General features: G+C 41.3%; 1 protein-coding gene and 1 long non-coding RNA gene across 3 annotated transcripts; one reads left to right on the top strand and one right to left on the bottom strand.

Moving 5' to 3' along the window:
• Window positions 1-62,130: 62,130 nt before the first annotated feature.
• SP3 (Sp3 transcription factor) lies at window positions 62,131-97,467 on the bottom strand. Its single transcript, XM_074967607.1, has 7 exons — window positions 97,176-97,467; window positions 96,759-96,883; window positions 96,477-96,584; window positions 81,831-83,193; window positions 70,983-71,175; window positions 64,651-64,847; window positions 62,131-63,810 (listed from the first exon to the last, which is right to left on the bottom strand). Exons 1-7 carry the CDS (start codon window positions 97,180-97,182, stop codon window positions 63,494-63,496), a joined length of 2,310 nt encoding a protein of 769 aa, XP_074823708.1. The 5' UTR covers window positions 97,183-97,467; the 3' UTR covers window positions 62,131-63,493.
• On the top strand, window positions 97,032-112,270 carry LOC141995991 (uncharacterized). Of its 2 annotated transcripts, XR_012641455.1 has the most exons (4): window positions 97,032-97,167; window positions 108,971-109,214; window positions 109,787-111,141; window positions 111,820-112,270. It is a non-coding gene; the product is annotated as an uncharacterized LOC141995991 (long non-coding RNA). The 2 variants fall into 2 exon arrangements; XR_012641456.1 differs by lacking the exon at window positions 109,787-111,141.
• Window positions 112,271-131,592: the final 19,322 nt, after the last annotated feature.

The following is a 131,592-nucleotide window of genomic DNA, read 5'->3' on the forward strand; positions in this document are numbered from 1 at the left end:
CCTTGGAACATTTTTAAAATGTTTGCCCTATTTATCAAGATTTAACTGAAACCTAAATATAAACATAAAAATGGAAATTAAATTTTTCAAGCATTTCTCTACATTTTTGCAACTCAAAAATTCCTTAAGTTTTTTTACATAAATATCACAGAAGTTTGTGCTCAGTTTGAAATAACTGATTTTGTTATTTTGATAAACAGACTACAGAACAATTAAGATACTGAACTTTAAAACTCTTCAGCACATGTGAAACATGACTTTATACTGAATACATATTGTTACATATAATAATTTCAGTGCATTACTTGGAGTAATTATTAGAGGTAATCAGAACATGTGGGGGGAAAAACATAAAAAGCTAGACACATCTCTTTTCTTTTTTCAATCAAAATTGTTTTTAATCTAAATTTCCCTATCAGTTCTAGTGATTATTGTTATTACATGAATTAATAAAATTCCATAAAACACAATAATCTATTTGTTTTGGTGGTTTTATTCTAACTGATTAGAAGCCTGATTCAAAGTCCATTTAAGTCAGTGGAAAGACTCTGATTAACTGAAATGGGCTTTGGATCAGGCTCTTGAGGCTGATAATAAGATCATCTTATTGGTGGAAATAAAAACAGACAATGTCTATAAAAGGACAATGAAATTCATTTAATTAAAAACAACAACATTATGGGTCATATTGGGTTTATAGCTTGTCAGCCCCAGATCATGGTGGCATATCCTATTCTTTCTAGACTTGTGTCTGGATCTGGGTCCCTTTCAGTCCCTGGGTTTTTACTAGAAATGACCCTAAAGCCAAACATTTCTAAACTTTGGGAAGTTCACAGTCATACACGGTAGCCCTGGTCTATCCAAAAGTTTTAGCTGTGAATTGTTCTTTCGTGTCTGCTCCACAGTGTACAAGAGGTTGTTAGCAGGGCTGGTGACTAAATAGATCCACTATGGATTACAGTCTGTGATGGGGAGCACACCAGATACCAGGGCAACCATGTCACTACGGTAGCCAGAGGGATTTCAGAGTAGTTCCGCTGCCTTTAATGACCGAGGGAGTCATTGGGGAAGAATGCCTTCCTCCCAGCCTCGACAGTGAAGAGATTCCCACCCCATTCACAGCATGGCCACTAAGGCCAAGAGCATCATTTTACAATCTCCCTGAGTAAAGGGCACCGGGTAGTTGTGCTGCCCCAGGAGCTGACCAAATTGGGACTCCTGATTCCCCCTGAGCTCCAGAGGGGAAACTAATCTGCACCAGCACTATAGCTGCAGCAAACTATTTCCCCCTTTGCAAAGACTTAGCTGTGCTTGCTGATGCATTGGGGGGGGGAAGAGCCTTGACTCTACTGATCATGCACCCATCCAACCAGTAGAGGCTGCAGTGGCCTACAGCTTTTACGAAAAATATTCCAATGGCTTTTTAATGTAAAACTAATCCTGCAGCCCTGGAAATGGAGAGACAATAATACTGTGCGACTGCATGAGAGCTAGAACTTGAAAATGAATGGGCTCAATACAGGGATAATGGGGTGAAAGTCTATGGCCTGTGATACACTGGTCAGACTAGATGATCTAATGGTCCCTTTCTAGTCTTCTAATCTATGTATTATGAACCACCTACTCTAGTTTAATTATCCCAGCAGAGTGAAATGCATAAGGGAAACAAAACGCGTAAGTGGTGGAACACACGTTACATTTTCAAAACCCTTTCCATTTCTGTAACTTGAGGCGTTGTTAATACAAGAAAAGCACCTTTCCATAGATATATTAATTCTTTAGTGAACCATTAATTTATATCTGTTTTGGGTAGCTATCCCACCTACCCACCCACAGACCTTTTCATTGTAACTTTATCCTTGGAGTTCACTGATAACGCTGTATTGGAAAGCAGTTCTCTGTTAAAATGATGAAGGAAATTGAAGAACATAGGGCAAAATCCTGGAAATCCTGACTAGAGTGAATCTTCCCCTTCTCCCCCATACATACCAACCCCTTAAGTTAGGGGGAGTTTTGCACAGATTGTGACAAAGGACTGCAGATTTTGACCTATGATCCGTTGTTTGATTTTTAAAAATACAGATCCAAGTTTAATATCTCTCAAAATTAAGCTAACAAGGGTAGAAAAACAACAAAAAGTTTTGGTACAAGTATGACAAAAAGTGTTGTGTGTGTTACACAGAGTCCTTACCTCCAATTCTGTATAGATCTGTTTCGGTAGCTGCTGCCCATAGGTTCTAAGTAGCTCAACAGTTGATTTTAAAGGTTTGAAAATGTTATAATGTGGATTGACAATCCTGTATAGCCATCAGATGCTCCAGTATTTCAATCAGAATGAGGTAGCCTCCTCCTTTCACTGTCTTAACTAAACCTTTTTCAGTTTCATGAATGAATTTCTCTAGCTCAGTAACACTAATGATATATAATGTGAGAAAGTGTCAACAGTTAATTAGCATGGAGCCTGTGAAAACTTAAGGCAAGCCACACACATCAATTATATTAATGAACAAGTAAATGCAATCAAATCAAATGTAGAAGCATTGTGTTAAGTTTTTACAAGATGAGAACTGTATTTCACAGGCACTACAGCCGCTCTCTCAGTGGGCAGGATGTGGTATCATTTGGCCCTGCCTCCCCTTTTTTCTTCTCCCAGTGCATCTGCTCAGGTGGCAGCCAGGGGCTGGCTCCAGGTCCGCCCAAGGAGGACAGAGGGGCTAGCTAGCACTGCCGGTTGTGGTGAAGGATCCAGAAAGGCATCTAGACAGGGGACATGCAACGCCAGGGTCCACTCACTGTACAGGATGATCAAGCTGGGGAGAATGCAAATTACTCCTTTTAAAAGTGTAGCCAGGGTCAGCTCTTACTTCTTTCCTCTGTGTTACTCAAAGTGCGGTATTCATTATACCTTTATTATTGTTTGTATTCTTGTTGTGCCTAGCCAGCATACCTCCATCCACTGCTGCTCAGGTGGTGAACCCCTTCCTTCACCAGCATGGCTCTGCCTCTTAAGTATTCATTCAGCCATAAACACATAATAGGCAAATGGCAGAAGCATTAGAAATCCATAGTACTTGTGGCAAGTTAAAAAGCCATTAGAATAAAAAAATAAATAAGAAATAACTAATATGTTTTACTTATATGCCACCTTCCATCTGAAGACCTCAAAGCACTTTACTAACAATAATAAATTAAGACAACACTTCAGGGAGGTAGGTAAATATAACTATCCACATTTTACACATGAGGAAACTCAAGCACAAAGAAATTATGTCTCTTGCCTCAGGTCACATACCAAGTCTATGACAGAGCTGGGGTCACTCTGTGTTTTTGCTTCCAGTCTTCCTTTCCTTTCTTTGGCCAAAGGATTAAATTTCCAACAAAGCCAGTTAAGAGAATGCAGAGTAGCTTACCTGTGAGTTACATGGTTGAGTAGATGTTCCTTAAACATCCAACTCCATTTTTAATAATATTCATCCAAGACATTTCAAAGGGCTTAATATTAACCGGAAACCAGCCATCGAAAGTCTGATTTTCAAATTCACTAACTTCCTGTACAGTGTTATATAAATATTGATGCTAAAAATATATATATAATTAGCATTTTTAATTTAATCTACAAAATAATATAATGATTTCATAGCTGTTCTATCAGCATGAGAAAGAGAAATATAACAAACCACAAAAACTAAAATACTTGTTCTTTAAAGTGTGCTAACTTGGGAAAGCATTTCTGAAGCTCATATTCTGCATATAATTACAGCTCCTCGGTATTAAGAAATCTTTCACAGAACAAGAACCGCTTCATAAATTCAGATTTATCATCCATCCATAAGTAGCTGTATTTGTTAAAGTGGCTTTGATTCTCTTGAACATTAACAGTGACCGATTGCACTCTGCTCATGATTTCTTCCAGGGTATCCATCTGATCCACATCTTGCTTAAGTGCAAATAAAATTGAAGGGTGAGTGGAGCCAGTGATTTAATGTAAATTAAGAAGAGGTGGGCTGGAAGCCAAACCATAAGGTACCTGCAAGGACTCAAGAAGTTAGCCCAGTGGCAAGTGAATAACCCAACATGCCAGTTAGCAATCAGGTTGGCTGTATGCTGCTTGAATAAACTGAACGTGATTGCTTGGGGTTTAATAATTTCTATTTTATCCATCATGCCAACATCTTGAAATGCTTACAAAAAAAAAAATCAAATCAGTCAGTGTCTATTTGTCATCATCTGACCACAAAACATATCACTGTTATTGCACATACCCACTGAGAAGTTACCCACCAAGCGGTTGACCTATATAAAACATAAAAAGCCTTATTTCAACCAAGTCCTAAATGCCTCCAGAGTCGGCCTCTGCTGGATCTCAAGAGACTGAATTCCAGAGACAGGGTCCTCAGACCCAGCACGAAGAATTCCCTGTTGCCCAAGCACAGGGTTTAAATCCCTGCAGACAGACAGCAAAAGTGGATGACTGATGTTACGTCATCTTGGTAAGAGATTATTTTGGCTGAAGCTATAATGGCAGGTACAATGGAGACCATAAAGCTCAGTCTCTCCATATTGTAGGCTCCACCCTGTGACTGGCTTCTGAAGGCTGTATTCAAGCCCCTTCCCACACCTTCTCTTCTCCTAAGACTCACTCTCTAGCTGCCCTCCCTTCTTTCCCCCGCCCTTCCCTTCCCAAATATTCCCTTTCCTTTCCTCTCCTCTCTCTGGTTACCTAACCCTCTCCTAACAAAACCCCATCCCACCAAATTAAAAACCTCCAATAGCCTCCCCAAAAGCCTCCAAAAAACCATCAAACCACATGGCACTGATGTGGCTTTTCCAAACCAGCACATTGTTTACTCTGCTTGTGTGTTGTGGCCCTTTCCCCACCCTGTCTCTCTCTTGCAGTGTTGCCAGTTCTCCCAATTTTAATGCATCTCTTTACATGTACTGGTTTTCTTAAAGCCCCAGCTGGTGGTAGCAGGAGATTACCTGAGAATCTCAGCTCTTACTTTTTAAAAAGTGTCAAGCCTTCGTGGTTGCAGAGAAACCCTTGAAAATGTGACCAAGTGCACCCTAAAGGCTCGGAAACCAGAAAGCAAATAAAAAGAAGTTAATGTGTGGGGGGGTTGTCAATAATCAAATGATTTTTTAGTCGATCTCACAACTTTTGGGGGGTCTGACTTGTGATATCTGAATGTGGGGGTCAGCAATACTGGTTTTATCTATTTAGATTTTAAGCTGTTCAGGGCAGAAACAGCCATTGGCTAGCACAATGGGGCCCTATTCTCAACTGGCTCCTCAGGGCTACCGTAATACAAACATAAATAAATCAGCAAAGGACATAAGGACAATTTAATGAAAAATACTCTTCTTGGGTTCTGTGCAGCTTCTTTGTGCTGCTCAACAAATGCAATCTGGTTGTGCAGCCGGCCACAATGCGAAGGATGCTCTGGTGGCACAGTTGGTCTTTTGGCTCTTATGACATCTACCCCTCCCTCCTCAGCCAACATCAGGGCTATTGGGGCAGAACAGGAGATGTGACCAGATCTTCCCCAAATTCCGCTGACATTCCAGCCTCCTGAACCAGTACAGCTTAGAGCAAACCGCCTCCAAACAGGCTGTTCTACCTTACTCAGGGGACTGGCCCAGCACACAGTTGGGCCAGGAGTGGGAAAATGGGGAAGTGGGGAAAGGTGAGCTTTATTCCACCTTTGCAGAGTCCCAGGCTAACCTGAGCTGTGAAGCTCCTTAGCTGCAACCAAGGGTTAGTCCCTAAAATATTATCAATTCCCATCAGCTTTGCTTGGTTTAGTTGCTTTTTAAACGTTTTTTGTTTAATCTTCATGATGTATTTCACAACACTGCTGCTTCTATATAGTTTATATGGCTGTGATCTACCTACATTTTATCTGTTCTTTCTCGGTGGCCTGTATATCTGAGATTGGATTTTAGCACTTGCTTGTGACTGCCATAAATCATAGAATCATAGAATATCAGGGTTGGAAGGGACCTCAGGAGGTCATCTAGTCCAACCCCGTGCTCAAAGCAGGACCAATCCCCGACTAAAGCATCCCCGCCAGGGCTTTGTCAAGCCTGACCTTAAAAACTTCTAAGGAAGGAGATTCCATCACCTCCCTAGGTAACGCATTCCAGTGTTTCACCACCCTCCTAGTGAAAAAGTTTTTCCTAATATCCAACCTAAACCTCTCCCACTGCAACTTGAGACCATTACTCCTCGTTCTGTCATCTGCTATCACTGAGAACAGTCTAGATCCATCTTCTTTGGAACCCCCTTTCAGGTAGTTGAAAGCAGCTATCAAATCCCCCCTCATTCTTCTCTTCCGCAGACTAAACAATCCCAGTTTCCTCAGCCTCTCCTCATAAGTCATGTGCTCCAGCCCCCTAATCATTTTTGTTGCCCTCCGCTGGACGTTTTCCAATTTTTCCACATCCTTCTTGTAGTGTGGGGCCCAAAACTGGACACAGTACTCCAGATGAGGCCTCACCAATGTCAAATAGAGGGGAACGATCACGTCCCTCGATCTGCTGGCAATGCGCCTACTTATATATCCCAAAATGCCATTGGCCTTCTTGGCAACAACGGCACACTGTTGACTCATATCCAGCTTCCCTCATCCACTGTAACCCCTAGGTCCTTTTCTGCAGAACTGCTGCCTAGCCATTCGGTCCCGAGTCTGTAGTGGTGCATGGGATTCTTCCGTCCTAAGTGCAGGACTCTACACTTGTCCTTGTTGAACCTCATCAGATTTCTTTTGGCCCAGTCCTCTAATTTGTCTAGGGCCCTCTGTATCCTATCCTTACCCTCCAGTGTATCTACCTCTCCTCCCAGTTTAGTGTCATCTGCAAACTTGCTGAGGTTGAAATCCACACCATCCTCCAGATCATTGACGAAGATATTGAACAAAACCGGCCCGAGGACCAACCCTTGGGGCACTCCACTTGACACCGGCTGCCAACTAGACATGGAGCCATTGATCACTACCTGTTGAGCCCGACAATCTAGCCAACTTTCTATCCATCTTATAGTCCCTTCATCCAGCCCATAGTTCTTTAACTTCAGGCAAGAATACTGTGGGAGACCATGTCAAAAGCTTTGCTGAAGTCAAGGAACAACACGTCCACTGCTTTCCCCTCATCCACAGAGCCAGTTATCTCGTCATAGAAGGCAATTAGATTAGTCAGGCATGACTTGTCCTTGGTGAATCCATGCTGACTGTTCCTGATCACTTTCCTCTCCTCTAAGTGCTTCAGAATTGATTCCTTGAGGACCTGCTCCATACTTTTTCCAGGGACTGAGTTGAGGCTGACTGACCTGTAGTTCCCAGGATCCTCCTCCTTCCCTTTTTAAAAGATGGGCACTACACATTAGCCTTTTTCCAGTCATCCAGGACTTCCCCCGATCGCCGTGAGTTTTCAAAGATAATGGCCAATAGCTCTGCAATCACATCCGCCAACTCCTTTAGTACTCTCGGATGCAGCACATCCGGCCCCACGGACTTGTGCTCGTCCAGCTTTTCTAAATAGTCCCGAACCACTTCTTTCTCCACAGAGGGCTGGTCACCTCCTCCCCATGCTGTGCTGCCCAGTGCAGTAGTCTGGGAGCTGACCTTGTTCGTGAAGACAGAGGCAAAAAAAAGCATTGAGTACCTTAGCTTTTTCCACATCCTCTGTCACTAGGTTGCCTCCCTCATTCAGTAAGGGGCCCACACTTTCCTTGACTTTCTTCTTGTTGCTAACATACCTGAAGAAACCCTTCCTGTTACTCTTAACATCTCTTGCTAGCTGCAACTCCAGGTGTGATTTGGCCTTCCTGATTTCACTCCTGCATGCCCGAGCAATATTTTTATACTCTTCCCTGGTCATTTGTCCAATCTTCCACTTCTTGGAAGCCTCTTTTTTGTGTTTAAGATCAGCAAGGATTTCACTGTTAAGCCAAGCTGGTCGCCTGCCATATTTACTATTCTTTCTACACATCAGGATGGTTTGTCCCTGTAACCTCAATAAGGATTCTTTAAAATACACTGTGGAAAAAGGAAATGAAGCCAAAGCTGGGTACAAAATATTTTTAAATGTTCATTCAAATTAAAACTACAAAATTGTTTTAATATTTGCAAACCAGTTTGATTTACCGTCTGCGTACATTCACACAAACTTATACTTGTCTGTAGGAAGAGAAACTGCGGTGGACATTCATGCTAATAAGGATTGTGCATAGCAAGGAGCAGAAACAACATCAGGTGATCTATGCGACCAATCACACAGCACAGAGAGCACACACTCACACCAAGAGCTGTAGCAAAGCAAATAGTTCTGAAGATTTACACAAGCTGAAACACGATTGCATAAATCATTGCTCACGAAAGTCTAATTAATTAATGAACACATTTGTAAACACCAAGACTGGTAGAGGATTCTTCACAAACAAAAGCAGAGGCTAAATCCATGAAAGTAATTGTCCTCTGCAAATAGGTCAGCCAGCTCCAGACTTCAGTGTGGACTGGCCATCATGCTGTAAGCTCGGCAAGCAAACTAGAGAGGGTTAAAAAACAAAACAAAAAACATGCAGTGCAATTTCAAGAGCACCTTCTGGTGGCTGAACGAAAGTACTGGATGTACTAATACAAGAAGGAAAGAGGAAGAGGTTAAGGCATGTAGAAAATGACAGCTCACAATAAATAGATGTGTAAAAGCCTTTCACTCCTCCATAAGTCACTGAATGCAGGTGACTTGGGTGGGGAAAACAATCACATTTAAATGCCTGGTGAAAGGGTCAACTGTTTGTTTAAGGAAAGATACTAGCTAGTAATAATACCTGGTAAGTGTCTTTTCCAAGATGTTTAGCAACTCGGTTAATAAATGATGTAATTCTGTAAAATGTTTCTGATTAGTCCCTCCACATCAGAGAAATTGCCATTGACATTAGGGTCCAAAGAAGGTTTAAAAGTCGTTTAGCTGCTATTAAGGACAAGCTGCACTTCAAATAACGGAGTGGACTTAAAGGATGTCTTGGTGTTTTCAATCAGACACTTAAGAGAACACTTAATAGCTTTGATCAGTCCATCTAAAATCATGTGGTCTATGTACTCAGTGTAGGCTTTCCATTCATCAGAAAGAGGATCTGCCTGGCGCAAGGTCTGATTGTCCTGAAACAGGCAATTTACAGAATGGGCAACAGGGTTTAGAATTGCTCTTCCCTATATGGATTCCTTATCTCTGCTAATTGATCAGTTCAGGAGTAAAGGAACTCTCACTTTGATGAAGAAAAGCTTTCCCACTATTTACAACTTCATTATCTTTTGATTGTAACTTTTACAAGCACATCTGGAACCAATTGCTAAAAGCTATTTCCTTTTAGAGTTGGATTTGCATTAGCCAAGTGTATTTAAAAACATTTGAGTTTTGTAAACTACTGAATCCCAGCTTCCCCCAGTTATCTCAACCTATTTATTAACAGTTGGTTCGCCCAGTGCCAAAAGTGTACTGGATTTATAACGATTATCACCTGGACTAGCTGGTAGATCCTGTCTCTTGGACCATGCAGTGCAACTTGGAAATTCTCTTTTTACCATCAAGACAAAGAAGGGCAGAATTTCCACAATTTTCCCTCACACAAAAGGAGGTTTTTCTCAGTATGTACAGCAATCACTTAATTACAGTTGGTTTTCTGGATTCTGCTGTCCACATTCTGAACAAGATCCCTAACCTGCTCAATGTAATCCCACAGTCCTTCATTCTGCCAGGTCAGGCTTCAGTTGTTGTACTGTGAGTTCTACTTCCACTTGCAGAATGATTTTCCATAACCTATTATACCTCTTGGTAATTAAATTTAAGTTTCCAATATACTGAGGGGAGAAATATCATATTCTTCTTTATAAATTAATCAGAAATGTTTCTGATCACAGATTCCATCACTCTTTGAAATGTAGATTTGTGTGCAATGTTTAAATATACTGTGGGGGGGGGGGTTATCTTCTAAAAATATAAAACAGGCAAGAATCATAAACACTTCAACTTGTATTTTAAAATAACGAAAGGCCAGATTCTCAGCTAGTGTAAAGCAATGTAGCTCCAGTTAAGTCAATGGAGATACATCTAAGAATCTGGACCTTAATGGTAGCAAAAAGTGCTAGATTGATAGCTGGGAAACTGAAGACTTCTGTTTATTCATAAGACCCTCCTTTTGCACAAACTATACCTGTAAGTTTCCCCACATTGCCCCATCAATCGCATAGTCTGCTCACAAGTATGCACCAGTTTAACTAAAGATGAAGTGATATTGCACCAATTTAGTTAAACCGGTGCAGCATAATGTGCAGACACTACACATGGGTTTAAACTGGGCTTATATCAGTTTAGCTTGTCCCTGAATCAATGTGTACCCAATTTAAACCTATGTAACAATGTCCATACACAAAGCCGCACCAGTTCAACAAAATCAGTACAAAAATCACACTGTTAGTTAAACTGGTGAATACCTGTGTGCATAGACAAGTCCAGTGTGTCTCAGTCCGGCTCTGAGGGGCTACTTCCACTATCAGAAAAGTTCTGTTTCTAAGGGCTTGTCTACACTTACAGCACTGCAGCAGCTGTAGCACGTAGAGAAGATGCTACCTATACCCACCGGAGAGCTTCTCTCATCACCTCCCTGAGAGGCAGAAGTCCTCCTGTCAACATAGTGCCGTCTACAGCAGGAGTTAGGTCAGTATAGCTCCGATTTTCCACACCCCTGAGCGACATAGTTATACCAAGATAAGTTTGCAGTGTAGATCAGGTTAAGAAATGTCATATTTTTGGTCTCAACAGAAGCTGCCAGCAAGAGTTTCTACTCTCTATAGTACTAGCTATTGTCATGTGAATGTGTATCATCTAGGAGGTGGACTAAAATCATGAATTCATTTCACAAAGACCACACATCAGCCTTTCAGTGACAACTTTGGTCATGCTGACCTAGACCAGAGGTAGGGTGACCAGATCCCTGATTTTATGGGGACAGTCCCGATACTTGGGGCTTTTTCTTATATAGGCTCCTATTACCCCCCACCCCCGTCCCGATTTTTCACATTTGCTGTCTGGTCACCCTAACCAGAGGGGGGCAAACTACGGCCAGCAGGCCACATCCAGCCCACAGGACCCATCCCTCTGGCTCCTGAGCTCCTACCAGGGAGTGGGGTCAGGACAGGCTTGCGGAGGAGCCAGCCCAACTCCCTGACTAGCCCCTGGCCCCTCCCCTTCAGAGTGGAAGGGAGAGAAAATGCAAATGAGGACATAACTGAACTGCAGAGTGCTCTGGGGGAAGAAGAGCTGCCTTGCCAGCAAGAGGGATGGAGATTTCTATTATAAGAAACAACCTCATCTTGCAAGTTTCTTCTATTTGAGAATTTCTGTAACTGAAAAGAGCCCAATCCCCTTACCAACACTTCCAGTCTACAGAATTGGTTTCCAGTTTGTGAAGGAAGTTTCTAAGACTGTGTGTCAAACTACAGAGAGCATAAAACCTATTTTTAAAAAGCGCTAAGTGTACCATGAATGACACATACCTCCGTAACACACCAAACAGAATAAAATTATAATATTCATCTCCCCTGCCCAAAAAAATGACACACACAGAGCTTATACAATAACAATTGAGAGCATAGAAGAGCACCCACTTTTTCCTCTTCGATTGTCAAAGATTTGTGCACAGTAGGTAATCTCCTCTTCAGATATTGAAAGAACAGCAGCAAAATTTGGCTAAAGGCAAGAACTGGTGACAGACCTTTCCAGAAGAGTACTAAAAATCAGCAAAACCTACATAGAACTCATTAAGGAACATATACAAGAACAACCACCTCAGGTGCTATCTCCTTTGGGGAAAGGAGGTTGCACATTTAGATTGTGTTATACACATTTAAAATGAAAACAATTTTTTAATTTTGTTGCTGAATACTTTTTGTTGTCTGTGTGTATTTAGCCTTGAAAAGTATTTTTAATATGCAACTTTGAAAGACAAATGGGGGATTATTTTTATAGATTTTATGGGGCATTCTATTTTTATCACTGAATTAATTGCCTCTTTACACTCATGATTAATGTGTTTCATAAATGGTTGTAGACACTATGATCCAGAATTTTTCACAAGAGCGTAACTATGGAATGAAATTAAATGTGTCAGCTATTGTATACCCAATATATTAAAACAAAAATAATGGAAAACATTGCTACCTTTACTATAAGTGTATATAACTAGGCATAATGGGAGCAAATTGAGCAAGAAAAAAAAAATTATGGCTGATTATCAGTGGGGTCTCTTAACAATGGAATAGTCCCCCAGTGGCAATGGTGAAAGTCCCATCACTTGAATCATTTAAAACTAGACTGGACAAAATACTCAAAGACACACATCAGAGAGCTATTCTAGACTCATGAGAGAAATGGGAAAATAGAGAGACTATGGCTGCCCATCTCTAATTTGCATGGACTACATTATTGTGGTGGAGATTCCAGATCTATTCTCTGCAGATTGGAATAGGGGATGCTTTGCAGTCCTGTGTTCCTATGATTAATAGTGTGTCTACAGATAGTTGTGGGATAGTGGAGCAAAAACAGTTTGCAGCAGCATCTTTTGCTGGCCCTGTGGCTCTCCAAGTGGATATTTGATCAGGAATTAAAGCTGCTTCAGACTGCATGAACATTAACTGGGCCTCCCACCGACAGCTATTCCATAACCATGGGGGCAGCCAGCCAGCAACAGCATGGCTCCAGAAGAAATTGTGCTGGCAGGGGAAGAGTGGGGCCAGCAGGGCATCTGTATTAAGGCACCAGGCATTTACAGATCATGCCTGTCCCTGAGAGCCACACAAATCTTTGATGGGTTTAGAGAGCAGAACCACATCTCTTCTTCAGGACAGTTTGCTAACCTCAGCTCCTAAACAGGACAATTTAGACAAAGTGTTGCAAGAGCTATTCAGAGGGCTTCTTGATCATTGTGTCAGTCTTTCCTCTGTAGGGGCCCTCTGATAATCCAATATACTTATATGTAAGTGTATACAGGTCAAAACAACATTCCTTAATATGTAGGAGGAAGTAGAGTTCTTGTCTGGGATATTGTGGGGCACAGCATGCCAGCTACCACTCTTTCTGATGGCAATAAATGCAGTCTTCAAAAAAATAAATTGCAGTTACTTTGTGGACAAACTCAACAAATGCAACCAAAAAGTTTATGGGGTGATTTTATAACATTTCTGCCAACAATATGTTTGTTTGTTTTTAATATGTATTACCAGCAGCAGCTTCAGCTTCTGGTGGTTCATGGTTAAATATCCCATAAAATCGAACTCAGTCTCTTCTATTCGGAACTCTCTACCTTCACGCTGACAGTCCAAATTACAGTATTTTATTATATTGCATCTTCACTGTGTATTTTATTTATCTCTGTTGTGCCTACTAGGTTTTGGCATCTATTCAAAACCTTACCTGTGTGCCCTGCTGTTTGTCCTTCTCACAAACTGTTCTGTGTCTTTTTGCAGTTTGTTTTGCCTTATAGCCTTAACAATCTTTTATTTTATTCGCTACTCAATTCATTAGTTGAGAGAGTTAGGCCATTATGTAACAATTATTTTGCCATCGCCAAGTGACACCAAATTATTTCCTATTTTCTTGATGAATGGTCTCTCTGACCGACAGGACAACTGCCAGTGATAAACACAGTTATAAATCATCAGTTTTTAGTTACTTGTGAAGCACTACTTGTGGAGTTGCTCATCATGGTGTAAGGCCAGGTTAACACGAAGGTTAAATTAATCAATAAAATGTGAGACACAAGGTGGGTGAGATTATATCTTTTACTGAGCCAGCTTCTGTTGGTGAAAGAGACAAGCTTTCAAGGTCCACAGAGCTCGTTTTCATGTCTAAAATGTCACAGTTAATGCTTATGTTGTCTAAAAGTAAATCCAGTATGTCTTCATAATTGAACTGGTCTGTGCTTCAGCAACTCTCCATTTACCATACATTCTATCTTTGTTACTTGTTTCTTCAAGTCTCTTCAGAGATTCGTAGCATAGTAGAATCATTCGGTCAGAATGGAACTCTGTAGACCCTCTAGTCCAGCCACTGGCATTCCAGCAGCACTGATTTCACTATTCCTAATCTAGACTAAATGGTGAATGTCTAGACTACTTTTGAACATCCTCAGTGATAGCAATTCTACATCTTCACTTTGCAATGTGCTACATTGCCTAACTTTTGATAGTTAATGTTTTCCCTCACATTTAATTTCCTCTGTTGCAGTTTAAGATTGTAGGTCTGTCAAGGTTCCTTCCCCACTCTGAACTGTAGGGTACAGGTGTGGGGATCTGCATGAAAGACCCCCTAAACTTATTCTTACCAGCTTAGGTTAAAAACTTCCTCAAGGTACAAATTTTGCCTTGTACTTGAACCCTATGCTGCCACCACCAAGCGTGTTAAACAAAGAACAGGGAAAGAGCCCACTTGGAGACATCTCCCCCCCAAAATATCCCCCCAAGCCCTACACCCCCTTTCCTGGGAAAGACTTGATAAAAATCCTCACCAATTTGCGTAGGTGAACATAGACCCAAACTCTTGGATCTTAAGAACAATAAAAAGCAATCAGGATCTTAAAAGAAGAATTGTGCACATATATTACATAGTTCGCCATATTCTTTATCCTTATATAGTCTAAGCATCTTCTACTTGTCTTCTTCCTCTGCTACTGTACAATATCTGTGAACAGGTCATTTTCTCACATCTCTTCCTACTGTCATTCTAGTCATCCTTTGCTCTGCTTCTTCTCTAGTGTATATGGCATGTCTGCTTTTGCCCTTTTGTCCTACCTTCTGATTTTATTATACATTTTTTGCTATGTTTGTTGTATTTGTTTGGATGTGTTCTTGTAGAGCTGATGGTAAAACTCTCCTGTCTCAGCAGGAAGCTGCTCCTCACAGCAATTACACCTGCTGTCTTCCTTTTCATTTTCCTTCAGCTTCTGATGAAATTGTATTTTCTGAAACCCTATGAATTCTCTCACAATCTTACATAACTCAATGTATTCAATCATCTCTTTTCCATCCACCTTCTCTTTTCCATCAGCTTTTTCATTTTGTTAGACATTTTGCTCATTTTCTCAGACATTTTGCTCATTTTCTTATGTAATATCTTGTCTGCTACTTTATATATTTGTTATTTTCCATTATCTGGATTGTCATTTTTCTCTACATTTTCAGAGTTTGCATGACATCTAGGCACTAGACTTTCATAACTCCCACTGACTTGAATGGGAGTTGTGTGGTTAAATCCCAGGCAACTCTGATAATTTAGGGTCTCATGGCTATTATTATTTATGTTTTGTTCCTTCTTTATAACAGAATTTAGAATCTCTTCTTTAAAAGGAGAACATATTCAAGGCTAAACTCTTTCTTTCATGATCTCACACCGTTATGGCTTCCAATATCTGCTTGGTTGGAAGAAGATATTTTCATGTAAGCTTGAGCATTTGAGCCCTGTGTTTCCTGCCTCATAAGAAATTGAGAAAGATTAGTTATTTCCCTCCATTGTGTTATGGCCAGATTTTGCCTTTGGTTTTATCTTTACATCCGGTGGTCTCCTGCTTTCTGATTCTGAGCACAAATCTTGAAGAATGTATGACTTTGCTATCAAAAATATCTAAATCTAGTTCTTCATTACAATATTTGGATATATCAATTTCAAAACATATCAATTTTAATTCTAACAGAAATTAATAATGAAGCTAAGACTATTATCTAACTCTGCCAGACTGTCATTAATTCATTCAAGAGAAAATTCCCATTTTTACTCCCAAGTGTCAGACATCATTTCCATAATTTTCCACAAGTGTTTCTATATCTTAATTACAGGTTTCAGAGTAACAGTCGTGTTAGTCTGTATTCGCAAAAAGAAAAGGAGTACATGTGGCACCTTAGAGACTAACCAATTTATTTGAGCATAAGCTTTCGTGAGCTACAGCTCACTTCAGCAGATACATACTGTGGAAAATACAGAAGATGTTTTTATACACACAGACCATGAAAAAATGGGTGTTTATCACTACAAAAGGTTTTCTCTCCCCCCACCCCACTCTCCTGTTGGTAATAGCTTATCTAAAGTGATCACTCTCCTTACAATGCGTATGATAATCAAGGTGGGCCATTTCCAGCACAAATCCAGGTTTTCTCCTCCCCCCCCCACCAACTGTAAGGAGAGTGATCACTCTAGATAAGCTATTACCAGCAGGAGAGTGGCGTGGGGGGAGAGAAAACCTTTTGTAGTGATAAACACCCATTTTTTCATGGTCTGTGTGTATAAAAACATCTTCTGTATTTTCCACAGTATGCATCCGATGAAGTGAGCTGTAGCTCACGAAAGCTTATGCTCAAATAAATTGGTTAGTCTCTAAGGTGCCACTAGTACTCCTTATATCTTAATTCTGTTCAATTCCCCCCCCCCCCCCGCAATCAGGACTACAATTAATTGGTGTACTTAGCTAAGCAATCTGCTTTCTCCCAGCAGTGGTTTTAAGCTACAAATTAGCCTGGTTTGAACCCAAAGGTAGCGTCTCCAAACCTAGTGATTTTTAGTGTGTCTTGTTCATTCCACACAGCTACCCTTTTACTATGGATTTGTGAAAGCCACTAGAACTGAAAACAATGGTGTTTAGCTAGTTACCACATTTGTTTTTCAGGTCAAGCCAGGTGGTTACTGAATATTCCTAACATGAAATTCCATACTGAGTGCAGGTCAAACCCTTAGGGCCTCATTTAGGACAAGACTATGACTAGCCCTTATGCAACTGCACAGGGAAATAGGAACTAGTAAAGATTTACCCCCTGATGTGGTAAAATTGCAGCCCTGATGTTTCATCCCCAGGTGCAATTGAGTAGGGAGGAGCAGAGATTAGGCAGAGCCACAGTTTCACCTTCTATATGCTGACCTGGAAAGCTGCCTGCCATGAAGGAGAGTATGCTGCTCTCCATAAAGGCACTGGATGGAGCACACAGATGCCCAGGAAGGAATTGTGCCTCTTGAGGCACAACACCTCTGTGTGTTCCCCTGGGGGTGAGGTGTCTATGCACCGTTCCTTATTATGGGCTGTATGCAAATAGCATGATCTCGCCCTCTATTTGCACCCACGCCTTACTCAAACAGGATCTAATTGAAGTCAATGTCCCTTGAAGTAAACAGGAGCGAGTTTCATCCACAATGCACTTCTCCTGACTGATACGTATTATGCTATCTCGCATTCATGCTACTATACAGCTCTGATGCCGAACATTTTTCAACTGCTAGCATAAGTTTTGTTTTTTTGGGAGGGACACTTCATTCGTCTGTTTGTATTTTTCAGAATTTCTTTTCCTGCTTTGCAATTTTTCTCGTCTTAGAGGACACTCACATGAGAACATTCTACCATCTTAAATGCTGAGAGCTTTTATGCATAACCAATAGCCTGTGGACCGAAAAACAGAATATCCTCTGAAATAATTCATTTCCCCTGATTTTATATTCAATTATCTGAATGCTAAAACTGAAAGTGAACCAAGTGCAAAGAAGAAATTCCAGCGTCATATGTACAAAGCAGAAAAAACCCTAACGTTTCCAAAGCTGTAGGCATGGAAATTAGGTTGGCAGAAGACAGATTTACTATCATTCTGCCACCCTTCCTCACACGGAGTAGTATTTTAGCTCCCAGTCCTGCAAACTGTTCCATGCAGGTGAAGCCTTTACTGGAAGCCAGTGCCCGTGGAGCAATTTTCAGGATTGGGGCCTTACTCTCAAGTAGTCCCACTGAAGTCAATTATGCTAGATCAAAGTACAATTAAAATACAAATTAATCATATCACGTACTCAAATATTTGAAATGTTTCTCAGTTTAGGCACCTCAGACTACAGAAAGTTGAACACTGAGAAAGAAAATGAATTACGTATTTTACCTTAAAAAGCAGATTCCAGTCCCTTTGGCTCTTGAAATGAACAATTTAATATTGTTCCGGAGTGGTATCAAAGTCATTCTTCTGCTGAGTATATCTCACGGTCAGAGAGAAATTCCTGCATGATGATACATTGGATGTTCTATCTCAAAATTCATTGACAAATATCAATACTTTCTACTCAGAACAACAGCTCCAAAATAAAACTTTTTAATTTCAGATCACACTTAAAGGTATAACCAAATTATTGCATGCTCTGTTGCTGTATACACCAGTTTTAAATAGATGAGCCAATTCTGAACCTTATACTCCCATATCACTTCCTCATTCAAATCGTCCCATTGAAATCAATAGGACTGTTTGTGTGAATAAGAATTACTCATGCAAATAAAGACTGCAAGATAGGCTTAATAATTTTACTAAAATTGACTGATACCATCCATTTGCTTTATGTCTTTGAAGCTCCTCTCTGTAGTTCTAGGTGCTTTTATGCAAACAAACTATAGAAAATCATACATGAATCTAAAGACTGCTCAAAACAAATGTGCTGTAGGCTGCCATAATACTATCAGAGGCAGAAGGTGAATGAACAGGAATACCTGTGGCACCTTAGAGACTAACCAATTTATTTGAGCATAAGCTTTCGTGAGCTACAGCTCACTTCATCGGATGCATTCAGTGGAAAATACAGTAGGGAGATTTATATACATAGAGAACATGAAACAATGGGTGTTACCATACACACTGTAACGAGAGTGATCACTTAAGGTGAGCTATTACCAGCAGGAGAGCGGGAGGGTGGTGGGGGGGGAGACTTTTGTAGTGATAATCAAGATGGGCCATTTCCAGCAGTTGACAGGAATGTCTGAGGAACAGTGTGGGGTGGAGGGGGGGAATAAACATGGGGAAATAGTTTTACTTTGTGTAATGACCCATCCACTCCCAGTCTCTATTCAAGCCTAAGTTAATTGTATCCAGTTTGCAAATTAATTCCAATTCAGCAGTCTCTCATTGGAGTCTGTTTTTGAAGTTTTTTTGTTGAAGAATTGCAACTTTTAGGTCTGTAATCGAGTGACCAGAGAGATTGAAGTGTTCTCCAACTGGTTTTTGAATGTTATAATTCTTGACGACTGATTTGTGTCCATTTATTCTTTTACGTAGAGACTGCCCAGTTTGACCAATGTACATGGCAGAGGGGCATTGCTGGCACATATCATATTGGTAGATGTGCAGGTGTCCCCTGAATAGATATGTGGGCACAGTTGGCAACGGGCTTTGTTGCAAGGATAGGTTCCTGGGTTAGTGGTTCTGTTGTGTGGTGTGTGGTTGCTGGTGAGTATTTGTTTCAGGTTGGGGGGCTGTCTGTAAGCAAGGACCGGCCTGTCTCCCAAGATCTGTGAGAGTGATGGGTCATCCTTCAGGATAGGTTGTAGATCCTTGATGATGCATTGGAGAGGTTTTAGTTGGGGGCTGAAGGTGACAGCTAATGGCGTTCTGTTACTTTCTTTGTTGGGCCTGTCCTGTAGTAGGTGACTTCTGGGAACTCTTCTGGCTCTGTCAGTCTGTTTCTTCACTTCAGCAGGTGGGTATTGTAGTTGTAAGAATGCTTGATAGAGATCTTGTAGGTGTTTGTCTCTCTCTGAGGGGTTGGAGCAAATGCGGTTGTATCATAGAGCTTGGCTGTAGACAATGGATTGTGTGGTGTGGTGTGGATGAAAGCTGGAGGCATATAGGTAGGAACAGCGGTCAGCAGGTTTCTGGTATAGGGTGGTGTTTATGTGACCATCGCTTATTAGCACCGTAGTGTCCAGGAAGGTGAATGAGGTAATATCAGACCTGAGGAAGAGCTCTGAATCAGCTCAAAGCTAGTCTCTCTCGCCAACAGAAGTTGGTCCAATAAAAGATATTACCTCCCCCACCTTGTGTCTCTAATATCCTGGGACCAAAATAGCTACAACATCACTCCATATAATACTGTTAGCTAAGCTAATAAAAATAGCAGCTACCCACACATACATCCTGCATCTCTCACTACACTGCCTTCCCAAAGGGCCCTCCTCTCCCAAGATGAGTTTTGGTGCATGTCCTAAAGGTAACTTATCTGAATCCTTTGTCTGTTTAGTTGCCTGGCTTCATGGTTCTGACTTTATGCGTGGATCTGGTCAGTCTATAGGTCTGTGTCCAGGTAAAGATTTGGTGCGGATCCCAGGCATAGTTACGTATTTATCACGTCACAGGATTTCAATGATGGATCCTGGCAACGGAGCTTTAGACTTTCCCTTCTTCACGGATGGCAGGTAAGAAGGTGGCGCATGGGTCAAAGGGCAAGAGAGTAAGGACTGTGGTCGCCAAAGGGGAGGAGGAGATTGGAATCAGAGATCCAAAATCACTTTCACAGGGCTCAGTGATGTTTTCTGGCTAGCAGCCTAACCAGGTTGCAAGCCTGGAAGATCCCAGAGTAAGTGGGCTTGCCTGAGCCAATGTTAAGGTGGATTAGTTATTAGCTATTGCCACTCGCTTCTCAACTGTAAGGCCTGCTCTCATCTTGGTATTCTTGCGCTTCAGGGCAGGGGAAAGCAAGTCACAAAGTTCCATGAAAGTGCCCTTACGCATGCGAAAGTTTCGCAGCCACTGGGAATCATCCGAGACCTGCAACACTATGCGGTCCCACCAGTCTGTGCTTGTTTCCCGCGCCCACAATCGGCGTTCCACGGCATGAACCTGCCCTATTAGCACCATGATGCCCACATTGGCAGGGCCCATGCTTTGAGAGAAGTCTGTGTCCATGTCCTCATCACTCACGTCACCACGTTGACGTCGCCTACTCGCCTGGTATCGCTTTGCCAGGTTCTGGTGCTGCATATACTGCTGGATAATGTGTGTGGTGTTTAATGTGCTCCTAATTGCCAAAATGAGCTGAGCGGGCTCCATGCTTGCCATGGTATGGCGTCCGCACAGAAAAAAGGCGCGGAACGATTGTATGCCATTGCTCTGACGGAGGGAGGGGCGACTGATGACATGGCTTACAGGGTTGGCTTACAGGGAATTAAAATCAACAAAGGGGGTGGCTTTACATCAAGGAGTATTTCAGGCAGGACTTCACGAAAGGACGGAGGAGCAAATGAGTACAAAACAAATCTGGTCTATTTCTTGTTTTGATCCACTCCATCTATCTTTTACATCTTTGGCTGGCAGCAGATGGTGCAGAAGGACTGCAAGCCATTCACATCTCTTGGCTGCTCGGCAGAAGATGGTACAATACGACTGCTAGCCATCCTCATCTCCTGCTTGCCTGGCAAAAGATGGTACAATAGGACTGCTAGCCATCCATATTGCCTGCCTGCTCACCAAAAGATGGTAGAATAGGACTGCCTGCAGGACAAAAGAGAGTGACCTGGTCAAGTCACTCCTAATGTAGTCCCTGCACCCATGTCTGCCCAGGCGCTCCTGGCCGACGTGGCCAGGAGCACCTCGGACATGACGATGACGGCTACCAGTCCTATTGTACCGTCTGCTGCCACAAGGCAATGGGTTGCTGCTGCTGTGTAGCAATGCAGTACCACGTCTGCCAGCACGCAGGAGACATACGGTGACAGTGAGCTGAGCGGGCTCCATGCTTGCCGTGGTATGGCATTTGCACAGGTAACTCAGGAAAAAAGGCGCGAAACGATTGTCTGCCGTTGCTTTCACAGCGGGAGGGAGGGCCTGATGACATGTACCCAGAACCACCCGCAACAATGTTTTTCGCCCCATCAGGCATTGGGATCTCAATCCAGAATTCCAATGGGCAGCGGAGACTGTGGGAACTGTGGGATAGCTACCCACAGTGCAACTCTCCGGAAGTCGACGCTAGCCTCAGTACTGTGGAAGCACTCCGCCGAGTTAATGCACTTAGAGCATTTTGTGTGGGGACACACACAATCGACTATTTAAAAACGATTTCTAAAAAACCAACTTCTATAAATTCGACCTAATTTCGTAGTGTAGACATACCCTAAGAATTTGAGAGGCTCTGGATTCAAGCCTCTACTGAGGAAGGACTGGGATGGTTTGGGCAGCATCCACTCTCCTCCTTCCCTTCTGCAGTCAGGAGAAGCTGCCTTCCAAGAGTTATCCTGTCTGAGTTACAGATAAATAAGTTGTAGCTACTTGGCCAAAATTCTAGTCTGTCCCTCTCCTCATTGGTCCCTGGCCATTTACCAATCCAACTACCTTAAATTGGGTTTGAAATTTGAGATGCAAATTCACTCCGAGTCTAGCAAGAAGACTGGCATCTAAGATCTCTGTCTATGAATTTCAATTGCAATTTTAGAAGAAAATGTCATCCTTGGCCATATTTAAATTACAAAAAGAAAACCTAATTTTTTGGTAAGACATTAAAACAAAATAGTTCTGGAAAAGTTAAGGCATCAGTCATTGTTAACATAAGGTTAAGACATTGGGGGTAAGTGGAAGATGCTATGTTAAACAAATTAGTAAAGATCTTTGTTTAGGGGCAACAATTACATATAGTTATATGGCCCAATCCTACAATTACTACTTGGACAAATATGCTGTACTCATGAGTAGTCCCATTAGAAGCAATGAGACAGAGATGACAGTTTGCTGGATCAGGTCGATAATTTGCTACTCTAGGTTTCTCCCTGAAGGCCCTGATACTCCAGCAACTTAATCACACTGCTGCTGACTCAACTAGCAGTCTCATTAAAGCCAAGAGGACTATCTGCTTGAGAAAGGCGTACTCAGGTGAGAAAAGGTTTGCAAAATCAGACCCCCAGTTTCCTTTTTACAAATGACTTAGTGAAGAAACACTGGTTTCAGAGTAACAGCCGTGTTAGTCTGTATTCGCAAAAAGAAAAGGAGTACTTGTGGCACCTTAGAGACTAACCAATTTATTTGAGCATGAGCTTTCGTGAGCTACAGCTCACTTCATCGGATGCATCCGATGAAGTGAGCTGTAGCTCACGAAAGCTCATGCTCAAATAAATTGGTTAGTCTCTAAGGTGCCACAAGTCCTCCTTTTCTTTTTTTGAAGAAACACTATGGACCAAAGTCCAAGGTGCCAAGCACTCTCAGCTGTCATAGACTGCAATGGATGTAAAGGAACCTCAATGCCCCCACAGAACTGGGCTCTATAACCAGCACTGCATAGTTGCAGGGGGTGCTGGAACAATTTGTATAGTGGGGGTGCTGAGAGCCATTGAATCAAACTGTAAAACCCGTAAATAATGAAAACGACTTCAAACCAGGGGGTGCTACAGCACCCCCACCACCCTTAGTTCCAACACCTATGCATAGTTGTAACCAATATACCCTAGGAGAGGAAGTTAATTGAAAATATTATTGACTGATCCCATAGGAATAGCACTGTCCGCGGATAGTCTTACACTTATTACTCATAATAAGCTGTGTTATCGTCCCAAATAGGGATGCAAAGGGGCTTAGAAGACACCCCTTACTTTCTTGCATGGGCTTGGGATAGCAGAGGATTCCCACAAAAGTGAGCAGACTGAGCTGGTACAGAAGGGGCAGTAATCTGCACTCAGCGTGGAGCTGTCACAGCTTACTTCTCCGCACTAGCACATGGGAAGAACAAGGACTAAACTGCAACTCTGACACTATTCAGTGCTGGTCTGCTACTGAGGCAGCTGACCCTGACTCAGGGCAGCTCCACAGTCTAATCTTATATGAGGTACTCTCAATACTGCAAATACTGTGGTAAAGGTACTTAATTATCTAAGGTGTTAAAACAATTGGCAAGTTTTTAAGGGTGAACTCTGTACTGCATACTACCACCCTGAGATGGATAAATTACCTTTTAGACATTTTGTTTAAAATAGCAAGTCTTATCTAAATTGAAAATGTGTCTTCTGTGCAGGATTAATAACTACTTTTCACCAAAAACTGCATAAGTGTATCATGTAAATGAAGGACTCCCTAAGCACACATTACTAGGAAAGACCATAACAGTCTATCATTTCAATGATCCCTGAACGACAGTGCCTGTAAGGAAGTTTTGATACAACAGATTGTGTGACAGCTTCATAGGAGTTGTTACAGGCTACGTAGATAAAAATCTACAGAATAAAAGTGAACCAAAATGGACTAGAGTCAATTATGTCAATAACTAGTAAACTAGAGTACGTTCAAACTGCTCTTGGTACAAAAGATGGAAATTTCTCTTTCTAAATTGATTTTGGATTGTTTTACCAACTATACAAGTATAAAGGGGCATGAGTATTGGCACAGCTGTCCAGGAATGCTTAAAGTCTGAGGGCTAACTGTGTCCCACAGAATCCTAAAAACCTCTCCCTGTAAATGAAAGGGGGCGGGGGGGGGGAGAGAAATTAACTGCAGGTTTTTGTTGCTGGTGAAAAACTAATTTCCTTTCATCGTTCAGTAAATACCTAAGTACAAACAAATAATATGCTACTGTGCATGAATCTGTGATAAAAGCAATATGCAAATACATATGAAAATTCAGTGTGCCTCTTGGAAGCCTGGCAATTTGCCCACACAGCACTCCATATTGAAAAGTCTGGACTCTTACAATAAAGGGTTATGACTAAGGGTTCTTGCTTTTAGGTGTAAACTGGTATCACAAAATGTTGGGGAAAAAGCAGACGTGCTAGTATTATATTGGATACAATGAAGTCGTATTACACTTTTCTCATTTCTGGAACTTGCACCTGCGTGCTATTATTATTACTATGTGTATTATTGTAGTGCCATCAAACTTAATACCACACCTAGTCAATTTCACAAACCAGGTTGCAGCTAGGACGTTAAAGAAAGTTGAAAATGCCCAGAAATCTGTACTGGCCTCCTCCTAGAGGCTTACTTTAAGCAAATATTTTGCTATTTTACCTTCCTTCTAAATAAGTCTCCTCTAATGCAATTACTTAATGGTGAAGAGGGAGGTTGTAAGATGTAACCCTCTTCTCATCGCTCTAATTCAGAGATATGAAATACTGCCAGCTATGAGACCAAATTATTTGGCTTTGTGTTTATCTGCCAACCCATACCCTTGAATTTGTCAGAGTAAAAATAATAAAATATCTAAAAAGTGCTCGGGTACAGCAGCTTATTCTTTCACGTCAATATTCCCTGTGTTGTTGACAGTGTTTATTGCCAATGGCAAATTGTATTTAACCTTTTACATTTTTATATGGGTGTATAACAAAAGCAGCAGGAAATGTTACACCTGCAAAGAGAAAAGTTTTCAACTCCCTGTGCCCAGACTGATTTTCTATCTGCAACAGATTGCAAGCTGAGAAAATCCAAATCCTGGCATCAAGAGGTTAAAGAAACACTTTGAGTTATGTTTTCACCCCAATGCACAGAGGTGATCCATATGCAATTAACAGCAGCAGCAATTCACTCTGATATAGGGCCTTTCATCCGAGAATCCCAAAGGGTTTTTACAAAAATCAGCCCTGGTTGGACTCCCATTGAAGTCTATGTGAGTTTTGCCAGTGTGAATTCATGGGGAGTTAGAGGGGCCCTCTTAATTCTCAACACCCTTGTGAGGTAAAGAAGTGAGGTAAATCATAAATGCATTATTAGTCCTAAGAGATGAAAGAGTCTTTACTATAGAGAAGGCCAGGACCTAGTCTTCTGAGCATAGGCTGGAAGCTAGGAACTCCTGAGTTCTAATCCCACCTGTGGCAATGACTGACTTGTTCTGTTGGTCTTGGACATCTGTTTCAGATGTTCTGAAATCTTAATTAATCTTAATCTTTCTTAATAATTTTACCTACCTCAAAGAACTTTAATTAATGTTTGCAAAGCAAGCTGGGAGCACAAAGGGGTATCTAAAGTAATTATAATTATGATAGATTAGTACAATGCTAATTCAAAAAGCAGCTCTTGAAGTACTGCACGTGTGTATTTACCATATTGCTGTAATGCAGTTAGTTGTATTTACTTTCTTGCATGACCCTCCAACGGTGGTGCAAGTAGAATCCATTTCTTACCAGTGCGGGCGGGGGGGGGAGCTGTAAGGGGGGGGACGACGACAGATGACCCTCCATGTGACTCCTCCCCGCCTCCAGCCCGGGCCCCCCACACTCTCCCCATCCCCTCCTCATGATCCATCCCATGTTACCTGCGTGTGGGGGCCGCTGTCCTCCTCCGGCTGCACCGGAGACTTTGGAACTGCAGCTCCTCCGGTGTAGTTCTACCACCCCCATCCCCACTTCCTGACCTTCCACAGAGCTTCCTCCATCTACACAGCAGCAGCCCCACCAGAGGACAGGACTGTGGGGGCAGGGCTGGTGCAGCTACGCCAGAGGAGCTGCTGGCATTCTGCTCCTTTCCCCGCTGCGGTTCCCAGGAGTCTCTCAGGACGCCAGCAGCTCCTCCGGCGGGGCTGCTGCTGTACAGACAGAGGAGACGCAGCTCCGTGGAAGGGCAGGGAGTGGAGCCGGTCTGCTCCTCGTGTGTCTTTCCAGTACGCCACACCGGCTATAAATATCTTGCTGGCACAGTGTACAGGACCAGACTGCTGTACTTGTGCTGCTCCAGTGATGGGTTTACAATGGCGCCAGTGGGGCCAATGGAGCCAGGCCCATGCTCATAAGGGGCCCCGGCCTGCTCTGCTTGCACTGCGTCCCGAGATCCCACTGGCTCCCCCGCCCACCACTCACTCTCTCTGCCCCCTGGCTGCACCCCCCTGCTCCTCTCTGCCCCCTGGCTGAACCCCAATGCACCTCCAGCTCCAGGCAGTCTCTGCTTCCCACCACATGTGGGGCCCCATCTGTCTCCCTGGAGCTGAGCTGCCGGGGACTGGTGCAGAAGCCTGGCCAGCTTCAGCCAGGTGGGGAACAGGGAGAACAGTGTCGGGGGCTTGGCTGGGCCCCTCCAGGCAAGTGCGTCTTGAGGGAGCCCAGCCAGGGCAGGCCCTGGCTGATCGTGTCACTCCCGAGGGGCCGGAGCGAATCCCCACCTCAGGACCAGCCTTGGCTGCGCTGCCGTCTCAGTCCAACTCAAGGCAGGTGAGTGCGGCCAGGAGGCAGGGCATGGGGGAGTGGGCCTCTGGAGTGTGGGGGGAGGGGGGGTGGGCTGCGAGGGGACAGGGAAAATGTGTGTTGGGGCACTAGGGAGTGGGGGTTCTGTGGGGGAAGGCTGGGCAGGGGTGGTGTTGTGCAGGACGCTGTGCATTTGGGGGGGGCACACTAGGCATAGTGGGTCCGGGGGGCTCTGGCCATAGGGAGTTGAGGAGAGGATGTTTGGCGGGGGGGGAGGGAGAGGGCTATCTGGCATGGCATGGGCCCACCCCCGAGGGGAAGGGGCATGCTGGCAGCACAGGGCCAGGTGGGCCACTGTGCATCTGGCAACTGCCGGTTTGTAAATAATGGCCTTGCACTGGTCTGGTAGGAGCGGGACCACCCCTGCCATGCCATGCCCATTGCCTCTGGTTGGCCCCTTGGTCTAGGGACTGACCTCCCCGTGCCATGCACCATTGCCTCCATGGGAGGCCACAAATATGTTTGTCGCTGGACCCACAAAAGATTAATCCGGCCCCGACTGCTGCCCTCCAAGCTTACATGAAATTCTTGATTCATGCAGTGATTTCTTCACAGAGGATCTTTCCTCTCAGCCCCCCAAACCTGTTTTCTCTAACTTGAGAAAGTCAATGGGCTCCTTTAAACAGAAAGAGTTTGAATCAATGGTTCTCTATTTCTATATACTAACGGATCTTACAAAAACCAAGATTAATGTAGTAGTCTTTTCTGGCCTTAAAATTTATTATCGATATAACACAGGCCATAGAATTTCACCCATTTACCACCAAAGTTCTCAATTCTTCTACCCTTGAGTTGAGCTTACTACACAAGTTACAATTTACTGTAAATACTGGGAGTCAGGCCAGGGTTTTCAGGTTTATTATTTATGAATAACTTGCTCAGTTTCATAACTGAGGCTAGAGTTTTGTCTTGGCTGCCTTGGAATCAAGGGGTAAAACCCTGACCATATTGAAATTAATGGCAGAACCCCTTCTAACTTCAATAAAACCAGAATTTCACCCAAGGGTTCCATAACTTTACGCACACGCGTGCGCGTGCACACACACACACACACACACTTCATTAATATCCAGAGACTTCTGGAACTTAACTGCACTTCCATTTATTGTTTTTTATTTATTCCTACTTATGTATGCACGAAGTGCTAAATTCTTATATATCAATAATAGCTATGTCAAATAACATGGTTATAATGGGTCGGGAAACGATTTATTGCTCCTTGTAAAAAAAACTTCAGTGAAAATAAAAAATTTGTGTTCATCAAAATTTCAATTTTCAGTGAAAAGCAGCGTGTTTTTGTTTATTCTGTTTTTGACAACCAAAAACTGAAATGAAAGAAAAAACTTTTTAGATACCAAAATTTCACCTAACCATCCAAAATTTTGCAGTTTTAAGTTGTCCCCTCCCCCCCAAAAAGTGACCAAAAAAAATTAATTGAAAACAGGAATCCATCCATTTCTACAAAATAGCCATTTTCCACTGAAATCGCTTTTTTACTGAAAACAATCTACTAGTTCTAATCATGGCATAAAAAAACAATTTCTAGGTTTTTTCCTCTGTCTCTTATAAGTGAAAGTGATGTCCTTTTTTATGGGATGTATGTTATGGATTCTACAAGTGTCAGTGTTCAGTTGGTCAGATGCTAATGCAGAAGCAAAGTCCGCTATAGAAATCTTATATTAAAATGGACTTGAAAGATATTTAGTGTACAATACCTTCATTGGCTGAGCAAAGTGAGGCCCTACACTCGACTGCGTTTCTCTGTTTGTATGGAATGCAATAACTTGAATGCTGCATGCAACCAGTTCCAAAATTTCAGGGCATGTTCTAGGCAGTAATGAGCAGAACCTTATTGATTTTGGTGAGCACTGGAAGGGAAAAATTGGTGGGGTGGGGGAATACCAACACAGAGCCCTTCGCGTCTGGCTAACAGACCCAGCAGTTTCAACCACCACTGTAATTGTGGACAGATCAAAGAACCAGTTGATGGCAGCCCTTACACCTTCCAGCAAAGCACATGCATACCACCACGTCAGCTCTGCCCATGGTCCCAATACAGTTTCAATACGTTGACACACTGAATTATTTACCTCCCAGACAGAAAAGAAATAAAGGCTTGTCTACATGGGGAGTTAGTGAGCAGCAAGCTGGTGCGCAGTAGAGTCACCCCCTGGCTTGCCGTGCACTAATTCAACATGGGGACAAGGCCCTCTGAATGATGATGGAGCGAGAAAATGGGGAGTATGGGGGAAGGAGGCACACAGAGCCTCTGGCTGGGGGAGAGAATGGGGGACCCTAGTATGATAGGGAATTGTCACAAACCAGGACTGGGCAGTCAGGCCTAGTGGTCAGAGCTGGAGTCAGATGCCAGGAACAGCACTGAAGGTCCAAGCCAGAGCCAGGAACCAAGCAGGGGAGCAGCACAGGATCAGGACTAAAGCAAGGTAAACAGAGGAGAGTTCGCAGCTGCAGGCATGTGCGTTGAGCAGCCAGAGATCAGTGGTCACTGCTGGGCTTAAGAGCGGGCTTGCTGACTTCCTTGGCCAATCAGGCAAAGTGGTCAATAAGGCAGCCCTACTATGGCTCAGCTGTGCACATAGGCACACCTGCAAGACTTCACTCCTGACTGGGAAGAGGAATGGAGGGCACACAGAATGCCTGGCATAAGGACGAAGACTGGGAGACAATGGTGGTGGAAGGGCACAGAACTCTCTGCCATGTGGTATATGGGGGTACACTGAGCCCCTGCCATTGTGGGGAGGTTGCAGGTAGTACCAGAAATAGAAAGGGATGGGAAGGTGGCAAAAGGCAGCCTGCAAGGGAATGGAAGAAAGCAAGGAGCTTGCGGGGCAATGGGGGGAATGGAATGTGCAATGAGCTCAGCCAATAGAAACAACCATGTTCACGAACCTCTAGTTTATCTGGTTTCATTAAAGATAACCTAAGGAGCTAATGCTCAGAAAGGCTGGTTTCAGACCAGGATTTGGGGTGTAGCTTTGCAGGTGTACTGGAGCCAGAGTTCAGGTTTCATTCATTCAGAGTTCATTCAGTAGTGCCAAGATCTGGTGGAAGTCTCACAAAATCAGATATTCTAGGAAGATTACAGCCACATCCAAACCAGAACCAGAAAACAAGCCCATCCAGTCTTGGATCTGCCATGGAATCGTGGACTAATGATTGATTCAGATCCAAGAATTTTAATCTAATATCCCCACCAAAATTAGAAATACTGTGACCAGAGGCTTGAGGTTTGTCTCTTCTCTAGGATTTCTATTTACATTTGCATGTATCTGCTCTTCTTTCCCAAGGATATCTATTCAATAGATAGATTTCATTTTAAAATGCTTTAAATCATTTTAAATGCAAATAAAATTCTCATCATTTACAATCCTGAACCATTCAACTACTTGTTCATTTCCAGCATGCAGGCTCCAATCCAAAACACTTAAGCATGTGCTCAACTGTAAGCAGGTGAGTAGTCCCACAAAACTCAATAGACTTCCAGTCTAGATTGACTTGGGACTACTTACCTGCTTATAGTTAAGCACATGCTTAAATGCTTTGCTGAAACGGGGTAGTCTTCAAACCCTTAAGAGCATCTTTCTATTCCTTCTTCTTGATCCCCTTTGAAAATCTCCTCAGGCTTTTCTGTTTCTAATTCCGGTTTCAACAAAGCAACATTTAATTATTTCTAAGGCCATATTTTGAAATCTTACTTTTAACATAACATGATTAAAAGATACAACATCACTTAATCAGATAGCTGAGTAGTGTCATGTTTGTGATTATATTATGGTAAGACAAATGAAAATGTTTTGTGCATCAGAGCTTGATGCACAATAACTAAGATCATTAATATTTTGTCCTAGAAGTGCATGCAATATACAAAAAAATCATAACAGAAAAACTAACTAGAAATGTGTCCAAGTTTTAATGGCTGTGAGGTAGTAATGTGTAGTGGCTCTTCAAGGCTAAAAATTCCTGGGTTCTACCTCTCCCACGGCTGAGAGAGAGAGATTAGGGAAATCACTTGATTTCCATGTGCATCAATTTACCCCACTGTAAAATAGGTATAATACGCTTTAGCCTATCTTAAGAGTTTTGTGATTAATTATCTAATTAATGTCTATAAAGCACACAGACACTCACTTAAAAAGGGTGATTGTAGCCAAAGGTTGCGCTACAGCAGTGGTTTTCAACCTGTAGCCCATGGACCCCTGGGGGTTTGCAGACTACATCTAAGATTTCCAAAGGGGTCCACACCTCCATTTGAAATTTTTAGGGGTCCTCAAATGAAAAAAGATTGAAAACCAGTCCACTGTTCTATTAGCTCCCTGCCTCTGTTTTCCCTCTCCCCTCCTCAGGGCCTTCTAAGAACTCACAGCTGTAGCTCACAAAAGCTTATGCGCAAATAAATTGGTTAGTCTCTAAGGTGCCACTAGTACTCCTGTTCTTTTCACAGTTCAAAACTAGTTCAAACACTCCCCACGAGGCGTCCCATTTATTTAGGCCACTGGGAACACACTGCCCCTGCCCGCCCCTCCCCCCACAACAACCCTAGTTCACTCTCTGACTCCCCGAGGAGTCCAAAACAACACAAAGTTGAAAATAAAACAAACTTTCACACTCTTTATCCCAGTTTCCGCTGGACTCAGCCCCTCCTTCCTGAGGGTCTGCCAACCTGCTTCCCAGTATCTTCCACCTGGAGTTTGTCCTTCTCCATAGGCCTTTCAAGTTCAGCCTTTGCAGTCTCTCTCCATGCTTGGACAGGGTCCCCCGCCCCCCAAGCCTCCCTGCCGGAAGAGCTTTCTGCCTAGCCCCTTCTCTGAGGACCCGACCATTCCATTCCCCCCCATCGCTCGCTCTCCCCCACCCTCACTTACTCGCTCACTCATTTTCACCAGGTTGGGGAGAGTCCCTTTTCAACCAGGTGTTCGGTTGAAAACTGGACACCTGGCAACCCTCCCCCTTTACTGCAGCTGCCTGCTCTTTTTACCCTGCATCACCTGATTCAACCCAGGTGTTTCTCATCCTGTAATCTGGAAATGGCTTAGCCCCAGGCTCTCCAGCCCACGGGCCAGCCACCCTGTTACAGTGATCAGTGCAAAGCGGTTGTATCAGAAACACCTTTAGCTGTTTGTAGCCATGTGTCACTATAATATTTGATTTTGATTACTGTAGGAAATATTGCAATTACATCACTGTATATTTCTTCTTTATGCTACAGTGATCATTTTACATCATTGTAATTCTTTCCAGAGCAAAAATAAATTTTTGTATTAACATAATAGCAATTGATAGAAATCCTATTTTTTTAATATATTTCAATTGTAAAATATAAACCAGCACTGGGGGTCTGGCTTAAAACTAATCTATGCCAGACAACAGAGGGTTACAATCTGAATCTCTGTTGTTTTCTCCATTGTGCCATGGTGCACCAGGGATCACTAACACTAGGTAATTTTACATGCATTTTACATGTGCTGCATTTCCGGCATGTACCGTGAGTTAAAAACAGAGGTTCAGACTTAGAGCAAGTCTGATTTCCCTACCTTTTGTCAGTTTAAGCCTGCCCCCTCCTGTTGTTTACAATTTCATTTAATTTGTGGTTTCAAATGTTATTTTACCAAAGACAGTTAAAGAAACAAAAAAGGCAAGGGAAGGGAGAACAAAAGTATGGAAGAGTATTATGGCCAAATTCTGTCCTTTCAAGGATCTGCTTGTGTAAGTGTGAAATTTTCACAGATGTCAGCAGCACTGACTTGCTGCGCTGCCCTGGCCTTTCAGATGATACACAGCAGTGGCTCCAGCTGTGAGAGGCGTTTCTCTCTAAGAATTCTTTGGAACCCAAACCAAGTATAAGCACAGCTCATTTTAAAAAGAAAATCCTGATCCTCCTAGCATGTACCCGAGCTGGACTTTATGCATGGTGAGCAGTCCCGTTGACTTCAGTGGGGCTACTCACATGCTTAAAGTATGTCATGTGTGTTTCCACGATCGGGCCCAAAGTACAGGTGTACACTCGGTACCAGAGGGCATGGCTGAGCTCCTAGTGGAGATCCCTGCCTCAGCGGCGCACCCAGCTGACTAGGTAACAAAGTTCTGCTGAAGAGGAGGGACTTGGAATGCAGGAGGGCAGGGATGCACCACAGCCTGCTTGCTGCAGAACAGTGCTTCCTGGAGCTTTAACTATTGCAGGGAAGGGGTGTTTTGGAAGAGGGGGTAATGAACAATGGAACCATGCTGAATTTCGCCATCCGGGGATGGATGCAGGACTATTACCCTGAGGCTGTATTAACAGTAGCAGGTCTACCACCACTACACAACCTGGGGGTGAGGATTTAGTTCCACACACAGTACTACCGACTTCTCAAGCACATTGACTCGGGCTGTATCTTCAGCAATAAAATCCATACAAAAATCCCATCGGCACATGGACTTCTTCCCCACTTGGAATTCTTCTTCCAAAAATAAATAGGAATTTTTTTAAGGCCTCGGACAACAGAGCCCCAGTACAGATCAGGGTCTCCAAGCACTACCATAGCAGTAATACAACAAGTATGCCACGTAATGGATTAATCACTTGTCAAATTCCATTACATTTAGGATCCTAGAAAAGCATCTAACACTGGTAAATGTCTGCATTTGTCACAAGTCCATAATTAACTAAATCACTATTCCCCCCCCGCAAAAAAATTATCCACTCCCTTTTGCAAAAATAAAAATATATAAAATATATAATAAAAAAATAATAAAAATTAAAATACTTATTTGGTTGAAACCCCTTTTCAGCTAAATTTCCTGTGTAAGCAATTTTTTTGTAATCACGTGATTTGTAAACCCATGAAGAATAAGGATCAGGACTGCGTAACAACACTACGGACTACCCCTTAAAACAATACATTCAAAAATCACTACTCCACTCCATCTCAACCATTTGTCAATACACAGACTTCAGTGATCTGTGCTTTTAGATCATATCCATATCAGCATGATAAAGTAGACTATCTTATAAATACAAGTCCTGATTTTCTTCTCATAGAAGCCAATGGCAAATCTTTCATTGAGTTTAGCTAGAGAAGGATTGATCCTATTTTGTTCATACAGAATACATACAGTATCTGGGATCCAGGTCAGGCAACATACATCTGTTTCAGAGTAAAAACAAAATATTACCCTGCAACAAATCTGCTCTGAGGCCTGGGGACAGACTTTGGCAGAGTGTGCATAAGGAGCAAAAACAGACTCTCCTCCTCATTTTCATACTTGTTACTTCTGCCAATTTCCCTTTGTGGAATTTGCATGAGACTATATTCAAGTTCATATTAAAAAAAAAAACAAACAAACAATCTTTTTTTCCCCCCAAATAGCTTTTTAGAGTAACAAATATCATCTGGTAGTCAGCATTGGCTGTAATACAATCCCCTTTACCATAAAGTGTTGAATGTCTATTTCGTTAAGAAAATACAGTAAAGCAATATCATGACTCCATCAAATAGAATCCAGACAGTACTCCGTCAAGTTACATTGAATGCCACTCATTTAAAAATAATCTTGCGGATACCGTATCAACACAGCGCCATTAGAAAATGAGTAAACCTCAAAAAACTGTAAAATGCTTTTAAAACTTCACATATTCACCACTAACAGCAGATTTTTCTTGTAACTGAAACCGACACTAATGATAGAAATATGCCTTTCTGCAATTCAAGCGGAAGAACAGAAAATGAATACTATGTCCCATGTCATCGGGGAGTCCTTTAATTCATCAAGGCATAGAGACCCAGTAGAAAAGTATTTAACCCGTGAATTCCATTGAACATATCTGTATTTTGGGTGAAATTTACCTCTGTGCAAAGGGCCAGCCCAAGGCATTAGCATCACTTATGTAAAACTGCAGGGCCTGATTCTCATTTACACTAAAGTCCACTTGCCTTAAAACGGGTAGAAGTTACATTTGCACACACTTTCAGGCACCTTTTCACTGCCAGAGCAGTGACAAGTGGCCTTAATGTAAAAGAAAGTCAGGCCTTCTGTCCTCAAAACAGGGCTTAAGTGAGACTTAAATGGTACAGAGGCCTTGTGACTGGCCCTGTCACCCCGGTGAATTTCAGCACAAACCTATACTCACACAGAGCTGACTAAGCTCCCAATTTTCTGTCCTAGCAGACAGTGAACTCATTGTAAAACCTGGGACTGATTCTCTTGGGACATGTTCAATCTCATCTCTGTGTTAGTAGTTTCAAATCCCTGGGCAGGATCCCATCGCCAGGCAGCATGATCCAATGGACACGGCCCCACAATGGGAAACCAGAGAGCTGGGTTCTAGTCATGTCACTAGCGCTGGCTCACTGGGTGACCTTGATCAAGTCATTCAAACTCTCTCTGCCCTAGGTTCACCATCAGTACAACAATAACACTTGCCTGCCTGATAGTATTTACCCATCTTTGTAAATTCTAGGGATAGAAAGCTCTGCTAATACAGCAAGCAGCCTAGAATACTACCGTACTTCTCTCTTACAGCCTGCAGTGAAGAAGACAGACTTACATTCTCTTAAACTGATGATAGATAAGAAAAAAGAAGAAGAAAACTATAAGAAAAAGATTTTGTGTAGGGTATACTGGGATACATGGAGATGTTTGCCAAGAAATCCTAATGCAGTACAGAGGTAATCTATGTAATGTTGAACAATAACAAAGCACACTTTTCTTACAGGAAGTTGGGTGTGTCTTATGGGTGTGTCTGTTGCTCACTGTAAAAGGCACTATTTAATTACTAGTATGGAAGCAATTTCAGCATAAAAGGCAGGAATGTAAATAAGACCTCCTCTTTTGAATAATTCATGTTTTTGTCGATATAAAAATATAATAAGTTCACTACAGGTGTAAGTATTTCTTTACTTAGGTTTTTAATGGTGCAACCCATTCTCTTAGATCTATGTGCTACCTTTGCTCTGTTCATCCATCTCCCCTGGATATCTATGGAAATGCTGCACACCAACTGAGCGTGATATATGACCTACTTTATACAATTTAAATAAGACTAAGGCTTCTTACTGAATAGTCAAGATGTTGGCTAAGTTTTTTTTAAAAGTCAGTGATTTGGGGTACCCAACTTAAAACACCTGTAAAGGGCCCCAGTTTCCAGATGCCAGGTGCTCATCCATTTCTCAATATCAAACATCCTTAATGTGTTTCAAGTTGGGCTCCTAAAATTACTTTTCACTTTTGAAAATCGTGGCCATTAGTCTTTGTTTTTAATTAAGATTTTTACCAGGCTGCATATAATCTGGAACTTTTCTTTAATCAGCCAACCAGATTTCAAAACATCTGTACTGTAAGAACAAACAGATACCATAATAAAGTCACTCTGATCATAAACAAAGTAATAAGTAACATACTGACAGAAAATACAAACATTATTTATCAATGAATGTCAGCTTTTCAATTAGATAAAGCACAATTTGGAATTGCTGATGAACAGCAAGAGATTTTGTGTGTGCAATTTAGGATCCATAAACTGCAAATTTATGTGGGCATATGTCAGTATTTAAATCTTCTATGAAAGAAACATACGACTTGTTAGCGGAAATAAAGTGCATTTTCTTTACCTTGGCAATTCAAAGATTGCAAAACTATTGTAGCAAGACAACTATTCTGTCAGGAAAGCAGTAGTATTTGGAATGGGTCCAGACCAGACAGATGGCATGGCAAAGGGGTTCAGTGAGACTTTCAATATCTGGGAAGTTTGATTCTTCCAAGAAGGTAATGTAACGTTTTAAGGCCAACATACAAGTCAATATCCTGAGCCTCTGAAACTGCTAAAATATGTAGAAAGGAATAATAGGGATGAAAACATTTTTCTAAATTGATTCAGACAACTGTGTTATTGAGAAAGGTTAAAGAAATTTAGCATCAAAACATATGAACTCTTAATATGTGATCTAAATTCTTTTGTGTGCTTTGCAAATGAGCACGTACAAAAATCAGTGCCTCGTATCTTCTCCAACCTTTAAGATAAATTGTTTGAAACTGAGATAATAGGTGCTTCTTGATCTTTTTAGGATCTCTATTATCTTCTGGATCTTTGGATTTTATACCTGTGGTAAAAATGTTAAAAGATATGTAGTACAGCAAAGCGACAGATACAAGGGTATGTATCTGTATGTCACTTTGCTGTATGTCATGTAGCCCTGCACACAGTAACTGAGACACAAACATACATGCATAATACTATTATTCTCATTGGTCTATGCAATGTAATGGGGTATATAAAGAACCAAATATCGCATGGCAGGTAGAGCTGCAGCATGTGTCTGCTGATACAGGGCAAGCTGGCAGTGGGTAGGCACTACTGAAACCAATTATCCTGTGCAAAGCAATGGGAACCATTAAGAGATGAGACATTTCAGGGACGTACTTTCCGAGGGCCTGCTTCTGCAAACACGGACAAGCAAAGTCATGCCTGTGCATAAATGTTTGCAGGATTGGGCCCTAACTCAGCTCAGATGGCCCCTCGGAATAGGGACCCTGATTCCAACTGTGCAAGTCATTTTAGTTTGGGGATTATATTGCACAATTATTTTCATCTGTGCTTTGAGGGTAAAAAATAAAAAGATCAAAGAGAGACATATTGTATGAAACACAGACTTTGTTGTTTAGTTGCCCAGTGATGTAGAACCGGTGAGCTGGCCACACATGGCTAAAACAATTAAGAAAACTTCACAGTACTAATGCTATAATCCTGGAAAATGAAGTTACTGCTGCTAGGAGCCAATGGTACGTTTAGTTCAGTTTCAACCAAAAACATCAATCTCATCAAGTTGGTAATTTGGCACATTTCCTATTCAAATCAAGCCAATTCATCCCTTTCATGGTTTATTATTTTACTATTATGAAAGTTCCAAAGCAGACTGCAAGTTCTTTTGAAGTGATATTTTACCTGAAATAAGTTTTCCTTTTGGATTTGCCAAAACTCTGTTTCTGTAGGTCCAGAGGTTTCTCCATGTAAAATCATTTGTGCCGAATCTTGTCTTAAAACATCAGATATCTGATGAGTCCACTGGATTACCATAATATCAATAGAATATAGTGTGGTGGTTTCAATGGAAAGTGACCTGGAACAAAAATACCAGATTTTCACCATTCATAATGAAAACAAACAACGATTTCACATTATTTTCTATTAAACAGTTTGGATTTCATTCCTCCTATTACATCATCATAAAACTGAAAAATGTGTTTGTATTATTAACAGTATACCATGAATTCTCACTCTAAAAGATACATAACAGATCTAACATATTTCACATATTAAATAAGCCAAGTTACAAAAACAGCAGCTCACCCCCAAAAAGGAAATTTAACTCACACAGTGAACTTTGGATCCACATTTTAAAAAAGAAAAACTATTGTTCAATGGTTCAGTGTTTAGACCCAGAGCTTTGGTTATGGCCTATAAACAGTAGCCAGTTCTCAGCAGGGTGGATTAATTTAAATCAGCAAGCAGGAAACCTTGATTTGTCTCATTAGCTGATAACTATTAAAACATGTTGATTTGCAACTAAACATAGCCTTTACACTCATGACTTGCCTACAGGAACAAAGCTGGGATGTGTACCCCAGCACTAGCCTGCCAGGGCCTAACTACCTGTATGAACTGGCTGGTACATTAACAGTTTGTTAATGTGCTTTGATCTAGTCCTTTAAACCAAAGTGCAATAACAAACTGTTAGTGCGTGTCAATAGGGTTCACATGGATAGTCTGCAGCAGGCTAGTGCATGGTAGATTCACAACACACTTGCTACAGATTAAAAATTTGTGTAGACAAGCCCTAAATTTACTGCTCTGTTTTGCTAACCAGGAGGACACACTATAAGTATACACTTACGGAAGCAATTATATAGTTTAACTTACATTTACTCAGGTTCTTAATTTTTACATTTTTGTTAGAAAATGGTGAATGATACAGTTCTTATTTACTACATGAACTTTTTTTTTCCACGCTCTATTTATGTGGAAATTCAAATTCAATTAAAATGCAAAAGACAGCATTTTTTATTAAATAAAACTACCTTAAAAATATTGGGTACATAAGCTTTTTTCCTTATCAAAACATATTGTGCATTTAAAACTAACTGATGTATTAAACAAAGGAATTATCATCTGTAGTTAGTAAATTGAACTGATTGGTTCTGTTCCCTATGCCCTTCAAGATTTTAGAACTCACCCTTTCATACCTAGCTTTTATTCATAGAAGAAGAGGAAAACAAGCTGCTTTTTCAACTCCCAGTTGGTTTCTTAACTTTGAATGAAATAGTCATTGGCCCAAACTAGTTAAACAGAAATGAAGAAAATATTCTCGCTGCTCCTACAGAAGAGGCTACTCCTGTCAAATGTTGGTTGAGCTCTTCAACAAACAAGTCTGGTTCCAGGTGCTTAGCCAGTGACTTTCACCAGTTTAGTGATTTGACTTTCTTTAAAACTTGGCAACAAACTTGTATTGCTTAATATTATTTTTGTATTTAATTTAAATGATCTTAATAGGTAAGTTCATGCCTTAACACAGGCCTTCAGTTTCAAAATTAATTTGAAATAGTTTTATTTTTTGAAAAATAAACCTGTACTTCATTTAAATAAAAAAAAATAAAATTTAACAAAAACAATTTTTTAAAAAATAGAATCAATTTTTATCCACCCTGGTTCCAGAGAACTGTCTCAGCAGTCCCTCAGTGCTAAGGAGAGAAACTCCATCCCACCCTTGCTCCCCTCACTTTCTTGTCTTCCTGAGACTGTTTTCTCTTCCTCAGAGCAAATCCTCTGCTTCACTTACTATCTTTGGTACCGAGTGAGAACTAAAGCCTTCAAATGGGCCTAAAGCCCCACAGTCCTTTTCCTCTTCAGAGCCAGGAGAAAGTAAAGCTTTTAAACAAGCTAGTAAACAAAAGCAGTCTCAAAAGAACCACAGAGGCTGATCCAGAACTTCTAGTCAATGGAAAGACTCCTGTTCACTTCAGTGGGCTTTGGATTAGGCCCCCAGTTTTAAAGGAAAAACAAACTTATGCTGAAGTTAGTGGTGTTACCCCACCAGGAAGCACAGTTCTCCAGTCCCACCACTGAGTTACTTAGCCATTCCCAGATCCCTGCTGCTAGTTTGCACTGTCTCTCCAGGCTGGGTTTCCTATAAGCCTAACACACTACAGCTGTTTCAGTCCCACTGGTTAACCCTTGCCTCCCCATATAGAACTGAGCCCTGGGGCTTTCTAAAGCCAATTACTCTCCTGCCTGCACCACCCAGGATGCATACAGATCAAATACCCCTATCACAGCACCACATGAGAAAAAGGTGAATCATTAGATGGCTAAGTTATAAAGAACAAACAACAATTGGTCCTAATTTGGAGCCCTGTTCCTCTAGCTCACACATAGGAAGACTGATGATGAACAAGATAAAAATAATGAGGGCCGATCTGAGTTTTAATAGTTTATAACCATCAGGTATTTTAATTCCAATTGTAAAATAAAACTAGATCATAAACAGTTTAACATCTATTTTAACTTTATCTTTGAGGAAAGAGGTTAGCATTCGTTATGCAAAATTTAAAAAATCATCAGCCCCTTATTACTACTTTATATTAAAAATACCCTCTTAGCATAATTCTAATACCTATTTACACTGAAATAGCAGCAGCAGCATTGTCATTGCCATCTTGAAACATGGTTTGTACATCATTAAGAGACTAAATCCAGGAAAAAGAACTACAGTTTCTTTATTTAAAAAAGCTGTCTTTGGCTTATTTAAAAAAAGTTAGTATAATGAGAATTTTGCGCATATAGTCTTGTCATATGCTTGTTTTATTATGTGAATCTGCAATTTGTACAAATTATCACACACACAAAGCATACTTACACATCGGTTTCATCAAGGGTTTCTTTATATGTATGCAGGGGGAAGTAAGTTCTTCCTTCTACAAGTCCTCGCACAACAAAAACTTTGCTTATCAGCCATTCAAATGCTTCCTTACATCCTCCAACATTATTCTTACCCAACCATTGGAATTGTTTGGGTTGGAAAGAATGGTAACCAGGACCTGCCAACAAGTTTAAGTGAATCAAAGACGAGGTGCTGAAATTAGAATCTGAGGAGAAAAAAAAAATATTTTCAGTATGAAAAACAAACAAACCAAATAAGTCAGTAATGACAGTTTTTAAAACAAGAGAAAAAATGATAATGCATTTATTAAAACCTCTAATTTAGGTGTTTACATAATTATGAATTTGATGACATATTTATATTCTTTATGGTCCGATTGCTTTGTGATAGTGTATATGCTCAATATTTTACAAATCTATTAGCTGCTGTATTTTACCATGTAGGGCTTTTTTTTAAAAAAAAAACTATCTGAAAGCTCTTGTCAAAAGTGAAGAGTCAGTTTTCACTGTCAGTAAAATATTTGCTTCGTGAGGACATCCATTTGCTCAGATGTAGTTAATTTTGGCAAGATACCCCTTACAAGAAATCGCTGACTCAACATTCTTTACAACAACCTATTTTTATTTCATGACAGACAATTCCCAGGGATTTGAGAAGCTCCACTATATGGATTTGAGCACCCAACCCTTTGCCAATGACTTCAATAAGAGGAGGGCCTAACATATTTGGATCCACCCCTGCAGCCCTTGAATCCACATTAAACTCCTTGGGAAGGGAATGGAAGAAGAAGGGATATTGGATGCCTAAGGAACAGAACAGCAGGCCCCGTAGAAATCATCATCATTTCAGTTTTGAGTGTTATGCTGTTTGTGTAAAGTAATATCTATTTTTTAAAAAATCTGCTAAGAACTTATTCTGTTATTTACATATTACTTCTAAGAGCAACCTCAGTCTTGGAATGTGGAAAAATATGATTAGCACATATTTGTAACAAAGTTCATATGCATCAATTATATATATTTAAACATGAAAAAGAGTGTACTTAAATACAGATAGAAGACTAGTTGCCCAAAATATGCAGAAGTTGCTTTTGACTTCAGAAAATTAGACATTTTGTAACTGTGAAAATTGTACGTGGTATGGGGTTGGTAGGCCCTAAAGATTTCTTGCATTCACTGGGACCTCATCCCCAGAGTGCAGGGCTTCAGATGGGCTCAGCATGTGGAGAACTCAAGAAAAGGAATTTTAAAACATCATTTAAATAAAACTGTCATTGATAAAAACTAAGCTATAATTGGCCTAAAAATAAACACCAACATCATAGCTCAGGCCCCATTAATTTGGTTTATGCCACACTAACTTCCCAGTGTAGACAAGCCCTTTCTCCCGGTTTCAAAAGTGACTGAGGCACTTTTGAAAATTTTACCATATATGCTAGTCTTATTAATGGTTTCTGATCCTGCATCCCTTCTTTATGCAGGAGAGAAAGCATTTCACAAGATCACTGGGTTTAAGGCCAACTGAGAAAAATCTTAGCAGTAAAGGTATGACTGGATCTATAGAAAGATCAGTTGGTCTCTCTGACCAATCTTTAGGCTCTTAAGTGCCTGAAGTCACTTTTGAAAATGGAACATAAGCTCCTAAATCACTTAGTGCTTTTTGATAATTTTACCTACCTTGTCAATTGATGTGAGCTATGTATTTCCATGTTGCTCCTAACTCTTTAAGTGAAATAAGAGGAAAGAGGAGAGGCTAATGCAGAATCCTTGCCTACTCTATCTTTGGAAATAAACACATCTGCTCTCTCCCTGTTGGTTTGCAATGTACATGCTGCAGTGTGCATCTATCCAGAACCTTAGTTTTGCTCCTAATCCTACCCTGCCTTCTCAGATAATCCCATTTGAAACAGTCAAAAACTTCTTTGCACTTGAGGGCCACATACTAGACTACCCTCGTGACAGGAACAAATGGATCACCTCCAGGAATCTCAGTGTTGTCAGTCATCCGTCACCCCTACAGAAAGCCAGTCTGGCCCATTTACCATCTGAAGTCACAGGTACCCTAGCCTACAAGCTAGGACATTTTACTTACAGTATGTTAAGGAAAATTGGGTCTGTAAGTGTCATGTTCCACTTCATGTTTGTCAAGTTTACAAATGTTTTATGTATTAGTTTCCCCAATATGAGAGCCATTTGCTATCTAATATACTAGAGAATAATGCACATTTTCAGGTAGGGTATCTAGGGGTACTCTCAGAAAACACTGACTGAGCTAAATGCTTTTCCCCACTGGCATCTTTTAGATGATTTCTGATTTCTTCTGATTCAAATGGCTAAAAATGGTGATTTGGGCAGCTGGAAGCTTGGGCATTTATGCTTCATTATATATATTTTGTCAACTGGAACAGGGTTTTTTTGTTTGTTTTGATATAAAGATGGATATAGAGGACTTCAAAAATACCTTACAAATATATTTTGTTGTAAATGTAAATATCACTCATTGTATCCCTAATAACCAAGATAGTCTGTTTCTCTTACAATTCTAAATTTTTGCCAATGATCTGGGGGCTTTATTTCCCCCTCATATACATTTTCATTAGGCCTGAGGAGGGCACCTCCTATCTTTCCTGACTGACTCATGTTTAATTGGCCTCTAAGGTAGTATGCTGCTTGAGGGTTCTTTCAGAATCTGTTTCTCTGCTGTTTTGCCAAGTTTTTTTTTTTTATTTCATCTAATAATTTGTGGCCTGTCGGCTTCCCCTTCCCTTTCACGGCCAAAGACAAAGCTGATAAGTTTGTCTTTCATTATATTTTTATAATCATCTCACCAACAGTGTCTTTAGAATCTCCATTATCCAGGGAACATACCACCCTCTTTTTTCACAGGCTAATACGAGAATATCTTCACATATCATGTAGTCACAAGATTTTCTGAACTTCACCATAAGCCCAGTCTGACAGAGTCATCATTACAGGTTCATGGGCTGACCAAACTATTTAATCTAGATAAGGGATGAAACTTCTCTCCAGGAATTCACTACCTCTTGTAATATTCCCATTCAGTATGAATAACCACCTGAGCATCTCTCAGAGTTATCTTATGGAGTGTTCAGTAGAGGATTTGAACCACTTTTTCCATAATTTTTTTGCTCTTGGCAAAAGCTTTTCTCTTTCATTGTCTCCCTACTGCCAATAGAGCAAGCTGCCCCATATTTATTATGATTACCACAAAATAAACCAGTTTTTCTTCCTTCAGTCTTTCAGGGAAGACTACAAAGCTAAAATTATTTCTTTTAAGACAATCACCATCATACAAGAGTCTTGTTGACATTATGCCAATTTGTGTTTTATTTCTGTCTTCATGATGTACTGTGTAATCACTGTACCGTACAATTGAGAGAGGCATTCCTCCCCTGATTCTACTCAGTTCTTGATCTAGTATTTGTCATCAGAATATAAACACATGTCTGCAATCTCTGTAGATATGCTTTTAAGGTATTAGAAATAGCCTTATTAGCAGAAGTGCCTGACTGGTAGTTTTCTTTGCAGAAGCTGGGATTACTTCATCCAATATTTCTTTTTGTCACATTTCCGACACTAAATTTTAATGACCGCTGAAAGTCAGATATCTTTCTGCATGGATCACAATATTTGAAGAAATTAATATTTCATATTGTTGGAATAATGTGGGATATGAGCTTCCCCTGGGCCCGATTCTGATCTGCCACTGATGTTCCTTCTGATTTACAGTGTCTAAGGGTTCGGACTCACCCGGCAGTGCCTCTGGGTGCCACAACTGGGCCCTGATTGGGGCGTGGCCCAGCTGCGGCTACTTCCCCAATTAGCCCAGCTTCTAGCCCACAGCCCCAGCCCTCTCCAAGGGTTGGCTTTTCAGCCCTTCAGGGCAGGAGGGGTGACCACCCCGCTACACCTCCCCATCAAAACCCCCTCTCCTGAGGGAAGGGGGGGCCTCATGGCCTGGGCTCCCCGACGTTAGCCCTCCGTGGTCGCCCCTCCAGGCTCGCGCTTCTCTTCTCTGCGGCCTCCCAGGCTCGGGACATCTCCCAGACCTGGGTCTCCGCCCTCTGGAGGGCCCATTCTGCGGCCTCCAGCTGCACCCATAGGCTCTGGCCCTCTTCTTTCAGAGTCTGGGTCCCCACTGTTCTCTGCTCCACCACGGCCTGGGTCCCCACAGTCTCATCCTCTCATGACCTGGGTCCTGACCTCTTGGCGGCCCCACTCAGTCTGGGTCTCCGCATTGGCGACCGGCTCCACGCTGGTCTGGATCCCGACCTCCTTTGGGTCACAGTCACTCATGGGCCTCCTGGAGTCCCTGCAGGTCATCTGCCCCCTTCCATTGGGACACTGACCCCGGGGCCCAGCCTGGGATGGCACCTGGGGTCTTCGCATAATAAACCCCAGCGTACCCGGCATCCATCGTCCCCTTTTTCTCCACCTTCTAGTCCCTGGGCAACAGTCCCGCTGTCCTCACTCTGCCCCTTGTATCGGGGGAAGACCGCCTATACCCACATTCTCCACCACTCTGTAAGCATTCGCACACTCACCCGGTGGCGCCTCCTGCTGGTCATCCTTGGGAATTTGCTCACCAGCCTCCGGAGCGCTCTCTGCCGTCTAGTGATCTGCCTGTCACTGGCTCCCGTGTCCCGTCTGGACCCGGTGCCCTTTTGTCTGGGATGCTGCCCCTCTGGCAGTAACCCCTCAGTCTCGGGGTCTCCCCACCCAGGGGAACCCCCCACCCACTATCCCCACTTCACCTCAGTCTTGGCTACTGCCAGTCCTCACTTAGCCCCGTCCCTGGGCAGACTGCAGTGTATCAGCCACTCATCACACGTGAAGGGTTTTGGACCTGCTGCCTCTGCTTACCCATGGGCTGCCCCCTGCAACCCCAGTACCTATTTGGCCTTACTCTAGGCCTGCAGCCTGGGGGGTTTCCAGGCCAGAGCTCCCCAGCCCCTCTAGCCTTCCCCCAGCCCTACTCTACCTCAGGTACTCTCTCAAGCTCCCCAGCAGCCAGGCCCTTCTCCCTCTAAAGGCAGAGAGAGTGTAAGTACTCCTGGCTGCCCTGGCCGCCTTTTACAGGCCAGCTAGGGGCGTGGCCCAGCTGCGCCTAATTCCCCAACCAGCCCAGCTTCTAGCCCACAGCCCCAGCCCTCTCCAAGGGCTGGCTTTTCAGCCCTTCAGGGCAGGAGCGGGTGACCACCCCCCTACACAGTGGCATCAGTCAGATCAGAAGCCTAAACTACCTTAATCTTGTGATGCTCCAGCATTCAAAATCCATTTTAAAAGAAACAAACATCTTGCCCAGATTACAACGAATTTTTGCACTATTGTAACAGTCTGTGTTGAGGGGATTCTACAATAAATCAGTGTATTACTGTACAACATTCCTGCCCACTTTAGGAATTAAAACTTGCACTGAAAGACTTAAAACAGTACATGTTGCATCTTCTACTTTTGGTGGGGCAAAAGAGAAGAATGAGAGAGGAGGAAAGGAGAAAAGAAAGAGGAAGAGGAGAAGGGAAAAAAGGGAGCAGAAGGAAAAAATGAAATGCTAAGAGGAGAAAAAAATGGGAGCGGATAGTGACAGATCTGCTTTAGGGTCAGGTGAGGCGGAGCCTAATTCATTAGAAAACCAGTCTCAAACATTAACACTGAAGTAAACATTTTGCATGAAATCCTGCCCCCATTGAAATCAATGGCAAAACTCACATTAGCTTCATTAGGGCTAGGATTCCACCCCTATTTTAAAAAAAACGTTACAGGACAAGCATTTAAGGCCTCCTTAAATGTATTTTCTTAAGCCTCCCCTCAAGCAGAGGGAAGAAGAGAAGAAAAGTCGGATGAAAGGAATGAAAGAAACCAGTTTCATGCAAAAGTGGGTTCATCACTACCTGGCTGAAGAGAATGGTGACTTGTTCAAGAAGCTGGTAAGAGACAGCCTCTAACTCAGTCTCCTCCTTGTAAGCAGTCTGGGATATCCACATCATCTTCGGTTTCTGCAACGTGTACAAAACTTCAGTTTTCCAAGAAATGGCAGTCTAGGGTGATAAATAACAATCTTTTGCACTTGTATAGCTGCTTCTATCGGAGACCCCAGACACGGGGGACGGAAGAAGCCAAAGTATTGGGGGAGGGGGAATGTGGGGTCCCCCCACAACTCCTTGGGCCCACAACTGTGCCTGAGAGATATACCACACACACACACCCCCGCTGGGGGGGAGGGAGGAGTGGGGAGGCATCAAGACTTACATGCCGCTTCCCCTGCTGCGCACCACAAGGACTTGGGAGAAAACTGAAAAAAGAAGCCAGCCAGAGACATCAGCTGGTAGGGGCAGAGGCAGCCAAAGTATATTACTGGTTCTTGGAGAACTTTCCCAAGTTTTGACTGGACTTTCTCTGGCCTGTGCTGATTGCTCCAACCCTGCTCCTCCCTCACAATCTCTTCACCACAGCATCACTTCACACCTGCCCTTCTAACAATCTTCTCCCCTTCCACCATGTCCCCACTCCCTTCCTTTTTCTTTCCCTTTTAGCGTATCCCCTCCTACCTATACCCACCCAGAGAGACAATTGTGGAATTCACATGATGTTTGCTACCATCACATTATTCACTCTGCAGGTGTGTTCCACCCCGTGTCTGTCGTCTTCATTTAGATTGTAAGCTCTTTGGGGCAGGGACCTCTCTCTTTGATCTGTGTTAGTATAGCACCTAGTACAACAGGGACCCAGTCCATGACTAGGGCTTCCAGCTGCTACAATAATACAAATAATAATTAATAATAAAGTACTTTCACAAATACTTAAGAAAACCTCACAACACACAAGCCTCACCCTCTGCAAAATAACACCCCCATTCCTAAGCCTGTTTGTAAAATAGCAGAAATTGACAGAAATTGTAACTCTCCCATAACTGTGTGAAAATCCACACAAACGAAAGGATAACTCATTAATTAATAGACTGTGCAGAGGAAACAGTGAAACTGACTGTGCATACATTGTCAAATGCATAATGTAAACAAACTGACAACAACAGAAATGTTTGTTCTCTCTGGTCTTTTTTTAGTTATAGTTATCTCAAGTGTATCTTATACTGATAGCTGGTTAAAAAAATTTCAGAGAAGTATGACTTAAGTTGAAGGTGTCTCTAAGACACTGAAACCTATGCACTTTTATAAAGAAAGGTATGAATGCACAGACAAGCTAACTCTGATTTTTCAATATTTTACATTGCATAAGTTCCATATGCAATTTGCAAGCTTTAACTAATAACTAATGTCTAACCCTTTTCTTTTTTTAACTTGGTCAAAATCCTCAAGAACTATTTCCATGCTAGGGCGCCAGTCCTGTAATTTGCAGTTCACGCTTTGCAGAATTGGAGGCGGAGTTTCAAAATTCAGCTTTTTCAGAGTTGTCTGAAAACTAGTGTCGTTCTTGAAAGCAAAATTATTAAGTGCACAAAATAAAGCTCATTCCCCCTCATTATTCTTGCAGTAAAATAGTGCCCCATTACTATTGCCACGTAGTAAAATTGTGCATTATCACTGAACTAAACCCATGAAAAACTGGTTTTATAAAAATACAGTGTATCTTGATTTTTATGAGAAAATGTAGCATAAAGAGAATGGGAACTTTTCCTAATTGTGTATGGATTGGTTATATATTCCAATTATATATGCACTAAAGATACTTACATGGGAGTTTCATCAAGGTTTTCTGTATATGTGGAGAAGAATAAGCATGGTTTTCCTGCTATCAATCCATGCACCACAAGTTTTTTTTTTTTTTTTTTTTTTTTTTACTTTTTAGCTTTTCAACATCCTTTTATACATCCCCCAACATTCTCCTTGGCCAACCCTTGTAATTGCAATGTAACCGTATGGGAAAGAATGGTAACCAGAACCTACAAACAAGCAGGGGACACACTCTCTCTAACAAACTAAACACTTCCCTTCATATTTTTCACAAAGAAATTCACATTTGGAGCAAAGAAAGCATCATAAGATTCAGCCCAAGGGAATATTTTTCAGAAAGCGATGAGTGAGTGAAAATAGGGATTACAAAAATTGCTCCCATTTTGTGAGTTTAACTATAGCATCATTTTGTTAAATTGGGGACTGGATGAAACCTCACTGAAGCTGGTGGGTGTAATAGCTGCCCTTCATTCCAGATAAATGTAAGAAGCAGTTTAGCACCTGTTGGATAGCTGAAACAGTGGGAGCTGCTCCCCAAAACCTAGGCCACATGCAAGGCCAGTCAGGACTCAGCAGCTGAGTTGTGTGGATGAAGGGTTTCCACTGTGGGCTGAATGCAAACACAAAGGGCGGTGTATTGTTTTGGCAGAGGTGCATTGTGTACATGTGCAGAAGCAGACAGAGGAGGCAGCAGAAAGCCAAAGACAGCCAGAGAAGCTCTTGTAGCAGGATTTAGAGAAAAAGCTGACAGAGGGAGGTTTTTGGGTAGAGTGCCCGCTGGAAAAAGAGTCTTGGAATATTGAGCAAAGAAACTCCCTCCTGAGTCCTACTTCATGCAAGGAGACAGGATTTTGTACCTTCTTTGTAAATAAATAGGATTGCATCAAAGAAATACCTGACTTTATCATCCAGCTCTTCTTTTAACACAAACAATGCACAAATATTGGCTAACTACCTGAGTCAAAAAGAGTAACGTGCCTAACAAATGCCAAAATGAGCACACAAACCCCTCCCTTATTTGATCTGTGAAATCCTGCCTCCTCTGAAGTCAATGAAAGAGGGTCGGGATTTCACACTCAGATGCCTATTGCACAGCATTGGTATCTTCCCATCACCTGCACACAGGTTGCCCCAGCTCCAGTGACAGTGATGAGGAAATCATTACCCAGGAAATCCAGGAGGAGCCTTTGTATTTTCTTCAGCCGAGATAAAGCAATTCCATTTCTCCGCCTTCAGTCTGAGGGCCTTCAAGGCTTCCTCCTGTCCTGTAAATAGTCTGTGCACTTGAGTTAGCATTGGTGGTGGTGGCACTGGCTTTCTCCAGCGTAGCATTTGAAAGGTGTTTGAGCCCCTGTGCCCTGTGGAGCCCACCATGCTGCACTGTTGTAGCTGGTGCCTGCCTCGAGTGGGAGCTGAGAACATTCATATGATGCAGTAGGACACAACTCTCCTTCCTTTTCAGGGTCAGCCAAAGCAGCAGGCACTCTGACTTCCACGCAATGCACAGTGGCTACACTAGCCTTCGGCATTTGGAGAAGGGGTGGCTGCAAGCATTTTGCAGAGAGTTGAAAGAGAGACAGGGAGGATTGCTGGCTGGCAATACTTTGCCACAGTAACTACAGCTCTGATGCTGCTGTTCAAGCTCCTTGAAAAAGGATTGAGCACCTCCCTCACCCTGCCATCAGTGTCACCTGCTCCTAGGAACTGACAGCAGTAAATTGAGCTTCCTGTGTCTGAGCATACAATGACAGTTGAGTAACATGACACCTGTCTCGAACTGCACCCTAAGAAAGGCAGTTCCCTTAGGTAGCACTGCATTTTCTTTCATTATTATTACTACAAATAACACCTATGTTTGTGCAAGTCATGGAGAGACTTTATGAACAGTAATGCTGGTTAGGTGTGTGTTGGGTTTTTTTTACATTGACAAAGGCCTTGGTGTAGACAATCATACCAGCAAAAAAGTGCTTTTGTTGGCATAGCTTATTTTTTTCAGGGAATTGCTTTGAGCTATACCAGCAAAAGAACTCTTTTGCCAGCATAAACTGCAACTGTGTTAGGAGCGTTTGCTGGTATAGCTATACGAGTATAGCAAACCCTTTCTAGTGTAGACAAGGCCTCAGTAATTCTTGTCAGATCTTCACAGACAAAAGGAGAACCAGGTTGTGGGGTAAAGGCGTCATGTCTTACAAGAGGACAATTATATCAATTATAGAGCACTATTAAGTACTAAAAACCACATTCAGTTACATTTTCTGACACAAATGTTAGTGAGTGATAGTCTTAAAGCTTAGGAGAAAACCCAGGCAATGCATGAAGCAGTTATCATAAGTCTTGTACAACAAGGAATGTCTGACTAATTAGATCAGTACTGTCATCTTAAATCCAACAAAGAACCCCATGAAACTCAAGCTGGGACAGACATTGTTCCCTTGCCTCCTGCTGTTAAGAAATAAGAGGGAAAATCGTAGAGAGTAGATAAGGATACACTGTTAGCTAGAAAGGCACTTCAATACCACAGGGTTGAGCACAGTATAAGAACCTAAATAGGATATAATAGACAGCTGTGAAAGAAATAATCTCTCCAAGAAATACTCATAGTTAGCTCTTATACAGCACTTTGTGTGTGTTCATAGATCTCAAAGCCATTTACAAAGGAAAGTATCATTTCTACTTTACAGGTGGGGAAACTGAGGCAGAGAGGCACAGAGATTTGTCTAAGGTCACACACACAGGGCGGATAAAAATCAATGATTTAAAAAAAACTGGATTTTTTTTAATTTAAATCGGATTTTTTTTGGTAAAATGCTTTTTGAGGAAAAAACCTATCTAAAGATAGTTTTAATTGTTCCCTCTCAGGAGGCAGCTGCCTGACATGGACATCTAGCAATCATCCCTCCATAATGCCAACTATAATAAACTTCAGAGCTAAGAGTGAACCATTCAAGAAATGTGTGTTTGCTGATGATGTTTTAAAGAAAGTCACACCAGTGAACTGGTGGAGTCACTTAAAGCAGTTGGATTCAGAGACTGTTGAAGTGATAATCTCACTTTTAATAGCAGTAGCTTCTTCTGCCAGTGTAGAAAGTATAGTTTCTTCCTTTGGACTAATTCATTCCAAATTGAGAAATCGTTTGGGACTGAAAAAGCAGGGAAGCTTGTTTTTCTTTTCCAGATTATGAACAAACAGGAAAATAAAGGTGAAGACGAGTGAGTTAGCTGCAGAAGCCAATATTTTAAGTTTCTCATGTTGACCTGGCTGACATAGTCGATTTAATTTTTGGTGGGGTTTTTTTTTTAATATTTCATTTAACTATTTTAGTTAAAAACAATTTTAACAAAAACCTAATTTTAAAAAACTTGAATGTTTAACTAAATTCAAAAATTCATATGCTTGTTTTGTTAAAATATTATGTTTGCTGTTGAAGAAAAAAATCCAGAATACATAATGTTGTGTTTTAGTTAAATAAAACAGTTTAAATGTCTGTCTGGCGATGTTCTCCTACTAATACAGCATGTCAAGAAAATCCTCCAAATATTAATGATTAACCTATTGAATTGGAGATAGTTCGCCTCCCAATGACTTCATAAATATCTGCTTCAATTACCTTTGGTAAATGAAATAACCAAACAATCATTCATTTTCCGATACAGCTGTAAAACTAATCTGAAAAGTTTTCAAAATAAATCACTTTAAAAATGTATAGTGTGTACTTCTAAAAATGAAACCTACATCTTTCTCTGAGTTGTGAAGAATAAGTATTAAGGTTATAACAACCAACAAGAATGCATTTTTATGTAGAAATCCATGATTATTTCAAGTCTTCCTGACTAGTTATTTAAATTATGATTTAAATAATGAAATAAATCAATTTGATTTAAATCAAATCCACCCTGCACAGAAATTCAAGGGCACAGTCCAGAGTAGAATTCATATGTCCTGACTCCCAGTGCTCTGTCCAAGCCACTGGTCCAAGATTGTTTGTGTCCTCCACAGCTCCTTTATAATGTATAGAAAGTCCTCACCCCACACAGCTTACAAACAAGGGTGGGAGAAAGAAAGCCTTATTATTGGTCAAGAGGCTCTTAAAGGTTGGGGAGACACCAATGTGTTTAAATGCAGAGGTCAAGATGCCAGAGGGGAGAGATTGATTGAGGATGATGCAGAAAACTAGGGATGGGATTAGGGAAGGGAGATCACAGTTAAACATCATTACCTGAACTCTAAAATCAGAATGTTTATTTTTTATACCTATAGTTAACATTGATTTCTATTTTATACAGCTCTATATAAACAGTAATAAATAAAATGAAAGGGGGAAAAATTGAATAAAATAAAATCAAACCATTATTACCCTACTTTATTTTAAATACTTTTCATAGTCATTCATTCCTTTGAAAGCTCTAATACTTCAAGGATGGCTGAAAACAAACATGTACCGTGTATTTACTGGCTCTCAAGGATGAGTAAATACATAATTGAGTATTCTGAAAGAATAAAATTAGCATTAGTTCTCTGACTGAAAATGGGGCCATTTCAATCCCTTTGGTAAATAGTTAAGTAATCTTTTAAAAAGAAAGGTAGCAGCAAGACCAAAATGACTCTGCACAAATATGTAGTCATACAATTTCAAAAGGCGTATTATTTACAGAAAGGCCTTGAAAGGCTCCTTTAGAGCTAATCCTAACTATTAATTATGTATTTAGGACACGTTACCTACAGTAAAAATTCTTATAAAAATATATGGAAAAATGTACTATGCAACATGGTAGTTAATTATTAAACCACAATGTGTCTGGCATTTCATTGTTATTTTAAAGTATCAAAAGCAGTTGGACTGTATCACTTGCCATATTTTTTTCACTGGGTAGAAACCAAAAACATATTAATGCATCTTATGGAAGAATCTACTTAATATCAAAGCATAACTGATAACTATCTGCACAATGACATATGAACCTTCAAACCAGCTTAGCTATTTTAGAGGATAAAAAGTGGACAGGAAATCCCCCCAGCCGACTGGAGAACAGGCTATTAACTCCAGCACATTGGAGTGGCAGACTGATAATTTCAGGTCTCAAACAGAGGGGCAAGGCTGAACATCAGAATACAAAGCATCCAGCATAAGTAGACAAGTGGGCTGTTCAAGAAATGGAGATACCACATTGTGGCATGTGGGATAGTAGTGATACTGCTGGTTGGAACGTATACTACACAGTCAGAGAATGAATCATGTCCATGAGGCTGTTGTTAATAACATTCTAATTGAATAGAACTAGTCACCTTTAGGAAAGCAACTGAGTCAGGAAATAAGGAGCAATTTAACACCTTTCCCTCTCCAAAAAACAACCCAGTTTAACTAAAAACTGAAAGCACTGGTTCATTCTATACCATGTGTGACTGCTACTTCCTATATGGGATATTAAGGCAACAACATGTAAATAGCATGAAAGATGGAGATACTCTTGGGAAACATTGTGTAGGTGAAAACTATTTTGAAGTATAATGCTTTAGAAAAACCTGAGAATGATTTGGTAAAGATCAACCTTTTGGAAAGACAGAAAATATCATGAAAGTTATAAGTTCAAGGCATTTTATATGGGACAGGAGGAGACAAATAAGCAGAAATCAGGAGGTTGATGTGAAAGGATCTCTCTATGGGTGACCGCTTGCCTTGTGTCGTGAGGTTGTTTAGATGCATGCCCCACCCTATGAGCGGCGGTGTGTGGTGAGAAGCAACAATTGGGGGGGGGGGGAGGGTTGCAAGAAGAGGTCCCTTTGTAAACGTTGGCTGGGTCTTTCCACCAGTCTAAGGAGTTTTTGATCCTGCTACGTAGTGACAGGGGTTTGTCTAGTCGGTCCCAGTTTGGTCTGTATGCTGAGCTGAACCACATCTGGAGGCATTGCATGGGAAGCCTGGCATGAGGTATTACCGTTGTGCCCATTGCCATATGCCGCAAGAGTTGGAAGCAGCATCTGGTTGATATTTGCAGACTGCTTGAACAATCTCTGAGTGCGGCTAGGGAGAGGATTCTGTGTTGAGGTAGGAGAGCTCTGGCCTGTAACGAGTCGAGATCGGTGCTTATGAATTCCAGGTGTTGCACTGGAACAAGGGTTGATTTCTGGGCATTGATCAGTAGGACCAGTTCTATGAACAAGTGCATTGCAGATTTGGTGACTTGGCAAGCCTCTTGGAGAGACTGGGCTCCAAAGATGCTATAGTCGAGATAAGGGAAAATCATGATCCCCTGGGAGCATAAGCGTGCGGTCACTACTGAAAGTGCCTTGGAAAATACTCTCAGGGCTGATGATTACCCAAAGGGGACTACCCTATCCTGGTAGTGGTCTTGTCAGAGTGAATCTGAGGAATTGTCTAAGTCGGTAGGATTGAGATATGAAAGTAGGCATCCTGAAGAACAAGGGCCGAAAACCAGTCTTGCTGTTCCAATACTGGAATGATCGTTGCTAGAGTGACCATCTTTGATTTTTGAGCTTTGATAAACTTGTTGAGGTCTAGTATGGGTCTCCAACCTTCCTTCCCCTTCGGTGTTAGGAAATAGCAAGAATAGAACCCTTTGCCTCGTAGATGTTGAGGTACTGGTTCTATGGCTCCTAACTGGAGGAGACAATCTACCTTTTATCACAGTAAACTCTTGCAAGAAGAGTCCCAGAGAAGGGACAGGAAAGGGTGCTGTGGAGGGGGCAGGGAGGTAAAATGGATCAAGTACCCATTGCAAATGATCTCTAAGACCTATTAGTCCGATGTTATGTGTTCCAAGTGCTGCAGAACACTATCAGCTGGTAGCCAAATGGGTGAATAGCAGTGGTCAGCTGTAGCGGTTGTGGGGAGTGGTCTATGGACACCTTGACCAACACATCAAAATTGGTACTTGGACGTGGACAGCTGAGACAAGGAAGATTGCGGGCCAGAAGGTTGATACTTCAAAAATCTATTTTTCTTTCTGTGTGGCTTGTAGTAAAGCTGAGCCAGGTACTGGGAGGTGTGTGGTTTGTGCTGGGGCTGTGGACTAAGTTCTCTCTCTTGTCCTGGCAGATAGATGCCCAGTGAATGCAGAGCGGCCCTAGAATCCTTCAGGGTGTGAAGAAAGGCAACAATCTTCTCCGCAAAGAGCTTAGTGCCTTCAAAGGAAAGGTCTTCAGTGGTCGACTACCTCCTTCAATGGTCGACTACCTGACATATGGAGCCATGACATACGTCGCATCACCACAGCCATGGAGATGACCTTTGTTGGCTGCATCACTGGCAGACTGTAGTGTCGTCTTGGCCACTCACTGTCCCTCTTGGATGATGGCCTTAAATTGGTTGTGGTGCTACTCAGGCAACTGCTCAATAAAACCATTCAGTTTTTAATAGTTTACATAGTCGTATTTCACCATCAGGACTTGGTAATTGGGAATTCAAAACAGAAGCGTGGCTGAGGAGCATGCCTTCCTCCTGAAACAGTCCAAACACTTGAGGTCCACTCCCTATGATAGGGACTGGACCTCATCTGGTGTTGACAGCCGCGGGAATTAACCACATCCATCACAATGGAGTTCGGTGGAGGGTTAGAGAAGAGGAATTCAGTCTCCCTCACTAGGACATAATATTTTTTGTCTGCCCGCTTGCAGGTAGGTGCCACCAATGCTGGGGTCTGCCAAATGATTTTTGCAGGGGCCAGACTGGCCTTATTAATGGGTAGCAAGATTTTTGATGATGCGGATGCAGAGTATGTCAAGGAGACGATGGTGGGTGTCTTTGACTTCTTCTACTGGTATTTGGAGAGTGTCTGACACACTCTACGCTAGGTCCTGGAAGAGGCGAAAGTAATCAGCCAGAGATTGGTGGGGGGAGGCATGATGACCTCATCCATGGAGGAGGAGAAGAATATGGTCCTTGGGTTCACCTCTTTCCCAGCACCACCCTCAGTGCGGGGGTCCTGGTGCTGAGAAGAGGAACTCCGGTATGTCGGATACATGGAGGTCCCTCAAGTGCTGGAATTCAGACAGTACCAACCAGCATGGTTCCACTGGTGGTACCGGGAGGGATGGAGATCTTGCCTGTACCAGTCATTCTGGGGCCCAATGAGGTGTTGATGGCAATACCGATAGAGAATTGCATACTGGAAATGCTTTCTTAGTGGAGTGCTTACTCTTGTCCTGGTCCCTCGGTGCCATTGACTTGGTGCCCGTGCCCATCAGGTCCGTAGGCTTGTCAATGGAATCTGCCTCTGTAGATTTCTGTGAGCCGTGGGTACCAGGGTGGGATTGTCTCAGTGCTGATGGTACCAAGGATACCAAGCATGCCAGAGATCATTTGCAGTCATCCCACGGCGCTCTCTGTGGGAACTTCCGGCTCTTTTTTTCGACGATTTATTAGGAGTCAGCAGCTTGTTTCTTTGACACATAGCCTTTAGATGTTGAGGGCTGCAGGGAAGACTCACAGCACAGATCCAGAGAGGGTCGGAGAGCTGCCTCAATGATGACCTGTCTGAGCTCTCTATCCTTATGCAACCTGGTCTTGAGGTGCTGACAGAGATCACACATTTGTTGAATGTGGTCTTCCCTGAGTCAGCGTATGCACTGGTGGTGCTTGTCTGCGACAGGGATCGCCTCTTGGCAAGAGAGGCACTTCTGAAGCCCAGTGAACCGGGCATACCCCATTAGGGAAAGGAAATGCAGGAAAGAGAGTCTTATTTAATTTTATTTATTTATGAGAGAAAAACAAAAAAGGATGACTATAACTAACTAAGTACTAAGAGGCTAACTAACTATAGAAGTACAAAATCAAAAGCAATGGTAATAACAGACTACAAATAGCTCCGTTTCTAGCCAGGGACACTTGAAAAGGAACTAATGCGGGGTTAGCCCGCCCATGCTGACTAGCCTTCGGTGCAGGCCTAACGGACGCAGCTACCGAAGTTCTCTGATCAGCAGCACAGGGACGCAAGCACACCTACAGAGGAGCACCCACAGGGACACTACTCAAAGAATAATTTGCTAACGGACTCTTCTAAATGCCCTGAGCAAAAGACTGATAGCTGTTGCTCAGATGAGCTCTCTCTAGCTCCTTTCCCAGAGGAAAGTCTGAACCTTCATTCCCCACATCAGAGATCCTCCATATGAGTGTTACGTTGATTACTTCATTATCTTTGTGATCACGTTTCCGCTCTGCTATGCAAGCAGCTAACAGAAATGGCTAGAACCTGTTTTTCTCTGAGATTGTCACAAGAAGCCTGTAATCTGACAGGATTCCACGTGTCATTAGTACATTCAGGAATACCAAGGTCCAAGCACATGGACATACAGGTCTTGTACTTATTGAAAATAAGCACCCTGGGTGTTGAAGTTCAGTCACATAAGTCTCTTTCATCTCTTAAGTATAGACCTGCTCTCCAGTCCAGCCAGTTTTAAGGGCAGTCTCAGAGAACCTTACTAATTAGAGACTATTCTGAACTGCAGCCCAGATACGAAATCCAGGTCACCTTTATACTCCTGTGACAATGGAAGAATCTTGTGTCTCCATCCTCCACTGGGAACACAGTTGAGGAAGCATAATATGATAATATACTATGGTAAGTACCAACACATTAACAAAAAGAAGTCCTGGTAAGCAGGACCAAACAACTATCCATTTCACTCTTCAATAACATTTTCAGCAACCTGTGGTGACCTGAGACAAGAGCATCGTAGATGGGCAGCCTCAGGCCGACTTTCTATAGAGTCCAAAACAATTGCCCACCAGGGGCAAATGATGACTCAGGCTAACTAGGGCCTGCAACACTCAGCTTGATAAGGACCGTGCATCAGACCTCAAAGTGATGTTATTTATTCAATAAACAGTCCAACTGAAGAAGAGATGCACTGCAAGTTTGTGCAGGTAGGGTAGGCCTGCTGCCATACCCTTTGGGAGAATATGGAGTGATGCCAGTTGAAGAGGCAAAACAAATAATCTTGCCATTTCCCAATATTTGGCAAGTGTCCTAAGAGCCAGAAACTACTTTAAAGTACAGCAGAATATAGATGAGTACTAGTAAGTATAGGTGGCAATATGAATCTAAAGATGATTGATTCTGGGATGATAGAGAAAACAAAAAAAAGCTTGCATATCTGGAACAACAACGACACCCAATCTGCTGCAGAGGAAGAAAGCCACTTTTGAGTAGAAGGAAGGATTTGTGCACCTTTTCCTGTTGCCTTCCTATCGCTCAGCAGGCATGACAACATCATAATGCTTCCCTGTTCCTGCATCCTATACTGTTCCCAGCAACACATCTTGAGGGACAAAGGGTTTTTACCTCCATTCTGTGGTAATAGGCAAGTGGGCCCACTTTCGCAGAATTTTGACATGTTGTGAATGCAAGTGTCCAGGACTTATACACTACAGGACTTATGGTCTCTGTGTGGTCAGGTGCCAAGACACCAAAAATACTCCAAGTCACTCAGACACTGACTATGGTGCTGAGGCTGACAGGGTTCAGAGCCATCTGTGTGGAGCCTCAAAATGTTGATGCATCAAACATCAAAATACCAACGTTTTCAGCTATGAGATGTCAAGTTTCCAGATGCCAAAACTCTCCACAAGATACAAATGTCTCCAGGCTGAAATGGATTCTAGGATACAGATCCCCACCGTCTGATAGAAGCCTAATATAGCATCGGAGTCTGGAGATCCAGTCTTCAGTGGACGCACTTTCTACCAGGAACCCAAATAATTAGACCTGGTCAGAAAACAGGGATTCTTCTCTCCAGAAAATTTTAACTTCCTGGCTAAATGTTTTGGCCAAACCCCAAAATATTTGGATTGAAACTCAAGCTGCAGAGCTTCTTGGGGTTGTAGTACTAGTGCCTTATGCTCCCATTCTTCTCTGTGGTCCTACCTCTCTGACCAAACCACATTTCCTATGAGGCACCAATTTCTCCACTCTTGGTGAGTAGAGGGGGTGCACCATAGGAGTCCCTGGCCATGGGGCATCATGGGAGTCTTGCCAGAGAGCGCTGTCCATGGAGGAGAATGGGAGTGCTCTTTTGAATCAAAATATTTTAATTGTTGGTCAACATATTTCAGTTTTTCAATGAAATATTGAAATTTTCACTGAAAATTTATTTAGATAAAAATTCTTGTTTAGTTGAAAACCCAATGTCCATCAAAAAACAGTTTTGATGGAAAATTTTTATCCAGCTCTGCATATAATGATACATGAACACAGTCTCCCAATGGGTTTCTGCTGGGAGCTCAAGTTATATCCAGGGAATCTTTGGCTACGGTGATGACACCTCAAGTGGACCTGCAGAGGAAACAGAAGAGAACATAAAAAAGTATGTGCAGAAAAAAGCCAGGTTACCAGGCTCAGTGAACTAGAACACTGGCTAGAAATTGGAAAGTAAAACCCCAACCCCTTTAGCTGCTCAGGCAGATAGAACCAAAGCTACAAAAGTCAGCGTCTGTGGGAAACGCCTGTGCTGACTGCAGTCTGAAAAAAAAAGTACCTAGAATTTTCTTGGGATTTAATAGTGCATACTCCAAAAGGCAGAACCCCTCACACAGGGCTACGGATGTGTCAGAGCCAAAAACCTTACAACCTAGGGGAGACTCCTGCATGATTTACAGCGGAGACACCCAAGAATGAGAATCCTGCACAGATGGCATCTTTAGAGAATATAAATTACAGCCTCAGATAAAAGAGCTTGGCTGCGCATAGCTCTTCACTGTACTGCTCATAAGAAGTTTTTCATTTTACATTATGTGAAACACAGCAGGAATTAGCCACTGAACAGCCATTGAGATGTCTTCTGATTCACAATCCTCCTTTCATCTGCCAGAAAGATGTTCTACCGCCATTCTGAGTGCACAATGAATTGATCCCTCTTCAGATTTGGGTGATCAGGAAGCATTAACAACGGTAAAAGCAAAATTACAGTGCAAACTGTGACATCATTAATATCAATACTGTTTGGTAGGAAAAGTTCCCCCCTCCCCACACCCACTCATAAAAATGAGATTTTGAAAATTCTGGTATCATGCACTTTGACTGGCTGTCACACAAAAGTACTGAAGAACCTTCTAGAAAGATTTACTATGCCCTGCATCACCACTGATCATACCGCGTTGGGTTCAATGTACTTCGTTTTTGAGAGCACAGAACTGACACATGAACAGTTCCTCAAAGATGTTTGTTCTAATTATAGACTAGAAAGTCACATTCTAATGTGCAGTTCTGCTCTGAAAAATGGTTATATAAATATGGCACCTTCTTACTGAGATCTGTTCCATGTGTGCAGTAAGTCATACCTGTTCAATAATTAAAATATATTTTTGTTACAAAGCAAATACAGCTATAGGAGAGAACTGGATTCTGTTCTGACTCACCCATCAACAGATTAATATTAATTAAGCCCCAACTGCAGAATCTTTATTGCTGTTGAAGTGCAAGGTAGAAAGAATCCAGAATGACCTGTAGATTCCAGGTTGATTTTACAGGCCAACTAAACTAAACTTTTTTACTTGTAAACTAAAACAGATTTGATGTGCAAGGCACAGACAAAGTAACCAAAATGTCATTTTTAAGAACACTTTACAGCATTGAGCTGCAATTCATTCATCTGAGAAAACAGAGACTGTCCCCTGAACTCCCTTAAGGGCAACTCAATTAGACACTTGGGCTGTTCCTGTCACTCACAGCACTTTGGCTTTTGCCCAACTTTACTCCACCAACGCTGCCTTAAAAAGTCACAAATGACCTATTCCTGGCCAAATCCAAGGATTCTTCATGGTCATCCTGATTTTTCTGCTACATTTGACACCACCATTCTCTCTCTTGTGCTGAAACCCATCCCCTCTGTTGGATTCCTGGACTCAATACTCTATTACCTTCTCCACTGCCTTTTTCGGTGTCTCTACCACCTAACATCTCCCACTCTCTGTGTGTCTCACTGATCTATCCATCTTTTCTCCTTCTACACTCTCCCCCGGGGGCCCACTCTCACTTCTATGAATCTTTGAGATCAGTATCCCAAATCTATCTTGGCACCCCAACCTCTCCCCAGTCTAGTCATGCACTGCTGATTGAGACATCTTCCTGCATGTCCTGCCACCAACTCTCACAACATAGTTAAAAAACTGCTCTTTCCTATGAGCCCACCACCTCTTTGGTGTAGCTGAAAACACCATTCTCTTGGTTACCCATAACTCATAAGCTCAATATTCTACTGCAACCCCTCTCCCCCCTTCATCAAGGCCATTGTCACATCATCTTTCCATTGCTGACCCTTCCCTTGCCCAACAGAAATTTCAAGGGTCAACTATATCAGAGCAAGGTCAGCAAAAAAATACAACTATTTTCATTATGAAGTTTGTTGAAAAAAAAACTGGAGCTATTAAACATGTGTTATCACACCTTGTTACGTAGCACAAAGGAATGCAGTAAACGCCAAGTCAAAAGAAAAAAATAGTGTTTTATTAACTACCACACTGTTATAATACACTTTAAACGTACAATAAGGTAGCCTTTAAATTTGAGGTGGTTTTAAGGATAACGAACAGATTTCCACGTTTGTAAATAGGTGAACTGCTGTAATTATTGTTGTACATTTTTGGAAAATGGTATAGAACTTACAGACTGGCTATGTAACTTTATTTTGTACATTTTTTCTATAATTGAAAATATAAACAGTAATTAAAAATAAAAAGAAAATTCAGCATAATAAAAAACATATATGTTTATCAGTTAAATGTACTGGATACATACAATTTAAGGGAAGAAGCGAAAAAGGAAAGATGGTTGATATTTAAATGCAGATTGACTAACCAAAAGCTAAACAACAAATTAAAAAAAAAAAAAAAAACCTTGTCAAACCCCTAGATCACTATGACTAATATCCATATGGTTGGGAGTATTGTCACTATGGAAGTGATTTTCTGTTATATTTGCATATGTTATATTTTTACTGGTAAATTACATGATGGCTTTCAAGGCCCTGGGAGACAGATGTTTTTGGAAACAAGATTTGATAAAAATCACTGCTGAGACACAATACACCTAATTTTTGGTCCTCCAGTGTTCAAGAAAAGGGATATATTTCACTATAACATTTGCCTTACCACCCAAATGCCTCAACCTATACATTTTTTTTAAACATTTTAAACTTTTTTTAACATTGGTTATATTGCCGAACTTGGTTATTGAAAGAATATTAACAAGACATCATTTTGGCAAATTAAATCTTAAACATGGCTTTTCAACAGGATTTAAAAGGTGAGTATCCCTAGAGTTCCATGTTAAAATGTAGTTTTCAAAATCTTACAAGAGTAATGCTTAAAATATTGTACATAGTTAACCTAATTAAAATAATTAGCTTCAAAATGACAAGCTGATGAGCTAAGTAAAGCCTACACTATGTAACATTTGCTTGGAAACTTGATTTGTCAGTTATGCATAATAAAAATTCCAGTCATCAAGAAAATTACAAAATTTCTTTTATCATAACATGATTTCTTTTCACCCATCAACTTCTTTTTATCTTACAATAGATAAATACCAACATGTTCTCATTTTTACACTAAACCACACAGGATTGATGCATTTGGTTAGACTACCATTCCCATCATTAAATTCATTTTTTAATATAACTTGGTAAAATTTCATCTCTTCTAGATTCCAAAAGTACCTACAAAACCCATGCAATTTTACCATTTTAATATACTATGGAATATCATACAAAGTAAGGCATTTCAGTGTCATGTATAACCAAGTTACTGTCAATCCAAAAATTTTTGCACATCAATAAAAAGATATCTAAGAACTTAGGAACAATATTTTTCTCACTACTGTATAAAAATAACCACAATTAATAGGTATCTTGTGTAATATTTACTCCATTGTCTCATTTCCAGAAACTGTGACAAGCTGTAAAGGTATTTCAGTGTTGGTAAGAATATCTTGATTGCTGGTGCCAGATGTATTAACAGTCCCTATTCCCGAAACAGAACCTTGTTGAATATTTGCAAGGATAAGTGTTGTTCCTCCTGCAGTAATCAAAGTATCATCAGGTGTTGCTTCTACTGATGCCAACACTGTACTGCTAGAGTGAATACCTTTTTTATTCTGATGTGTTTTAATGTGTTTGGCAAGGTGGTCACTCCTCATAAAGCGTTTTGAACATTCCGGACAGACAAACTTCTTCTCTCCTGTCACACAAGATAATAAAGAGAAATTATCTTCATGAACAATAAACCACATAGCCATAAATCATGTTGATGAGAAAGGCACTGGCGGGACACTGTCAACTTCATGTCCTTTTAAAAAAAAAAAAAAGGTTCTCTCTCTCACTCACACAAATACCCCCGTATCACCCACACACTTTAAAAAGATTTTTAAAGCGTTTTCTGTTCCTTTGGTGAGGTTTCAAAGGGTTTTTTGGCATCAACCAACATGCTTGGACCCATTTGCTGCATCTTCAGTTTCATTGCTACTGTAACCTCTTGCCAGGTACGGAGAACAGAGTGTAAATGCATTTCCCCCAGAGCGGGGCTTGAGGCTGATGCACATGACTAGTAGGTACATTAATTATACAAAAAACCACTGTCAAAAGCATAAAATATGCTATTTAAAAATTTTATTTTTTTAAATTGCTTTCAGTTATCATAATCCATGGGTAACTTGTAACAACAGTCTGTGCAAAATTTTCAAATGGTACTGTGATTTTCACATTCACATCCCTTTAAGCTCTAAGAGTTCTGAAGCCCTTATCAGTTCATGATGTATTAGATATTGTAGAAAACAAGTTATTTTTAATAGAAACAGATTTCAAAATTAAATATTTGGTATTTAATATGGGGAGGGGGACATCTAATTATTATTACAAAATAAACAGATCACATAGCAACTTTGCTCTCAGACACACTAGCACAACTTTCATGAAGTCAGTGGAAGAGTAATCAATCAGTGGCAAAAATTTGGCCGATTTTAAGAGATTTTTATCCTTTACATTCCTCCAATCAAATCTCCCAAAATCAAATATTGATAACCTGTATGTGTTCTTCTGTGTCGCTGTAACTCATCACTGCGAGTGAACCTTTTACCACAGAACATCCAAGTACAAACAAATGGGCGCTCTCCAGAATGCCAGCGGAGATGAGCTCTCAAATGTGAAGTCTTCCCATAAACTTTCCCACACCCTGGGATGTGACAGATGTGTTGTTTCTTTTTTCCCAAATTAGAGCCTCTGTTTAAAAAAAAAACATACTAAAATTATTCAGCAAATCTAAGTTATTGCTCCTGAACAATATATATTTTGTATGATTTAGAAAAATGTATCCAAATAGTTCTGTATGTTAATCTGAGTGGATTTTCAGAGTAACTCCACATATAATGAAAGCCCTGTGTACTCCACAGGAAGCTGGACCTAAATTCTGTAGCACAGTTCCTGGATTCTGCAGCACTTTGATGCAGTAGACTGGAAATTCAGCAGCAACTTCATTGAAATGACAAAGTGCAGGCTTTTAAAGAAACATGAAATTGAAAAATACAATCATTACAGTAGCCCAATATCAAAATAGATAGCAGAAAGTCCATTTAATTTATAATCTCCATATTTTCAGGATTTTAATATTGCAAAGACTTGTGTATTTGCAAAGAACAACTGCACTGCTGAACTTGTGAAAGGGGAAGCTGGAGATTTTGGCAGCTAGGAAGGGGACAAATAGGGCTTTTGGCACCTTAGGGAGGCACAGAACGCTATTTCAGATTGTAAAATAAAGAAATTAGCTGAATGTTTTGCTAAAATGAGCAGAAGTGAAATAGTTAATGATTTTGACATTTATATTGTCAGACTTAAAGCCAGATGAGATGAATGGATCAATCTAGCTATACCTAAGTTATCATTTCCAGCTGTCCGCTGACTCAGGAGGAAAAAAAACTGAAATGTTTTACTCTTTGTTAGTGTTTTCAAGATTTCCTCACAAAAATGAAGGCGGAATTGCCCCTCCCACCCATCCCCGTTTTTTTAAATGAAGGCTTCAATTCCAGAGAACAATTCTGTGGAAGTGGTTTGACTCTACAAGAAACCGAATAGCCGTAAAACTACGGAATACACAGGGCTCAGAATATAATGCACTGTAGCAATTCAGTCGAAGAGGAAGTGGCATAACTATGTTCCTGAATCAATTCCATAGCCATATGGGCCTATCTGGTTCCCAGTCATATGTCTGCTCCCATCCATCAAATCTCTCTTGCTCTAACCCTTACAGCATCATACAAAGTTCAGTTATCTGCCTTGTACTTTTTTTCTTCCTTGTCCCTCTTAGATCAACTTACTTATTACTTTTATGCTTATGATACCCAGTTGCACATATCTTTTGACAGAATTGACTCTTCCATCTCCACCAGTCTTGACCAAGAACACTTTTCACTTGGGATATTTAACTGAAAAATGAAGATGAAGTGAGATGTACTTTTTCTCGCCGACAGGAACATCTCAAACATCTCTCTCTTCTACTTCAAATCTCAATTGAGTCCTTCCATTTGCCCCTAACTTTAGTTTTAACTTTGGCTGCTAGGATACGTCTACACAGCAAAAAAGACTGGCAGCAGCAAGTCTCAGGGTGTGGGTCACCTACTTGGGTTCACAATGAGGGGCTAAAAACAGCAGGGTAGACGTTCAGGTTCGGGCTGGAGTCCAGGCTCAGACTCCACCGCCTCCTGTGCAGTCTGAGCCGGAACATCTACACTACTATTTTTAGCCCTGCAGCGTGAAGTCCCATGAGCCCAAGTCAGTTAACCCAGGCTCTGAGACTTGCTGCCATGGGGTGATGGTGCTGTGTAGATATATCCTTAGCTCACCACCTTCTCCTGCATCTCTGCTGCTTAAGATTTTTTTAAAAGCGTCTAAAGTTAGGCTTCTAAACCCTATTAAGTCACCCAAATAAACAGACTAATTTAAATAGTGCCGAGTACTCAGCTGATTCCAAAGGGATTTAGAAACCTAACTTTAGAAAAAAAAACATTTAATTGCCGAGATCCTGAAGATGGCTGGGAACCACAGTCGCTCATAGTGTAAGTAACTTATGCTGCCTGCAACAATTCCATATTGACTCACCCATCAGCTGAGAGTAGCCTGACTCCAAGAAAGAGACCTAATCTATTCCTCGTCATCTTTTAATGTGACCATGCTCTCCCAATCCTCAGCTCAATGGATTCTCTCTTCATTTCAGGATGCAGTTCAAGACCATCTTTGTTTTGAAAACCACTTATTCTGTACTTGTTCCAGTCTCTCTTTTCTCCCCTAAGTGCTGGTTCGCTGAGTGTCTAGCACTTGCCTTTTGTATATATTCCTCCTCCTCTCCCCACCCAAGTATAGTCATGGCAGGTGGAAGTATTCTCTGAAAGCTCTTGCCATCTCTGGTCATTATCCTTATTTCATATAATCAGAAAACGTGTTCATCCCTTGCTTATGCCTTCCACACTACTTACTGATCTTATAATCCAATAGTTTGATATGTTCTGTATACTTTATCTTTACACCACTGTTCAGCAACATATGCCATATTCCATCTCCCTATCTTGTAATTAACACTAAAACATTTTGGGAGAGTGTCTGTGTAAGACATACAAAATTACATCCAAAAAGATTTCATTAGAACAATTGTTAGGTTGTTAAGAGAGTTAAGGTTGCAAAGTCAAACACTCAGAACTATCTGAGGAAGGATGGTCCAGTGGTTAGAGCACTAGCCTGGACTGTGGAAAACATGGGTTCAATTCCCGCTCTGCCAAACATCGTGTGTGACCCATGGTAAGTCACATAGGCCCAGAGCCTCACAGGTATTTAGGCATATAACTCCTATTTGATTTCAATGAAATTGATTTGAAATCAAATAGGAGTTAGATGCCTACATACATGTGAGAATCTGGACCTTTCTCTCTCTGTGCCTCAGTTCCCCAATTGTTAAATGGGGATAACTAGCGTTTAATGGGGATAAACAGATTGCAAGACAATCAGATACTATGTGATGGGGACCAGATAAGTACCTAACGTAGAAAAGTTAGAAAATGCCAGCATCAAAGCTGCCTATACGACCTTAATGAATATGCACAAGAATCTTGATTATGACACAGTCTGTAATTACAGAGTCACATTCTACCTTTTCCACAGTATTCCTGTCTCATTCAGTATACACGAAGGACAGCACTCACTGAATGGGAAGCTATTCAATACTTTTTCTTCATATTTACCATTCAAGGTATGGTTCCACACCTTATTTAGTGCATAACCATTTAAAACCTATATTAAATACAGAATTATTAATTTCCTAATGGGCTTTGCTCATCATGCACATTCATCACTGTATTATCTGAGCTCTTCAAACAAGTAAATTGATATTAATGTCCCCATTGTACAGATAGGGAGATTAAAGCCAAAATTGTCAAGCATCCAATGATTCTGAATGCCTAGCTTGAGCTACCAAAGACCTTACTGTTCAGAGTACTTTATAAGTTCAAAGCATAGCTCCAATTGACTTCAGTTGCAAGTTTGAGTGCTCTGCATTTGTGAAAAGTAGGCCTCAGATGTCTCAAACTGGACAGAGAATCAGTGGCTACCTGTGAAAAGTCTGGTTTTAGTGGCTTGCCCAGCATCACAGAGGAACTTTGTGGCAGAGGCAGGGACGGAATCCAATTCTAAGGCATTCAATTGCCTTAACTATGACACCATCTCTTCTCTTCCTTCAATATCCTGTCTCATTCACTAGATGCTTTCCAACTTCTGCTACAAATGAAGCAGGGGTCCCAGAGACAATAACCTCATTCACTACACAACCCCAATTAATTCCCTGAGCATAGGCCATCCTGTGCTCTGAATAAGGTAAGGGTCTTGTGGAAAAAATAGTATGTGATCATGTATTGAACACTGTATGATAGTGCATGCCCATAAGGAGCCAAATTAAGGTTGCATAGACAACCTTAATTCTGGCATTTCTAACTTTTGAGCACTTGACTTTGCAATCCTAACATTCTTTTAAAAATGTATTTTCTTAAGTTTTTACAAAAGCAAACTCCATAATGTAGAACTATGCTGGCCCCCCAGGAGTCATTGCCAAGGCTGGGACCTTAGACCAGTGGTCTCCAAAGTGGGGTGTGCGCACACCAGGGGATGCGCCAGAGGATCCCAAAGGAGGCGCAGCAGGAGGAGCGCCGCCTGACGGCACTCTGCTGTTTTTTTTCTTCGGCGGCAGGTCTTCCCGCCTTCTTTCTTTGGCGGCATGCCTGCGGCGGGTCTTCTTTCTTCGGCAGCACCATAGGGGTGCATGATCCAAAAACTTTGGAGACCACTGCCTTAGAACATCAGTACAGACCTCGACCACTGGAGCTAACTGAGGAATTGGTAGCAATAGTAGGCAGTTTTAAATGGTCACCAGTCATTAGAGGAGGAAAAGACATACATTTTATCCGTAGGGATACAGTTATTTACTAGACAGCATATGAATACTGAAACTCAAAAATCCTGTGTTCAAATCCAGGCTCTGGAGGAGAATGCACTCTATTGGTTAGACAGTTCCATCCTCAAACCAGTCCTCCTCACACCCCTAGTTCCTGTCCCAGTGTCCCTCTTACCTACCCTTTCCTCCCCCACAAACCAGCATCACTTGTTTACTCTCATCTTTTCCCGAGCTCCCATCTCGGGCTCTCCCAACCACCACCCTCTAAAGTCCAGCCAGGCTACTTTTTCCATGCTGACTGGGCACCAGCAGATTGCAGAAGGAACCCTGAAAGCACAGGAGAGATGGTGTTCCTGCTCTCAGTTTTGATGCGTGGTGTTATAGCAACCCCTCACTACTGGGAGGAGCATTTGCAGGGAAAGTCCTTCTTAGCCCCTGCAGCCCTCAGATGAAGCAAGCTCAGTCACTCTGTGAGGATGGTGCATGCAATATCTAGTTGGCATACAGGAGCATGACCGTTGCAGAAGAAATCTTCAGAGAATTTAACTCCCAGCCTATAGCAAACCTTTACTGAGCATGTGCTAATTCTGATTTTTCAGAAGTGTATTTGTCCAAATCTGAGATTTTCATGGGGGCGGGGGGACTCAAAAAGGCACATCACCGGCAACAAGGCAACCCCCTTAGCAAATTTCAAGTCCCAACTCCAAAGCATGGAGGTGCTAAAGCTTCTCAGTGAAACAGATATAAGTTTAAGGTGGGAAAATCAACATATTTTAACTTAATTATGTTCTCAGAAACTACTGAACCAGTTTTACTGAAACTTAAAAAAAAAAAAAGTCAGCCTGAGGCAGACACCAGGGATAGGAAACTTCAGCCCAAATGGTTAGAGTCCAGTGAAGTTATAAGCACCTGAAAATAGAGTTTTATAATACAAAGAGTTGAAGCTACTTTAACTATAAACACTGCTAACAGCTCTGCCCACAATTAAGTTGTACTGTATCATTTTGCCAGGAAATACTTTGGCTGGCTAATCTAGGTACTTTCCTTGCAAGCACATCAACAAACCAACAGAGAAGATGTGGAAGCAACAGGGGCAGCCAGACTTAGCTAGCCTCTCACAATCCTTAGACAGTAACAGGTTTGTAGAACCTTAAGATGTCAATATGTCCTCAAAACAGAACCAAAAAGTTTATATTTGATTTTCAAATAAATTAAGTGCCCATTTAAAATGGTTACCGACATGGTTGCCAAAATGGACATGAAAATTCCAGTACAAAGGCTATTTTCCAATATACAATAGTTTCAAATACAATAATGCTATCCTAGATATTTCCATTTCAGAAAGGCAACAACTTCTTCCCTCCTCCTCCAGTTTCCGACACCCATAACAAGATCCTTTACTGAAAATATGTCAAAACACAATAGGTCTCTAAAGAGTAAAAATGTTGCAAGTAAAAAAAAAATCCAGGCTGTTTCAGCTTTTCATACCATTCCCTTCACTATAGGAGACAAAGCTGTGGAAGCCTTTGTTTAATCAATCAGGAAATACACAAACACAGGACTTAATCAAATGCTTGAAAATTGAGATATGGTAGGAAGCCAATCTCAGATCTGCATATATAGAAAACTCAACACACTTTCGTATTATTCAGGGCCATGTTCTGCCACCCTTACTCATGCTGAGTAGTCCCATTCATTTCAGTGGGACAACTCAACAAGCATGGAGTAAAACTTGACTCACTAGAGTGTAGAATCTGACTCTTCCCCTGTAAACACAAAATAAGAGCTGGAGATGTTTTATTGCATAAGCTCAGTGCCCAAAGATCTCCCATAGCTACAGTCAAGAAGTTTATAATTGAGTTTCTTGTTTTTTCTCATTATTTGTTTTCCGCATAACAAGTATTATATGGACCTAAATAGTTGCATACCTCCCACCACCTTCTTTACAGTTGGGACAGGTGCAAGCAACTCGTCGCAATCTTTTTCCTTCTTGATGTGTTTGGTCCCCTTCCTCATCTACCACCTGTACTCTCAAATGCGATAGATCATTGGTATTCAGTGTAGAATCACCACTGAGCTGCCACTCTTCTGGATCAGGCTCCTCTTCTTTAATCCTAATATCTAAGGGAAAGAACAAAACACAGATCCATAAGTAGCCCATTGAACAGAGAGAAGCAAACCATAATGATGAAACCTCTACTGCAAAGAGCACTGTGTGTCATTCTAAAGTCAACAGTTTTTAGTGTGTGCTGACATTGCTCCTGTGCCCTGTAGCCTATTCCATATTTAAAATGTGTATTTAACTTTAAATTTCAAAGAGCAAGCCAAAACTAGAATACATCTAAAACTTAAAGTTTGAACTGTTCTTGGTAGAGAAGGCCACCAAGACCATGTCTTTTAGTTGGGGCTCAAAGAGTAGAGTTCTTACAGGGGTTTGCACAGCCTTTAACTAGATCAGTTTAAAAACAGATTTAAGTTAAACTGGTGCAACTTTCCCATGCAGACAAAGCCTAAAGTTAAAAAACGTTAATACTATACTTATTCAGAAACTTAGTGAGTGGTAAAAGGTAAAGTAAAATGCTTGAAAAATAAATACAAAACTACTCAAAATGTTACATTATCTGAATGCATGTATTTGTAATTTTAAAGGTAAACTGAAAGATTCAGTGTTTGTTTTATAAACCTGAGAGACCCAAGTTCAGAGCTTCTGCAAGATAGAACACCACCCTGAACATGTACATCAGAAAATGGAGTTACATTCCTAGTACTGCTTTAGTTTGTAATTTTGATATGTGCAAGAAAAAAACTGCACAAACCTGAACCTGAGTAGCGGTGGGTGACTGAGGAACAGGGGAAACTTTTTCAGAATAACAATTTTCTGCATTTGAAGACCTTTTCAGTTAGTTTTATTAAAAAAAAAAACAAAAAAAAAACCTGTAACACAGCAAAGTTCTAGTTTCTTTAAATTAACAGCTATATTTAAGCAGTGTCTTGCAATATCTTTTTTATTTGCAGAACTCCCACCAAAGGGCAATTCTGAAATGCTAAGGATACAGGGAAAAAATAAAAATTCCTATGAACCTTCAGTAATTTACTGTATCATCTTGGGGTTTAAATTTACACAAGCAGCTAAATCAAGCCCCCCTAGAAATTAAAGTCAAAACAAGTATTTCAGTATTGTTTGCATTTTTGTATTGTTTCTAAATTATAACCATTTCTTTAGATATTTTTAAGAATGAGACCATCCTACGTTCTAAGCACATACACAAAACACAATAAAAAGTATAATTTACAAATAGGACTACGCAAAAAACTCCACAGCTCAAAATAAAGGGGTTTTCAAAAAGAAACTCCCTGCCACATAAACTGATCATCATTCTCCTCCTCAAATGCTTGCGAGAAGAGCCAAGGGAAAGGGCTAAAACTTAGGAATATAACCCCTCATTCAGTTTTTTGTGCAGGTAATTGTGCTTCAAGGACTAAGGGGAAACCATGCAGGGAACAGTCAGACATATAAAAAATAATCAAAATGCCCTCACTTGCATTTTAGTATGCCACCACACTGAATGTTGGTATTGCACTTCTATAGTTGCCTTTTGGTGCCTCGATGAACTACAGTGCTCTGAGGCCTGACTGATGAACAAGGCCCTCCTCCCTGTACTCTGACACACAATGGACCTAAATTCTGTTGCAAGGTCCCTAGAACCTATGGCAAACTGATGGAAATTCTGTGGCAGCTTCAGATACACTTTTTTTAATATACAGGTTTTTATTAAGTATGAAACAAGTAGTGCCAGTAATCTTACCCACTGCATTTTTATGCTTCTATTTCACACTGTCCCTTGCTTTCAGTTTCAACATGCCATATATATTTTATTAAGATGAAATGAACAGTTCACAAACTCAAAAGCTAATTGTTTCCGGTTTCTAAAAGTGCATGAAAACCCACTGCAATGGCTTCCATTCTGTTCACCTTTTCAAGTTTTTCTTGGCATCTGTGGGGCTAGATATAGGTGTGGGTTTGTTTGTTGATGGGTTTTTCATAAGATGAAAGCTGAGCTTCTAGTCTACAATTCTGCAGCAAGGAGTGAATTCTGCAGTTGCAAAATACAAAGAACCCTGACTAAAACCTGCAATCTGAGTTTACAAATATCTGATGGACAAAACAGTAAGTAAGAAACTGCTTCAAAGAGCTGAGCTTAGGAAAGGAATACCCTAGTAGTAATCATAGAATCGTAGGATTGGAAGGGTCCTTGAGAGTTCATCTAGTCCAGTAATGCGGTGAAACTGAGCAGATGTCAATGCCATGTATGAAAACTGTCCTTAAGTATGGTTTGCTATTGCAGCTACCATGACTAGCTAATCTAATATGGAAAGGATTTTTGTAAAGTTTCTGATATATCAGTCTGGTACTGCTCAGCCATTTGCTTCTCATATGACATGACAAAAGCATCAGTCAAACCGGATCAGAATTAAGGCAAAAGGCTCTGGCCCTTCTCTCTTAAATTCCCATTCCTGTTCTGCCTCAACTGGATTTAAAGTAATATACTCCTGCATTATTTTTTTAATGAGAAATTAAGAGTTTCATTCCACTAATTTTTGGCTTATCTGCCTCTCCTGCCTGCAGGACTGTCAGCTGATACTATCTCAAAGATATCTGTGGTTTTCAAACTCTGTTGAACCTGTACAGCGGTACAGAAAAATATAGAAGTGAAATTCTGCTCACTTACTAATTTCTTGGTAATTCTGTTTAAAAGTAGTTTGTCTCAGAACCAAGGCTTTTATAAAAGCATGGGTAGAAGCTAGCTCCTCAAACCAGCCATTGTTAGGATGAGCAAACCAGCGATCTACTTTCCAGAGTGCAGCTACGTTAGACCTTTTAACTCAACCATCAAGATCAGGTCTTTAAGCTCAACTGAAAGGTTAAAAATGATAATCTGTCTATAGAACCCTATGAAGAGCTGTTAAACATCTGAATTCTAATCAAACTCTTTATCGTTCAGTCCACTAAGGAGACAGTTGCTGCGTCCGATCCTGTCGATATCTGAGATGCTGCGACAGGGGCATGCTCCATTCCTGCCTCTTTCCAGACAAAAACTTTTCAGACACCTTCTTCAGGTAAAGCATCCAGTGATTTATTTAAAAACTTTGCTCCTACCACCTTTACAGATTGTGCAGCACCTTTAACAGTATCCTGGGGCTTTAAGGCTCCTGAGCCCAGCAAGGGAGAGACTTCTTGTGGGCCTGGTTCTACCAGCCCACAGTTCTTTCACTTTCTCTCTCCTCCCTTCATTTTCTTCCTATGCCCTTGTACCTTCTGAGTTAAAGAAGTGATAGCTTTTAACTCTCTCCAGCCTATCAAAATTGGCACAGTGCCCATATTTAAGTGTGCATGGGGCATTTACCTGAAATTGCTGTGATCAAAGTGCTGGATCTGCTGCTTTTCCCCAGTACTTTGTCACAGACACAATCTTAAACCCCAGAAAGTACTGAGAGGAAGAACCTGTCTACTTTATGGTTTCTGCTTGAGTACTTCTATTTATGCAGAATTATTATTAAACTACTTAAGAATTAATCTGGTCACTTTAGACCTCACTTCAGGTGAGCTCCCCATTACTGTAGGGAAAAGGGGGTACCCCCACACAGTTGATGCAATTCATCCATCCACAAATGCTTTTAGTAAGCATCATTGGATTTGATGAACTGTATAATTGCAATTAACACAAATGCAGCCTCTTCCCCTGGACACCAAAATCATCCAGTCTGCCTGCTCAGTTAAGCTTTACAAGTCTCCCACCAGAGAGTTAGAATTATTGTTCTCAGACACCACCCCAAGTCAACTTCCTCATGGGTATCACAGTTAAGTCAGAGAGAGGTCTTAAGAGTGCAGACATTCAACTTGCATTTCCAGTTAATTAATTCTATATAACTGGGTCCCTTTGAAAGTCTGAGAACTTTTTAAATAAGCAAGACAAAAGTCACCACTTTGTCCTCTTATAGGATGTCAGGCCTCTGTGATTCAGTCTCTCTCTTTTTCTTCAATGCAGCAATGTCCTCCACATCTCTGTGTGTAATACAGCTCCTCTCAGCGTCATAGCTTTCCTTGCTTATACTTCTGGATGGGAAGAAACTCTGCTGAATCATATTAGGCAAGAGTCAGATTTCTTGGGTGAGATTTTTGTTTGTGCTAATCTAAACTAACTTCCTCCTCTAAGTCTCCCAACAGCAGTAGTCTTCTGTGTCTCAGACTAAACTTGTCAGAACAGGAACTCCTTATGGGTGTGGCAGTTACATCGTTAGTGCTTAATAGGGGTCATCTTTCAGGAATCCCTGCTGAAAACTACATCAACTTGCTGATGATCAGGAAAGCCTATTATCAGTTTCAAGCAGAATATTTGCCTTTTATAAAAGTTAGGCAAAACCCCTTGTTGGGTAAACCGATCCCTTTGCTTCAACTCCACCCAAATTTGAAGCTGAAGCACTCGCAAAATAAAGGAGCTCTAGAAGCTCCAAATATAACTGATGGAACATTCCCCCAACTATGGAACCTGGCTGTCTTCTGAAGACCCTGTTGCAAATACCAGCATAGTCAGTCTTACAGGAGTTGGTGGAACCAAATCCCAGGAAGCACTGCTGCCCATTGGAAGCTGATGACATACTGCCATAACTCAAAAGGCCTTCTAAAGCTGCTTAAATTACACCATATGCTATGCAGGCCTCTGGAGCAGCCCATCATCAGAAGGGTGCAAAGGTGGCCTAAAATCACCTTAGCACCCCACTTCCTTGACTCTTAGAGTCACAGCACAGATTCTTTTAAACAAAGCAGGTTTAAGTCATTTCCATGTTGATTTTTCCCACCAAGACCTCTGTTCAAGGTTCTGCATTTCTCCTACAACATTAAATCCTAAACCAATGGAAGGAATTTCAGGGTATATCACTCCTGCAATACTTTGGGCCCACCGAACTCCATGGAAAGTCTACCATTGTCTTTAACTGGCTTTAAATCAGGTCTTAATTTATTAAAATAATCCGTTGTTGCATGGAGACTAGAAACCCCAAAGGCTAAACTCAGGTCTTGGTAGGCAGTCTTTCATTTCACAATTAAAGTAATGAGTTTTAAAGTACTGTATCAATAATCAAGATCAGCAAAAGTGCATTTAAAACCATTCTTGCAAAGCATGCCACAAAATACCTGTTTTAAAGGACCACATGTATTGCTTCATCAGTCAGTCATTTAAAAATAGTCTTAATAGAGCTTAAGTCAGTATCACAATACATATTATGTGGCAAAGAATACTTACCATATAGTAATTATGGTTCTTCGAGATTGGAATCTGCATGGATAACCTCTCTTGGTGTGCATGCGAGATCAGATTTTATTTTTTGAATAGCAGTGTCCACTGAGCCCTACCTGTGCCATGAATGCACACTCAAGCCCCAAAATTGAAGGCATAAAAAGCAGGATGGCCACAACTCTCACTCAGTTTGTTCCCCACAAAAATTCCATAGGAGAAGGGCTCTGATCAGCAGGGATGGAGGACAGGTCTTAGAATCTGTATGGACAGTGCATCTCCAAGAACCAGTTACTGTAAGGTACGTAGCCACTCTCTCATCCTCAAGTGATTGTCTTGGTGACCATCAAACAGTGCTACCGGTGCTAGGATCTGAGTGAATGGAGGCCTCCTTGAAAAGTATTGTACGACTGCCCTACCAAAACGAACATCCAACCTGGAGGCTTGCACTAAGGAATAAGTGAGTGGTAAAGGTGAGGATCAAGCTCCACATCGCTGTTCTAAATATCTCTGATGTGGGGAAGTTACCCAAGACAACCAGAGGCCCCTGGAACAAGCTCTAACTTGTCAAAGTGGCTCTTAGTAATAGCAGCAGCAAAGCTGAAAGTAAAACTTAATAGGCAGCAAGCAGGAGCATAAACTGAAAGGACTAAGCATGTTTGGCGTTGCTGATCTGAGGCCCATACACAAAACTTTTCTGAATAATATGGGAGCAGAAAACTGCTGTTGTGAAATGTGTCAAGTTTAAAAATTCATACTGACAGTTCCTTTATAAACAATGGTTCACAGTGTTCCACCAGAAATACTGAAGTTTTCTGAGAACTAACCTGAGAGCTACAAATGTGTGTATTCTGTTTTTTAGTCATTACCAAGATGTTAAAAGTTTTGGTTTTTTTAAAGCCACATTTCATATGTTAGCCGTCAACCTCTTATTTGTTTCAGTCAGTGTACGCAAGAAAGATGCCAGAAAAGTTTTATATTAATAATGTGGTGTAGTTATCTTGGAGGTGAAAGATACCTGGCAAGATATTAAAGTTTGTCACTTGAGCAAGTATTTATCCAGAAAACTATTTGGCCCTTTTAAGGCCAAATTTAAAATTATTAGTTTATGCTACTTTTATGTCAGTGTGATAAGGACCTCAGGCTCTGGCCTGGATAGGATTAAATCTCCTTTATGAGCAGACCACCTCTCCTGCTCTCTAATATCCAGCATGAGTTGATTAGCACAGGGGTTCTCAAACTGGGGATTGGGACCCCTCAAGGGATCGTGAGGTTATTAAAGGGGGTCGCGAGCTGTCAATCTCCACCCCAAACCCTGCTTTGCCTCCAGAATTTATAATGGTGTTAAATATATAAAAAAGTGTTTTTAATTTATAAGGGGGGGGGGGGGTCTGCACTCAGAGACTTGCTATGTGAAAGGGGTCACCAGTAAAAAAGGTTGAGAGCCACTGGATTAGCAGGTATGAATGATGATGAGCTTCACTGGCAGCAGGTACCTAATTCTCTGAGCAGCTGTGTATATAGATCTACAGGAAGACACTGTCGGGAGAAAAAGGACTGGGACTCAGAGGACAACTCCTTCCTCAACAGATCTTAAATTAAACAAGCTTTACATTATACCATTTACTTTGGAATTATAGCTGGAATTATATTTGGATAAAGTCAGCAAAATGTTTATAGACCTTCAGGTATAGGTATAAACCCTTCTGGGGTTTTTTTAAATATAAGATGAACCTGACAGATGTGCAATATCAGCCCAGCTGTGTACATTCCCTTGGCAAGAGCTACTACTATTCCAACTGCTTTATGAGTTTTCTTCACATTACTTTTGGGAACCAAAAGTACCATCATAAAACTAAATCCAGCTTCTAATGAAGAAACCCTGATCAGAACTGATCAAGTTGTATTTACTTAAGGGAGTAACCACTCTAAAGTGGGATTCAATAGTTTAAAATAACTAATTTGAGAAGCCTTTAAAATTAGATTCCATTCGACTCATCAATTATCTAGAGAAATGTCTTCAGAGGAGCTAACGTACATGGTCTTTTTTTTTTTTTTTTTAAGTTTAAGTTTTAAGGGTCTCCAAAAGCAACGCAACAACTTAAAGTCTACATTTGGAGAAGGAGAAATTATATTATGTGACTGAAACGGAATATTTTTGGGGGACAGCTAAGCAGTAATTTGTAGCCTTCAAATACAAGTCATGTGCACCTAGCCTCTCGTTTTTACAGTGGGCATGCAATATGTCATTGATAAGTGCAGGTAAAAGGAGAAAGCTGCTAGAGATCTTTCCTTATGGTTAATTTCTAGTAAGAGCATCAGGAACTGAACCAAGAATCTAGGGGAGCAAAATACCTTTTTGACAGTACTTGACATTTTGGAAATTTGCTGTACTTTGTTCTGCACTTCTCAGATCTAGATAGCTTCAGACCCGACTGTTTACTACTTGCTTTTCCCACTCTGGACAATAACAAGCTTAACAGGAGGTAACATGAGCTCTTGTAAACATCCCAAAACAGGATGTTAACTAATTTAAGATGAAGATTTTCCTTCAGAACTGATTCAGTATAATGGAAGGTTCTGCATATACGTAAGGTATTGTACACACTGTTAGAACTAAAAGCAGTAACAACCTATTTTTCAAGTAAAGAGACAAACTGTCCCTTTCTCACTAGACTTAACTTATTTTGCAGTATCTGACTGTTTTTCCTTTTGATTCTCCGCTTTGTTTACTCATGAGGCATTTTTGTCTGATGCTGACTAAATCTCTCAGGAGTAAAGATGTCCTCTTCAGAGTCCCTTGAAACCAAGGTAGAGAAGAGCACCTCTTAACAGTAAATCAAGGTTGAAGGGACCAAACTCTAATTGGACCTACATACTTCACAACTGCATAACAGCTCACATGATTTTATTGAAACTTCACACACACCAATCAGTTCTGGCCTGAGATAAAGCATAAGCAGATGTTATTTTTCCTAGGGCTATAAACCCCAAAAGGAAAACTTTAAAGAGTATAAGCAGAATACAACTTAATTATGCCTTCTGTGAAAGGAGGAGCTTTAGTGCTTCAGTTTGCCTAGTAAAATAAAGAAATGCAATGAAAACCCTTCCCCGCACCTTAAAATTTTGCAATCCTCCTCATATGTGGTAAAGATGGATTCTTTCAACAGCCCAAAATAAAATAACCTGTCACATGTATCTTATTGATTTACCTTCTCTTGTTCTATTATTCACTCCTCATCTCTTCCCCTTTCATTGAAGAGAAAACAAAAAACCAAAAACACCACAAAACAAAACCAAAACAAACCTAAGCTTTTTTCCCCTCCCTTTTTTCAGGCCAGAAAAGCATAATTTCTTCTCCAACCCCAGTGATTATTCCCCATACCTATTTTATATGCATATCCTCCAAGATAGAGAAAATCTATGGTATTGCAAAAGCTACAGAGAGTTATAAATAAAAAGGTACGAATGGAACACTATACTACAGCAGTAGAAGGTTGTGGTGAATGGAGACGGAGTTTAGCCATTTTAATAGAGAATATGAGATATGTGCAGGAGATCTGAAATATTGGAGGTGAATATTCAATCTGATTCTATTGGTTTGAAGAAACTATGTTGAAAGTTTCTGCGGAGACATGCACCAAATAATATGGATTTAAATTTTTTTATTTGTAATTTTGGGGGAAAGGAGTGGTCTGATACGTGAAGGAAGGACAGATTAAGTTCTCAAAAAGTTTAGGGAAGGGACTTAAAAACAAAAACTACTAACCCATTTACCATTATCAGAAAGATAGCAAAAACCTTAACTATAATCTCCACTTAGTCTCAATTATAATCAAATTTTGCTGATCCACTGGTTTACATACAATTTCCTTCTCCCGTAATCCATTATTTCTGTGAACTTTGTCCACATTGCCCCCTTTACTTACCTTCCTTCCCTAGCCATATCAGAAATACTCCGTCAGGGAAGGCTTGATGGGTTGTCCCTGCAGCCATTCAGAAGGCATTCAAACTTTGTGATGTAAGCCATTCCCCTCTTGAAAAGGCCCAGAAAGCAAGGGGCCAAACTAACTGACAGTGGCACTATACCATGGCAGTCTTCATTTTTCACTCCTTGTGTGCATACTTTTCTCTTTTGGTTTCTGTATGCTTTCCCTTCTCGTCTCTTCTCTCTCACCCTGGATCATGTTTCTAGTACTATATAAGATAATGGATGAGGGCTATATTTTACTTTGTTATTGTTGGTCTAGACAATTTTCCTTAATAACTTAATGGTGCAACAGCACATGGATCTGAGGCCATCTTCACAAGGAAAAGAATTAGAAGAAAGCATTATGGTTTATTATTTTAGAATGAAATTTTGGATTCTGAATGGAAAGCAAAATTGCTGGATACACAATAGTAATAACCATTCAAGCCCAAAACTACCAAGTCTTTGACACTTGGGCCCTGATCCAGCATAGTACTTAAGTACACATTTACCTTTAAGCCCATGAGAAGTCCAATTGATTTAATTGGACCTACTCATGCACTTAAAGTTAAACATGTGTGCTTAAGTACCATGCTGAATCAGAGCCTTAATTAACATGATTATCTTAAATCACATAGGCTAAGAGTAAACGGTCTTCAATTTTGGATTTTTAATTCACTGTTGGAAAGACTTTTTCTGAAATAATTACAATTCTTATCTTACCTATGAAGATAAATGTCAAACATTCTAACTTTTGATATCTACAAGCATTATCTTACAAGCGGTTAGCAGTTTATAACTTACAAGCGGTAAGTTATAATAAACTTATAAGCGGTATGTATAATAAACATTGCGCAAACAAGTTGTACTAGACAGTAAAAGTCACTCGTTCTTAAACACAGATACCATGTAGATGTTTGTGCATTTGTTTCACTACTACTTGTACAAGTTCTGTAACCATAGTTTTGTTCAAATTAAATTGGTAGGAAACAAGATTAACAAAATGGTAGATCAATAATGGCAGAGGTTCTCAACCTCTGATACATGACACCTAGGGGTCCATGAACGTTTTCAGAGAAGGGTGGTATCCTGAGAAGCGTTTGGATTTTTCCTATAAAACTTGACAGACTATATGATGAGGGTCCCTGCTAGAAGGGAGGTAAGGTAATGGCACTGCTGCCCTGTAAATCTGATGGTCAGAGTCCCCTCAATTTAGAAGAGAGGTCCTCTGCTTCAGAAAACTTAGAAGCATAGAGACACCATTTTAGAAGGTGCTAATGTTGACTACTTTAATTTGAAAAGTCAAAGTAACTTACACTTTAGAGAGTGTATTTGACTACATTCTGTGAATCAGTTGTTCAAAGTACTAGTATAACTTGATCAGCTAACTGTATTTTGTATGCATCCTCAGCAAAACAATGTAGTTATGATTATCACTGTTCAAACAAACTACATACAGGAAAAAAAGAAAAAAAAAAGCCATTTTTCACAAAGAGTTAGAGTAAGATAAATACCTGCAGGACTGTCAGCATTTTCTCCTGGGTGCAGCTGAATACCAGCAGAATCTATAGAGTTTACTGTAACTGTCTGTAGATTTGGCAATTGAGCAGTACTCAGACTAACTGGAGTTGAAGTCAAGGCCCCACCTGCTGCAACTTGACCAAGAGTAAGAGTCTGCACAGGTGTTAGAGTTATCTGTTGTCCAGGTGCATTCTGAATCTGCAAGTTTTGCAAGTTTTGGACACCTTGTACTTGAAATGTCTGCCAAGTGATCTGCCCAGAAGGGGTCACTGTTTGTGCCTGAATTAAAAAAGTTCCAGGATTGAGCTGCAGCTGAAGATTTTGTAGAGCCTGTTGTGATATACCTTGACTTGCTTGTACACCATGGATTGTCTGTTGCGCAATACCTTGTACAATTTGGGCTTGACTGGTTGGTTGCTGAGACTCCTGAAGTTGTATGTGTTGTACAATAGGCTGTGCTGTGGAGACCTGAATATTCTGAGCCTGTGTGTCATCAGAGACTGATGTCTGGATGTAATTTCCCTGAAGGTCAGAACTGTGTACTTGCCCACTAGTTGTGGTCAAGCTGTTTGCATTTTGTTCCAATATACTTGTACTGTCTATGGTAACAGGCAGTTGTGATGAAGATGATGTTGGCACAAATAAGTCATTATCAGTGGTAGTTTCTGTAATTTCAGGAGAAACTTGTTCACCAGTCCTTTCAGAAGTGTCTGAACTATCCATGGCCTGTCCAGTATTTATCAAATGTCCATCTGCATTAATGCCTGCAGTCATGGTTTGAGAACCACTGTTGAGTCCCAGAGAATCTAGATCAACACTATTGATGGGTACAAAAGTAATATTTCCTGGTAGTCCAAGAGGGACATTAGCAACTACTTGTGCTTGGCCAGGAAAGGAAGAACCACCAATTGCAACTCCCTGAACCTGAACTTGACCAGTCTGTGATAAGAGATTCTGAATATTAGCTGAAGGTGTTCCAGAGGCAATTATGGTTTGATTAGAGCCAGGAATGATCTGAATTTGACCAGTTTCTTGATTTATACCACCATTATCAGAAGAGGTTGCAAAGCCAAGCTGAACCTGCTGACCATCGGCCGTCTGGATCTGGGGTATTACTTGATATTGTACGTTAGACACTGTACCATTTGATGAATCTGATCCTGGTGCAACAGAAAATATTTGTTGATTTTGCAAACTCTGAATGGGAAGGACATACTGTCCACTTGAAGTTACTGTGGCAGCACCTGGAATCTGTACTATATTACCAGCTTCATCCTTTATAGTGGTAGGAGCTGCAGACAGAACCTCCCATCTATTTGGAGTTCCTGCTAATTGTACAGAAGACAAATCCCCTGTCTGAGCAAAAACAAAAAAGGAAAAACATTTGAAATATAATATACAGATCATATATGCTAAAACAAGCATGCATTACATTCAATATGATATTGTACCAGAGGCTGGTATGCTACTGACATACGTGCAACGTAACCCACATGAACATCAGTAGCTGATTCAGAACTTCAAAATATATAGCCTTGTAGTCAGCGAGTGCCTAAATATATCACAAAATCAAGTCCCACAAATGAAAAGACTACATAAATTACTCTATCAACAGAAACAAAAAAATAGAGCTTTTTCAAAACGCAATATTAAGAATTCAGGTTAACATTCCTAATGCTTACATGTGTGTATTCATTTGAATTCCTGATAGTTAAAACATACCTTATCAGTTTAAAAATCAAATTCCTCCTTACCTGTGCTATTACCACTACAGTAGATTAACGTAATTACTTAAATGCTAGTTTACTTTTCATTATTTATGCTATTGATGTTTTCCAGCTTGCTCATCTTGAATAAAGAAACTATTCTGATCTCCTTTAGACAGTTTCACTTTCTGATTCCCATACCAGCAGCAATGACTGACTGTTCGGATGCAAGCACTACAGGGCAATGTTAATCTTTTCACATATATGTATGAAAATAGGGCTGTCAAATGATTACAAGAATTAATTGCACTGTTGAATACCACTTATTTAAATATTTTTTATGTTTTCTACATTTTCAGATACATTGATTTCAATTACAACACAAAATACAAAGTATACAGTCCTCACTTATATTATTTTTTATTACAAATATTTACACTTTAAAAATATAAACAAAAGAAATAGTATTTTTCAATTCACCTCATACAAGCACTGTAGTGCAATCTCTTTGTCGTGAAAGTGCAAGTTACAAATGTAGATTTTTTTTTTCCATAATTGCACTCAGAAAATAAAACAATGTAAAACTTCAGAGCCTACAAGTCCACTCAGTGCTACTTCTTGTTCAGCAAATCGCCAAGACAAATAAATGTGTTTAAATTTACCGGTGATAATGCTGCCTACTTCTTATTTACAATGTCACCTGAAAGTGAGAACGGGTGTTTGTATGGCACTGTTATACCGGCACTGTAAGGTATTTACATGCCAGATATGCTAAACATTTGTATGCCACTTCATGCTTCGACCACCTTTCCAGAGGACGTGTGTCCATGCTGATGATGGATTCCGCTCGATAACATCCAAAGCAGCGCGGGCTGACGTGTTCATTTTCATCATCTGAGTCAGATGCCACCAACAGAAGCTTGATTTTCTTTTTTGGTGGTTCAAGTTCTGTAGTTTCTGAATTGGGGTGTTGCTCTTTTAAAACTTCTGACACATTCCACATTTCATCCCTCTCAGAATTTGGAAAGCACTTCAGATTCTTAAACCTTGGGTTGAGTGCTATAGCTATCTTTAGACATCTCATATTGGTACCTTCTTTGCGTTTTGTCAAATCTGCAATGAAAGTGTTCTTAAATTGAAGAACACAGGCTGGGTCATCTTCCAAGACTGCCTTAATAAGAAATATATGGCAGAATGAGGGTAAAACCATGGAGCAGGAGACAAACAATTCTCCCCAAGGAGTTCAGTCACAAATTTAATTAACACATTTTTTAATGAGCATCATTAGCATGGAAGCATGTCCTCTGGAACGGTGGCTGAAGCATGAAGAGGTGTACGAATATTTAGCATATCTGGCACGTAAATACCTTGCAATGCCAGCTACAAAAGTGCCATGTGAACGCCTGTTCTCACTTTCAGATGACATTGTTAATAAGAAGAGGGCAGCATTATATCCCGTAAATATCTACAAACTTGTTTGTCTTAGCAATTGTCTGAACAAGAAATAGGTCTGAATGGACTTGCAGGCTCTAAAGTTTTACATTGTTTTATTTTTGAGTACAGTTATGTAACAAAAACATTTCTACATTTGTAAGTTGCACTTTCACAATAAAGAGATCGCACTATAGTACTTGTATGAGGTGAATTGAAAAATGCTATTTCTTTTATTTTTTACAGTGCAAATATTTGTAATAAAAATAATATAAAGTGAGCACTGTACATTTTGTATTGCGTTGTAATGGAAATCAACATTTGAAAATGTAGAAAAATATCCAAAATATTTATAATAAATTTAATTTGGTATTCTCTTAACAGTGTGATTAAAACTAAGATTAATAGAGATTTTTTAATCGCGTTAATTTGTTTTGAGTTAATCGCTATTAATTGAAAGCCCTAGTAGAAGTAGTTTTATTCGATTTTGTAAGCCTCCTTCCCAATAATGAAACCTACATTTTTGACCTAAACTGTCATGCAATGTCAATTTTAGAGAATAATTTTTTACATACAAATCAAAACTTGTATTTTTGTCCTTAGTAGAAATAAACTACTTGGAAGTTTCCACGAAAAAGCATATCTACTATTCCCAGAAGCAAACTGATTTTTTGGCTTTAGGGAGCAGGGAGAAAAAAAGGTAGATCCAATTTGAAGACTCCCCCACCCAGCTTTAACCTTTTACTGTTTTTCCTGCATTAGATACAATCCTGTCTGCGAAAAGGACAAGATTTAAGCTCTTTCAGTCTTTCAGCATCACTACTTAAGAGACGAGAAGAATTTCTGCCAAGCAACGCAATGCACGACCCTCCCCTACCAGCCATATCACACGCAGCTTTCCTCTGCTATCTAGTTAGCCCCATAATTTTCTATTACTGTATCATTTTAAGAGAATCCTTGGTTGCTGAAATGCTATGAAAAATATATAGATGATTATCTAAAAACAGACAAAACTATCAAGATGTAGAGACAGTATCTATTCCAAAGTTACTGCCAAAGGTGCAGTAAACAATATAAAAAGAACTGAAAAAAATTGTGGGTAAATCTATGGAGCAAGAGAAGCTAACTGATCTCCTGTTCTGCATTAATTAAAAAATAATCATTCTATTATTCACTTTTATTATCTGTTGGAAGAGCAAGGCAAAGAACAACAACAACAAAATGACTGAGGCTGCAGCAAACCCTAGCTTAGCAGCCTAAATAAGTCAATGAGAAAGTTGCATACGGAATAGCACTACAGCAGAACCTCAGAGTTACAAACAGTTCGGGAATGGAGGTTGTTCGTAACTTCTAACTCTGAACAAAACGTTATGGTTGTTCTTTCAAAAGCTAACAACTGAACACTGACTTACTACAGCTTTGAAACCTTACTATGCAGAAGAAAAATGCTACTTTTAACCATCTTAATTTAAATGAAACAAACAGAAAGTTTCCTTACCCTGTCAAATCATTTTTTTAAAAACTTTCCCTTTATTTTCTAGCAGTTTACGTTTAACACAGTATTGTACTGTATTTGCTTTTGTTGTTGTTGTCTCTGCTACTGCCTGATTGCATACTTCCGGTTCCCAATGAGATGTGTGGTTGATCAGTCAGTTCATAATTCTGGTGTTCATAACTCTGAGGTTCTACTATACTTGCCAAGGCTACAAACAGGGCTTAGCTTAGTAAGCAGCAGTGTACCTATACATGAAAACCTCTCCTCCAGCACTAATTCAAACCAGACCCACCTCCTATGCAATATAGGAGTGCCATGACCCAAACACCTATCTTTTCCCCTCACCAGGTCCAGTGGCTTTTGTCCTTTTCCTTATGCTGGGAGCACACACCCGCCTTGTAAAAGAAGCTCCCCACCTTTCTGCAGTCCCCTGAAATCCTTTCCCTCTCTTCAAGTGTTTTGGCTCTCCAACACTCCCCCTCTCCAATAACAAGGTCTACTAGTCACACTACAGAGCAAATGAGGATCTCCAGGCAGGGAGCTTTGAAGCAACCCTGCCATATATGGTGTGTGGTTGGCTAGCAGATGCTTCCTGGAAACATCTGCTAGCCAAGCGTGTTGCTCCTGCAGCTGGCTCTATCACCAACTACAACATGAACCATGAGCAGGGAGGGGCAGAAAAAAGAGCTTCTGGCTACTATCCCAATTTGGTAATATCAGAACAGCAGACTGAGCTACCATGGTGGAGACGGATGTTTGACAGCTTTCCCCACCCTTGACTGGTCCTCTACTATTCCTGTCACAATAAACTTTACTATTTTGCCCTTTTCTTACAGACCACAGAGTTGGTACAGCAGTTCTTGGAGCTGTACCTTGCCATCTCTTCTGGAGGTAACAGATCCTATTGTGCTCCCAAGCTGGGCAGGGGCTAAGTTACGTTAATAACTATAAATCCTATCACTGACCTAAAGAAGCAATGTCTAATTTAGACTAAGACTACTATTGAGCTCAAAGGTTCAATCCTAAATAACACACTGTTTGCCTTCAAGGACTTAACGACATCTGGGCTATATTGAACAAGGTGCAGAGAGTGATGGTCCCTTCGCTATCAACAGCGACTCAGCAAGCAGAATGCTTTGAGGGTTGCCCTTTCAGAAGAGAAGGTGCAGAATTTCAGCATCCAAAGATGCCACGTCAGTTGAGAGAGAGGGAGGGACAATGGTCTGAGGAAAGTGCAGTGTCTGCAGCAGAACCCACTTCCGCCAAGAAGGGAACAGGACGTGAGGGAAGTTAATAGGAAGCTGGCAAAAGTCTTTAAGTTGAGCATCAGGAAGTGAAGCACAGAAATGAGAGGGAGCAAAATCAGCAGCCAGGGACAAAGTGACGGAGGAGGAAGAACCAAATGGTAAACCCACCTGAAAAGGTCAGTGTCCTTTGGGAGTTATCAATGTTTCATGTGCTGCAGGAGGGAGACATGTTATGACTGCTGCCTGCTCTGTCTTTTGATTACTTATTTTATCTACTGGGAATTGCAACAAGCTTGTTACAGAAAGGTGCTCTCCACCAAGGTGAGGTTCTCCTTACTGAAGTCCCTTCTTATAAGAATGATGGTCAAGATGACTAACTTTGTTTTTTAAAAAAGAGAGGCTGCAGCAACCCTAAGTCAAATGGTGGGGGAGTGGAGGTGCACAAGTTTAAAGGATGACCTCTATCCCCAAGAGGTAACCTAGAACAATTGTGGGGGAAGGATTGATGGACTAACACCCTTCCTCCAATATGAAAGCTACAATAATAGGGGTGCACACATGCATCCACTTCAAGAAACACAGCGGGGCTAGGTAGAAAGCACGGCCCTGAGTACTCTGCTGGTACCTCTGTCCAGAAGCAGTCCCACTACACCAGGGGTTCTCAAACTGTGGTTTGGGACCCCAAAGTGGTTCATGACCCCATTTTAACGGGGTCACCAAGGCTGGTGTTGGCCTGGGCCCCAGCAAGTCTGAAGCCCAAGCCCCACTGCCCAAGGCTGAAGCCAAAGCCCAAATCCCACCACCCAAGACTAAGGTTACATGTCCCCCGCCCAGGGCAGAAGCCCTTGGGCTTCAGCTTTGCCCTGCCCCCTCATCGGGGGTGGCAGGGCTCAGTCTTCATTCCCCCCCTCCTGGGGTCATGTAGTAATTTTTGTTGTCAGAAGGTGGTCACAATGCAATGACGTTTGAGAATTTCTACACTACGCTATCAGTGGCCCTTTGACAGGGCGTGGGGTTTAGCACAGTGGGGCCACTAGCAGATCTCAGCCAAGCGGTGGCAGCAGCAGCAGAGCGCTCAGGGCCAACCACCAACACTGTTTTCCCTCCTAATTCCAAGGTTGGTCCAGCTTCCAGTGGAGGAGGGAAAACGGGCATCATATACCGACTCTAGACTCACCCAACTGTCTTGGGCAGTTCTGTATGGTGGAGAGGTTGACAGGTTTCACCCTCATCCCCTTAACTGCTCTGAGTTCCTTGGTGGTAATCTCCTCTCCCTACCCTATGTATCTCCCATCCACTCCCTTATGTGGGCTGCCCAGAGGAGCATTCCTCACTAAAGCTATGGAGTCTCTCCTTGGATGGGGGATCCTTTCTCTGCTCTAGCACCCACCCCAGCCAGGTCAGTCTTCTGCTGCAGCTTCTTCAGACAGCCACATTTTTGCCACACTGGCCCTGCTCCCTGCAGTGTTGTAACTGTCTGGGCAGGAAAATGAGGGAGAGGAAAATCAATCAAGATACCCTAAATGTTTAAAATCATATATAAATGACCAAGAAAGGTCACTCAACTCATCCTAATGTTCATTTTTCCCCACAAAGTGCACTGAAACAAGTGAGCAGTGTATCAAGTTTAAGATTTTAAAAGGAAAAATGCCATCTTGAATTATTGGAAAAAAAAAATTTTTTTTAAGAAGGAAATTACAATTGTATACATTATGTTTAAGAATGTGTAATTCAAGTGAACAATCTCCTTTAAAGTTCACCTGTAGAGATAAAAAAGGACACAAATCTGCCTTTTCTGTTTCTTTGAGATATAGGGCAGGCTAGGATGCTTAACAACTTTTTTTTTTTTTTTTTTTTTTTTTGTAAAAAACACTAGATATTCAAGTCCATTTAAGCTAAGGCCCAGTCTCCACCTAAAACTTACCTAGCTATGTTACTCAGGGCTGTAAAAAATTTCACCTCCTGTGTGACATAGTTACGTCAACCTAACCCCTACTATAGACAGTGTAAGGTTGATGGAAGAATCTTTTTGAATTAATCTTTTGTTAAAAAGATTCAATAGCATTAGCCCTTCATTTAAGGTATGAAGAACTCACATAGACATCTCATACCTCCCCACTAGTGCTTCAACACTGCGAGAGAAGACCTGTCTTTATGCTCTTGATGTTTATATATTTAATAAAAAACAAACAGAAAACCTTTTAAAACACCAACAATCTTAAAAATCAAAGGAAGCAACAAGACTTAGTCTTTGACAGGTCATCTTTAAAAGAAAAGTAATGAAATTTACACTAGCAGAAGCTCCAGGACTTCTGTATTTAGTTCTGAGCAAGTACCAAGAAAACACTACCAGAACGGGGAACCAATGAGCATTTTAAGATCTGATTTCCTGTACACCATCTAGGAGAGAAGTGAATTATTTATAAAATTGTAAAAGAGGAACTTTCACCTTTCCAATGGTATAAAGCATACATTTCTTGTTAGGTTGCAAAATACAGAACTTTAAAATCCTCTCATTTCAATTACTATCTTGATTTTCTCTCCCACCAGACCTCTTCCCCAAATTCATTCTAACATGTCATCTCAGTTAGAATTTAACGCATCTAGGTTTTCAGATGGCATAAAGCATCGATGGCTAGTTCTATGGATCAACCTATGCCACAGTAACCTTAAACTAGTCAGTCTACTGTTTTTCAGGAAGACACTGTCACCCCACTTTGTCAGAGGAACGTAAAACAAAGGCCTTGTCTACACTACAGAAGTTATACCAACTTTTCACCCTTTAATACATGGAAAAACATTGCTGGGAACCATCAGTGTAACTTACCTCAAAAGTTTGTAGAAGGAAGAAATAGTATAGCTTGAATCAGAGCAGCAGATGCAATTCACAATCACAAATGGGACAGTCAACTCTGACAGCTCCCACCATTGTCAGAACGGACAAATCTCTCAGTCAGCCAGCATTCTTATTTCCACTAGCTGAGTACCCACTCTGCCGCCTATCATATTACCTTAATTCCCCATATTACCAGTGGCTTTCTAAAAATCCTCCTCCAGACATGCCCAGGAGGCATTTGTTGGGCAGGGGCCCAATAGCACATTTTACAGGAGGTAGCAACTGGGAGGAAGGGGTATGGTAGGGAGACACAGGGGGGATTTTAAGTTGGCAAACCTGTTTGTCACTTGAGGTGCACAAAAGTAACAGCCTCCCCACTGGAAATCAGTGTAAAGCAGGTCTAATGCAGACACAGGGACAAACCTTATGATAATCATAGTGGGTAGCATGGATACACATTTCATGGGGGAAAGCATACCAATAATTGCTTATCCTAGTGTAGACAAGGCCAAAGAGAGAAAATCTCTATGCCTCAGATTCCCCAACTGTAAAATGGGAATGTTAATGCTCCTCTACCTCACTGGAGCGAGGAGAGTTAATTTAAGATGCACTAATATGTTTGAGGAGTAATAGAAATGCCTAAAAATAACCAGAAATTGAAAAGTTTACCCAACAGTTACTAGCTCAAGAGTTCAACATACAAGCCCATGCTGCTAGACCCCATGCTGCTAGACCCCACTGAAAGGCAAGTTTCCCTACAATTTGACAGAATACATTCAATATGGTTCATACTGTGTTACCATTGTCAACTTTCTACTGATACTTTTTTGAAGTGTACCTTAGGATTGAATGAACATACAAACAACTGACCAATATTTGCCAAGTTTAGACACTTTATCAAATAATATTGGTCCAACTATAGATTCAATTTACTGGCCAAATACCATTTACCAGTCCTTCATACTTTCCTGGCTTCCCTTCCTTCCACTATTAACTAACGCAATGATTCTCAACCACGGTCCCAAGGCCACCTGGGGGGCTGCAAGTAAGTTTCAGTGGGTCTGCCAAGCGTTAGACTCACTAGGGCCCAGGGCAGAAAGCTGAAGCCCCACTGCATGGGACTGCAGCTCAGGACCTTGAGCCCACCATCCAGTGCTGAAGCCAAAGCCTGAGCAACTTAGGTTCGCAATGCTTCCTGTGGCATGGGGCCCTGGGCAATTGCCCTCCTTGCTACCCCCAACACAGAGGTGGGGAAACTACAGTCCATGGGACCCTCCTGCCTAGCCCCGGCGCAATGCTCTGGACAGCTGGGCAACGCAGTTGCAGAGCAGCAGTGCTCTGGCCGGGGGCGTTGGATAGAGGGCAGGGGAGTTGGGGGTGGTGGTCGGGGTGTGGATAGGGGTCGGGGCGGTCAGAGGGCAGGGACCGGCGGGTGGGATGGGGCAGGAGTTCCGGGGCGGCAGTCAGGAAGGAGAGGGGGGGGGGTTAGATGGGGCAGTGGGGGGCAGTCAGGGGACAGGAAGAAGGGGTGGTTGGATGAGGCAGGGGTCCCGGGGGGCAAGTCAGGAATGAGAGGGGGGGTTGGATAGGGCGGCAGGGGGCAATGAGGAATGGGAGGTCCGGGGGTGGTCAAGGGACAGGGGTTAGTGGATGGGGCCATCAGGGAACAGGGGAGTGGGGGGTGAGGAGCGGGGGTGTCAGATAGGAGGTGGGGTCTGGGCCACGCCTGGCTGTTTGGGGAGACACAGCCTCCCCTAACTGCCCTCCATACAATTTTGGAAACCCAATGTGGCCCTCAGGCCAAAAAGTTTGTCCGTCCCTGCCCTAACGCCAGCCCTGGCTTTTATATGCAGAAAAACAGTTGTGGCACAGCTGGGCCGTTGAGTTTTTATAGCATGTTGGCGGGGTTCAGAAAGAAAAAGGTTGAGACCCCTGATCTAACACACAGTCAACCTGTGAGACTCTTTGCCGGGGATGTTGTGAAGGCCAAAACTACAACAGGGTTCAAAACAGAAGTAGGTACGTTCATGAAGGATAGGTCCATAAATGGCTACTAGCCAGGATGGGCAGGGATGTGTCCCTAGCTTCTGTTTGCCAAAAGCTGGAAGGATGACAGGGGATGGATCACTCGATGATTGCCTGTTCTGTTCACTCCCTCTGAAGCACCTGACATTGGCCACTGTCAGGAAGACAGGATACTGGGCTAGATAGACCATTGGTCTGACCTAGTATGCCCGTTCTTATGTTCACGATAACAAGAGTTGCACCAGTGCAACCAGACTTAAAATGGACTTATCTACCATATATATTCGTTCATAAGCTGAATATTTTTGGTAAAAAGGTGACGCACTAAAGCGTGGGGGTGGGCTTATGAATGGGTCTACACCAAAATTTGATGATTTTAAACTCTATGAAATCATTGAATTGAATATCTAATACATTGTCGGCTTTGTTTACCTGGAGCGTCTGCAGGCACGGAGCCCCTCAGTTCCCTGTGGCTGCAGTTCGCAGCTCCCATTGGCTGGTAATGGCAAACCACAGCCACGGTGAGCTAAGGGGCTCCGTGCCTGCAGACACTCCAGGTAAACAAAAGGTCCTGATGGGCTGAGAGCCAAAGTTTGCCAACCCCTGAAATATATATATATATTTATAAATATAGCGTCGGTTTATGAAAGGGTCACACAGTTTTTACTATTTTTACCTATCCATCTTGGGGGGTCATCTTATAAACGAATTGGCTAATGAACAAGTATATACGGTAGTTAAACCAGTGCAAACTCCTAATGTAGACACACTTAAGCCAGTTTAACCCTTGCCTGAAGGTTAATAGTTAAAGTGCGTCTACATGAGGGGTTTGCATTGGTTTAACTAGCTAGATTAAAAACCGATTTTGTTACACGTGCAACTCTTCTAGTTGAGACAAGGATTTATTGTATCTCTTTTCGAGTCCAAGTGTCAGTTTCTTCTTTTCCTTCCTTCTCCTCCACAACTTTGTTTCTCCTTTCTTCTCACCTTCCCTACCCCTTAATCCAGGGGTTCTCAAACTGGGGGTCACGAGGTTATTACATACGGGGTCGCGAGCTGTCAGCCTCCACCCCAAACTCCACTTCACCACCATCATTTATAACAGTGTTAAATATAAAAAAGTGTTTTTAATTTATAAGGGGGGTCACAATCAGAGACTTGCTGTGTGAAAGGGGTCACCAGTACAAAGATTTGAGAACCACTGCCCTGATCTCACTACAGATGTTTATTTAAATCCCAACTAGCAAAACTAAAGAACCTATCCAGGGCTCTATGCACTCTTGCCATCAAATAAAAAATATCAAAACCATTTTAGAACAAAAACAGACCATTAAAATATAAAACTCTAGTTTAACAAAAAACTATTGTTAAACCAAGTCAATACCCCTGCCAACACTCAAGCACATGCTCAACTTCAAGCACCACATAGTACAGTGACTTCACTTGGACTACTCAGAAGCTTAAAGTTAAACAAGTGTGTAAAGTGATGTCAGGAACTACATCAAAGTTTCCCACACCTAAAATTCCCAAAAAAGGGAAGACAGCCTTTACATCGTGCCAGGAAGGCTGAAAAATTTGGCCTGTTTTCTACCAGATAGATATGCCTTTAACTCCAAAAAAGAGAGGCCCGCACAGACCTTGCAGGCAGCTTTCATATGGAAGGGGTTCCAACTCCAGTGTCTCAGCTAACCAAAGTTGTAGCTGTATGGTATGGGGAGAAAGATTCTCAGGTAACCAAGTCACATACTGCTCAGGACTTTCTGAGTCAAAAACCAAACATAAACCAATCCAGAAACCAACAGGTAGATCACAAAGCACTGGTGTCATATGCCCATGGTGAAATACTCCACTTAACAAGTGAGCTGCCTCATTCGACATTTGATTCAACTTTTGAATGGATTTATGGTGTAGCCTCATACAGAACCCATTGCAGAGTCCAATCTAGAGGTGAAGGCAGCATAAATGCCAGTAGCAAAACTTATGTAACGATCACAACCTCCTGGCCAGATGCATATTAAGAAAAAGCAATAACTATGGCCTCTGCTACTATCTGGTCATCCAAAAGGAAGCAGAAATTTAACTCAGCTCCGTTCCCCATCTCTCTCCTAAATTGAAAACTTTGGTACCAAATGATGGGATGGTCTGTCTGCAAACTTGGAAAATACTGCAAGCGTGTACATTTTTTGTTTCAAATCAAAGCTTTAGTCCCTCCTAAATTGGTGGATCTTGCCCAGGAAAGCTATCTATTAGAAAAACAAAAATTAAAAAATGCACATAAGAAGCGAAAGAGCTAAAGACTTAAAAAATGAATAATATTGATAATTATATATTGATAATTAAAAGGTTATCGGTATTATCTACACTGTGATATCACACCTAAGGTCCCAATGAGGAATCAGGTCTAAGTGCTAAGCACTGTACAAATACCACCCCACCTCCCAAAAAGTCCCCTCTCCAAAGAGGTAAAGTAGTGACAGACTTGTTAAAGTATACACATGGAGAAGAGCTGTATTAGCACCATCATATTTCCAATATGTATCTTCATGGCAGTTCTGTTGCAAAGCACTGTGTACATTTGGAACTACCAATCAGATTTTTAAGGATACTTAGCAATCTAAAAACCTTTAAAAACCAAGTCCTGTATTATATATTGTGCTGCAAACTAATTTATAGTTAAAAGAGGTTATTAAAATGGAGACAAGCACACAGTAGTGAACAGGCCAAAGGACTAGGAGAATTTTGATCTACTCCTACTTCAGCCACTGACCTACTGTGTGACCTTGGGGACTGCTGTGACTCAGTTTCTCCTTGTGTAAAGTGGAAATAATGTTTACTGGCTTTTGAAATATATACATGACAACACCAAACTATTAAAAATTAACTCTTTAACGTTTAGATAATTTAATAAAATCTTGATAGCATTATTGTATTGTTACCAAGTCTTTTTAAAAACCTAGCAAACCCATTTACCCATGTAGTGTGTATTATTCCCTAATGACTGGAAAGATGTACTTAAACACACTATTATTTATTTTACATCAATGCCAGTCCTGAGTAACTCTCCTTACCTATGATAATAGATGTCATATGTCAATTTAGAATGTACAACTTCTGAAGCAGATATTTCTTACTATACATAAAAAAAAAATCAGAAAACTTAATAATCAAAAACACAATTCACTAATTCGCTTTGACCAATTAAAAAATAAAAATAAAAAAACTATAAAGTCTCCACCAGCATCTTGCTATTTAGATAAATAGCAGAAGGTGTTATAGGGATGCCTTTCTAGTCTACAACCTGATCCAGCTCATCAAGACTCTTTTCAGAACAAGCAGCACCAGAGAGATAAGAGTACAAACTTGGTCTATAACTGAGTGCATAACTGCACCTAGGAGAAGTGTTCCTATAGGCAGCTAGTTTCCAGTGCTCTGATCATTTCTACACAGCCATTTTAGTCTGAAACTGCATCCTCCCTTTCAGCCAGCCTTCATTTTGTGGTATTGTTCAGTGAAAGGTTCCAGGCTGACAGCTCGAGAAGGGGTTGGCTATGATCAGGTGTAGGGGAGATTCCTCTCTGTTTTGTGGGGAGGAGAGGGCGGAATTGTGCTGGTCTCAGAGGGGGGGCTGGATTTCCCGCCTCCCCCCGTTTAAAATAGGAGAACGCGCCACTTTCAGAGACGAGGCGGGGTAGTTACCCTCCCGCCTCCCCCAGGGCGCCCAGCTCCTCCGGGAGAGGCAGGGGAGCCTGGGGACCCCTCGCTTGGCAGGTCGGCCCTGCCATCGTCCCTCCCCCGGGCGGGCAGTGCCGTGTGTCCCGTCCCTCCCCCCAGGCGGGCGGGCTGGCTGCGCGCTCTCTCCCCCCGGCAGGCCGTGCGAGCGCGGCGGGGCGGGCACTTACCGCTCCGGCAGAGTGAGCGGCGGCGGCGGCCTCATCCTCCTCCGGCGACGGCGGGCCGATCTTGCTGCAGGTGGCCGCCAACAGAGCGAGCGGTGACGGCTGAGTGTCCTACCCACAGTGGGCGGGTTCAAAGAGAGAAAGTGGGTGGCGGTTAGTGCGGGGCAGCGGCTCGGGCTCCCGTCCTCACACTCGCACACAGGAAGCGGCGGCACCGGCTCCCGCGCTCGCTCCCAACGTGTCACCCGGGGGGAAGGGAGGGGGCCCGGCCGGGCCTGCGCTTACCTGGGGGGTGGCCGCCCCGGCGGAGGCCGAGGCAGCGCCGTTGCCGTGCTGGAGATAGTCGCTGTGGCTGCTGCTGTCCACGTCTAAGGCAGCCATTTCCTCTTGTTTCACGGGCTTCTCGGGAGCTGCGGGCGAGCGGGGAGGGGGAGGGGAGAGTCACTGACGGGAGAGATCACCCCCTCCCTTCCCCCCTAACCCCAGCGCTCCCCCCGCCCTCCCGCACGGAGCCCTCCTCCTCCTCCTCCTCCCGCGCTGCTGCCCCTGCCCCTCTTCTCCCTCCTCCCCCTGCTCCTCCTGCTGCTCTCAGTGTCGCTCTCGCCTCGCTCACACGCAGACGCGCCAGGGCCGGAGGGGAGCGCAGGGCCGGACCAGGAGCGGCAGGGAGCCCCGCTGGCAGCTCGCTCTGTGCGTACGTACCGGTCATGGTGTGAGTGCGAGCGGCTGGCTGGGCGGGAGGCAGGCTGGCTGGCTCGCACACAGGCCCCGCCGGTTGGGGCTAGGCGGCTGCCGCCGGGGACATGCTTATTGTGCTCACGGGCTGAAGCGGCGGCGGCGGCCCGAGCCCACTCCGGGTTTTTTTTCTTATTTTGATTGACGGTGCGGGAAAGCCGAAAGGTGGGGCTTGCAGCGGGAGAGGGGGCCCGGCCGACACCACCACCGCCCGCCCGTCAGTCCGGAACTCCCGCCTTCCCGCTCTCGCAGGCTCCGATTGGCTGCGCTGCGCCAGCACCGCCGCTCTCACTGGCCGCCCTGCCTGTCGCTCTTCCGTTCGGGGCGGGGGGCATGCCGAGGTGGCTTCCTGTTTGCCTGGGTTTGTGTGAGAAACAATGAGCGGGCTCCTCGGAGAGCTTTCGGCGGCTGGGCCCTCAGCCTGCTCTGGCCCCCGGGAGCGCCCAGCGCCGCTCGGGATATTTCTGGGTTAGCCTGCGGGCAGCGCTCCCCGAGCCTGGCCCGTGCTCCCTCGGGGCTGGGGGCTCCTGACCGCCTCACACCCTTGGAGCCAGCGCTCCGGGCAGGCGACTCCAGCTGCTGCTGCCTCCCCTAAGGCTGCGCGCTCGGTGCGGGGAGTTGACAGGCCCAGGTTCCAGCCGGCTGCCTTCCCCGCGGGGCTGGGGCGGGGGAGCGTTTCGTGGGAGACGTTTCCGCTCTCCCGCAGCAGGGTTTGAAATCTCCCTCGTTCTCGTTGTCACTCACAGCTTGTGACAGCAGCTCCCATGAGGCGGCGCCTTACAAAAAACCCACGAAGAAGTTAGTGCAGTTGAAATGCAGCAGGGGCTTTGTTTCCACGGGACCGGATTCATTTAATAGGGTACAGATTCCTAACGTGGCAGTAATACACGTTTTAAAATGGCTGGGCCTAAGCAGACAAGCCCTGTCTGTACAGTTCCTCTTTGTTGTAGCATTCAAACTCCATGATGGTGGGAAACTCACGTGTGTTATAAATGCTTCACTTGCTCAGGCTTCCCTTAAAAGCCTAAAGATATGATCCCAAATGATTACTGAATCTCTAAAGCAACTGCATTTCATATTTTACCTCAAAGCCAAGACAGATTTCACAGCAGAGTTAGTCACACTAGGCATACCTTACATCCTGAGTTTGCTACTGCAAATTGTGCATCTTTTGACAAATCCACCTCTGGTTGACACCTCAGATCTAAGTCCAGAAGGGTCCATCTGCAGTACTTGAGGCTTGCTGATCTGTTGCTTCTGTTAAATACAACCCATTCAAAACAACATCTTCTGAATAAGATTTAATATTCGTATGGAAAGTTGTATGTTAAGCATGATAAAATGTTAAATGTTTAGTGTTCTCTTTGAGGTCACTAAAGCAAGTGCATATAGAAGCACTGGGTTATGTTCCGCTTGTTCTGCCTAAATCCTTTGTCAACATTGCTTAACTAAGAGGAACTCCTGAGGCTGTTCATGTATCATTCCTGATATGTCAACTGCAATGCAACATAACAGGCTTATTCTTTTTAGAAATCTTAGATTATAAACTCAGGGAATGTATAAGGATATGCTGGCATATGTGTTGTTAATAATGCTTCGCTCTTGATTACACATCAGGAGTCATAGGTATTTGATATGGAAGGTGGACACCTCAATGCATCATCTCCCCACCACATATAAATTCTTCTTAGAGGGAACACACTGCCTAGAAGGCTAACAAAACAGTGGTATACACCAGGAGGCCCAAAACTGTTCTCTGGTTCTAGGCTTTGACATAATGTAAACCACAGAGACTTACCCTGAAGATACACAGCAGTGACCTAGAATCTCTGCATTTAGTTTCTAAAGGTCATACTAAGAATCCCTGAAAAATTGAGGCTAATAGCAAGACCAGAAACCTGGTCAGAATCTTGAGACATGGAGTATATGTACGCTGCAGCAAAACACCCACAGCTGGCCAGTGTCAACTGGCTTAGGCTGTAGGGCTAGAAAAATCGCAATGTAGACGTTTGGGCTCCAGCAGTGTAGACATACCCTATATCTTTCTTTTAAATGGGCCCCAACATCATTTCCTTGCAGATCTTAGCCATCTTTCCTACTGGGAGGCTTAACCTCTATAGTGGTTTCTACTCAGAACACAGGAAACTTATTGAGATAAACTTAAATCAGAAAATAGCCTGATCTTTTCCCATCTCCACCTTCCCTGTCAACGAACATTTCCAGAAATATATCCAGTCTTAACTGTCCTCACTTAGTTATCATGCTGAGAATTCCTTCTGTAGTTTTATCCTAAGTGTTTTACCAATAAGCAGTTAAACTCCCAAAACCATTTTTCACAATTCATTTTTCTTAAGTGCTGAAAAAACCTTTTCCATTTTGGAATTTCTGTTTTTGTTTTGCTTTTTCTGTTGGTATTTCATCCTGGAATCTGTTATTGGGAAGCTAAACAACACATCCAATATATAGTTAGCTGGTTAATATGATTTGGAGTTTATAATTTTTATAGCTTATGAACACAACATTCTGGAAATGTGAGTTGAAACTGTGAGGAAAATTCACACTAATGCTGACATATGAGACTTGGAGTTGAGCAGTTTGTATGTCTATACTTATAGACAGTGTTCAGCTACAGTTTGTCAGCACATGATGCCCTCTTTCAAACTATAAATATTTTTTGTAGTGTAGACAGTGTACACTCTTGTATCCTTGACAGGACCTGAATTTCTAATTTAAGACACAAGCCAAAGGAGGAAAAGTGCCAGACCTATTTAGGTATTCTGTATATCAGTGATTCTCAACCAGAGATACACGTACCCCTGGGGGTACTCAGAAGCCTTCTAAGGCGGTACATCAACTCATCTAGATATTTTCCTATTTTTACTACAGACTACGTAAAAAGCATTAGCAAAGTCAGTACAAACTAAAATTTCATACAGACAATATGCTATACAATGAAATGTATGTACAACATTTGTATTCCAATTTATTTATTTTATAATTATAGGGTAAAAATAAGTAAGCAACTTTTCAAAAATAGTGTGCTTTGACACTTTTGTATTTTTATGTCTGATTTGGTAAGCAAGTAGTTTTTAAGTGAGATGAAACTTGGGGGTATGCAAGACAAATCAGACTCCTGAAAGGGGTACAGTAGTCTGGAAAGGTTGAGAACCACTGCTATATATCATAAGGCATTTAAAAAAAAAGAGAACAAGTCCAACTTTTCTCCCTTTACAGGTCACCTCTAATTTATATAATGTTCCAGTTATGACTTGTTACATAGTACTTGAATAATTTCTGCTGTTTAGAATATTCTTGTGTTGTTTTACCTCTCCTTAGCTTGTACTTACTGTATTTGTGGATATTGAATTGTTACCCACCTTCTGCATATGGTGCTAGTTTACTCAAGTCATTTAATTCTTCCTTTATATTGACTGTTCCTCCCTCCAGTTTTGTATTATTAGTTTATTGTATGCTCTTTCATTCATGATCCCAATGCTGATGGTCTAATCTTTCCATCCCAAAGTGTGTTTTTTTTTTTTTTATTGAAACAGAAAAAAAATTTTATTGTGACACCAAAGTGTGTTTCATTCTAGTTCTGATATTTAGGGTCCTGGCCCTGCAATCAGATCCATGCAGGTGAACCTCTGAAGTTAGGGTCCACCCACATACTGTAGATCCAATTGCAGGATCAGGGGGCCAAACTTAGTATTTGGTTAACACACTGTAAATTAGTTGTTCGCATCAAAATATTTGCTTAAATCCAAAATAAATGACGACTATATCTTCTGCTGATCAACGGTGTCACTTGGTCAAGGAATTCTTTTGCACTTGAAGATAGGAATGATCACCCTCTTGTGAATCCACGTCAGCTTTCTTTAGGTAACCAAATTATTCCTCATAGTCTATTTCCAATTAACATTCCTAGTATCTTCCCTAACCTAGAAGTCCAACTGCCTTTGGGATTACAGCAAGTGAGTGACGCAGTATACATTATTTAGTATGTTTACCTAATAGAGTAAGGATTGGAGTCCATTAGATAAAAACTGGCTTCATAACACTGGTTAGAAAGTGGCTACAGACTGTAATTTAACATGCATATCATAGTTCTCAGAGACTCCGATCCTGATTGAGCCCTCATTGTACGAGATGCTATACAAATGAAAGATCAGCACAGAGCTGGCTAGGGGCTTGCCACAGAAAACAGTATTAGGTCCAGTTTTTTGACAAACAAACAAAAAAGTCTGCAAACTAAATCCTGGTCAGGTAAAAGTGTTATTAATGGCAGGCTTTTTGCTGCCATTTTGCTGATGGGACTATTGATTCCAGGCAAGTTACTTGTCCTACTCATTATGAAAATTGTATATTTGTTCATGCTGTTTTTCATGCTTGATTTAGTACTAGTCAAACTTATTTGTAAGCTACTTTTTATTTTACCTAACTTAAAACTACTTTTCTAGACTTTCTTCTTTCCCCACTACCACAGTGCTTATTTTCCTGCTTCTTTTACAAGAGACTTGTTTTCCCTTTGTTCTTTCAAATTATTTTGTTTTCTCACAGTATCGGTCTTCACATCCTCTCCTGACTTGAGCCCAAATGCCAAACTATCATCAACTATCCAAACTCTAATTGGAATATTCCCTTATCAATCATGTTCAGTCCTAGGGTGGAGCTCCCTCAGCTTCTCTTCTGACCATTTAAAGAGTGGAAGTAGCTTTTTCTATTAGAGAAAGTAAAACTACTGGGGCACTGCAGAGGTATACAAAAAAAAAATCAGGTAAAAAGGAAGACTGGTAATATTAAAGGATAAATAAGTGTTAAAAAGAGGGTTAGTTGAGAAATGAAAGGAAAGTTGCAAAGAAATGTGTGAAGTGTCTTTTAAAAAGGCCTGAAAGGAAAGAAATTGCAAGGGGGGGGGGAGAGTCTATTGATAATAAACAACTATTATTAAAATTCTAAGTATTTTCTATAATGGTCACATCAGGAGGTGACAAATTTCAAGGCAAAAAAAAAAAAAAAAAAGAAACAAGGAAACCAGGATCACAAAAGAAAAAGTTCTCTAGCTAATTCTAATATCTTAAACAAATTTACATAGCCAGAACAGTCGAGGAAGTGGCAATGAGATATACAACATAATTTATAGAGTGACTTTCCCCTAAAGAGTCAAATGCATTACATGCTATGAGCCTGATTCATTGAAGACATAGGGAGTGCAAATTGCACCCCCAGGACTGAAGGGGCTGCCTTGGTCTAATAGGGGGATTCACTGTCAGAGAAGGGTAGGTAGTGTTTCCACCCCAGCTTCCCGAGGGCAGCTATGAATTGTAATCTGGACTCCACAGGAATCAAGCCAGCAGTGGTTACCCGGCAGATGCAGTGAGTCAGCATGTACTCCAGACAACTTGGCCATAACCAGTTAAGCTAGTGCCTCTATTTTCGGGCTGTTTATGGCCAAATGCAGGCCTCCTACAATAGGCTGGGTAGATTTTCTGCAAATGGGTTACACCAACACAGGAGAAAGCAGATGTAATTGAGGGCTGAATGAAGTCCTATATCTATGTAATCTCATTCCATACCTTGGAAATACATGCATTTCTAGGGTGAACGTAGCAGCTCTTTTAGCAAGAGTTCAGGACAGGAAGTGAAGAATATACATTGTTGAACTAAAGAGGAAGTTTAGAAAGATCAAATTTAATTACATAAGATGGAATATGGGCAGAACACTAAAATAACCTCCACTTTTGCAGAAGTGTCACTTCAAAGGAATGTCCTGCTCCCTTGTAATGTAAGCTTCATCAAATCTATGGCTCCTACAGCAGCACAGTGAGCATGCTAGAACATCAGCTCAGTATGAACTCAAATGGAAGAATACCACTTAACATGACTTCCAATACAAAGCCATACAACTCTTCTGTCTAAAAGTACTTTCTGTTTAAAAAAATACTTGCTCAATTCAAAGTTTTGGGACATCCATGTTATGTTATACCTCATTGAAGGTGTGTGCATGGCATGCAGTATCCTAGAATACAACTAGGTAAGATGAGAAAGAAAAAAATTTGAAGATGGCATGTGTTCTTTGTCACTAGGGAAGTTGACATCCAGGGTCTCTTACTTTTGAAGGCTAGGAGTTAAGATGAAGTTGAAGAATCAGTAGGGGTTCAGTTCAATAAGTCATCTTAAATCACACAGCTTTGACGGAAGGGTGAAAAGGCAGAAATAAGTCTTGTGCCTGAAGAAGTTACTCAGAGCAGGAAGGTCCAGATACCACACAGAGACAGTGTTTTTAAAATCCTGTCATTTTCCATCGTGTATTTCAGTCCGTTGTTTAATATTATAATAAAATTTGGAGGACCATGCGTTCTTTTGTGTTTAAGTGCCAAGCACATTGTCAGCACAACTAAAAACAAAGCAGTAACATAGGTCAGAGGCAAACTTATTAAACTTGTTAGAGCCCAACTCCATCCTGATTTTCAGTCCTTCCTCCTACCAGCAATTTTCTTTTGGTTGTAGTAAACGAGAAAGAGCCTTTAGCTGCTATTTTCTAAATATTCTCCCCATTCCTTCTACATTAGATGGGGGGTTATTTGCATAACAAAATTGGAGTACCAGTTTCAAAGAGATGGTGGGGCTGACTGTAGAGGCCTCCTGAAGCCAGCAGGTAGTAGTTTGACTGCATGACCAACAGTTTGGCGACCTGATCCAAAGCCCATTGAAAATGGATAGGGTTCAGAGTAGCAGCTGTGTTAGTCTGTATCCGTAAAAAGAAAAGGATTACTTGTGGCACCTTAGAGACTAACAAATTTATTAGAGCATAAGCTTTCGTGAGCTACAGCTCACTTCATTGTAGCTCACGAAAGCTTATGCTCTAATAAATTTGTTAGTCTCTAAGGTGCCACAAGTACTCCTTTTCTTTTTATGAAAATGGATAGGAATCTTTCAGTTGACTTCAGTAACCTTGAGATCTGATTCTAGCTGAGGAAGTCACAAAAAGGATCCCTCTGCTGGTTTGAGTCAACAGGGAGGGCTGTTGGTCAGGAACATAATGTTGGTACCCAGAAGACAACCGCGGGTCCAGTGATAAGTTGCTATTTGAGCAGGAAATTTGCAACCAGTGAGCAGAGTTGAGTTTCAGGCAGTACTTTGGGTCAGGGACTATCTTTCTGTTGTGTTTCTACAGCATCTAGCACACTGGGGTCTTAGGTGCTACAGTAATTCGGATAATAATCATAATATTGAAAGGTCAGAAAAGCACCACCTTAGTATTCAGGCTGCCATGAGTCTCTAGGTACTTGGACACCCCCCCATCCTAGAATTATCTGAGTGTCAGAAGGCAGCCCAGGGAAGTGGCCTGGTAAATACAGCTCATGAAGGAGCTCTGTCTGCAAGGAAAATCCCAGTCAAGGTAATGGAACTTGAGAGGCTCTTTTGCTTTAAAGGACAATTGCCTTTTAGAAGGGTAGATTGCTGTTCTGAATGGAGAAGGCAGTTGTGAAAGTACTAACCTCTATCTGTTGCTAGCCAACAAGGGCCATGGCTAACTATTAGTAAGTAGGTCAAGGAGAACTCTAGCATTTGGAGCAAGCCACTGGCAAGATTGGCCCATGTCTCAAGTGGGTAGCCCTACAGTTGATTAAGAACACCATTTTTTCCATTTGATCCATTCAGACTCAATGAGGGGCTGGCCAGGAGGAAGGAAAAAATTAAAGTCCACTAGGCCCCAGGAAATTAGCAAACCAAAATGAGAAGATGGAATTGCATCTGTTCCTGGGATACTATCTGCATTTGGCTGGAGGTCAATGTGGGGTATCCCACGTGGACATAACATGAAAGTCATCAGGAGAATAGCTATCTAAGACATGTATCCAAACACTAGTGCACACAGTACTACATTGTTTTCACAAAGGAGATTTTGACCCTTAGCCAGCATAAGTGACAGATCTTCAACGAGTAGGATCTTCAGAGACTCTGTGATTCAGACTCTATATATTGTAAATAAAGGGACTGTATCATCTGGGACATTGTTTCAGCCCCTGGCAGTTCACTGTTCCTTAGTGATTTAAAACAGTTGAGTCAGGACAAGTTTTGTTCCCTTTTACTTAGTAGTTTCTTTTTTACTAAGGAGAAGTAACTATTCAAAGTTGAGTTTGCAATTTACATTTTCATTTTTTATTCATCCTGTTGCCTGGCTTTTGATTCTGTATTCATACATGTAAATAAAGAGTACATTAGTTATTTTCCTCTACAATTTGAACAGCTTTATTATTTAATTAGTAGACAGAATAAGTTACCAAAGTAACATTATCAGGTAATGCAAAGCAGCAATTCGTTTTCTACAAAGAGAAAGTAGTCTTATACTCCTTTCACTTTCTGGACAAAGCAAGAACATTTTTATTGGTGGTAGGGAGAAAAAAAACCTGTACTTTTTGACAGGTGAGATCATAGAAGTCAGGATATTACCCATTCATTTCACCTTGTAATCTCCATTTTACTAAATTAACAAATCTAATTTTTCTAACTTCCTAGAAGTTAACCTCTGGGCCCCTTATTATCCACGTTGCTTTCTCTGTACTTCTTCAATATTACCCTCCGATATTATCAGAATGGACTGTTTTCTTAATAGGACCTGATCCTACAAACTACCAGGCACAACATGTACTGCTGCAAATGAATATACACCAGGTAAAGTGTTTGCTGGAAAAGGTCCGTAATAGTGGCTCCCATTGTCAACAGTGTACATCAGACGATCCTTCTACCCTCCACATAAGAACAGCATAGGAATAAAGAAATAGTGGAGATTTACCTGCTGGAAAAATGCATCTCTTGTTATTTTACACAGAGTCTGGCAAACCTCTTGTTTCCTCTCCGTTTCTTCACTTTCTAATTAGAAAAGTTTTTTATGTTAAGTGATATTGATTCCATGAAAAGAATTTAAACCCTCTCAATCATGAAAGCAGACGAGCCCTTCCTCTGCTAGAAAATACCAGTGAAATGGTCCCACATGATAAAAGAAAACACATTAAAAGGAAAATTCAATAAGTAGGTGCCAGGAAGGGGTGAAATCTGAAAGTAAAACAAGCCTAACATTTCTAGCAGGAAAAGATTAAACAGTAAGTTTCTAGGAGTTTTAAATACTTTGCAATGGAATTTAGTATGCAATAGGTACTGTAAGAAAAAAAGTTAGGGGTTTTTTGTTATACACATGTATATTGCTACACTGGAGTGAAACACTCAAATGAGGGCCAGCCACGCACATGACATGGCCTCCATTTTAAAAGTCCAGCTTTTCAAATCCACAACATGGTGCTGGAAGAGACTGGGTTGTGGGGGCAAAGGTAAAAACCTGAGTTTACCAATCAACTGGAGACTTTCCTTTGGTTATTTGAATAAACTAGTTAACTCTCAAACTGATGTCTCTTGTAGAATCATTGGATTACCTCATTTCTCCTCCCAAACACTAATAATACTGAAAGTTGTGCATGATGCCCTAGGTATGAGCTTAGTAGACATTTTTACAGCTGCTTCTGTTATGTGTTTTTTCCCTGCCATTTATAAATTCCATTGTTCTATGAATTTTCCTATCTGTATGGAACAGTGAACTGAGGGTCTCAGTTTCTATCCAGTTATCAACTACAGTTCCTTTTCTTGAACAGTTCCTTGGAGCTTGTGACCCTTTAGGCCCTGATCTTGCAAATTGATCTGTACAGGTGCAGAGATCCACCCATGTGGAGCAGCTTGCAGGTTTAGGGCCTTAATGTATAAACCTTTTGCTATTTTCACTACTACTTTCTTCATTACTTTTCTTTTTAAAGTGATCAGGAAAGGGGATGGGTTTTGTGCCTTTTTGTGATCTATAAAGTAGGCTGAAAGGGTTGGGGAGGTTGAGTTGGGGGAGAAGATAAGGATTTTTTTAAAAAAACAATGGAAGACACATGGTAATTCATATGTCTACCATGTTTTTCCTGCAAAATAGTGACAGCCAGGTTTACGATCACCACAAATACCAAGAAATACCTGACAGAGGTTGGCAAGTTCAGTTGACTGTGTAAAACACTGGGGTCTGTCAAAGTTAAATATGTAGTAATAAAAACAGCTCTCTTACTTAGAAACAACTAGGAGGAAAATACAACATCCTTCTACTCCCTCACTTCACGACTGAAAATATCACATCTGAGAGACTTAAACCAACAACAAAACTTCACACTGACCTTGGTAAAGTAAAACTCTAACGGAATTTAAAAAACCTAGCCAACCTCAGGCCTTCCGTGTGCATTGTTTATTAAAATAATACAATAAAAACACAACCTCTCCCCTATCACTTCTGAAGATCACCATTGACTGTTGCTACTTCTCAGACCATGCGCCAGTTTACTCCCAGTCATTTTAAACTGGTCCTATTCCAGCATTATTCGCCAGCCTTCGCAGTATATCATCACTCTCAAATGGCTGTACTTTGCACATGTCCTTCTATTCCTGAAAATTAATAGGAGTTAGAATAATTCTGTATTATTTTCTAAAAATATTTTTCAATGTCTTGAGGGCCAGGTAATATCTAGATTATTGAAGAGCTACCAAAACAACAACACTCTTCCTAGGATTATGATGTCCGTTAATTGCAAATTAAGGGTGAAATCCTGGTCCAATCAACTTCTATGGTAGAACTCCCAGAGACTTCAATGGGGACAGGATTTCATCTCAGAACCCAGATCCCACAAACACTTTTGCACATGCTGAACTCTGTTCATGCAAGTATCCCATCAAAGTCAATGGGACTACTTGAGTGTTTAAAGTTAAGCATTGGCATGAATGTTTGCAGGATCAGGACACATTTTCAATATAGCCTTTATTCCATAATTCTAAAGGCTGATTTTCAATAGCATAAATTGCACTTAAGAAGATTGGGAATCCTGCACATAAACTGCCTTGTACAAAATTTCACCTTTAACATTGGGTCTGTTTCCCTAGAATGGTTTAATCTATCTATGGGTATAGTTGGGGAGGGGCAGGGCTGGTGTTGCACCCCAAACTGCAAGAATTTGCCCTTCCCCAATGAGCCCCCTTAGCCTGAATGGAACTGCCCCTCCAAATATTGAAATCAAACTGAATCTATCCTTTCCTCCGCCCCCTTACCCTCCCCCCCAAAGAAGTTAGTGCTCTTTATTTTTTGTGCACATGCCACAAGTTTTTTTTCTGTCAGATTTCTAGTCTATAACTGTCTGATTCAGAATATGGCAGGAGGTTTGTTTGTGTTTTTTAAAGGGAGAAGAAAAATCTTTGAAATCAGCAATCTTTTCAAAGTAGCCTTATCCTACAATATGCTAAGAATGGGTGAAGCTTGGCCAGACTTTTGAGATCCTGTTCTTAAATAATTCCTGATTTCATATACCCGATAAGATGAAACCAAGATGGCAGGAATGACAAAAGTTCTATCAAAATCAGCCACAGTTGCAGGAAATTTAGAGGTCTGGGATGTTCTCACCATATCCTAACTGATGATTCCTAGCCAGTGGTCTAGAGGAAGAGGGGGGGGAAATTCCAAGATCCCTGTTTCTCAGGGAATGCGGACAATTCTTTCTTGCTCTCAAGTCTCACAATTAGTTTAATATTGTTTATGTTAGCAAGACTCACTGTAGTTAAACATCTAATCCCATTTCTAATCTGGCATACTATTCATGTCCAAGGACCCTATCATCCTCTGCAAGACAGATTCCTACATAGCAATGTACAACTGTGCCCACTCTTAGTGTCCTATGATTTCTTCCATGCAGAGTTGGGTTTGCCCATAATGAAGCTGTAGCAGAAGCGGAACAGCTCAGACTCTCTGGGATGGACTCAGCCCTTAGAATGCAGCGGTTGTTACAGCATGGTGGAGTGGGTAACCCAGCCTCCCCACTCCTGGGCTCCATCAGGAAGTCGTCCATAAGGTCATCATACACAGTGACCTCCCCATTAACCTCCAGCCCTGGAAACAGACAGAGAAGCAGCTCAGACTCCCAGAACTGCTACAGCAAGGTATGGGCAGGGATAAAACACCCAGATCACCACCATGCTGGACCTCTACTCCTGTAGGGTGCTGTTTGAAGGCTTCTCTGGCCCCTCCCATGCTTCTAAACTCTAGGATTTAGAGGCTGTCCCATTCTTCACGGGGCAGCATGTGTCCCTTGGAACCAGTGCTCTGCTGAGCTATCAGAAGTGACTCCTAGAGAGATGTGGTAGTCATGCACTTTTGTAACCTGGGAGTGAGGCAGTCTCCTGTCTTGGATGGCAGCTTCAAAGGTATCAATGCTATCAAGGGATGGAAATTCTTTGAGGAGATGGGCATTTGGGAGTGGGAGTGTGGGACTTTAAGGATGGGAGTGTTTGAGAAATTTCAGTTATAGCACATTGTGACTGTGTATTTGAGTTGCTGTCTGGGAACTGACAAGTCTGTTTATTTTAGTGCATTTTCTGAAAGTTTTCAAGGGTTCCCAGGATGGCTGCTCTTTTATTACAGCTTGTGTTAACCTAAATAAAAGACACTAGCCTGCTTCTTTGTCATCAGGTTCCAACACAGGTCAGAACTAACAGGTGCTTTTCAACTCCAGTTAGGAGTGTGTCCCTCTATGATGTTCTCCGTTCTACCTGGGATTCCAGAAGGGAAACTGTGAGAAATGCATGATCAAGACTGCACGCTGAAAACTTAGATTTCCAAGTACACAGTCCTGCAACATGTACTTTAATGCTTGCTTTTTGTTATATCCATTTCTTTCCTCTTCTTGAGTCAGGGCATGTTTGATCGGGAGACTGATTTTGTTTAGTTAATTTCTGCAGGCTTGCTTTGCCTTCAAGTGCTTACACGGAGGAACTGTCTTAACTATTGCACTTCAATATTCACAGTCTCTTCTGGATGGCTCTGCCTTTTTTTCCCCTTTGCTATCCACAGTAACTTATCTTTCATCTACAACTATCTTCTAAACTGTACACTTCAGACCCTCCTGTGCTTGGCATGCTCACCTGTCTAAAAATATCATCCATGAACTTTTTATTCTTCTTAACGTTGTGTAGCAAGGAAAGTTGGCTCTCAAGATCAGCAATCTTGCTTCTAGCTGCTCAGGAAATAAATACACATACATTTCCTTGGATGCCAGCCCCATATCTACCACTCCTCTGATTCACAGTCCTTCATACCCTACACAAAAGAAAGAAATAATGAAAGAAATTGGCAGCCAAATCCCACTATTTCTCCCTACTTCTGAAAAGATTAATTATAAGAAAAAGAGAAGTGTCCATTTTTGACAGTGCAACAGAAGTTAGGTACTGTGTGGCATTATTGCCCCTCTTGCTGTTATACATGTATGATGTTAGTCTGAGATGCTTTTATGAATTTTGATTGTTTTTCTTTAATCTTTTGTTGCGGAGAGAAGAAGAATAATGATCTGGCATGAACAGGAATCTCCATGCCTCTAAGCAATGACATTAAGTTACAATCTTCTAAACCAGCTACATTTTGTAATTTTATGGAAAAATAAATATCCATCCTTTTCCACATATTGCAGCTGTCTTTCCCTGGTTTTTAAAACCAGTCTAAGATAAATTAGAAGAATAGGCCTCTTTTTCTACTCTGTCATTCAACAGTTAAGGGTATAAGAAATTATAGTCAATGCTCTTGTTGAATAGTAGGTATGTAATTTAACAAATGAACTTTCATTTTAACCCATTTTATGTTAAATACTACCATAAAACCATTGATATTTAGCAGTATTACATTTTTTTAGTGACACTAAGGTTAGTCACTGGAGCCATTATATTCTCAGATAAATGATAATCACTCTAGTATTATTACTAGAAAGACAAACACACATAATAAAATTAGTCAATTAAATCTGCAAGTTAATTTTATGCAGGAGGGGACAATGCATTTTCTGAAGTGCTTCTTTCTTCCAAGGAACTAAGGCCCCAGGTCAGTGGTACCTCAGCATGTACTTAAAAGTTAAACACATGCTTAAGTGCTCTCCTGAATTGATTCTCTAGTCTCCAATAATGTTGTCAATAGTGAACCAGGCAATTCTAGATAATTTAATTCACTTATTTGCAAGAAATGAAAAAGCACCGCTCAGAAGTGGCTTTCAAAAAGTCAGATATAAAACCATTTCTTGGGTTTCTAAGTGTGCCACAAAACCTTGTCAGCTGCCTTTTTTGTTGCTTTTGAGGAAAAGTAACTTACCATTAAGAAGAATTAATGGTACTAGCTGACTTCTGAAAAATCAACTCAGCCAGATATTGCTCTGGACAAATAGAAATCAATAAGAATTAAAAATGTTAATCGAGTATTTCTCACAGGCAGGCCAACGGAGCTGATTGTAGCACTTTGTTTAGCACTAGCCAAATCATGCATCAAAAAATTGGAAGCCAGGATGATAATGAGCTGAGCCCTATTCATTTCTTCCATTTTCTCATTGAATCAACCATCATTTGTCCAAATTCAGTTTGGTCATCAGTATAAATACTCAGCCAAGAAACAAATAAAACATTTCAATAGACACCCAAAACTGAGTCTAGGCCAGTGTTTCCTAGGGAAAGGTGATTAAACTTATAGAGCATCTCACATCTCCTGTTGTAATTTTATATAAAATTTCAGATGTATTGTATGGAGGTACAAATCTGAGCACTTCCAACTGCTGAAAACACAGACATCTTCACTGTTGCAACTAACCCTGCTTGAAGACAATTACAGCTTGCAAGATGAAGTATTCTCATCTCTCCTGACATATTACTATTGAACAAGACCAACACTTCAGATCTCCAGCAGTGTTTATTATCAAAGCAATGACCTAAGATTACAAACTACCATAGTATCTGAGCACCTGACACCCATAATGGATTTTATCCTCCAAAACACTTATGTGAGGTAGGGAGGGTATTATCCCCATTTCACAGATGGGAAACTGAAGCACAGGGAAGGATGAAGGGGCTTGTCCCAGGTCACACAGGAAGTTTTGTGACAACCCAAGTCTCTCAAGTCCCAGTCCAGAACTCACTAGATCATCCTTCCTGATCCACTGAGAAACACCTTAGTTAACACATGTTAATAGAGGAGTTGTACTTCCATTGTTATTTGGTTATTTATGTTTAATAAAATACATTTCAAAATAAACTTAATACTCTGTTTCTCCTGTCAGTGAATGTTTCTGCTACATCCCTGGTTAGAGGGCCTACACCAAATAAAGAAATAAAAAATGGTAAGGCATGGAATTAACTCAGAATTAACTCCCTGCAAATTCATTCAGAACACACATGCCTATTTCAACCTACCTCTGTCCCTTTACAGTTTTAGGGAAACATTTTCCCTTCTTGTTGGAGATTTTTTACATTAACACACTTTCACCATTTGAAATGTAATGCAACCGTGAGGGCAATATAAAAAGCATTTTGCATTCTCTGCAAAGAAAAAATGAAGAGGGCCAGGTCAATGACAGGATTCCCTATTAGCATTGACAGAACCTAAACAGATTTAAGAGCAATTTTATGTATTTGCATTCTGGGTTACTCAGAAAAAGAGCTAAAAGGAAAAGTTGATTGAGAAGCCCATGCCCACCAATAGAGTGGTTTTGAGATTCTACTGGGGACTGAACATCAGTGGTTGAGGGCTGATGAAGTTTGCAAAATCCACCATAAACCCCTCCACCATCCCAATTTTTTTTCTTTTTTAGCCTAATGTCATTATCTACTGTATTTATAGAGTGCTTATCACTTTAGTGGCTAGATGCTGTGATACTCTATAACATGGAGTATTAAATAGTAGCCTTTTGGGGCTATTTTGATAGTTAATGGTGGTGCCTTGGAAGTAGCTGCAGATTATTTTGACGTTCTTTTTCCTCTTTTTTTTTGGGCTGGGGGGGGGGGGTTGCACAGTACTTTAAAAAACTTGTTTAAACCCCACCTTTGCAATATTAGTAACTGTTTCCTTGTGAGATAGCGCTTTGCTCTCAATCATCTCCTGATGGTTTTCAATTTTAGCCACCTGCCCATCTAAGTTGTTAATTCTCTCTGACATTTTCCTGCATCTTTCTTCAAGAGAAGAAAGAGGACATTGAAGCATATCGTGCCGAGTCTCAAGCAGTTCCCGAATTGATCCATCATGGCTTAGGCTGGCAAGAGGGCAACACGCCTCAGAGACAGAACATGACAGAATTTGTTGAGGAATCTTTGAGCCAGCAGCATGCTGCTTGAAAAGTCTTTTTCTTTCAGACACGTTCGTGCCTTCATTACCAAATATAGAACCTATTCTTTCAACAGATACTACTTTCTCCACATGCGGTATCAAATGGTGGGAAAAGGTAATGCTGAAAAAATACCTAAGATACGCTGTCAAGTATGGTACATGAGTAGATCATAAGCTCTGCTAGAGCCTGATCCTGCAACCACATGAACAGTAACTTACTCATCCGAGTAGTCCCACCGACTTCAATGGCATTCCTCAAATGAATAGAGTTACTCACATATGTACATGGTTACAGGATTGGGCCCTTAGAATAAAGGCTTTTCATGGCAAGAACTCTTTTTACACATTCAGTGTAGCAGCACCAAGCACAGCAGACATTTAAAGATGTACAAGCATTTATATGTAAAATTCGTGAAAGTACATTAGATGGAATTATTTGTAACAACAAAGTATAATTAATAACAAAGAAAGATTTAAAAATCCCCATCACCTACGGCGCATTTGGTCCTCCCATAAACTATACACACAACTGCCAGTAGCTGTCATGGAACCTCCTTGTTCCTATACTGTAGGGCGGTGGCTCTCAACCTTTCCAGACTACTGTACCCCTTTCAGGAGTCTGATTTGTCTTGCATACCCCCAAGTTTCACCTCACTTAAAAACCACTTGCTTACAAAATCAGATATAAAAATACAAAAGTATCACTGCACACTATTACTGAAAAATTGCTTTCTCATTTATACCGTATAATTATAAAATAAAATCAATTGGAATATAAATATTGTACTTACATTTCAGTGCATAGTATATAGAACAGTATAAATAAGTCATTGTATGAAATTTTAGTTTGTACTGACTTCGCTAGTGCTTTTTATGTAGCTTGTTGTAAAACTAGGCAAATATCTAGATGAGTGGATATACCCCCTGGAATACTTCTGCACACCTCCAGGAATACACATACCCTTGGTTGAGAACCACTGCTGTAGGGAAACAGAATCACAGTCTCTTCTCCCACGTGAGCACCAAACACTATGCACTGTCACACAGCAGCCTCTCTTTCTATTTCCTTTCTGTGTTGTTTGTCTTTAGCTTAGAGGTGGGCAAACTGATATGGCCCGCGGGACCGTCCTGCCCGGCCCTTGAGCTCCCAGCCAGGGAGGCTAGCCCCCGGCCCCTCCCCTGCTGTCCGGGCAGCTACACTGCCACACGGGTGGCTCCGGCCTGGCGGCGGGGCTGCAAGCTCCTGCTGCTCTGAGCTGCATGGTAAGGGGATGGTTGGGGACAGGGAGTGGTTGAATAGGTGTGGGAGGCCTGTCAGGGGGCAGGGGTGTGGATAGGGGGTTGGGGCAGTCAGGGAGCAGGGGGGGGAAGGGGGCAGATGGGAGTGGGTTCCCGGGGGGGCAGTTTGGGGCGTGGGGTCCCGGGTGGCGGTGGTCAGGGGACAAGGAGCAGGGGGGATTGGATGGGTTGGGGGTTCTGAGGGAGGCAGTTAGGGGGCAGGAGCCAGGCTGTTTGCGGAGGCACCGCCTTCCCTACCTGGGCCTCCATACAGTTTTGCACCCTGATGTGGCTCTAGGGCCAAAAAGTTTGCCCACCCCTGCTCTACACCAAGCCACTTTAGTAGTGTTATTAGGTTATCGGTACATGCCTTGGGCAAGTTCACTCCCCCAAGAAGTGCACAAATAGCCTGGTGCTGTACATTGTGGCATAGCTTAGTGCTTTCAGAGGATGGCATATTAGCTTTTAAATTTAAGATGAAACTATTATATAAAAACAATTTTGGGAGTGTTCATGCAATGTATCCTTCCACCATGAAAAATATTTCCTAGGAAAAGGATCAGAAGAGTAGGGAAAAAGTGAAATTCTCACTCACTCTTATAAGATTTCCTGAATTGTTAAGATCCCTTTTCTCTCTTTCTGTGCCCCGGAAACCAGGCTGCCGTTTTAGCAGCATTTTGTGCCCCCAAAGCCATGTCAATATAATTTTTTATTATAAAAAGAAATCAACAGTTCCCAGTTTAATCCTTACCCTAGGCACTCAGTTTAGAGTGTTGAAGGCCCACAGACTGCCACTGAAAGAGAGAAGAGAGCTTAAAATTGTCAATTTCTCTTTTGGCCCTTCCCTGCCAGTTTCCCTGCTTCTCTTCACATCTTTCCCCCAGACTCCCTTTAAAATAGGAGCAAACAGCAAATCCTCTCCCCACTCTCCTCCCCAGCCATTTGACGTAATGGCCATACGGCTTCACGTCCATTTCAGCGATGATGTCCCAGCTGTGCACCATTAGGAATCGGGAGCACAGCAATGACACCATCAAAAAGGCTCAATAAAGTAGTGGCTTTAGGCAACTGGCACCCACAACCACATTCAACTGTGTTCTCTGCCCTCCTGACATAGGACTTTTCTCCCCTTATATTCTCTACTCTCCCCTTCCATTCTGTACAGTTTCCCTTTCTCCCAGCTCTTCCTCCTATTCTTGTGCAGTCTCCACCTGTTATTTTTCTTTTCATTTGTTTCTTTGTGCAGGTAGGAGAGCAGCAAAGCGAAACTTCTTAGAATTTTGCTGTTGGTGCTCAGGCCAGATAGTGCTTCAAAATCCACAATTCCAGTCTGTTTCACCTTGCTGCTTCCAGTACTTGATGCATTCATGTTAAGGCTCTCCATTCCATAAGAAACAAAGATCTTTGAAAAAAATATACTAGTGGCCATAATGTACAAAATGTATGCTTGCATAAACCCATGCATAGTAAAGTCCATATTTATCCTTGTTCACTTGAATATTAAAAAAAGAGTTACTAAGAGAGCCAGTCAGCCCATCTCAAAATTTCTCAGATATACATAGAATAATATTCAACATTATGGTTTTCACCATACCGAAAGAGTAGCCATTTATGATGAGTCATTCAGGCTAAAAGTAAACAATGAAACAAGAATGTATAAGAGCGAAGTCTACATAAGTGAGCAGTGGGGCACAGAGATCCATTGCCAAAGGGTCCCCTGTTCTTTGCAAACAACTTTCACCTCAGCCCTGACACTCACTACACCAAACATGTATCTTACAGGCTATTTATACATAAAGAGTAACATATCTACAGAAAGCTCATAACTTATCAAGATTCAGAGTCATTGTGAGATATATGTATGGGTAATTTTTAAGGAATTACATGTTTATATTGAAAATATGCTTTAAGGCAGCGATACTCAGACCTCAGTGGTTCAGGAGCCAAATTAGTGATCAACATTATCTAAAAGAGACATAGTAGTGTGAATTCATTGTTTCCTTTACTTTATATATATATATATATATATATATATATATATATATATATAATTCTCACAGCAATATGACTAACCAAGTATTATTTTATCAATTACAATTGGTTAATAACATAGTAAAAGCATCCTGATTGATTAATAATTAAATCACACTATTTTAATATCATGTGCTGCAAAGAGCCACTTCTGGCTCACAAACCTCAGTCTGAGTATCACTGCTTTAAGGACTTGGTCCCCAGGAGGTAATAGGTCTCCGTGATGACCCATTCAAGCAAGAGGAAGTTGTCATCCCTCCCTAGTAGCCAGTGACATAATGCAAGGTTCTATTGTCTACCCTTGCCACTTCCCAGAACAGTCAATGGAAAACCATGAGACACAATTGCAAACTACTGAAACAACGTGGAGGTGAAAAGGAATGTTACAGCAGGCAGGAGATCACCCTGGTTAGGAATAAAGACAGTTTCAGTATAACAGAGCGTAGGGAAAGGCACTTTGGATCCATTCACTGAGGAAACCCCTTGAGGAGCAGAGGGCTTTCAAGTACTTTTGGATCCTAGCTCTTATGAAACCAACCAGCTCTGCAACAGATTGAACTTTAGGAGGAAAAACCTGCTATATTAGAGTGGAAAGATAGCTATTGGTAAATGTAGACCCAGGTTTGCATTTTATGATTTTGTTTTGAGTTGTAACCATCTGGTTCCATCGCTTTCTCTCACTTCTAGTTAAATCTTTATTCTTTCTTAAATAAACTTACTTTCGTTTTATCAAAGTGCTCACAAGTGCTGTGGGCTTTACAGGAGCAGTGGCTTACGAGAAAACTGGCAACCTGGGTACGCAGCACCTTTGGGTGCAGAGGATCTACAATTTCTGTGAGACGCTAGTATCATGGACTAGATATCACAGAGGAACAAGCTACTGGAACTATTATTAATATACAAGGGAAAGTTAGGGCTGGCTTAGCCCAGAGGAGAGTGCTTGAGTGGCTGAAGGGCTGGCAGCAACAGGGAGCTGACACCCAGCTATCACAAGCAAGACTCCCTCTCACCAGAGGCAGAGGTAACAAAGGGACTCCCAGTCCACAGATACCCAAGAACCATCACAGCGTGCATCTCCTATGTAACATATGAATGCTGTATGAACTGTGCCTAACAAAATGGCCACTGTACCTAGAGGGAGGCAGGCTCCTTAGAAATAGAAAGGTAAAGATAAAGAAAAGGAGTCGTCACAATCACATAGCAATACATGCATAGACCAATACCTGCTGGTGTTTTGGGCCATGTGTATTTTTTCAATCCAGCACTTAAAATCTGCAGGGAAAGGTGGCTATGCTGCTCAGCTGAATAGAGGAAAAAGCGAAGGAAAGGAAGACAAGCAAACCATCACTCTCTTTACAGCTTGAGCACTGAAGATCTGGCCACACTTGTATGAGAAACAGCACTTGAAGCATTACTGTGCTAGTGTTTTTCAGACACAGATCCAAGATGCATTCACACACCAAGCTATCTTCACTGAAACAGCATTTTGCACACATTCATTCTATTATTCCTCTGTTGACACTTTGGTCACATAACTTGAAGGCTGATGAATTAAAAAGAAAAACACTGACACTATAATCCTAGAAGTAGAGATGCTAGATCTAGTTAAGGTGAGTATCACACCCTTGCATGAACCAAAAATCCAACATATCTTCATTTTACATCCTTGACCCACTAATATTACAGCATGCCTCTCACAAAGCTTCGCTACGAACCATTTCTTCGCCTAGTTCTCTGATTCAGATGCCTAGAGGAACAACATATGTTTGTTACAACCAGAGAACAATAGTAGGTCAAAATATCACAGAGATAAAAAAGGAGAATCAAAAATATTTTGACTCATGAAAGTCAAAATAAAAAAAATATTTAAATAGCTTGATTTTAGGCATTAACAGTTATAAAGATATTATATTTTACTCAATTGTAAATCACTCCAAAAATAAAACAGCACATCTTTATAAGTAGCTATTAGAAAGAGTACATAGTTTGCACTGACAACAATAAAACCACAAGATCTTTAGAATCTTCCCTTTTACCCAGCTAGCAAGCCAAAGTCTCTTCTACCCATTGAAGAATGGTCTTTATCCCCACCCCCTTCAAACAGGTTTACAAACAATCACAAAAATGCATTTGAATACCGTGCAGGTATATCTGCTTCAGTAACATATAGTACTTTGGCAGCAAATGTACCTATTTTAAACACTATAGGTCAATCTTAGGCCCCACTCACGTGGCACAAGTGGGATCTTCCCAGCTAGGAATTCTCTTTGCATAGAACAGTGGTTAATTTTTCCATACCATGACCCTGTACAACAGAAAACAGCTTCAAGACCCCTATCTAGCCACAAAGAAAAGGAGGGTGGTGGTCAAAGATACTCCCCAGACCTATTTGCAACCCCGTAGGTTGAGAACCCACACCACCCCCAGCACAGAGATAGTGTCAGGGGCAGGAGGAAGAGTGGCCAGCTCTCACTCTATCCTTACAGGCACACTGATCCCTTGGGCTCAGAGCTAGCCAGATGAGCCCTGAGGCCCCTCCCCTTCAGATGGACCCAGCACATACCAGGCACAGCTGAGGACTAAGGTCTAGTCTCTTTTGTTTTTTGTTCCCTTCCTTCACTCCACATTGTTCCATGGTTATATGCTTGGCTGGCTCTTTTCTTAGGTCTCTTATGTAAAAAAATAAGTTATTCAAATACTTCCTCTCACAAGCACCTTCATTTCCTCCTTCCGCTCAGCTAAAGTTCCCTCCTCTCTCTTCCTTCTCAAATCCCTCCCCACACACAATTATTTCCCCACTCTCTTACTAGCTTCTCTTTGCCTCCCCAGGGGAGATGAAAGGGACCTATTTCCCCCCTTACATGATTAGAAATGGGTGAATCATCTTAATCTCTCAGGTCTCTTCCTCCAGGGGGAGGCTGACTGGGGTGGGAACCTTTTTCTGCTCAATGGAGACTCTGTGATCTGCATGGAGAATTGTGCTGCTTCTGCTGTAACATACCCATGGTCTGCAAATGTCTAGTGCTTCCCCTCCTTCACAATCATTGTGACCTCTTAGTTCTTTCTCCAATCCCATCACTGAGAAGGGTTCACCAGAATCCCAGTCTTGATCTGTGCCTCACAGCTACTGCAGCCACTCAGCGGCTTCATTCCTATTTCCTCTAAACAGCTGTTCATTGGGATGGGTGGAGGCTGTCAAATTATAGTTCCAGCTAATTATCAGGGACCCTGGAAGAAACTACTAAAGAACTGCAGTATCTGGCCCAGATCAGATCTGCCAACCAGCTTTCTGTATGAGGAAAGATCAAGCCTATTCCCCCACACTCAATAATGTAGCTCCTGCCCACCTACCCCTAACCTGGTGTAGGCTAAGCCCAGACCACATGCCTGGCTTAGCCTACACTGGGTGGGGGCTGTATGGGCAGGAGCTACACTATGCCTGGCTGGAACATACTTAGAGTCCAGTTCCACAGACTGTATGTTCAATGGGCAAAGACTGTATCTTCCTCTCCACTTGGAAAGTACTGTACTTAGCACAGTTTGGGTCACAGCCAGAATAGAAGTAATTAATAAACACAGCTGGTCTCCGAACACAAACTGGGTTTCCCTGGCCAGAGTACATAGGGATTTTTTTCCTCCCTGGGAAACAGGCTAACTAAACTGCTATGCATTCCCCTATCTCTACTAGTCTAGAGCATGTTTCTACAATGCTGTTAGAACAGGGTTAATAAAGAACCCTCGCACACCTGCCAGGGGCAGACAGCAATACCCATCTTAAACTGTGTGGTTGCTAGCACAGTTACAACCATAATGTTATGAGAGCAAAACAGGGGGTGCACTTAGCCTGTCCTTGGTGGTGTGCCCTGCTGGCATGTCTTTGCTCCATCCAAACACTTAGGCTTTCATTAATGAACAAGTTTCTAGCCCCTACAGTTATGATGAAAAGATTCTGAATTTGAACTAACGCACTACTGTCTTCCAGAGTCTACACTGATACAAACAAAACCCTCTCTTAGGGTAGGGATCTGCCCAGACCCCCTGCTACATACTCAGGCAGCTAGCCCAAGCCACCACCCATGCTACCCACCTACTCTGCTATTTTTAACACAGTAGCTCCAGCAGACATAATGTGGTCTGTCTATGCAAGTTGGGAATCACACCTCACAGCTCAAATGTAGACATATCCTTAGGGTGTCAAATGCCCCCCTCTTCACTCAATGGTGTATTATTGCTATACTAGATCACTAACTCGAGTCTACAAGAGAAAGTATCTTGTGTTTAAATAAAATGAGATAACACAGTCCCATAAATAGAAGAGTTATGTCTAATTGGACCTGTGTGGGATGACTGATCACAGAGATTTATCAGACAACCATATCAGTAGGTCACAAAGCTGCCAGAACAATAGTTGATTCTTTTTTATGTCTTCCTATTTATCAAATTCTTTTCCAAAGTTCTTTCATTGTTTTCCCATTCTGTGTTTTTTCCTCCTCCCCAGCTCTGGCTGGTATTTACAGAAGTTTTACTGCTCCTTTGTCTAACTTTCTTTATTCTGTATTTTGTTGCTGTCACTCCTAACAGCCTTTCCACTGAAAAGCCTTTTCTTTCATTTTGATATATATTATATTAGTGAGATAGGCAGGAAAGGATAGACTGTTTGTGTGGGCCTGTAGGGGAGATATTCTCACAGACTAACCCAGGACAAAGGAGAAGGAAGTTGCAGGACAGAAGACAGAGGGAAATGGGGGAGGGATTTGATTTTTCATTGATTTAGGGGGGCTAATTTTGTTAACATTAATATTTCTGGTCATTGCTTTTTTATATGAAGGTATGGGAGAATGAGTAGAATATTGTACGGCACAAAGCCAGGCAAGATCAGGTATACCAGAGCAGATTCTGGGGTGAGGTTTATCCATATAGAACACATATGGGGGGGGGGGTGGAGGTGCATGTGCACACTTGAACCTCACCTTTGCACTCCCTCACACTCCTGGTGCTGCCTCTCCGCTGGCTTTGGCCCCCCACGTGGAGCTAGAGCACCGTTCTAACTTAGCTACAGACAAAGTCAACAGGTCAAAACCACAGCCGAGGATTGTGTGGATTCATGCCCTCTTTCCTCTAGTCACACTTCCCCTCACCCCCCAATATAGACAGCAGTGAGGGGGAGTGGCATAAAGGCCTCTAAACCACCAGAATATCACCTTACACTGGCCTGATCCTCTATGGGCCTGTTGAAATGGAAAGTAGTTGCACTGTGTAAGAAATCTGACCCTGAAATGACACTTTTCCCTGAACTAAGTCACACTCCTCCTCTCTTACTCAAGTGGCATGGACTGTCACTTAAACCTGGTCAGTAGAGCATCCAGCACAACAGGGTCCTAATCTAACTGAACCCTATGGGTGCTGCTATCAGAAAAAAATGTAATTCTTCCCCTAGACAAGAATAAATGATCCTTAAAAATGATCCCAGTTATTAATTTGTCAAGTAGCTATCCCTGGTGCACAAGTCCCAGGAGTCTGAGAAAGGTAAGCACCTGGCACAACTTTCCACTGTTGTAGTGTGCTGCTATTTACAACAATGCAAAGAAAATGTGAAATGCAGATAGTGATACAGTCAGAGATGACAGTGAAGTACATTTTATGTACAGCCTGCCTAGTTAGGGTCAATAGACAGAATGGTTATATAGGCTTTCCTAGTAAGTTTTCGGATTGGCTTACAGTTGGAGGGCACCCTCTTTGCTCCCTACTAAAATGGAGTTCTGCTTTAAAAATCATTGGAAAGCACTGCTTTTAGTTATGTCTTTACAAATACATACATATAGAGACAAAGTGGAGATAGGCCCAAACTAGAAGATTCAGATCCCAGCTTCCCCATATATTTCCTTTGACCCAGGAGGTCCTGCAACATGACATTCTCTGACCTCCTTCCATCACCCATAACTACAGTTGCCTTCTTGTGGAAAAAGACTAGTGGTGGTGGTCTGCTCTGCCCTCTAGTGGGACATCACACAGGCCATTGGTCCCCTGTAGAGGTGAGGAGGACCAAATCCTCCCTACACACACACATACTGTATCTAGGAGCAATACACAGAATCATTCTATTGTCCCCACCAGCTTTTTTAAATTACTGGTTAAGCAAGAACTCACAAAATACATCCACTCCCTCAGATAATATGACTCAAAATGGCTTCTACTAATCCTGACCACGTAGGGTAAACTCAGCCAGTAAGGAAACCAAAACCAATACAATCTGACCTGAGACCAGAGATAACCAAGCAACCCATCTTAAAATTAGAAAAATCAATGTGAATGGTGTCCATTTTTGCAGCAAAAAATGTTAATGCAAAAAATTTTGTTGAAAGATGTAATAAAACTGCTCCAATTTTGTGACCTCAAAAATAAATAAAGCTAATTTCAATTTAAAAAAATTTTGCTCTGAATATTTTGCTCAGCTTTAGCTTACAGATGGGAAAAGCTACTTCAGAAGTATGAGAAAATTCCCTAATTTTCATGAACAAATATATCACTAGAGTGGAGCACATAACATTTGCATTAGTTGACTCAAGTTCTTTTAAAAAATTTTAGTATAAAAATGATTTTAATACTAATCAAATGTAAGAGTGAAATGTGATCTCTTTGCATATCGTAGATATAATAAATTCGCTGCTAGTTTATTGTCACCTAAAACTGCATGCTCCTTTTTTCAGAATATTTTCTTTACTTTGTTGCTGTTTGCAAAACAAGACCCTGATTCAAGAAAACGCTTAATACATGCTTAACTTTAAGCATGTGCATAAACTGAAGTCACTTTGACTTCAGTAGAACTTAAGCCCCTACTTACAAAATTAAGCACTTTCTTAAAGTTAAGCAGGGTGTTGTGCAGAGTAGGAATAAGGTATAAGGTTTGGCTCTTAAACCAAATGAAATCATTATTAAAATTCCCATTGATTAAAGCTCCAGTCCTGCAAAGATGTATGTATATGTTTAACTTTGCATACTGGGAGCTGACCCACTGAAGTCCATGAGTTGGAATCGTACAGGAGAAGGTCTTAACTAAAACCCTAATCTTGCAACTTTATTTGCTCAGGCAGATTGCTCTGCAGGCAGGATCAGCGCTTAACTGAGGACTAGGTTCCCACTCTAGCAGTCAAATCTACACACCTTATGAAGAGCCCCAATGAGATGATTGGGTCATATGGATTTGACTGTACACCTGCCTTAATGCAAATGTAGGACAAGGCCTACCTAACTGTACAGGGAAAACAAAAGAGCTGTCAAATGTTCACAGACAAACTGAAGAGACAGAGGAATGGGTTTCTTTTCTCTAATCTCTTTTAGTCATAGTAATCTTAGGTGTGCCTTTTAACAATGAGTGATTTTTGTCGACAATGTCCCTATAGTATAGAGAGATTCCACCCAGAATCAGAGATTTGCCATCCATAAATATATGGCTAGACAGACAAATTTTAAAAAACCTTAATTTTCTGATGCATGGGATGTCAAAATCCTAACCTACGAGTCCCTTCTGTGCAACAAAGCTCTCCTTGTTAAAATTCTGCACAGGCATGTTTCCTCTTTTCTCTCTCAGGTACCATTCTTTCTATGTACACTACAATAACAACTGTTCCTTTACTCAGACTGAACACAATAACCAGATCTTTGTAGAGGATAATTAACAGCCAGCAGTGAGTCTTAGCATTTATTCAATGGACTATGAATGAGTTATGAAAATTCTTTTTACTGAAGAAATAATAGGATCTCATACTGTTCACATGTGTTTTGTTTCTCGTGTGATATTGTATTTATAGTTTTCATAATTTAAAATGAGAAATATGCACATAAATATGATTGTACATTTATATTGACATAATGATTGCTATATAGATTTGTCTCCTTTGCTGTCACTAATGAAATCCCCAATACATTTGCGTCTGTTTCCGATTCATAGTGTCCACTCTGAGCTGCATATTGCTGTATTGGTCAATACTAATGGGACAGAGCCTCAACAGCTGTTTCAGGATATTTGATGTTTGGTCTTTGATTCTGCAATTGGATCTACGAGGCTTTCACAGATCTACCCGTGGGATTAGAGCCCTGGAGTCTTCAGAACCACAATAAATGTGGAAATTATATAGCCAACATCATGGTCACCATTAAAAAAAATCCCAGTGGTTTTCACACAGTGGCCTGTGCATTAGTGATGTTATTTCCTGTTCTAAGTATAGAGGAAGTGAGGTCCAATTGTTAAACATGGTAGCCTGAGATCCCAGAGACCTGAGTTCAATTCCATACTTAGCTATCACTGTCCTGTGGGACCTTGGGCAAGACATTTAGTCTTTCAACATCTCAAACTTCTCTACAGATACTGTGGTAATGGGGGCCATAAAAGAATCTTACATATATAGGAGAATGTTGTAGTATCTCAGTGTACAGCTACACAGCAATAAAAAATGCCCTGCAATAATGAGTCTCAGAGCCTGGGTCAACTCATTTGGGCTTGCAGGGCTAAAATTAGCAATGTAGATGCTCAGGCTGGAACCCAGGCTCCAAGGCGCTTGCCGAGCCTGAGCCCAAACATCCACACGTCTATTTTCAGCCCCAAAACCCCAAATCAGTTGACCCAGGCTCTGAGATTTGTTGCCACAAGGTTGGGGTGGGGAGGACTTTTTGCTATGTAGATGTACACATAGAGATCACCCTGTAGTAATTGCTGCCAAGTGCTGATTTTGTTTAACATTGGCCACTGTGGTTCGTGGCATTACATACACTATGATTCTATTTATGACAGGCTACCTGCCTGTCTGTGAGCCTCCATTTCCCAACATTGCTTCCTTCTTCACTCACCCGTTCCTGTAGAGCTTTAAACTTCTTCTCCCTTCATCCCCATTTCTCTGCTTAGGACCCATCCACCCTGTCTAGACACAGCTGCAGATTTCTCTAGCTCTCTCTCTCTGTGCCGTAGCAATGACAGCACAGGATGTCTGGATGTGACTATAAATAAAATGGAATTGTTCTGAAATATATTTCATTCCTAAGCATTGAAAGATGTGCTTGTGCTTTTGGTTTCATTATAGAAAATTATCCTATTGCCCTTTCTACTGTTTATTGGCTACATATGTGTAAAAGAGAACAACTCACGGTCACAGGTTGGGACCATTTTACAGGGGATCCTAATGGTAAACCATGTCTTTTTGCTATGAAGCTGATAAGCCAGTTAGAGAGCAATTTGACATGAAAAGAAACACTACTCTCTTCCTGTTGAAACACTGATGACCATTAATAAAAATGTGAGAGAGGGAAAAACTTTCTGGATAAGTAAGAAAATACTAAGAAGAAATAAAACTTCTTCTCAGTATATCACCTCCTTCCCCCAACATCTCACCCATGTACTAAATCAGTATAGAAAGTCATAGGATCCAGCTTGAGGAAGTGCATGCTGATATTGCACAACATAAAATCAACAGACCCTTCTTCCTGATTTTCAAATAAACCTTGGTACTCTGGTGAGACAGGCTATAGGAATACATGCATCTTGCAGATTTCCACAGAAAATGTATCTAGACGTAATGGTTTTTATGATAAAAATGCCTGTGTAGAAACCCTCATGAAGAGTTTGCATAAGACCTTGAAACCACACAAATTGCCAGAATCAAAGCCAAGTCAAAAAGGAGGGAGACACTGTTCCACTCAGTGTATTAGTGGGATCATCTCAACTGAGTGAGTAATTGCTACACAGAAAGAGACTTTCACAGACTGTGCTTATAAAAGCTTAAAGAATTCATTTGTGAAGAGAGAAGTGAGTGAGCCTACTGAGTATGAGCCCTCCTGACAAGGGATCAGGATAGTGCAAGCAACTCATGCTGTGACACGGGCCAATCCCACCTAGAACCAAGCTCCTATAGCAAGCAGGAAAACACTTTAAGACCATGTGAGATTACTTGAAGCATCACAGGAACCTGCCACTGGTAGAAAATGAGATAAATAACAGAATCCAGAAATGTCTGATCCCGGCAAGTGCCTAGTCAGTGCTGGAATGCTGAAACAATATTGCTATTTTTGGGACAGTGCAATCAATGGGGCATGGCATTCACCTGAGTAATTAGGATGTATTGTGATGTGATTGATTACATCTAAGTTACATTTCTAAGTGGCTAGAGCTGTCTCTGCTGCTGTTTAATTTTATGTTATTTGCTAAAGCTCAGAAAGAGAACACACAAACAGGAAAAAGCCTTTGAATTGGTCTTGGAGTTGTGAAATACCTGGAAAAGCATCCTGGTTATTACTGACATGCAAATGAGCACACCATGAAAACCACCTTGTTTCAGGAGAACCGTGAACAGATGGCTTTTATACTAGTGCAGGTTTTACCCAGGCCAGGATGCATCCAAGGGTATGTTGTTAACCCCAACAAACGTAATGCTATTTCTCAAGAGACTGAGCTTCATGGCAGTTCTATAGTTGTTTCCATATTATTAGATTGTTTTGAGCTTGCAGTGCAACTAAGCAGTATCAGTGGAGCAAGTCATTCTCAGGGAAAGATCTCTTTCAAAAGCAGTGATCTTAACAGAGGATGGGGAATAAAACCATGCCATTAATAACAGAGTGACATTCAAGCTCCTTGGAAGTTGTCCTGCAGTACAGGCAGGCAAAGTTCACTGCAGCAGAGAGTCCAATAGTCTGCTGCAGCACAGCAACACTTAAAGGGGATCTACAAAGGAAGTAAAGTTGAGCTTGTGGCCATTTTTGCCTCTTTATGATCTTTAAGAGAGGCCTGACATTTGTCTTTTAAAGATAGTGGTGGTAGGTGGGAGGGTTCTGCTTGTATTTTACGTTTGAAATTTGTGTCCTGTCTAGCCTAGAAGGATTATTATTATTACTATTTATTATTTGTATTATAATCTAGCATCTATTTGTGTAGCATCTAGGAGCCCCAATCATGGACCAAGACCTCATTTGTTTAGGAGCTGTATAACCACAGACTCTTGATGCTGGACAACTAGTGAAATAATGGTATGGTACAAGTCCAGGGAGTGAAAGTTGAGCAGGGAAGGTATGTTTAGTCTGACTGTGTAAAATCCTCTGTTTCTTGTTAACATCTATTTAAATTCAACTGCCATTTTGGAGAAAAAGACATCTTTGTTAAAGTTCAACTAACACTGCTCCCTCAACAACACTGCTCCCTCAACTGTTGACCTGAATTTATGGGCTAGTTTATTACGGCTCGCCAATGATCTGACCAGAAGATAGTTAGGTTCTTGTCCCAATTCAAGCTACAGGGTTTGAGAACACAGAGAGTTCAACATCGTGAGAGGATTCTCAGGTTGTGTGTTAAGGACAGTTGTACTGAGAACAATACCAAATAGTTAAGATCTTTATTAAAATGAATGAAAGAATAATCAAAGATGTAAAACACAGAGTCACAAAGAAGTAATACAATTTTATGGCCCCTTGTGGTAAATTGCTATTCTAAAAGACTACTTAAACTAGCATACTCACACCCTTCCTTGAAGACCTGGTAGTGGGAGACAGAGGACCAGCCTCGTCTCTGGCGTACCCAATGAATTTGATGGTCCAGGCTTCCCAGGTTGGTAGGGATCAGGTTCGAGTGTTGAGTAGCTAAGCTATATTGCAAAGCTGAACCGATAGCTTGATAGAAGATAGGAAAGAGCGACCACCCTGCATGGTTGTTTGCCCTCTTATAGGGTCCTGGTACTGCCTTAATCAAAGCCCAACCTACCATGCCCAAATCTTATTTCCTCACCCAGATAAATCTCTGGGTAGACTTACTCTATAGGTTAACATATTATGACATATATTATATGTATTAATATCAATTATCTCATCCCCAAAACTGTTACCCTTGACCTAACTTATGACTTCCATGTTCTGTGGAGTACCCTGCGGTTACCAGTCTGTTCCAGACCTATGGTAACCATATTCGGTTCTTTGTTCGGTTTCCCATTCAGCTTCCCAGTCAAAAGGGGTAACCAGCAGGCCATTTATATACATCAAAGATTACAAACACTCATACTAACTTACTCTAGCTAATCATACAGGATAAAGATCTGTAGATTCCTTGCATTACAGCAAGCAACTATTATAAATAATTATTGTGAATAACATATACTGGAATTCAGCATAAACAAAACCCAAGGAAATAATATAATCAAACCAAGGAAGAAAACACATTATGTAATATAGCAAGCTAACAAAGTGGCCTTATGGGTTATAGCCTCAGTGCTAACAACATTCATCCTCAGACCCTACAACGTTCTTTCGGAAAAGCAGGGAACACCAAAGCTGATACTCCTGATATTTCTAAGATTTAAAAAAAACAAGCAGGAAAAAAACCTCTGTTTTAAATAGTCTTCCTTGTTCTCTTTATCCATCATACAAATAAAAAAGGCCTACCGAAGCCCAATTTTTAAAAAACCCTTTGCAAGTCCCCTTAAAACAGCCAGGTGATCAGATAGAAGAGGTCTGTTCCAGTCCTCTTCATGCCTGTTCAAGTAGTTGTCTACACATTTCCAGACGTGCAACATGAGTATTTAACAAATTAATTCTACGGTGTGACATAAATATGGTCGTATCCTTTTTGAACCAGTAATTTATAGGGACATGGCAGATATTGCACCTGTTATTTTACAACTGTTATTTTAATTATTGCCGTCCTTCATTTCTTTCTGGATAGGTGCAGGAAGCATACTAGGTGAGGGAGGATTGTCTGTAGCTCAGGCAAACTCGGTAGACACCGATGGCATTGCACAGAATGGTTCTGTGACTATGAAAAAGAAAAACACAGCTCCTGACCCCAATTAATTCTCACTCATTTTGTTAATGTTCTACAAAATGTTAATGTTAATTACAAAATGGTCAAGCATTCTTGGTGTGATTCGTCATAAAGCTCACCTGTCTTGGTAATTAACATTCCTTACCACAGAGTTTGGAACACCTTTTTATACACAGTAGCTTCATCACAGCTACAAATGAAAACATGGCTTAATATACAAAACACATCAAAATAAGTCAATGGCTTAATAACCACTATTAAGGATTTTCTAAATCCATTTAATAACTCTAAATTATACTGAAATTGTATTGTCTCAGCCAATCAGCACACAGGGATGTTATACAATTACTGACCCATAACAATACACTTATTTCTCAGTTTTGCAAATCTCTGCATGCTGATTGGCTTAGGGTTTTGTTTTTGTATAGTTATTTTGTATCAATAACTACGTTGTGTGTAAATCTCTGTATGCTGGCTAAGGGCCATCAACCAACAACAACCCAGGGATTTGCATATGTACTGTACAAAATTCATTACTTTCAGTAACATATGTGCTTAAGTAAGTCTCTCCACCCATATATAACAGACACCACTTTACTCCATCCTTTGAATACACTACCCTGGATCATCCCCTCAAGATCTGTATAGGGAGAGAGGCTTTCCTCCTGGGCACTATCTCCTATCTCTTCCAGAGCCCTCAGGGACTTCTCTGCTGATCCAGCATCACTGCTAATGGGGAGAGTGCAGGGTCATAGGACATACATACCATCTAGCGGCACAGATACCTCTTGGAGAAGATAATACAGCCCCAGGCGGTCTTCTTTTAACCATGTAGCTTTCCGCCATCACCTGAACCAGCCTTGCAAACAGGGAACACTGGAGGCCAGAGCTAGTGCAGATTAAGCTGTGGAGCCTTCAGATTTTACTTTCCATGGGAAGGGGTAACCAACTCCCACCCCTCAAAGGGATGTCCACCAGGGGAGGCTAACAGAACTTTTCCTCCCTCAGAACCACCTCCTATGGGTGGGGTGGGGATGATCTGGACCAATTAAACTAATAACTAGAATTACTCTTGGGGAGTGTCTACAAGAGGCCTAAACTTATATGTCACACCATAACCAACACCAGCAGTAGCTCCAGCCTAGCCAGCTCCAGAGGCTGAAGGGAGCGCTAGCATAGCCAAGGCATTGGTGATATTAGGGTTTTATTATCTATTGCAAGGTTAAATGACACAAATGGGTAAAATGTCAGCACCTACTAGAGCCTCGTGTGTACTAGTGCTCTCACCATTTCTCCCTTCAGTAGTATCGATGCTGACAAAATTTAGAGAGAAAAGGTCTATGGCAGAGATAGAAAGGAAGGAACTCACAATATTTAAATATATTTACTCTTAGCTATAATTAGCATTAATTTATTAGCACATTAATTATACTTTAACACTTAAAAATCAGACAGACTAGGGAACTTTACAGCTTACTAGCGAGCACACAGAAGTTAGAAATGGAAAAGACGTACTAGAACATCTTCCTGCAGATGTAGAATTATTTGCTTCTGTATATTTTCTGCAGTATGATTCTAAAAGTTCCAAGCCGTGAGGCTTTTTCCTCTTGCCTAGGGAGAGGTATTCTGCAGCCTAGCACATTTCATGGGTCAGGAAGATTTTGTGATATTCAGCCAATTTTTTTCCTTTCTAATCTCATCTTGCTACCCTGTTGATGCATCCATATTGCATACTAAAGGAATCATCTCTCTCCTTCCTATTTATACCCTTCAAATAGCTGTAGGCTCATTGCCCATTTTTTAAGGTATTTAGGTGTTGTGCTGCTCAGCATTGCAAGGCCTAAGTTACTTAGGGAATGTTGACACTTTGAGGGGGAGGTGTAAATTCTGGCTCTAGAAGACATAAAAATAGAGTGTAGCTGTGGTGGTGTGAGGGGTTAGCAGCCCTGAGTACCCATCCAAGACGCTAGGCTACATTTCTATTTTTGGCATGGCACAGTCAGAGCTAGCATGGGTAAATCTCCTAAAACTAGCAATTACTTCTCTAGCTCAAAGTGTAGAGGTACCCTTAAACAGCAAAGTCCCAGGGG

This window comes from Natator depressus, chromosome 11 (genome assembly GCF_965152275.1).
Source record: "Natator depressus isolate rNatDep1 chromosome 11, rNatDep2.hap1, whole genome shotgun sequence".
In the NCBI taxonomy this organism is placed as follows: Eukaryota; Metazoa; Chordata; order Testudines; family Cheloniidae; genus Natator; species Natator depressus.

What these genes read in the sequence shown, in the direction of transcription:
- SP3 (XM_074967607.1), bottom strand. An exon ending in CCGGGGCGGCCACCCCCCAG is followed by an intron (nt 96,585 to 96,758) that starts GTAAGCGCAGGC and finishes CACTGTGGGTAG; the next exon opens with GACACTCAGCCGTCACCGCT. An exon ending in CCGCTCACTCTGCCGGAGCG is followed by an intron (nt 83,194 to 96,476) that starts GTAAGTGCCCGC and finishes GTTTTTGCTCAG; the next exon opens with ACAGGGGATTTGTCTTCTGT.